Below are 144,179 nucleotides of genomic sequence, written 5' to 3'. Positions count from 1 at the left end.
TCATTTAATTGTTCTTCAACACCTTAGTTTCAACAAGACCCATCTTTCTCTGCATAAGGTTTTTAAAGGAATAGTTCACCCAAAAATTAAAAAGTCCAGCGAGTAGACAGCTATATCTACTTGGGCCAGGAGCTGACCACCGACCACAAGATTGGCCGAGAACTGGCACGACGACGCCGAGCAGCCTGGGTCAGCTTTGGCTCAATTGCCGAGACGGCCACCAACAGAGCCATTGACCCAGACATCAGGGCCGCCCTATTCAACAGCACCGTCCTACCGGCCATGCTCTACGGGTCCGAGACATGGACAACGACGGCGGCTGACTGGCTAAAGCTGGCCGTGACTGAACGCGCAATCGAGCGGCGCATGATCGGGGTCAAACAGATCGACCACGTCCGCAACGAGCAGCTGCGGGCCATGACCAGGGTGGCCGACGCGGTGGACCTGGCCAACAAGGCCAAGAAGCGCTGGACGGGCACCTGATGCGGCGGACGGACGAAAGATGGACGCGCGAAGTCACCGCCTGGTTGCCGATCGACATCAAGCGGCCACGTGGATTCCCTGCAACACGATGGCGCGACTCGCTACGACAAGATCTGGGACACAATTGGATGGGGCTCGCCCAGGACCGACAGACCTGGGCAGATCGTTGTGGTCTGCGCTGACCACCTTGGCCGGCGAAGACAGACCGATTCTGGATTCTGGATGTCGCATAACATCTATGATTTTGTTTCTTCTGTGGATCTTTCTTGTCATCTTGAAAATGTATTTATTGTCAGAGCCAATAGCCTTGTGGGCAGCGCTCCGACATATAGCACAGTTGCGCTGCAGCTCGTGGACCTTTCCCTCTTTCTCTCCAACTGCGCTTCCTGTCACCTAACATCATAATAAAGGCAAAAATAAATATAAAAATGTATTGAAACCATTGAAATAAAGTTTCCACACCTGCCTTATATAGCAATCACATTGTGATTTAGTCCTTTAACAGTACTGTACATTTTCCGGGTACATTCTGAACCGTTCCTCACTTTGCGATTATCATCTATCAGATATTTTCTTTTGAATTCTGTTCTTGATATTTTTCATCCTGCGTTACGATGCTCAACGGATTCCAGAGCCGAAATGTTGCACCCATAACTTTAAACTTGTTGGACATGCATCAGTGTAAAACCTTGGCAATAGTATCATGCTCTGAATATTCACCGCATATGTAGTTTGCAGATAGTTTACTTTGCTCAGCAGCATAAACGCCAATGCCCCCTAGTCCCCCTCCGAACCACTTAAGATTGCTGAACGCCCACATCACATTTAAATCCAAGAACACACTCATTCAGCTTGAGCGTTTCCTTCCGTTTTTCAAGCCCACTGCACAGGAGGGAGTCCATGCAGAAGGGATTTATTAAATTCGGCTATTGTACCTGCTGTAAGTGATAGATTTGGAGAGAACTAGCAAAACGGCACAAAAATAATAATCTCCCAAGCATGAGACATGACAAGTGAACAGCCATGAAAAAAAAGAAACGGGGACAGGAGAAAATTGGATTTTCAAGAATGCCTTGTTTCACAAAAAAGGGAAAAAAAATGACCAGTCAGAAGGTGTTAGTGAAGCAGACTGACTTTCATTAGTTGAGTCATTTAGCACTATTGAACCATGAAGATGGCTCAGTGATATTATGTTAACCTCCTGTTTCTCATGCAGACCGCAGATTAAATGTAATTAAAGGGCTTTTGTACATTCCGCACGGCTTCCGGATAATTGATGAGTGGCAGGAAATATTCAGTGCTTTTTGTTGCGTGTGACATTTAGGTCCCAGCGTCTGAGCATGTCTTTGCCTTACAGTATTTCAGAAAGTCGATACTGTAGACTGTCTCTTTGTGATGCAGACGTCATTCACTTTGCATTGGGATTGTGGGAAAAAAATAGCCATTGGTATGTGACATCAGTATTACCGTGTACTTTTACTGCTTTTAGATCAATAAGGCTAGTGCTGTAAATGGAAAGGAAAGGAAAGAAAAAAGAGGCCTGGTGACAGATGTCATCCCAAGTGTATTTGATAGATGAATGATCATGTTTGTGGCTCCATCCGTTTGGTTGGCCCACTGATCTGTTCATCAGGGGTTCACCGCCTAGTGCATTCGCAGCACGCCACGAGGAGCCATGAAAGCTCTTTTAAAAATGCAGCACGTATATAAACATGCAGTCTGGAAATAAAGCGATATGCAATTACGTAAACCACTCTTTAATGTCTGTTTGAAAAGTGAGAATGAAACCCAATCTTGATGCTGGAATATGTGTATATGTGGGGTTATAGTCCCTGCTGTTTTTTGGATGGTTTCACCCCTGTCGTTTCTTGTGCTCGAATTCTATTCAGGTCCAAGCATTTGTAAGCCACTGTGAAGTTTCGGAGAAATCTTCTGCACTCCAGCGGCGCATTCAATGTTTCTTTGTACGTTTCTGAAAGACAGAGAGACAGGGGCAGCCCTAGAAGTTCAGGACCATCATATCCCCCCTGGTAACTCACTCACCTCTGAATGCATCATCATTCCCACCCTGCTGAAAGCACTGGATCTGAGCAGAATGCTCCCTGCTGGGTGGGTGAGTGAGTAGGCAATAGAGTGGACATGATTGACTCTCCTCGACTCTCTCGTCCCCCTGCTGCAGTCCGAAAGACAAGGAGAGACCTCTGTCTGCATTCCCTGCTCCTGTGCTAATTAAGGACTATTATCCGACACAGCAGGTAGTACCTGCAAGATAATTGTCTACAGCGACAACTAAATGTCCCGATCTGGAGGCTAAAGCGCTGGTGGTGGTAAAGGTCATCTGGTATTATATAGTCCGTTCATCTAATTAAAGCAAGCAGCCGCCGCAAGGCATGTGTTCATAATCAGGGTTTTTGGTGGTTAATTTTTGAGGTTTTGCATTACTGATGACACTTTTTTTTCTAACACGTTTTTGAACTTAAATCTGGTTTACCAAAGCTTAAAGGCAAAGTCATCTAAATGAAAGTTCTGTCGTCATTTAATCACCCTTACGTTATTTCAAATCTGTATCACTTCCAAGAATAAATTTAGAATAAAATTACTTTTTTTCCATGCAATCCCAATAAATGAGGACTGGAGCTTTTAAACTCATAAAATGGTCACAAAAGCACCATAAAAATACCATGAGAGTAGTAAAATGTACTCCGCTTACAAGCACTATGTTTGATGTCTTCTGAAGCCATGCAATTTTAGGTTTTGGTTCACTGAACATGTTGCACTATTATAGTGGGCTATTGTTGCAACCAGATTGAGTCTGTGAGTCTCGATTCCCGAATCAATCAGAGTGGTTGAATCAATTGATTCATTAAGAAAGTCAGACTCAACAGAATGATTTGTCACTAATCATGAACATGCCAAGGAGAACCAGTAAATGCTGAATTAAAATGTCTGTGTTCCCCTACAAAGATGGGGTGTGTCTTCAGAAGACTTGCATTATAGAGCACAATTGTATTGATCTCTTGTGATACAATTAATTATGGTGCTTTTTGTAGTTTTGGAGCTTGATGCCTCAGTCTTCATTCACTTCAATTACTTTTGAAAAAGAGTGACCAGGATGTTCTTCAAATGTTCATCATGAGGTAGAATAAATCGTTTTGGGTGAACTATCAAAGACTATTATTTAGAAAACCCAAAACAGCATTGTCCATATGGAGGGGGGGAAACTGCTTTATTTCCCTGTAGTCAGTTTCTTCTGCAGTGGAACAGAATTGAATTAAGAGGTTTGTTTTGTCTTGTGTTTATTTTTAAAAGTATTTCACATTTATTTCACATCTGATATTTCTTAAGTAGAACAATGTGTAAATCATTCAGTTAATTCTATATCTTTACCTATCATTCTATTTATTGCTTTTCTTTACAACACACCAAGAGTTGTAATAAGTGACACAATGAGCTGTAGCTTGACTTGGCTTGGCTTGGCCTGAGCTATTCATCTGTTTAATTTCTGTTTCAGATAATGAAAGACAACTTCTTCACCAAGTGTGTGTTTATAGAACAATAATTGTCATTGTCTCCTTGTTTGATGAAGAAACAACCTATTATGTGCCACATAAAACACCACCCGCTCTTTGCCAACTACTATCTGCTGTATTCAGCTGAGACTGGAGAACTGCCACTTTTTATTTTCATTGTTTTAGTTGAACAGATATAAATGTACAGCATATCTGTATAAATACTCATCCACATGTCAGTCACACATTAAATGCATTTCATTTAAAATTTGACGTCTATTTATTAATTTACTTTGGTAAGTAACCGTGTAAGAGGCTTACATGTAGCATGTGTAACATGGAGACTATATAGCGAGGCAAATTTGTCTTTTTATAAACCTGTGAAAGCTCATTTGATGTAATTAAAGTGCAGGTTGTGCGTTTGGCCATACTGTCGACCACTCACTTGTTCATGCTAATATGCTCCAGGTGCCTATTCTCCTGCCTCTACGATATCATGAGTTGAGACAGACTTATTGATCTGGCAAGATTGATCTGGACATAGATGATACAGCAACATTACGTGATTTATTCAAGTGCTAATATCTTGAGGCAGGTCAGTCCCACCAGACACTGTTCCATTGGCATGTCATTCTTTAATCATTGAGGATATCAGAGGATCGTTAAAAAGTGCAAAATCTTCTTCTCTAGTTATCAAAAGGTAGCCGCTGTACATTTCACTTATACTAATTTGTGCATGTGATGTCAACGCGCGTTTGAAATTCACTGATCTATTCACAATGTGTTAAATTATGCGCATGCAATTTACAGGTAGTATCTACATATATTTAACCCGATACAAAGTCTTACATCAGGATCTTAGTTTGTGGATTTGTTCTTGCCTCAAATCTCTTCATCCAAATTTCAGATCTTATAGATATACTTAAAAAAAAAACTCTTTATAGCATCTGGCATTTTGGACAGTACCATCTGATCAACCCTGTTCTTTCACCAGGACATTCAGCAGCTGCTCTCCGTGCAGTGATTGAGAGATTGCTCAAACTGAGCTGTTTCCACTCAAAAAAATGGTTTTGTGGCACTGTTCTTTTTACCCAATTATTTTTTGTTAAAGTAACACAGATATATTTATTTTACCTCCAAAACACTTTTGTATTGCGTTTAATTACCTTAACCTGTATAATTTCCCACTATACTTAATTATCAATCGTTAAACTAATGTAAAGGGTTTAATTTCGCGATTCAAAAAAAAAAAAACCCTGATGTGGTGATTTCCAACATATTGGATGAAGACGCGTGCGAAGAAGGTGGAAAGGTGCATGCGAGCTAGAAGTATCAGCCATAGAAAATATAAAGTTAATCTAAAGGCAAAGTCTTTCATTTTTGTTAGTATTTCGGAAAGTCAGTTCTGGGACGCTTTTAAAATATTGCACAGAAAAAAAAATATTTTGGTTGCTTGTTCAAATTGCTTCATTCTAATGAGCTTAAGCAACACAATTTCTATACATTTTGTCCAAACTTAATTTAATTTTGTGTACAATCTCCTTAAATAGAAGTTTACTTAATCCATTTGTGTTGGATTACATGAATGATTTGTGTTGCATTAACTGAAACTGGGCGGTGCTTGTTAGTTCCCAGCATGCTTCGCTGAATTAAGATAGAATAAATGTTGAAATTAAGTGTCATTTTTTGACAAAATGAGAAAAGAGAAAGACTTGATAGTGTAATTGTGTTTAATGTACAATTAAATTGGAATTATTGGAACCATTTCAATTACAGTGGGTTTCCATTGTGGAGAAGAGTGGAGCATTTGGTTTGGCTGTGGACTGATTCAAATAAGTTTAACTCCAGTGGCTGATAGAGCACTTCTTAGCTTTTAAAATTGTTAACAAGTGCTATTATTAGGTAATAACTAGCTATAGTCTAGAAGTTCAACTGATAAATCATGTAAATCCAACTCTATCCAACAGACTAGAGCATGTTCATTAAACTTAACCAGTTTAAGTAACAGGGAGGCAATTCCATTGATTTGGTTGGACATTACTATTTCACATAGATACTTTCTCATTCAGTTGTGTTGTCACAACACAAGGAGCTTACATAGATAAAAAAAAAAAAAAAACAGTTAATATCAAATAATTTACTTGTGTGGAACCACTGTCCATAATTGAATTAAGTTATTTTAAAGAGTAATGTGAACTGCATATGGAGGTGGTGTTTTAAGACATCATAGCACTGTTGCAGAGCGAAAACTGTTCCAAAAGGTAGAAAACTTAATTATGCTGCCACTTAAAATACCTAATTTAAGACAAATGTTATTTATTTTGTACTTTGTGTCTTCCAAATTTATATAAATCTAATAAAATTTTATTTACAGTACATTCCTTTCCATAGACACAATGTTTTTTTCTTTTTCAAGCTTTTGTTCTTTCACATATTAATAATAAAAAAATAAAAAACAGACGAAACAGCTAGATGAATACAGACAGACAGACAGACAGACAGACACTAAGTTATTTTTTATACATTACTTTTGAGTTACTTTTTATCATCTGGGCTGGGCTTTCTAATAAAAGTTAAAAGTTAATAAAAGTTTTTTGGCAAATGTGAAGGCCCTTTCACACTAAAAGTGAAACGAATAAGCCTCAGGCTGAAGAAAATGCAAATTCACGCCTTTACAGAGTGTAATATTCTGACTTTGCTTTTCACTGTTTTTATTTTGAGATGAGTCAATGCCTGCTCACATTCAGTCTAGAATCGTCATGTTTACACAGCGCACACAATGCCTCAGCACATCTCCCGTGGACATGGGGACAGGAGAGGTGTCAGTCAATAAATGGGACTTATTTGAAAAAGTAACTCAGATATTTTGTTCCATTACATCGATTTATAATTCTGACTGATCTAACTCTTGTTGCTTGTGTCTCCCGAAATCCTTATTAGCAGTTCCATCTTCGGGATTTCTTTTTATCAGAAAACACCATGAGCATTACTTGTGAATATGGAAAATCAAAATATGCTTTACTGACTTTTTGCTAAAAAGCTACTCTCCAGACTTTTCTCTTTACTGCGTGCAAAACAATAAGCAGTTGGCTAAGCACCAACCAATGATAGTGATTTTGAACAGAAATCAAGCGTAGCGTCAGTTCTGGCAGGTCACGTTTGTCAAGCTCTCATCAGCTGACTCTCAGCTGATCCACATCTACCTATAGGAATGCGACGCCTATCACAGCATCCATATATAAGCTCCTTCGGTATTATCAACAGCTTTCACGTTTCTCAGGAGCTAATTAAATGGTGAAATTCGGCAGGCAAAACTGCATCATCTCACTAGGAATCATGCAATCGGGAATTTAGCGAGTGGAATTCGTTCCCTATTCAAATCTGATTTCACCTCAGATTCATTCAAGTTCGTAAACTTGAGCACGCGAATTCGCTGCATTGATCACAGCTGCCTGTTTTGGAAGTGACCTGAGTTAGCATTGCTTCTCGCATCGCTGCATTATTGACATAGGACTCGCTGAAGTTTATCTGTTGTTTTCTGAAGTTTACGTGACTGACTCGAGAAGTTCTGATGAGATCTGCACTCCACGCATGAAGAAGGATATCAAGATAGGATTAAGCATCCACGTCACAGTTGGAAGTAAATTCACTCTCCATTCATCTCTGAATTTCTTCATGAAGCTAAGCTAAGTTCCTTTTCAATGCTCATCGCTAAAAGCTATCAGGGTATTGGCAACATGCTTGTTGCTAATGCTATCCATGCTGCTTAGGCTATCTCATTATTTTCATTTGTGCTAGGCTTATGCGATCATATGGCAATGTGCGTTACTCATCTGTTGTCATTGGCAACTGCTTGCCGCTGCACATGCTGTGCTTAAACTTATCACTTAAAAGGACTGGAACTTGGACAGGTGGATATACAGCAAGCAGCTGATTCATTTTGATAACTTAATTTTCACTTTCTTCATTCTAGACTACATGCCATTCATGGGAATATGCTCATTTACTGCTTGAGCAATCGGGAACAACATGGTTGTTGCTATGGCTTATGTGGATATTGGCAACATACTCGTTTAGGTCATCTGGGTAAGGGCAACATGCTTGTTGCTTAAGGTTTTCCGGTAATGTTGGCAACATGCTGTTGCTCAAGCTATTCAGGCATTGGCAACATGCTTGTTGCCTTAGCTCATCCAGATTGTCGCTGTCAGTTTGTGTTTGGGGGATATTGGCATATGGTTTTGTTTTGGGGTTTTTATTGCTGCTCTCCCTGTTCTTATCCATGCTAGGCTGTATGGATGTGCAGGGAGTTATTGCCCAGAACAGAACCATAGCGCCAATCCAAACTGTATGCTAACTGCCAATCGTATTTGACGATAGTGGTCCTGACATACATATATATGCTGAGAGCCAGTGTGCATGCTCAGTCACCATGTAATGCAGTAGTTTCTGCCGGATCGTTTAAAAACAATGCCAGAATGCAAACCTTCTAAATCTGACATTTTCCGGAACAGGATTCGGCTCAAATTAAGCACTGGTTACCCCCCAACACTCTTAATAAGTAACTAAGAATGTTTGAGTGTGTGCAGTTTACGTTGCAGAACGAAATGCTCACGTGTCATCAAGCTATGTTTACTGCAGACCTTATTTTACTCATAAATTGAAAACCCCATTATAAAACCCAATAAGAAAATCAGTGCTTCTATTAGATTGCTTCTGCAAGATTAGTCTTCTGGGATTTGGTGTCATCCCTGCACCACTCTATTAGGTTCCACGACAGTTAGGAATGATGCTTATGTTGGTGGTATACATGTTGTATGTAACAAGGCAGCTCTTCAGGTGTTGGAACAGTGCTTATGTCTCAGTGACAGTGACACCAGTATTTTAGCAAGGTTTCTTGTGAAAATGAATCTAACACTCTGAGATTTGAGGGCGGTGGCTGTTTGTGCTGATGATGGTCAGTGGTTCCTCTCAGGCTGCGGTCTGCAAACCCATCTGTCCAGAAATTGACAGCCAGTGAGCACAGGAGCAACACAGCAGCTGTCCGATAATGAGCCCCCCCCAACCCCCTCCACATCAAGACATCAAACACTAACAGATAGATAATTGAACCGGGGAATAGATGTGAAATTAGCCTTTTAAGGTACTTCTCTTAGTCACTGTCTCTCTTGATGTGCACATTAAATGAAATCCTCACATCTCTGTGAGCTTTATATGGGTATATGCATAAATACTTGTGTTTAGTCGTTTTGTCAATATATTATTGACTGAATAAAATGTGTCTGCTTTAAAAATCTCTTGGTGGTGCATGACCTGTTTGTTTGTGTGTTGTCTTTGTGCTATCCTGCCTGGTTGGAGAAGGATTGATATTATTGCCGCAGGAGGTGAAGTGAAGGGACACAAACAAAGGGCCCTGGCTTTGCTCCCAGAGGGATGCAGGGCAAAACCACTTCAGTTCACACTGGGGCACAATGACTTCCAGTGAACCCAGGATGGAAAGGACTTTTTATTAAGACGATCTCCAAAAGAGTAGTTCATTTATTATTTACAGGCAGCTGTGTGTTGTAAAAATGTGCATGAATGAGTTTTCTTTGGGTTTCTTTATTATAAAAAAAAAAGAAAAAGAAAAAAGGGAAAAGAAAATCAGCCTGTGACATTTAGGTTTTGTTCCAGTTGAGAGTGCCTTTCTTTCCCATTTGAGGTCTTGGAAGGACAAAGTGAAATGAAATGAAACAAAGGGGGAAAACTATAATTCTTACTATCCGAAGACCGGAGAAGAAAGGTTACTCTCAAATTTGCTTTGCTCTTGCTGTATCCTTGTGGAAAATAGAACTCAGATTTGATCACAGAGAGTATTGTCAAAACAGAAGTCTGTTATTAATTGTTATGGGCAGAAAACGTACTCGGTTACTAACGTAACCTCGGTTCTCTCTAGGAGAGGGAACGAGTACTGCGTCGAAAGAACGCTACGGGAAAGATATTTCTTTGTCGAGATTGAAGCCTAAAATTAATCCTTAATTTTGTAATATTGTAAAACGCTTTTCTGAAGCATACAACCTAGGCGGAGCAATACAGCTCACCCATTGGCTGCTCTGCCAGAAAAGCACAGCCTATGCGAGGCCAGAGACGCTGACCAATGAGGACGCTTCGCGCCCTTCTGCGTCACCTCCCGCCCAAACAGGCGTGGCCTAGGCCTATAAATACGAGCATAGCTGTCTAACACGCCGATTTTCGTCAATGAAGCGACGCAGCGTGGACACGCACGGCCATGAGACGCAGTACTCGTTCCCTCTCCTAGAGAGAACCGAGGTTACGTTAGTAACCGAGTACGTTCTCTTACGTAGAGTTCTCTCGTACTGCGTCGAAAGAACGCTACGGGAACCCTATGCAAACCGCCGTGCGTGTTCTTGGATCGACACAGACACCTAAGGGCGCGCGCGCCCTGGTATACAAGCGCCTACCCCAAGAAGTATAGGGAGAGCGGCTAAAATAGCATCATCCCTTATAGTAGTGCCTCTTAAGGCATAATAGCATATATATGTAATATAGATATATATGAGGGGTAATAGCATGCTCATGGGACACATTGTCAGTGAGTGATGCTTAAACATTGAAGTGACCTGGGCCGCAGCGCGGGGCAGGAACACTTATACATATTAACATTGAAGTGACCTGGGCCGCAGCGCGGGGCAGGAACACTTATACATTTTAAACATTGAAGTGACCTGGGCCGCAGCGCGGGGCAGGAACACTTACACATAGTCTTCTAGACCGAGAGCAGTTTAGCCTGCAACGCAGGAACCTCTAGGTTATAGAACCTAATAAATGTAGACGGGGAGGCCCAGCCTGCCGCCATACAGATATCTTGTAACGAGATTCCGCTATACCAAGCCCATGAAGAGGCCATGCCTCTCGTGGAATGTGCTCTGATGCCCAAAGGGCATTCCAAGCCTCTAGATGCGTAGGCTAGCGCAATGGCGTCCACTACCCATCGAGACAGACTCTGTTTCGTTGCGGCTCGTCCCTTGGAGCGCCCGCTGAACGAAACAAAGAGCTGCTCCGTCTGTCGAAAAACAGCGGAGCGGGACACGTAAGCTCTTAATGCCCTGACCGGGCAAAGGGAGCTATTTCCGTCCTCTGAGGCCGGCAGGGCCGACAGGGAGATGACCTGAGCCCTGAACGGTGTGTTGAGGGACTTAGGCACGTACCCATGCTTCGGTTTCAATACGACTATAGAGTCGTTTGGCCCGAACTCCATACAAGAAGCTCTCACTGAGAGCGCTTGCAAGTCTCCCACACGCTTCACTGAAGCGAGAGCCAAAAGAAACACGGTCTTGAGAGACAGGTGTTTCATGTCAACTGAGTGAATAGGCTCGAAAGGGGCCCCTTTCATAGCGTTCAACACTGTAGAAAGGTCCCAAACGGGGACTGAAGGAGGCCTTGGAGGGTTTAACCTCCTGGCGCCTCTCAGGAAGCGGACCACCAGGTCGTTCCTGCCTAGTGAACGGCCAAGCGTTGGATTAACGAACGCTGATATGGCAGCCACATAGACTTTGAGCGTGGATGGGGTTCTTCCCTTATCCAATAGCTCTTGCAAGAAGGAGAGAATCTCCGGTTCTCCACACTGAAGTGGTGACAGACCTTGATCTGAACACCATCCAGAGAACACCGACCATTTGGAAGCGTAGAGCCGTCTAGTAGACGGAGCCCTAGCTTGTTCGATCGTGTCTAACACTCCTCTAGGGAGGTTAGCGGGTACCCGTTTATGGCCCATACGTGTAGGGACCAAAGCTCGGGGTGAGGATGCAGAATCGAGCCCTTGGCCTGTGAGAGGAGATCTCTCCTCACTGGAATCGGCCACGGGGCAGTACTTTTCAGTCGCATCAAAGCTGGGAACCAGGTCTGATTCGTCCAGAATGGAGCAACTAGCAGTACTGAGCATCCGCTCTCCTTGATACGCTCCAGCACTTGAGGCAGGAGTGAGACAGGAGGAAAAGCATAGAGCGGGCGGCGGGGCCAGACTCTGGCCAGCGCGTTCGCGCTCTTCGAAAAGAATTCTGGGCAGTGAGCGTTTTCCTGGTTTGCAAACAGGTCTATTTCCGCTCTGCCGAACGTTTTCCACAGCAGACGCACTGTCTGTGTGTGTAGGGACCACTCTCCCGTAGGAACGTTGTTCCGTGAGAGTCTGTCCGGGCCTACGTTCAAGTGGCCTGGCACGTGCATTGCTCTTAACGAGCGCAGGTTGTGCTGGGCCCACACCAGTATGCGTTCCGCTAACCTGAATAGGTTCCGGGATCTCACGCCACCCTGGCGGTTTATGTAGGCTACTACCGACATGTTGTCCGAGCGGACCAGGACGTGGTGTCCTTTTATCCGGGGACAGAAGCGCCTCAGCGCAAAGTCCACTGCCATCATTTCCAGGCAGTTTATGTGCGGTAGTTTGGCTCGCTCTGCCCACTGGCCAAAGAGCGGTCTGCCGTCGAGCAGTGCTCCCCAGCCTGAGGTGGACGCGTCCGTGGACACCACCTTCAGGCTCGAGGAAGTCCCCAGGCTTACACCTGACCGGTACCAGTCTGACGCTCTCCATGGTGTCAGGGCTGAAATGCATTCCTGAGTGACCTTGAGGCGATAACGACCGTGTAACCATGCTCGGCGCGGTACGCGCGCTCTCAACCAGAACTGTAGTGGGCGCATGCGCAGCAGGCCCAACTGCAGCACTGTTGAAGCTGAGGCCATGAGGCCCAGCATTTTCTGAAATCTCCTGAGTGGCACTATGTGGCCGCTGAGGAAGGATTTCGCCATTTGCAGGGTATTTCGCCTGCGCTGTGATGACAGCTGTGCTGTCATAGACAGTGAGTTCAGATCCAGTCCTAAAAAGGAGATCCTTTGACTGGGAAACATTGAACTTTTCTCCCAATTGACTCTCAGACCTAAGCACTCGAGGTGATCGAGTATTAGTGTCTTGTGGTGAGCGAGTTCTGACGGCGATTGAGCCAGAATTAGCCAATCGTCCAAATAGTTCAGAATTCGAACGCCCCGGAGTCTCAGGGGTGCCAGCGCCGCGTCCATGCACACTGTAAATGTACGAGGTGCTAGAGACAGGCCGAATGGCAGGACTGTGTACTGATATGCCCGGCCCTCGAAGGCGAATCTCAAAAATCGCCTGTGACGTGACGCAATTTGTATGTGAAAATACGCGTCTTTCAGATCTATTGCCATAAACCAGTCTCCTCGGCGAATTTGCGCGAGGATACTTCTGGTCGTGAGCATTCTGAACTTCCGCTTTGTTAGCGTTTTGTTCAGACGCCTTAGATCTAAAATGGGTCTGAGACCCCCGTCTTTCTTCGGTACCAGGAAATATCTGCTGTACAGGCCCCCTTCGCTCTGAGCTTGAGATAAAGGCTCTATGGCCCCTTTGCTCAATAGCTTCGCTATTTCGGCTCGAAGTAGATGTGCTACTTCTGTTTTTACCGTGGTTTCGACTTTTCCCGTGAAACGGGGAGGGCGTCGATAAAACTGTAGCGAATAGCCTCTTTTTATAGTCTCTAGCACCCATTCTGAGACCCCGGGTAGTCCTTCCCATGCATCTGCACGTGTGACTAGGGGTTGAATGTAATCTGGGCTCTGGTCGCGAAATGGCGGCGACACGAGAGCAACCGTGTGCTGTAACATGGACGCCGTGGCGTCTGAGGCGGGGGACATGTTTAACACAGTATGCGTCCCGCGCGCGCTCGACTCTCTGAGTTGAGAGAGAGCACGCGGGGCGAGCCCTACGGGGCTCGTTATGTTTGTGAATAAACGTGGGCGCTTGGTAGCGGGCACATTTATAACACCGGGGACACTGTGTTTGTGTACTGACTGACCGTTCGTTAGTTTCGTTTTTACAGAAACCGCGGAACGTGCAGTGTGTAGTGGTTGTGGGCACTGGACAGTGGGCACGCTCACTACACGTAAAGCACAATCGGTGTGAGCCGATTTTATGTGTGCAAACCCTGTGTTGAACGGGGCTGTGCTTGTGTGAATGAATGGGCACTGGGTGGGCATTGCAGTTACACACATTACACCATCGGCCTTGGCCGGAACACCAGAAATTAAACTCTTTTTTAGATTTATCTGGGTCGCCGTGAAAACGGCGTTTGTGTGCAGGCAAACGGGCTTTACGGCCGGTTTGTTGGCTGCTGAGTACACTGGTACAAACGCGGAACTTAGGGCTGTACAAGCGGGAATCTTTGGTGGAAGTCCGGCCGCAGCGGGACCCGAACACCGTCTTTTTCCTAGCAGGGCTAGGATGGCGCCGAGGCCTCGGGCTTGATTGAAATCTTGGGCCGAGGACCACGCGGTGGCGGGCGGCGTCCGGCGGAGCGAGACCGTGGTCTCTCTCGGGCCTGTTGCTGCTGGGCCGGTGCGGCGGGCGCGGGGCGCTGCTGAGTTCGGGCAGGCGGCTGTTTAGGGCGGCCTGTTGCGGAACTGGAGCGCTTTGGCAGGAAATGTCTCATGGCCTGCGAAGTTTTCTGTACCTCGGCGAATCGGTCCGCGAAGTCCTTCACGGAGGATCCGAAGAGGCCAGCCGGTGAAATGGGGGGCCTCGAGGAACGCAGAGCGCTCGGACTCCGCCATTTCAGAGAGAGTCAGCCATAAATGTCTCTCGGAAACAGTAGCTGTGGCCATAATCCTGCCGATGGCGTGTGCGGCGGACTTTGTAGCGTGAAGAGCTAGGTCTGTGGCGCTACGTAAGTCCGGAACACTGATCGCGCCCGGGCCTTCCTCGTCTAGCTTGCAGAGGAGGTTGGCCTGGTGGATTTGAAGCACCGCCATGGTGTGCAGCGCCGATGCAGCTTGTCCGGCGGCGGAATACACGCGACCGTTCAGAGCTGACGATGTGCGGCAAGCTTTGGATGGTAGGACTCCCTTAGCCCGCCGTCCAGCAGAGGGTGGGCAAAGGTGAGTCGCTACAGCCTCCTCGACCGGAGGGAGAGCGTGGTAGCCTCTGTCTCGAGCACCGTCCACTACGGAGAATGCTGGCGAGGCAGAAGTACGTACTCTGGCTGAAAATGGCGCCTTCCACGATTTCGCTACCTCTTCATGAAGCTCAGGAAGAAACGGTGCGTGTCTGGAGGGGTGCGCAGCGCGGTCTCCAGAGAGGAAGCGGCCATCCAGCCGGTTGAGTGCAGGTTGCTCGGGCGTCGACCAATCGAGGCCGAGGCTCGACACGGCCTGTGTGAGCAGACGCATCAGTTCTGCGTCAATGCTGATCTTCCCTCCTCTGCGCTCCCGAACAGCGGGGGAGGGGAGGTCCACGGAGCTCGCCCAACCCTCGCTCTCCGAAGCGAGAAGCGAACAGCAATCATCATCTCCCTCTGATACAGCTTGCTGGTCGTCTTCCATAACGGACAAAGCGGCGTGCTGCGGCTGTTGTCCGTCGGTGAGCGACTCAAGCGAAACGTTGAGAGGAGCTAGCGGCGGCGGCGGCGAGCTCCTCGTGGAGGGAGGTTCCGGGACCCGCTGAGCACGGCGCTTTTTACGGCGCGGCGCTACAGGGGGCGGTTGAGCAGCTTCGGCGAAAGATGCAAGGCGAGTCCGCAGAGTCGCGATTGGCATCATGTCGCAGTGATGGCAGCCGCCATCACCGAGAGCGATAGCTGCATGTTCCTCGCCCAAGCAGGAAACACATAGTTCGTGGTGGTCCCCGTCGATGAGCGCGGCTCGGCAGGAGCCGCAGGAAAAGCGAGACATCTTTAAAAAGACACTCGTTGCTCTTTTGTGAGGAAAAAGTGTGTGACGCGGTAGGCGAACACACACACAAAACACACACAAAACTGAAAGGATATATCCACGCCGGAGAAGCGCAGCAGGGAACGGCGGCTGAAGGCGGCGATGACCAGCGGCTTCAGGTAAGGGCTCGTCCTGCTGAGGTGCTTGTATCCAAACGGCTGTGGCGGCTCGAATCAATCCAGCGATGCGTGCAGCTTCGTTGAATTTAAGAAAATCGGCGTGTTAGACAGCTATGCTCGTATTTATAGGCCTAGGCCACGCCTGTTTGGGCGGGAGGTGACGCAGAAGGGCGCGAAGCGTCCTCATTGGTCAGCGTCTCTGGCCTCGCATAGGCTGTGCTTTTCTGGCAGAGCAGCCAATGGGTGAGCTGTATTGCTCCGCCTAGGTTGTATGCTTCAGAAAAGCGTTTTACAATATTACAAAATTAAGGATTAATTTTAGGCTTCAATCTCGACAAAGAAATATCTTTCCCGTAGCGTTCTTTCGACGCAGTACGAGAGAACTCTACGTAAGAGAACTTTTGGTTTTGTTCAGTCAGTCAGTAATATAACAAAACTTGATAGAGGTTGACATTTAACAATTGGGGAAAGATACTGTTTTAGTTGACCCGGAAGTTTTAAAAGTTCTTATTAGAGTAGCAATTATGTATTACTATACGGTTTATATAAAAAAAGAAAGAAAAAATGACTGACAGTATACATTATCATGCTTATATCATGCTTAAGTAAATAAATTTGCCGGAAGTGGTCTGGGTTTTCCCAGGCTATGTTTTACCTATTCCTTAAAAAACAATCAGCCTAGTGAAAACACTGAAACAATATTACAGTAATATTAATATTGAAGCTGTATTTTTTTTACAGTACTACAAACATTTGCAGTTGCATTTGTATGAACGATAGAGTGAGACTAGTGAAAGAGACTAATGTATATATATATATGTGTGTGTGTGTGTGTACTTTTATTAAGCAAGGAGGTATTAAGTTGATCAGAAGGGACAGTAAAGACATTTGCAATGTTACAACATTTCTATTTTAAATAAATGATGTTCTTTTGACATTTTTATTCATCAAAGAATCTTAAAAAAAGTATCATGGTTTCCACAAAAAAAATTAAGCAGCACAACCGTTTTAAAACATCGTTAACGGGATAATTCACCCAAAAAATTACAATTCTGTCATCACTCACTCTCTTATTATAGTTCCAAACCCGTAACACTTTTGTTCATCTTCACAAATGAAGATATCTTTAATTAAATCTGAGAGATTACAGCTACGCTATTACTATTATTACCATTTAATGCATCAAAAAGTTCATTAAGATATCGTAAAACTAATCCATAGAATTGAGTGGTTTAGTCCAACATTTTCTGAAGAGACACAATCGCTTTATAGACTGAATTTAGGCTTTTATTCACATGTAAACATTCTGTTCTGAAGATAAAACGAAAGTCTTACGGGGTTGGAACGGCATGAGGGTGAGTAACTAATGACAGAATTTTCATTTTTGGGTGAACTATCCCTTTAATAATTAGAATGTTTTCTTGAGCATCAAATCAGAATGATTTCTGAAGGATCATGTGACCCTGAAGACTGGAATAATGATGCTGAAAGTTCAGCTTTACCATCACAGGAATAAATTACATTGTAAAATATATTCCAATAGAAAAAGTATTATTTGACAATTTTACTGTAATTTAGATCAAATGATTGCTAAGCATAAGAGACTTCTTTAAAAAATGTCACCACTGGATGCTGTAATTGATCAGAATCTGCTATTCCAGAGATCTCTGCAAGAAAATAAATGAATATGTTTTACAGTAGTGGTATTTGTGCTATTACTTGTCATCATGGACATACTTTGAGTTGGAGAAGCGGAATTAAATCTTGCAACAACGTCAAATGTGTATTCAAGAATTCTGAATAGTCTTTGATAAGACAACCACTAGACAACCACTAGACACACATGTAAAGGCTTTTTCCTTTAGGACTGCCATTACCTCTGACTGGACTCCTCTTTACATGACTGCCAGTGAGATAATGATACAATGCTTGGCTATATTTCAAGAGCCACTCCAAGCTTTTCCCATTTGATGACCTTTCACCTCCCCGCCATCACAAATCAAACGAGTCGGAAAGCGTGAAAGAGCCAAATGAAGTTGTTCTGCTGGACATGAAACACTAATCACATTTTGATATATTGAGTGGTTTTAGTACACTTCAATAAAACATTATTCTTAGGGTTAGAAGGGTCCCAGGGGAGAAAAAAAAATGAACCTTGACCCTTCCTCTGAAGTTCGCAGAGCGAGTCCTTTTGTCAGTCTACTAAAACTCTCTCTGCTCTTCAGGGCAATGCATTTACACATGGTGCAAAGTGAGTTTCTACATACTTGATGTGAAAACGGGCTCAGCCTGTCAATGAAAGCTCTTATTATGCATTGAAACCTCAGAAGATCATGCAAGGTTACAGCACCAGAGCAGTGCTCTCAAATCTCCCACAACCGCTTTAGTACATCAAAAATAGTGGGAAGAAGCAACGGCATTTGAACATGAAATAAAAATGCAGTTTTGAAGTTTTCACCAGAAGGTCTATCTGCTTGCACATAAAATGATCATTAGATTTAGTTACTGATACACAATGACTGCAGTGATCTTTTGTCCCCTTTTCACTCATCCGGTGTTCTGTGTGTTTACCACTTCAAAGGCACTTCTGCGGGCAGCTCCACATCGCCCCCTAAGACATTCGCGGTTGGATCCAACCAAGCACCAGCTCTGATCCAAGAACCATCACCATTTTTGTGGAAAAGGTGTATTAGATGAGACATATACAGCTCTTCTCCCCCTTTTGCTCTGCTTTTCTGTGCTGACACCTCATGGAACCGCCAATCAAACATATCCCAAAATAAATGTAATGTTTTCAACTTAATGACTGGAGTGTACCAGAGCTGGTTATTTATTTGTTTATTTATGTTTATTTTTGGTGGAGGCAGGAAATAAACCTGTTTGGCTAAGGCTGTTTTCTATCTTGCACTGTAAATGCCCTTTCTAGACATTTCTCGAATATTATTTTTGAGTGACTGAGTGATATGATTTGTCAGTCTGAAGTAGAATTTCATCTGTCATTGGTTTGTCCATTGCTTGATTTATGCATTTGTTCATTCATTAATTAATTTAGCATTTCACCAGGGCTGCAGACAAAAGGTCAGCCTCTCAAAGAATATGGTAAATATTGTATTAATACCATAAGAGATTCCTCTTCAGTGTTATTTTAGTATTTAGTTATTATAAATACTTTGTATTGTAAATTTTAATTTTTAGTTTTAGTAGTTTTAATGTGCTTTTGTCATTTTTATTAGCTTTATTTAATTTAATTTCAGTTTTAGTTTTAGTCATTTTAGTAGGCCTACTTAAACTTAAATTTTATCTCAGTTAGTTGCCAAGGCAGCATTTTTAATTAATTTCTAATTTTTGTTAACTAATCTAAGTTTTTCATCAAAAATGTATTTGATTTAATTTTAGATTGATTTCAATAACAAGACGTTTTTTTGAAACAGTTTTGTTTAACAATGTTGCTCTGTATTTAGCATGGTTCACATGCTATTCATGATGTAATTCTGCTGTTTTTCTGTAAATTGGGGAAAAGTCTTACGTTCTCTCCTCTATAACATCATTTGAAGACAAATCTATAGCAGAAATGTGCTATCCAAGATAATGTCCGTGGAAGCAGTGACAGAAGTGGTATTCAAGAGGTATTCCTGACACTTCCGGAATGAATATCCCTCACAGTAGATTTTTCTCTCACTCACACCGTTCCAAACTTACTGCTCCTGATAATATCTCACCTTGGGATCCTGGTGCAGAATAGAAATGCTCAAGCAACTTTTACCATAATAATAGTCACAGATATCTATAAAATAAGTTGCATGCACGACTGAATTTGGCTCACTGTATACTAGTAAAATACATTGGTACTGTTATTGGTCAGTGGTTTATTGCAGCAGATGTCAGTTTTAGTTTAAACCTTATGGTAGAATCCTGCCGATACAATACTTTACAGTATATTTAGCAAAATCGTAAAATTGATAGCTGCAAAAATATATATATGAAGTGAACCGTTCTCACTGGCACATCAGGCTCATGTCCATGTTTTGCACCAAAGGCAGCATTACTCGGTTTAAGAAGATTTCCTATGCCATATGACAGATGTGTCCTCTGAGCATGTTGCTGTCTCATATCACTGGAACAAGGTTAGGATTCATTCCTCCCCCTGTCCTCCCTCCCCCCACAGTGCATCCATCAGAACAACAATGATGAAGCCCCATTTTGCTTCCAACATGTAACTGAAAACAGTCTCCTCTGGGAAAGACTTTTTAAAAACAAATTCTTGCTCACACATCATGAGGTTTAAAAGGAAAACCTTATGAGGTATATGCAGCAGAGAGTATGACTGACTGAGCATTCTATGTGTGACGGACTGGAGCATTAGGTGGCTGATAGATGCATAAATAACGTTTGAATGGCTTTGGAGAACACTGCCACTCAGGGGGAAAGAGAAGTCCAGAGGCTCCAGCAAGCTCTAGAGGCTCACCATCAAGTGACTGTTGTATAAAGTGTTGCATAGATAAGTACACATAAAAAAACTAAAAAAAACCTAAACGTTATTTGTGTCAAACGCTAGACGCAGGGGTGAATCTAGTGCCAGTTTGATATTTAGGGCTTAACCCAGACCTCTGCGTATGTTTATCGGGGGCATCCTTTGAAGTGGAATATTAGAATATCATACACACTTTTAAAGAAACACTGAAATATTACCAGTGAGGAGTCATTTTGTGAGAAGTAAATCTGTCAGTATTACTGGAGCTAAAAATAAAAGGTCCCACTAACACTTCTAAGAAAACATGACCTGGCATGGAAACTGAAAAACACAAGACTGGAGAGAAACTTTACATAAAAACAGCTTTCTTCTGCTTTGGAGTAATCCTGCATTGCTTAGACACTGGTGTTAAGAGGAAAATACACATTTCCTCATGCACATGATCAGTATGCATTATGTATTTGGGCTGTAGGGCACAATAGTTAACGCTTTGTTGTCGCATATATTTGTCTTTGTTGTCCCAATAAAGTCCCATATAATTACCCGATGACCCTGTGTAATTTCTTTAGAAAATTTGAAAAACACATTTGCATTTGTCAGAGTAACGGCGGTCCGGGGTGGGTCCGAAAACCAGTCAGTATCTGGTGTGACCACCATTTGCCTCACGCAGTGCAACACATCTCCTTTGCAAAGAGTTGATCAGGTTGTTGATTGTCAAGTCACCTTTATTTATATAGTGCTTTTTACAATACAGATTGTATCAAAGCAGCTTCACAGTGATAACATGAAAATAATACAACAAAGTTTGTTTCTAGAAGAAAATTGCATCATCGTCCACCTTAAGTAAGGCAGATCAATAATTTTGTTGAATAATAAATGTCCCCAACTAAGCAAGCCAAAATCTAAGGCAAACAGTGGCAAGGAACCAAAACTCCATCAGGTGACAGAATGGAGAAAAAAACCTTGGGATTGATTGTGGCCTGTGTTGGTCCACTCCTCTTCAATGGCTGTGCGAAGTTGCTGAATATTGGCAGGACCTGGAACATGCTGTCATATACGCCGATCCAGAGCATCCCAAACATGCTCAATGGGTGAAATGTCCGGTGTGTATGCTGGCCATGCAAGAACTGGGATGTTTTCAGCTTCCAGGAATTGTGTAAAGATCCTTGCAACATGGGGTCGTGCATTATCATGCTGGAACATGAGGTGATGGCCGTGGATGAATGGCACAACAATGGGCCTCGGGATCTTGTCAGGTATCTCTGTGCATTCAAAATGCCATCAATAAAATGCACCTGTGTTTGTTGTCCAAAACGAATGCCTGCCCATACCTTAACCCCACTGCCACCATGGGCCACTCAATCCACAATGTTGACATTAGCAAAACGCTCACCCACACGATGCAGTACACGCTGTCTGCCATCTGCCCTGTACAGTGAGTGCCCTGTACAACACCTCTCCAAAGTGCCAGAAGCCATTTGCCCACTCAAGTCGGTTACGACGACGAACTGCAGTCAGGTCGAGACCCCAATGAGGACGACAAAGCATGCAGATGAGCTTCCCTGAGACGGTTTCTAACAGTTTGTGCAGAAATTCTTTGATTATTGTGGCGGGCAGGACGAGGTCGAGGGCCGTGGTGCCGTTATTACTGATGAGCGACACCTCCGTATCTCTCACAAGGGAGCGGAAGCATAAAAGGAGGAGCGACGACAGTAGATATCGAGAAAGGCCAGGCCTGGACTTTTTTATTTGATGTTTTGTTTTATTATGTGTGACGGCAGTCGACCGTGAGGGACTGCCTTCTTTACTTTCGTTTTTGTATTTGTTTATTTATTTTATTAAATTATTTAAATCTTTGCCGGTTCCCGCCTTCTTCTTCCTATAACATCTGAACTGCATTACACTGGTGCCGAAGCCCGGGAAAAAGGAGGAACGCGCTGTCAACGAGCCCTCACTGCTGTGGGCAATCCGCGGTGCCATAGAGCATGGCTGTACAGAGTCCGTCGCCATGGACGCTCGAGGCGGTGCGCTGGAGTGAGTTGCCGGGGGGATGGTCTAGCTCACTGCTGGCCGCCTGGGTGCTGGAGGAGCGGCTGCCGTCCGTGAGGGAGCGCAGGAGTCGCCATTGTTTGCCTGAGGCCGGAGCTTGCTGTCGTCCGCCTTGATGGGATGGAGCAGGGAACGGGGGACTCCTGCCGACTGCCCGAACCCGGAGGAGCCGTCGCCGTCCACCAGGCTGCGGAGGAGTGTCGAGCCGTCCACCAAGGGCTATCCAGCACCACCGCTAGGCACCGCTGAGAAGATCACCCAGCTGGTGGAGAACCAGATGGCATGCATTATGGAAACCGGACAAGGAATTTTTTTTCCTCTCTCGTCTCTGTTGCTCCTCATGCTTCCGTCTCCTTTTCTCTTGCCACGTCTGTCCATAGCCTCTGGTAGCCGCAGCCGCCGTGTCCGGTCCCCCTGGAGGAATTAATTTATTTTAATTAATTTATTTTATTAAATTATTTAAATGTTCGCCATTTCCCACCTCCTTCTTGCCATAACATCTGAACTGCGTTACAGTTATGCAAACCGATTGTTGCAGCAGCTGTCCGGGTGAATGGTCTCAGACGATCTTGGAGGTGAAGCTGCTGGATGTGGAGGTCCTGGGCTGGTGTGGTTACACGTGGTCTGTGGTTGTGAGGCTTGTTGGATGTACTGCTAAATTCTCTGATACGCCTTTGGGGACAGCTTATGATAGAGAAATTAACATTCAATTAACAGGCAACAGCTCTAGTGGACATTCCTGCAGTCAGCATGCCAATTGCACGCTCCCTCAAAACTTGCGACATCTGTGGCATTGTGCTGTGTGATAAAACTTAGAGTGGACTTTTATTGTGAGTAGTCTAAGGCACACCTGTGCAATAATCATGCAATCTTGATATGCCACACCTGTGAGGTGGATGGATTATCTCGGCAAAGGAGAAGTGCTCACTAACACAGATTTAGACAGATTTGTGAACAATATTTGAGAGAAATAGGCCTTTTGTATACATAGAAAAAGTCTTATATCTTTGAGTTCAGCCCATGAAGTGTTGCGTTTATAATTTTGTTCAGTGTGTATATACAGTATATATATATATATATATATATATATATATATATATATATATATATATATATATATTAACCATGGCAACTCTCTGAATAGTTTTAGCATGTTATTGAATATAGCAATGTTAATTGACTAGTTCTAGCAGAAATACTCGGAAGGCGAGATGATATCACAATGGCATTTATTAATTAATAGACCAGAAAATGTAAACATAAATATTGAATGATAAAGTTCTTTGGCACAGGCCCCATCCGTAGCCCGTATTCAGATGGTAGGTGGACTCTGCATTTCCTGCCCGAAGATGGAGCAGAGGCGTAGCCGAGCCCCCGGGGAGGTAAGGACAGGGACCATCCTGGTGGTGGTGAGGAGGATGGAGGTGAATGTTTGCGTCATCATCTGCGAACTCAAACATGTGTAAGTAACAATCTTTTATATTCTAGGTATTATGTCGTGATTGGATTAACAGAAGTAATGAGTGATGTAACATTGAGTCTTCCTGCCAGAACTTTACGCTAAAGCTTTCATATCTTCTATGCTGCTGCTGTTGATTATTGCTACTGCTAATAGATACACTGACTCGCTTTTGTGAGCATGTAAGATCTGCCGTTGCTGCATAATTAGAACATACATAAATACCAAAGCAGATCTAAGCAGGTGGAGCTGGGGGTGGTGGGGGATTTCAGAGAAACTAGCTCAGAGCAAACAATGGGCCTCATTCATGAACCACGAGCAGTACTAACTGTAAATCGTTTGTAAAGCGGTTCTGATGCAAATTTTCAGAATCGTGAAAATCGTATTTTCAAAATGTTGGTACGAAATAAATGTGCATGTGCTCCCTCCCACACATAAATGGTGCGTAAAACATTTGAACGTTCTGTATTCTTTTAGGCAAACTGATGACACATTATGTACTGTAATAATATGTCACAAGTTAATTTGCCCTGTCTTTTTTTCTTCTTCTTCTTGTAGCTGTTCAACTTTAGGTTAAACACAGTGCTTGTCACTTTTTACCCAGTCCTCCAATCACAGAGCAAAGACTGAACAACAATGAAAAGGTGGTTACTGCATTTTTATATTTAGTAATATTCATCAGAATTAGATACTAGCATTAAGACATTACTATCGTAGATATTCCAAATCATAGCAACCAAAGCACCCCCAACTGGCCTTTTTCAGAAGAGTGCCTGCCATTTTTTTAGCTGGCTAAAAACGCTTTGGTGGACACACATTTATTGCTTTTTTGTTGTTGTTAAACCTAAAAAGGGAGTGCAGAAGATTCTACAGCGTTCACGGACAAGTAATTTGCGTAGTTGTAATTCATAGGCGGAATTATGCTAATTGTGAATGAGTGTGCACACGCATTCGTTTACAAATGATTGGAATTCATTAACATACACACGATTAACTAAATCTGATGTTTACGAAGCATTTGTGAATCTGGTGGAGAGTTTCCGGGAAGGTCCGTTTTATGAGCAAATTACTCTAATTTAGACTTTATACACAATGAACCAAACTATTTAAATGTTGAGCAAGCAATCTCATTGGCTGCATATCTATCCATCCATCCATCCATCAATCCATCCATCCATCCATCCATCCATCCATCCATTCATCCATCCATCCATCCATCCATCGTACAGTAAATGCGTACTATACATTTATTTTATTTTACATTTATTTAATGTTATACTGTACAGTACATACATTTATTTTATGACATTTTATGTAACATACATACATTTATGTATCCTGTTGTACATGCTTTAATACTAATCAGTACTAAGTAAAAGAGATCAAAAAGTTTGTTTTGGTTCTTGAATTTTTAATGCCTTTCGATAAGCCTTAAAACACTGCTTTTCTCCAAACGTTTCATCCCACAGAGATGTGACCTGTTAAGCTAATTGCATTTATAGAAGAAAACTATGCATTAGGGAGATGCATTTTACATAATTTTGTTTGGCAATAGAAAAACACTATTAACAGCACAAGAGTGCTCGCCTATGAAAGAAGCTAAAAAGTGTGAAAGTAGGGTCAAGATCAATACGTTATTTCTGCATCTTCTGTGTCATCCGATCCTAGATCGGGAGACAGGCACTAATTTAAATTCGTGCCGGAGCCCGGTGATGCTACCATTAATTCCTGATAAGAAAGGACCGTTGTACTGCTTTCCTTAATCTTTGACTGATGCTTCTGCACAATCAATATCCTTTCTTTCTCCTTTTCCCTTTTTCTTTGTTTTTTTTTCTCTTGAAGATTGATTGTTCAGAGTTGTGAGCTGTTTATGCTCACTCCTCACGCCTCATTATTATCGCAATTAGGATGTCTTCTGGGACTAAGGTGGGGGTGGATGGGTGGGGGGCCGACATTAAAATCCACTGACCCTCCTGACGTTCTCATCTTGTCCGGGATGTTCAGCGAAGCAGCCTTTGATGGCAACTTATTGTGGTCAAGGGGTAAGAAAGCATCTCAAACAAGTGGATTAAGTGAGAGAGCGAGAGAACGAGAGGGGGCTGCGAGTGTTACGCGTATGTGTGTGTGTGTGTGTGAGAGAGAGAGAGAGAGAGAGAGAGAGAGAGAGAGCGGGAGACGGAGAGAGAAAGCAAGAGGACTGAGAGCGTGGGGGGTGTTTGAGTTGCCGCTGCTTGTGCCGGTGAAGAGGAAATAATCACAGTGTTGCTTCCTCATGAATTATTAAGAAGCCCCCCCAGCCTCTTTTAGCTTGAGCCAAAATGCTGCATTTTCATCTGTGTCTATAAAGCAAAGAAGAGGTTTGGTATATGTTTTTTTTGTTGTTGTTGCTTGTTTTCCTAGGTGTATCACAGCTGTTAAGCAGGACTCGTAAGCGTGCTGAACAAGTGCTCAGATGAGCAGTCCGAGCGCAGCACCACGAGCATCAGCACTGAAGAGCTGGAACTGAGAGACAGAGGCAATTCCCTCCACTGCACGCGACTGCAACGGCCGCCCTCGCTCTCGCTCTGCATGCCTTTTTTTCCCTTCCTTTCTTTCTGGAGTTGAGATCTTGTTCGTCAGAGCAACGGGAGTTTGTGGAAACTAGGGCTCCAAGCTGTTATCCAAGCATCCCAAACGCAGACCTGGCTGCCCACATGCCGATCGAATTTGTTTGCAAAATCAAATTTGCAGAGGAGGATGAGAAGCAAAAAGGCAACCAGGATGGGGACAAAGAGAGCCTGATCGAGGAGAGCTGCAGCCCCCCAGTCAAGGACCTGGCCGGCTTTGCCAGTGCTAGCTCTCTCCATGGAATTAACCACATCTTTGTGTCGGGCCGGCTGGGCGTCAGACAGACCCTCTGGGCTCTCGCGTTTCTGGTGTCCCTGGCTCTCTTTCTGTACCAGGCGGCAAAGTGTGCCATCTCCTACCTGGAGCATCCTCACGTCACTGCGCTGAACGAGGAGGCCACCCCGGAGATGGTGTTCCCCGCCGTGACCATCTGCAACATCAACCGTTTCCGCTTTTCCGCTCTTACCGACGCCGACATCTACCACCTGGCCAACCTGACTGGCTTGCCCCCAAAAAACAAGGACGGCCACAAGCCCACCGATTTGGAGTATCCGGCACCGGACATGCAGGACATCTTTAATCGGACGGGTCACCAGCTGGAAGAGATGCTGAAGAGCTGCAACTTCAGTGGGCAGAACTGCTCGGCCGGAAACTTTACAGTGGTAAGCTTGAGGAAAGTTTCTGATAGCGGTTTTAAAAGTTTCACTTTTGCTTTAGGAAGTTAACCTTAGAGGAAAAGGAAATGGCAAAAAACACTATTGCCCATTTATTATTAGAATCAAGAACATTATTGAGGTGTAATGAGCAATAAATGTCCATATTCCTGTATCATAGTGCAGGAATAGTGAGTTTATTTGCACTTTAGGACTGAATGTTCTGTTCTCAGTTGAAACTTTGGAGTCTGCAGGTGTTGCAAACAAAGTCAATTTATCTTTACAAGAGAAACAGTTTCTGTCAGCGGTGAGGTGGATAGATATGCTTTTTTCTTTGGTTTCCCCTGTAGTGACTATTCATTTGGACATGGTATTTGTAAATAGGGCACAGACTGGGCTTGCTACCCTCATTGTGTTCACAGGAGGGATCCTGTTTCCCTGTATTCGTGATTTCTTATAATGTACCGACAACAGCGGGAGATTCAGCTGTTCTCCTCTAGGGAGGAGAGCAGGGTGCATTTGTATATTTACTTTTCTGATGTTTGATACCTCCACCAGTGTCAGCCGCTGAAAGTGCACATGGCAACAGTATTGCTTTGTAAAAACTCTCGCTCACTTTTCATCCCTCCTATGCCAAGAGTGAAGTTTCCTCAATGTTGTATTTCAATCCTGTCACTGTTGGAATTAAATATTTAGAGTCTGAAATCATACATGATTTTTGCATTAGCTAAATTGGTTAAAACGAATAAAACAAATTCCATAAGCCCCTCAAGTGCACTCCAGAAGGTCTTATATGTGTCCATCATGCCATATTTATTAAAGTTATGTGTACTGATGGATGAATGAATATTAGTTTGGTAATGGCAAAGAACATTTGTCAAGCCATAATAGGATGTGTTGGACATGCATAGCCTTACCTTCCAGAGACAGATACATTCTCTGTCTTATCCTGATGATAACATGGAGTGTCCCTTTGATGTGTCATAGAGCTTTAGTCTTCTGTTCTACTCAAGGTTTCTCTCTCAGGTAGATACATATGTTTGATCCTAAGTACCATTTATGATAGAAGAAATTAAAAGTGACAGTTGAGACTCTCTCGGCTTCTCTCTTCCACTGCTACTTTCTTTCACCTCTTCTGTATGGTTTCTCTCCCCATTGGCCACGGCAGGGAAAGTACTGTTCTGCAGAAAGATAAAAGCAATGCTGAGAAGAGAAAGCGGTAAAACATGTGACAGGCAAATGTGAAGTGTTGTCCTCACTGTTGTTTGTGCTTACTGCATCAGACATTAAAAGACACATTTTTTCTCACCGTCATGTCGTTCCAAAGCTGTATGACTTTTTTTTCTTTCTGTGGAGCCCATTGGAGAAATTCTTGAAAATGTATTTTTGTCCAGTATCACTGAATTGGGACTGAAGCTTTTAAGCTTCAAAATTAATGCAAAAGCACCATACAAGTCTCATAAAAGTAGTCCGTATGACTTTAGCATTATATATGCGAGTCTTCTGGAGCCACATAATAGCTTTGTGAGATGAACAGTTGAGGAACAGACCAGAATTTAAGTCATCATCGAATTAAAATCATCTGGCCTTGGCCTCTTTGATATGTTCTCAGGAGATAATGAGAGAAGTAACAATGTCTGATTCATGAACAAATGATTCTTTTGAGTGATATCTTTTTATTAAATTGGTTGGTCTGATGATTCATTCACAAACCAGGTCAGATTTAAGTTCTGACTCATGACTCTCCTGTTCCATGAGCAGTGATTAATGGAGGGAAGTCTTTTCACTGAATATCAACTTAAATTCCTTACAGAAAGTTATTTTATAATTTCAAAAAATTTCGCAGACAAAAAGTCCATTAAAGGGAAAATAATGTTAAATATGAAGCACAGCTTTAGAAGTTCGAATAGCTTTCCGTTGGTCAGTCTGGTGATTCCACTTGACCAACCTGAACACAATCCGAAGTCTGCATGGTTAAATTCGCAGTCACGTGGATTCCTATTGAAATGACTGGATTTTGTCGGCAAAAATTCTCTGAACCTACTAAATGAAAGTCTCAATTACCATTCATTGTAACTGCAAGACAAAAAATAAAAACATCAGTTCATTCTTCATCATTTTTCCATTTGTCTTTCACTGCAGAAAGAAAGTCCTACAGGTTTGGAACAACATGAGGCTTAGTAAATGACGACAGAATGTTTTTTGAATTATTAAGAAGTATTTGTTTCTGAAGATGGGATGAGCTATCCCATGTCAGGCACGGACCTCTCACGAGCCACAGAAGTACTTCTTTATAAATTAATCTGCTTGGAAAGTTTCCTGCTCCACCATTCTCTCCCATCAGCCCTGTGATCTGTGTCTGAGAGGCTGTCAGTTAGATTAGTTACAGGCATCTTGCTGTCTCCACGCATGACGAGACACTTCCTCCATCCCACGGGCTGCGCAACCCAGGCAGAAAAACAAGGAGCAATTTTGAGAAGCCTCTCTTTAGCCTTTCCTCTGTGACAAGATTGCAGATGTAAGAGTAAACGGGATCACTGCGACCATCCCGGAAGCTTCGTATTAACAGCAGACGACTGATATTTTTAGCATGAAGTGTGAGAGATGACCTTAGCTGAGCTCGCTGGCCTCTGGGTGCGTGCGGATCACTAGCCTGAGGAAAAGAGCACACGGCGTGCTCGTGTCTAGCCGATTCCAGATGCTGTGTTTATTTAATGACTGCATCAGCAGGGAAAGTGCTATATTTTCGATCAATCACATCCCTGGCATTTAGCCCCACTACTTGGTTTCAGCAATTGCACTCATAATATGAGCTGTTCATTTGTCATTCCCACGCCCTGTGTCCTAGAGCTCTTCATGTTCAGAAACATTGCGACAATAATCATTATACCAAAAGAACAGAGGTACTTTTGAGAAAGTCTGCATCGTGGATCATCAGATGGTTTCATAATCAAACCAAAGGGCCGAAATTTTCAAAATTGAATGTGCATATTCATTTCATATTCATTTGTTGCCAAGCACAAATGTTTAATTTATGGTCTATTTGATTTATGCTGATGTTAATAAAAATAGCATTTCCATTTTGCCTCATTGAGGTAAATGAATTATGTAACTGCATTCAATTTAATGTAGCATTTTGTCTCTCTTGTGGATACAAGAATTTCCTCTTCCTAGAAAGCTTATTGCAGTTGACATGCATAATACATTTAAAATTTTACGAACAGCACATCAGTCTGGAATGTTCATGAAGTTTGTATTTATGTAAAATGAATAGGTCTTTGAATTACTGACATTGTCAGAAGGGTCTTAATCATTTCAAGGTAGGGCTGGACGATTTATGTTATTTTAACCATGATCATGATTTCTGCTTCTTTTGATTAATTCAGCATAATCATCTGCGATATTGGCTCTCTGGTTATCCATCCTGAAGAAGTTTTTTTTTTTTTGTCTTCTTCTATTGACATTTCTGTTAACTTGCATTGATAACAAGCCTCCACGAGCTTTCATGCTTGGGGTTTACCAGATTTCAAAGAGATTTTCTCTTATATTGATACATTTTCTACCTACTTAATCGTTATCTTTAGTGTTTTATACACACTTGTGCACTGCTAATAAGCAGACAAAAACGCTGATGATCTGAAAACACAGACAAACATTAGTAACCTCAACTGAGATATCCAGCTCAAATGAGAGTGTCATAGAGTCAGTGTGTTCCTTCACAAGGCCACTTGTGCTATTTGCTGTTACTAAATCTGTGAGCAACAATTCTTAGTGACACTGCAATAAATCCATACATGAATATTGTTTGCGATTGTGGTTGCTGAATAAATGTACTTGCACAACCTCTGAGCTACAATACAAAGTTTTTTTGTGGTTGTTGTTGTTGTTGTTTTAATAGAAAAACATTAACATAATATGAAATTATTGGAAATAATAGTCAATGTTTTAACTTTTCAGAAAAGCTTTCTTAAAGGGTTAGTTCACCCAAAAATTAAAATTCTGTCAGTAATTACTCACCCTCGTGTTGTTCCAACCCCGTAAGACTTTCGTTCATTTTCAGAGCACAAATTAAGATATTTTTAATAAAATCTGAGAGCTGGATCACTACTCCATCTATTGGATTGAAACTGGCCGGCCCAGAAAAGTTAGTAAAGACATCATTCAAATAGTCCAAGTGACTACAGTGGTTCAACCTTAAGTTTATCAAGCTACGAGAATATGTTTTGTGCGCAAAAAACAAATAAAAATAACGACTTTTTTCAACTATTAATTTCCTTCTCTGTGGTCCTCTGAGTGAGTTCACGTAGTGTAACAGCGCAGCGCTTCTGTGTTGTAGCCTATGAAGCCTATGGAGGAGTGATCCAGCTCTCAGATTTAATCAAAAATATCTTAACTGGTGTTCCGAAGATGAATGAAAGTCTTATGGGGTTAGAACAACACGAGGGTGAGTAATTACTGACATAATTTTCATTTTTGGTTAAACTAACCCTTTAAGGTTTTACTGTTTTTTTAGTGTAGAGATTGTATTAATGTATATTATAAATAATACAAATAAATAAAACTAAATCAGGAAACTATATGTAAAATGAACCCTGTGTATGAGTTGACATTCTCTTGATTTGTGCTTATGTGAAAATGCAAAAACTGATTAAATGTAAAAAGACAATTTTCAAATGAATTGCAATTATAATTTGAGCAAAATTATGCAGCCCTAATTCAAGGAGTCTAAATCAGGTTTTGACTACACTGTGGGAGCCAAATGTCCAAACACGGACAGTAAAACCCTGAAATCAGCTAAATGAGCTTAATACACATAATAAATAATGCCTTAATAAAATTGTAAAAATGCAAAAAGGTTTATGTGATAGTTATAGGGTTAGGGGATAGACAATACCATTAATTCCGTGTAAAAACAATAGAGGTCATTGGTAAGTTCTCACCATGATAAAAAAATGTGTGTGCGTGTGTGTGTGTGTGTATGTGATTTGCAGCATTATTTGCTTTCTGTTTCCCTCGACATGGGGTATAATTAAAACACTCAGCTATTATTGACTCATGATAATTGCTCACAATAGATATCATAATAAGATGTTTAGACATAATTGAATATAAATAGCTTCGCTTCAATTTTCCTTTCCACCTAACTGTCAGCTCCTGGTGGTGAAGGGGATTGTGAATGCTTTAGCTTAGTCCACCACGTACGTAGAGGTCTTTGGTTCTATAGCCTGCTCCACCGTGTGTGTTTGCTCTCCCGCTTGCTCTGTTTGCAGATGCATTTTCTGATTTTGTTTTAAGCGAGAACAGATCCCTTGTGCATATATTCCAATGGTTAACCGAGTGACACTGACCTAGATTGATCTAAAGCCCAGGGTATTATTATAGGGCCTCTGTTAGCATTTGTCAGGTCCGTTTGGAACAGGAGTGTTGAGAAGCACATGCTTTAATAGATTTACTCGAACTGAATATGTGTGCCAATGGCTCCTGGGGTATGGTGACATATCTTTAATAAAACAAGTCACTTCAGAGTTTTCAAATGTCAGGTGTCTTATCTTGTGCATTTTGCAGGATTGCACAACTAATATTTCTTTCATGTGGTTAGAACTGTGTCCTAGTTGTTAGCACATGCTCCAGACCAAGGGGTCAATATTTATCTGGTTAGTATGGCCAAAAGGCATATTTCTCCATTGACAGTTATCAACTGTTTTCTATTCTAATATGTTTCAAAATGTTCTTTATTCCTGTGAGGGCAAAGCTGAATTTTCAGCATCATTACTCCAGTCTTCAGTGTTACATGATCCTTCAGAAATCATTCTAATATGCAGCTCAATAAATATTACTTATTATTATCAATGTTGAAAACCGTGCTGCTTTAATTATTTTGGAAACTGTGATACATTTTTTTTATTACAATTGATAAATAGAAAGTTCTAAAGAACAGTATTTGAAATAGAAATCTCTTGTAACATTATTAATGTCTTTACTATCACATTTGAACAACGTTTTCTTCCTGAATAAAAGTATTAATTTCTTTAAAAAATATAGGTTGCACTTTATTTTACAGTACATGCACTTATAATATCTACTTACAGTGTAACTAAGAAAGTACTGCATTATATAAGGTAACTTCAGGGTTAGTACCTAGATATTACAAAGATATTGTAATTACAACAATAAGTCCATAGTATGCAGAACATGACTGTATGAAATGCTATCAAAAACTTACTGACCCCAAACTTATTAATGTTATTTGGAAAAAGAACACACACAAAAAAACCCAGTATATATTTTTGTGGGCTCTTTTGAAAATGTATTTTGTTTAGCTGACTTTCTTATCCCAATTCAGGATAGTTGCTAATGAAGAGTTTAAGACTATTTGCATGGGTCCTGGCACTTCTGCAACCGTAGGCCTACTGAACAAGTGTCATTGAGATGGTATGTTAACTGATAGCTTTTCAAGAATTATAAACCTCCTTGCTCCTGACACATTGCTTGTGTGAGAAACGTAGGTTTGAATCGAACTAACATGGTGTCCTGATCACAAAATTTTCTTTTCATCTGTCTACTTCACTAAAATGTCAAAAAAATACATTGTTCAGTTGTACACAAGCGATACACAAGTATGGTAGCTGCAGAAGCAGCCAAAAGTTCTGGAGATGGAGCGGTGTCGTGTGTGCTTGAGGTACGAGACATGTGAAGGCTTTTGGCAGTAACAGGTGTTTCACATTGTGTTAGCGAGGAACTGGCACTCTTCGCTCCTGAGGTAGGATGTCTTTCTCTCCGAGAGCTCTGTGCTGTGTGAGTGACATCAGGTCCCCCTGCGGGCTCAACGTCTGGCTCTTCTCCGCGTTCCCCCCACTCCTCCTTCCGTCTTCCTGACAGAAACACAGGACTGAGGGAGCGTGAAAGTGACCGCAATCCCGCGGCTCTGTCCAAACAGCCCGTCAATTAGCCACCCAGTTCCGCTGTCGCAGGTCTCCACAGATTATTGAACCGCTGAACTGCCGATACATAAAAATCCCCCACTCAAAGCTTCAGCCTTCAGCTGCCCGTATAACAGTTTATCTCTCCTTCAGCACGCCAGAGACGCAATTGCATGTGAGAGGCATAGCTGTAAACATGCTTATCCTCAAGGCATTCCTGCTTTTAGGGGACGTTCGGACTATTGTGAGTGTTTATGTTTGTGTGAAGGAGACAAGGGCAGACGGAGCAAACACACATAGACACACAACCAATCACAGCGGGGCTATTCGAATCCCCGGCAAATAGATCAGCGCTCTTTAGGCTAAACACATCAGCAGCAGCATTCCATAAGACAACCCACACCTGAGACTGATCGCTGTATTATGAATGCAGAGGCGGCGTTTCACTCAGAGGAATTTTTTTCCCTGTGTTACCATTCCTCTCATCATCCTCCGATTTAGCCAGCCGACTACATCCGAAAAGTCTACAGCTCAAGGGATAGCTTTAAACTTGGCGAAAAAAGCAGGGCCCTAATGTTTGGAGGCTGTAAACTCCCTCCAGAGTCCACAGAGACATTAGTTCCCACTTACATTTGTCTCTTTCTGACAAGCTGTCCGGCGAGCTGTTGGAACGAGTGTATGTGAGCGAGCGCGCATACGTGCTTCATCATATACTGATAGACTTGGAGGAGAAGATTGATAGTAACCCCTAACTTCGGCTGTTTGCTTCACCCTCCCTCCTAAATCAATATATTCCTCTGTCAGATTGCTTCCCAGGCCCTAGCCCGGCATGACTAATTATCTTGTTCTTCTGGTTTTGGCGGGAAGTCTGCTGTGTTTGATAATGAGGAGAAACTTATCCGTATGGATACATTTGCACTTCAGCATATAGCTAAATGCATGTGTGCCAATAAAATAAGTTAATGCAGTGCACTTTTCTAATGCAGCAAGATGGATATACTCTCTGGCATGCTGTTTACACATGCCGCAAGAAATTCTGTTTGAGCTTATTTTTCATTCAGAAGTTCCTCTTCCCCATGGCTTAGAGGCAATAAGAAAGTGATAAGCCCTGAAGAGAAGCACAGCAGTCGTCTGTCTTTAGTATCTGACTGGATTTTAATCGGGCGCACAATGATATTCTGCGTCCAGTTTCCAAGCTACACGTCAAACACGTCACCACAAATCATAGCTGTTGCTAGGCCCCATCTTTCATCTCAGCCTCTCTTAAAGGCTAGATATCAGCATCCTTTAAATAATTAAATGATTTAACATTAGTGTATTTTTAAAAATATATATTTTTTATTCAGCTAGGGTGCATTAAATTGATCCAAAGTGACAGTAAAGACATTTAATGATCACAAAATATTCATATTTTAATTTCTGCCATGAAACTCTAGATGGCGCTGGCTAATATGTCCTTAACTTAATCTGCTTGCAATCACATCATTCTCTATAGGGTGTAGCTGATTGGTTCCTGCGGTATCAGTAGCCAATGAGCTAGCTGCTCAACCTTAAAAAAAACGTGGTTAGCATTTGCTGTAGCAATACAACACACTTTCAGAAACCCTCCACCTTCCCCAGCTCCACCTGTATAGATCTGCTACGGGTTATTAATGTATGCTATATTTTAAAGCAGCAGCAATTCTTACTTGCGCACTATGTCTGTTTTTTCCACAAAAATATTAGGCTGCACAAACTTTTCAACATATAAGATAAAAAATTATAATAATATTTTTTTTTTCTGAGCACCAAATCAGCATATTAGAACATTTCTGAAGGATCCTGTGATAGTAAAGACTGGATTAATTGTGATGAAAATTCAGCTGTCATCCCAGGAATAAATTACATTTGAAAAAATATTAAAATAGAAAACTATTATTTTAAATTGCATTGTATTTTTGATCAAATAAATCTAGCTTTGAAGAGACTTTAAACAAATTAAAAAAACAGATTCCACATTTTTGAACGATATTGTATGTAAAAATATATATTTTTTAAATGAACCACGATTAATTAATTCTGTAAAAGTTTTGTTTTATGAAACAGTACCTAATGCCTTAACTCATGTTTTAAAATGTTATGCTATTGTAAAGTGTTTGCAAAACTTGAAAATGCCTTGCACATCATATATTTTTCTTCCAAAACCACTGCCATTATTGATTTAAATCAACTGACCAAACTGAGAAGCTTTAATTTGCTCATTTTGTTTTCAGTCCAGCAAGATTTACATTTCCTCAGGATGGAGCTTGAATCTCCACAAGACTAAAATCCTAGAATTAAACCAGCTACAAATACATGTTAAAAATTAATCAGGCCTCGCGAACGGGCTGGTCCGGGTAATGGATGTGCGTTTCTCCTCTGTCTTCGCTGCCACGGTTTAATTACTGTGTGAAAAAGCAGCATATGCTTAAATATCAAATGAATCGCACAAGTGAAAATCTTTGTTCTGTTTAGTGCATGAAAATGTCAGTGCGGAGAGGGTAAGGCAACATTAAAGTGGAAAATAAAAGAACATAAATGTCACTCAGTGTATTCTGGTCTGCGGTCTAGCAGAGCATGAAGGGCTGGCATGTCTGCTTGGTTGGACGACTACCCTGTGCTCTGAATTATGTCGAATGTCACACACTTGGCACTGCCTTTTGCTGATCTTTGGGGTTTGTTTGTACACTTGCACACATTACGGAGCAGAGTGTACTGTTTCGTCAAATTTGTGTTGATACCTCGAACTCCGTGTGCAAACAGGTCGCATACAAATAGCAAATTTAGCAGCAGCATCTCCAATTCTCATCGGATTGCAATGACAACATTCATTCAGAATTTGTATTTATTTGTTTGTTTATAATGTTTTGTTTCTTTTTGGTTGATTGGTTGTTGAATAGTTCCTGAAAAAACCTTGACCTCTCACAATTCTTAGCTTTGTGTGAGTCAACTGTCAGGTTTCTGAAATTAAAACTGATAGATAACTGCGGTGGCTTTCTTCAATAATGTGAGAAAATAACATCGTCAAACTGCTATAAAACTGTGAACACACTATATCAACTGTTCATCAAAAATCGCCACATAGCCTGTACACAAACTGTGAGCATCTCGTGGTCGCACAATGAATCTAAATCTTAGTAAAAGCAAAGAGCGAATATGTTCGTCTCTTGTTTTGAGCAACACACCCTTTTTCTTTAATCCTTCCCTCAGGAGACGGACGCAGAATCCTCTCTTCAGCGCAGATAGCAGAGCTGAAGGCTCTTGAACACAAGCTTCCAGAGGGGAGTGTCATTTTCTTTTTTTTTCTTTTTTCTATGAGCAGCAGTGAATTGGATATACTGTTTGGATTAACAAAAATGCTTCCAGCTCTTCATTTCATTCTTTATGGACTTTTATTGGTCCATTCGTAGAACTGTTTTTATTTGACATTTGATGGGGCTTATGGAAGTTTTTCAGGGCCCTTAGCTTGTAAATTCAAGCACGTTTAGTGTGGGTATTGTAAGTTTAGCTGCACCCAGCTCACTGAAAATAATCTCAGTAACTCTTTAGTAATTTTATTCAGCATGTTTATTTGTTAGAACTAATAAGCTGCATTGCGTGTGGTAAATGATACTGAAAATGGTCCTGTGTGACTGTAATTATCCGGCAACAAACGAGTCTTAACGAGGAGCTTAGAATGGGCCACTTTGGACAACTAACTATCTACAAAGGCCCTAGGCACATGTAAACGCACACAAAATTAATATTTCCTCAACAGTAGAGCTGCACGATTGTCGATGAATTGAGAATCACTTTTTTTGTTTTTGTTCTTTTAAATAGAGATCACGATTCTTCCACGATTCTGAACAGACAACTTAACAAACAACAACAACATGTAATTTACTACAGGTTCTGACAAAATGATAATTTATTCAGTCTATTTAAAAATGTTTAAATCATTTGAATGAATAGTTTTTTTAAATCAGTTTGAATTAATGATTCAATGACTCACCCAGAAATACTATTTTGACCGCTACCAAAGACATCAGTGTTTGTATCTGAACTATAAACTTTTATCCCAGTACTTCTGTGATAGTTTGAATATTTGTGACACAGAAATAATGATAATAATGATCACGTGGGTGTTTGAATCGAGATCGCTTTTAACTCTTTCCCTGTATTTGAAAAAAAGTTGCCAGCCACCGCCAGCAACATTTTCACAAAAGTTTCATGACCCGCAGAATATTTTGTTGTTTGAATATCTGAATATGCAATATATCAAAATAAAAGAAAACAACATTTTATTCTAGCTTCATGCATTCCTTTTGTCATCAACACGTGAATTTGAGAAAGTTATGTAAAAAAGCAACATTTTGATAAAATAACAGTGAGAATACAACAAACTTTATGGCAGACAATGCCGTAACAATGACATTCACAGTGAGGTATGCAGCACATTAGCCAGTCATTCATCTCAGGTTTCATCGATGTTGACAAACCACTCGACCTTCAGATGCATGGAAATGTCATCTAATTCATCAAGCTCTGCTTGATTCGCCACCCCTCATTTTCCCATCCAAGTACATTTCAGTTATGAAGTGTCTTGAAGAACACATTACACTGTAATGAAGCCACTAGAAAGGACAAAATTACTTTGCATCATGCCGCAGAGTGAAATGTGATGCAGCATCTATTTCAGCTGTGTTCTTTAAAGAATGCATTGTATGAAAAATGCATGACTCTGCATTGGAAATGACCTTGTAGAGTATTATTATTTTGTAATTTAGCGGTGGGTATGTATGCTAACTCTTAAACGGTCTTTTTTATGATTGCAGATGAAGTTCATGTTTGCAATGAGGCAAGTTATGATTTCAGTTAGTAAATTGACTGGTCGTATAAAGCACCTTCAGGAGAAATTGTTTGCTGGGCGAGTTTGCTGCAGCCGGCAGGATTTCAGTGTTGATAATCAGGGCGCTGACATACTGAGTGAAATTTTTCTGACACCTTTGGACCACTAATGGCTGAGGCTGTTTACTACAGTAAGCTGTAGTCGCACACATGCTGTAGGCTAAAGCTGTTTGTGGTCACAGAACCAGCCAAAACACAGCCCTGATGTAAATATGTAAATCATAATTGTGGCTACCCGGTCCCATTTTCTTATTTTAGCATTCACCCGATTTAAACAGAGTTTGAAGGACAGAAAGAAAATTTAGCTTTTTTTTGTTACTAAACTACTTTTATTATAATCCATTTTTACTCCCAGACAGAAAGTATGTAGCTCAGTCTTCTTGTAAAAAAGGTTTCCTGCATTTTCCCTCAGCTCAGAGAGTACTGTCAGTTCGGCGCCTGTGTGTGAAGTCTGTTGCTTTTGATGTGAAATTTGCTCTGTGTGATTCAAGGCCATGTCGGACATTTGCAGTATAAGAACTGCTGGGAGCAGCTGGGACCCACTAAACGGCCACCCAGTGTTCTTGACACGTTCATAACCAACAGAAGGAACACATTTCAGTGTTCGATATTCAGCTGGACTTTTTTTAGACACCAATATCTATATACATGGGGTACAACAGTCTGAGACCAATAGTGGAAATGTTTAAATCTCACAATTTTATTGCTAAATAATACCATTTTTTTACCTGGATGTAATACACGTTAATATTAAAAAGTTCAGGGTCAGAAATTGTTTTCTTATGCTCACTATTTGTTAAATTTTTTATTTTTTTACTAATTACAATTTTTATTACATAATGACAATTTTAAATTGCACGAACTGCTCTGAGACTTGGGTTAAAGATCCAAATTTTATTGGGACAATCCAGAATCTTAATCCATATAATAAGCAAAGGGCCAAACAATCCAAATAAGCAACAGGGCAGAAAACACAGGCAAAAGGGTAATCCAGAACAACAGGCAGATAATCAAAAACCAAGACACATGAAACAAGAATAACCAACCCGATCTCACGGCAACTAACAAATCTTACGAGGTGGATAATTCGTACGAATTCATACAACCTCACTCATACAAATTTGTACGATTTTTGTTAAATCATACATATTTTGCGAGTTGCCCAATTCGTATAATTTCGTACAAATGACCTACCCATCACCCCGCCCCTAAACCTACCCCTTACCCCGCCCCTAAACCTACCCCTTACCCTGCCCCTAAACCTACCCATCACCCCGCCCCTAAACCTACCCCTTACCCCGCCCCTAAACCTACCCCTTACCCTGCCCCTAAACCTACCCATCACCCCGCCCCTAAACCTACCCCTTACCCTGCCCCTAAACCTACCCATCACTGTGGTTTAGACAAATCGTACGAGTGAGGTAACACAAACAAGACTTCACCAAGAATGACAGAACACACAGGGCTTATATAGGCAGAGTTAACAAGGTAATGAGAGCTAAATGTAATCGAGCATATTGAGTCCAGACAGCGAGTTATGGGAAATGTAGTTCATGGTGAGAAAATGCAGATGGAAGGAGGGCTTATTATTATGCTAAATCTTCTTTAAAAATTTGGAATTTTTAAAATGTTGAGATCTTTTGGACCCCTCTATTTGCTTTTAGAGAAAGACGTATGGTCATTCTTTAATAGAAAGTTGGTAAAAATACAGAACCCTATTGGAAAAGCATTATCATACTAAACTCAACTGGATATTATCCATTTATTTTCTTGCAGCCCTGGTTGTGACCTCTTTCAATCATAGTGTTGTCCTTTCACCTGACAGTGCTCCCAAAGATTAATTCTGTTTGTCCTAATGTATGGTAATGAGAAAGTTGTGTGGATTTGATTGTCAATAACTTGAAATACGGCCCTGCTCCCTAAATGCTTGTGCCGTTCAATAACCTATTAAAGTTGAATCACAGATAAGTTGGCGTGCATCAGGAAAGCAATCTGAAATTTGTGCTGACATTGATCCAGCAGGAAAGGACCTGATGGCTCCGATTAACACTTGTGTCCCGGGAGAGAGAGATGCTGGGCTGTTAATATCGTGTCGTGTCCCTGGCTTTTCCCGGCAGAATGAGCTCCGTTTATGAGCTCCATATAAAATGTAAAAGCAAACAATCCTGTGACTCGCCGCAGAATTGTATAAAGAATTTGTTCATGCTTTCTGTAGCAGGAAACAGAACAAATTGATTGATTTCTGTTTGGTAAGTACTTCATGCTGAGTACACCCGTTCACTTTTAAAATGGGGGAATTATTCCAAACAAAAGTAATCTAGTCTTCATTCATTAATTTCAAATTAGCTTCATAACATGACTCCTGAGAGTTTCAAGATTTCCGCTTGGTGCCTCTTTTGGAGATAACTCTGCATTAAAGCAACTTTAATTTTAGTGGATTTTGCACACATGGCCACATCAAGTGGTCAGAACAGAAGTCACAATAATCCATGTTGCATATTTCCCAAAACGCATTTCCAAAACTGAAAATGTCAATGATCTGCAAAAGTAAAAAATAATGCCTCTTCCTTCTTTTGTATTTAAAATTAATTTGGTTTACGCAGCCAATGATAAGGGCATAATTTAGAGTAAATACGTCTATTAATGAGGGATAGAACTCTTGACATCGTCCTTAACATTCTCGTCAGGATTAAAGAACAGCTAATGGAGCACCCCAGAAAGGATCCGTTAAGACCAGGAATAAATGTCACAGCTGTTCAGTCACAAATCACAGTGCAATTTTTCCCCTCTTTTCATCCTTCTTGACCTTCATGCCCTGTTCTTGAGAAAATGAAGAACGTTAACATTTCGTTTATATGCTTAAGTCCCACGAAAGAAGCCCAGAATCCCATTTGCCTAATAGAGTGAAAGTACTGTATGTTGTCTGAAGGTGATATTACAACACAAACATCAAATATTCCACAGTGTGAGCCGAACAGTCAGAAGTAGGTTCTTGCCATCCAGCCTCGACAGCTAACAAAGAGCAATGCTGAGGGAAAGACCTTTGAAACTACTGTTTGATTATAAAAAAAAAATATATATGCAAGTTTACAAAGCTCAAAGTCCACTCCAAAGGGAGATATTCCCTTTAATTAACAGAAAACACTTTAAGAATTACAACACACAGTTTTTTGGGACTACAATACGCTACAATACTCATTTAAATAATCCCTACCCACAAAATATGCACAGAAGGGGGCAAGGCCTGGTTGAGCTGCACTAGAGAAAACAAAGACCTGCTTTAGTAGCATGTTGTTGCTCTTTGTTACCCCTTTGTTTGGCCTTCCTAAGGTGGAAAAAACTTAGAAAACAGTGGTTAAAATGTAATACTATTATTTTTAACACTGTTCCTGAACCACAGTGTGCTACAAATTTTATGGAGGACAGCTTCAAGAACCTAAGAGAGTACAACACCGGCTGTGATGGCCAGGATTTATGCCACACAATTCTTATACATTCATCTTTGCATTGATCAATAAATAAATAACAGGACATTACTATTGTTACAAGATGAAGACGAAGGTAGACAATCCAATACAAGTGATTTTAATATTACAACAAACACAGGAACAGAAAGAAGGTTTAACTGTACGTGTGAGAAACATGGGGTAAACACACACAACACGCAAACGTAAACCGACCACCAAGGACTGAAACTAGGAACTAAATACACAGAGATAATGAAATGATAACGAACAGGTGTGATGATTAGATGATTATCCATGACAACTGATGACTGGCAGGAAAATCCAACAAAGGAACACATGTGACTGATGAAAACAAACTGAATGTCCATGAAAAGAAACTAACTGAACACAACTGTGACAACTGCTGTATATTGGTTTGTTTTAATATCTTTATTTGTCATTGTAGCCTACTGAGTCAGTTCACAGGCTTAGTTTATTGGCTTAAGGTTAAAAAATGTAAAACAGTTAGAAATCCTTTTTGGCTAAAATGCGATTTTAAAAACAGCTAAACTGGTTAAAGTTCATTTGTTTATTAAGATGACTTGAAATGTTTAGTACCTGTGTTGTGGGAATTGATCAGACTAGTGACAAAGAAGTTCAAACAGGAACTGTATTTATGGGAATTTTAAAGGAAGTGAGAATGTACCAACTTTGACGTATTACAGGGGACATAGGAAAATGTGATGACTGATCAATGTGACTTTTGTTTAATAGAATTCACTTTTTTTCTTGCTTTAAAATTAAATAAAGACTGTCACAACTGAAGACCACTTCAGCACCCTGAGCACTCTGTTAGTGGTTATGGTCTTTTTTTGTGTGCTAATGCTTATTGCAGATCCATCACACCGGCTATGCACAAAAGTTTCTCCTGAAAGACAGAACAGTTCCTACTTTGTCAAGACCCGGCACAAATTGTTTATGGATTACAACCTGTAAGCTTGTTTTATTATTTGTTGTAATGTTTTGTTATAACTTTTGTTGTTGATGTACGATGTAAACAACGGGCAAGGCTGTTAGCTCTGCTAGCTTTTAACATTTACAGAACATGCGCTAAGCGGTTCGCCAATCACAACACGCTGTTCAGCTAACCAATCAGAACACATTTTGTATTTGAGAAGGAGGGGCTTCAGTGAAACAGGAACTAAACAGAGTGTTTGAGACAGACTGGCAAGAGAGGTGCTGCAATAATGTAAAATGTGTGAAAAAGAATGCTTTTTTCAAAGAATCAAGCATTAAATCCTATTCTACACCCTAAAAACAAAAACAAGACTATGTAACAGGGCATAATAGGACTCCCTTCAAGACTGTTTTTTTTTTTTTAGAGAGAGAGATTTGATATAGAGTGAGAATATTTATTTAAGTTTCCATACCAAAGTTATCTCACAGCAATTCGTAAGTATGATTTCATATGAATTCATACAACCTTACTTGTTCGTTTTCATACGATTTGTTTAGATCCCAGTGAGGGGTTTTTATGGTGACTTTTTTGAAAATACGTATGAATTCATGTGATTAAAATGGTACAAATTTGTACAAATTAGCCACATCGTAAATTATTATTTTGATTGATTGAAACATGATTTTCTCAATGTTTCGATTTTTTTTTAATAAAGAGCAGCTACTTAGCAATTTTTCCCAACAGTGACATAGAAGAATCCTTGATTCTCTGTGGGATTTCTAATTGTTCTCTGAACAAACTCCAACAATCAGTGCAGATCACATAATCCTCTCCATGTTTAATCTGTAATTAAAATGAACCTGAGGCTAATGCTAGGTATTTATTTACCCCAAGGCCACTGCAAATTTCTCAGGCAGAAAATGCTGGATATTTCAGGCAGCCTTTACATGAACCACAGTGTTCACAAAGTCCCTCTTTGACAACTTTTGAACGAATAATGAAACCACATAGAAATGAGTCAGTGAAACTGAGTGGAAAGCTTTAGATTATACATAAAAAGGCAGCAACACAGCAGGTGTAATGAAGCTCACGACGAGGTCACCTTTCTCTCTTTCTCTCTCTCTTTCTGTTTCTCTCTTTCTCTTTCTCTTCTCTTTTTTTTATGAATGCAGCTCTTGGAGTGTGGCTTGATCTCTGTAGACAGAACATGTACTTGGATGTTGCATAAATAAAAGCATTTCCAACCCAAACAGTGGAATAACTTGCCTGGGATTAGCATTTCATTAAAATAGAAGTGTGAGGGTTTGCAGACAAAAGGTGTGAACCGCGGAGCAAGAGTGGGACCACGTCGGTCTGCCTGCTCGGAATATGTAAGAGCTCATGAACTCTGATTTGAAAAGCTCACAATGAATTAAACATGCAGCGTATTTACCTTACACTGAATAGAAACAACATTCAGGGATGTTCACAAGGTTGTTGAATTAGAAATTTAACTTTACATTACAAGTTTGTTCTGAAGGTTTAATTAATTGGTGTATTAGACAGTTTGTGGTTCTTGTCATTTGTCTCTTTTTATGAGAATGTTCTGTATATTTCAGTGGTGTTTTTGAGTGTTTTTGTGTACATTAGCATGTGGTGGACTTCTGAAAAGTAGATGGAAATGTGGAAGGTTTTGTTTTTTTATTCCAATGGAAATTCATGTTCCAGTTTCATTCGAGGTTTATGGGTTAAAGCCATGAGGAATTCAATTTTTATTACTAATGTTACAGTTTTTTTTTGTATGCTTTTATTGACATACTTTTTTATTAAGTCACTTCAAAGTTTGAAAGTTTATACATTTATAACTTTTTTTACTACATACTACAACACTACAGTAATACGAATATTTCTTCTGTCTTTAATTTATTACTTGCTGTTGTTCACGTTCGTTTTTATTATCATTAACACTTTATTTTGACATTCTTCTAACTTAAGTAACTTTGCAGCTACATGTCAACTAACTGTCATTAGATTATTAATAGACTGTCTGCTTAATATTTGAAAACACTTTGTTTTGTTGGTCCCCCAACAGACATTCTAATGACTTTAAAGCCTGGCTCACACCACAGGAGTTTCAGGCCGATTTATGCCCGATTTACCCCTCCCGAGAATCTGATAAAAAAATCTTGACGAGGACCTCAATCGGTTCCGATGTTCGGCGCAGATTATCTGGTAATGTGAGGCGTTCACAGATCGAATCTTGCACCTCCCGATCTGGTCGCAGACACATCGGGGCCGCCCCGAAAATATAAAATATGTTTGATATTTAGGATTAAAAATCGGCATGATAAAACGACTGATTACGTCAGTACTTCCACAATAGCCAATGCGAGACCGGTTTACAAGGAGACGGAAGTGACGGAACTTTTGAAAATGTCAACCACGAAAGCAGCTGTACGGGTCCGGTGGACAACGGAGATGGAAGAACGTGACCAGACCTGTTGCATAGGTTGCTAAATTTCCTGCTTCTATGTTGGAATACAATAACACCTATTTGATTTAAATTGTACTAAAACACAGTTCTACACTGTTTCAGAGTACGTTAGCGCTATAAACTAGTGCTAACATGTTGCCAAACAACTGTAAACAATCTAGCTCTTGCTAGCGCACTACTGAAAACATTTTAAAAAAGTTAAAAATCGTACCTCTAACGTTAGTTCTCGCTGAAGAACAGACAATCCATGCTGACACCGTCTCCCCAACCATTTTCTCGTCCACGCTCGTTTGATTTTCTTTTGTTTTTTATTGCTACAAAGAATAAGCATTAATGCAGCAAGTTGCCGCGACACAGTATCCATTTTGTTTACATGCGCTTCCGTGAGATCGTGTCACGTGAGGTGGTAAATCTGGCAAGATAATCTTAAGAATATCTTAGTGTGTGATGCGCCACTATTATCAAATCTTGTAGTGTGACAAGATTTGAGCATCTTTACGATTTGAGGGAAGAACATCTGCAAAGATTCTCCTTAAGTGTGTGCTGCAACCAGTTTTCAAAATCGGTTAGGATTTTAAAACTCCTGTAGTGTGAGCCAGGCTTAAGTAACTTGGCAGCTACAAGTCAACTTATTCTCCTAACCTGAACCCTAACACCTAACCCTAACCTAACAGTCTACTAATACTTTAATGACAGTTAGTTGACATGTACAGTAGTTGAAAAGTTACTTAGTTAGTATAATGTCTGAAGTGGACTATCGAAATAAAGTGTAACCCTATTATTGCGAACTGTGGGTTTAAATATAGGTAAGTGAATGCTCATCCACTACGGGGCTCCGGTAAGAAGCGTGACAGGAGACAGGGAACTGTTAAACTCTTTATCGTTTGAATGTTCACACACATTGGTATCATCCAGTTTTACTATACAAGGTATTGAATGTGGTTTTTATTCAATCACGCACATTAACACCTGAGGTAATGGCGGAGCGAACGGCTGGTGAAAGTGATCAACGCTATCTCACGACCAATTCGTACGAATTTGTACGAGTGATTAAAAGGTGGCTAATTCGTACGAATTTGTACGACCTCACTCGTACGAATTTGTACGATTTGTCTAAACCCACGTGACGGTTGGGTTTAGGGGCGGGGTCAGGAGTAGGTCATTCGTATGAATTCATACGATTTTGGCAAATCGTAAAATATGTACGATTTAGCAAAAAACGTACAAATTCGTACGAGTGAGGTCGTATGAATTGGTACGAATTAGCCACCTCGTAAAATTCGTACGAATTGCCGTGAGATCGGGTTGAAGTGATAGTAAACTCAATAGTGGAATAGCGGAAACTAACGTTGCCAAGCAGCGGACACAGCAAAACGTTTCATAATAAAAGTCCTTCTTGTATACTCTTATATAGGGAATTTAGAACACCTATTATTATTTATTAGTACCTTTTTTGTGGACAATTAGTCATAAAATGATTGGTAAAATAATGAAGGTCAAATGCCTGGAGGAGACTTAATTCGCCAAACTAAGTGGTTGCTAAAAACCGGCTCACTCACAGATTGTCATTTCAAGGCCATTTCCATTTAGAGTGAAAGTGGTGATGAACAAGCGAGTGAGTTGTTTACTTTGCTTCTAAACTATCCATGTTTACCAGTTTGACCCATTGAGGCCAGTTTCTGGATCATTTCTGAAAATGAAAGGTGTCTTGATCATTAAAATCACATTGAAAGGATATCCAGCCAATCACAGTGACTTATATAATGTGATTCCTCCCCCGCACATTTACTGTACGCCACACCTACAGATCTTTATAAAAGCAAAATGAGCTCAAGTCAGGAAAAAAGTTGTTGGACCGTGTCACCTTAGAAAAAATGTGTGATTTACGCATGATTTCATCTCGTATTTCATATTTTTATTTGTTTATTTTATTTCTGCACTGTTGATTATTCATCCAAATATTTTTTACAGGAGGCACAGAAAACACACCCCTGGCAGGTACAAGATAGAAAAAGAGAAAGATAGGAGAGACTTAATGTGAGAAAGACTTTAGATTAAATACACAGATCAAGGAAAATCTTTTTCTACAGGATGCTTAACAGAGCAAGTTAGAAGCAGACTGTTAGAAGGATAATTTGGCGAAAGGAAGGAGTCTCCCGCTGTCTGGTACTCGGCGTTTTCTGTGGCATGAACATGCAATTACCCTTGATTTCATTTCTCGCAGATAAGTGTCCCTGCTCACCGGAGCAGCAAACGAAAGGAGTCAAGGGGCTTGTTGACAGCGGGGCATGTACAATCGCAAGAATCAAATAACCTGCCCATCATTAGGGCACAGAGCCTTATATATCAGTCGACCCTCAGAGGACGGGATTCTGTAGACGTGACGCTTCTTTCATGCTCTCAACATCTGGTCGAATTAGTGCTGTTTTGCTAGACGAAGTGAATGTTAGTCCACCCCCAGTCTCTAGTAGTCCTCGTGTCATGGCCCCTAGGTTATGCTATTGAGAGCACTCACCATGGGGCATGTAGGGAGAGTAATAGTGGATATGAGATTGGCACAGTGGTAACTCTCTACTTTGACTCCAATAACTTGTGCTGAAAAATGATACTTTAGGCATAGATGATGCTGCAAACAAGCTTTGAAGTAGTCTGATTTGACCAAGCAAGACATGTCTCTCACCTTTCTCATTAGCAGAAAACCCATAATTGAGGTGAGATGTCTCACTCAGTTATGCGGTTATCTGTGAGTTTCACAGGCCAAAAATGCCCTCTAAGAGATTGTGTATGTGCTTTTTCCATTTGGTTGATAACATGTACAGCATGTTTTTTTGTTTTTTTTTTAGCTGGTTATGCCTGGTCAGCCTCCACAAACCAAGTGTTGAAAGCAGAAGATGTTGTGTATGCAGGTTTTAGCTATTCAAGCTAAACCTATGAAGGTGCTGTTATAATGAAAATGCTTAGCTATTAAAAAGTGGTAACACTTTATAATAACGCTCAGTCATTTATAAGTATTTACAAAACATTACTATACTTTCCATAAATGATTAATTATGCTAACATTTCATGAAGGATTTGTTAATTCAGTTATAAGTCACTTATAAGTAATTAGTTAATCAACTAATCATTTACAAAACATGACTATAAATTCATAAATTATTAATAACTAACATTTTATGAAGATTTTGTTAATGCAGTTATAAATAATTTATAAATTATTAGTTGACTAAATTAGGAGCTGTCTCGTGCCAAAATCAAAACTAAATGATGATGATTAGTGACAGAGTGTTAATTTCTTTTTTTTTTACATTTTAAAGTTCAGGCTTGTGTAAAGTGATGGAATATCTCGAAATGAGTTGAATACGCCAAGGAATCTCACACAGAACGTACAAATACACTCATGAGATCACGTTACACACATAACTTGTAACGAAGATCTGTAAATGTGTTTACGTGTGATGATGAATAGTTTAGACTTTAGACTAGCGGATGCAGAAAGTGTTTGTAAATGATTTATTCATGCATTTACACAGCATCTATAACAGGTGTTGAACACTTTGTAGTGTGTAGGCTACTGCAGTGTAATGCTGGCTGGTGAGGGTATAGACAGCGATCTTCTCTGGCACACATGGACTCTTTAACCGCTGTGCACCTGATGTGAGATTCAGTGGAAGGTAAAACCGGTTCACATTATCACTAGATCCCACACAGAACCCAAGTCTGTGCTGATGAGTGAAAGGATTTAACATAACCCACTGGAATCCCCTGACTGTAAGTCATTTATAAATGTTTATCTGCATGAAAATAAATAAATTACTATCTTTAAAAAATACTGCTTTAGCAGACCTGCATATTTGTGCTTTTGAACCAGCACACAACTTAACAATATACATCAATAAATTGTATATTGATGATTTACTAATGGTTTGTTCATGATTAACCATTGTTTGTTGAGATAATGATAAACATTTTTTTTAACAAATATACTTCAAATTTAAAGGTGCTATATGGAGTTTTTCTACTAAAATGAATCCATTTTTTATTACCTGTGTGTGAAGGTGTTGTAATCTCACAATACAATGATCCACTTGGCGGGTTTTGCTATTTCCTCTGAAAGCAAGTATTCCTATTTCTATGTGAAGTCTCCGGGTCGGATTTGCCGAGAAAACCAGTGACGTGACTGAGACCTGCATGCGCGCTCCCGAGCGTCTCGCCTCTCGCCTCGTCTACTGACTTTGCACTCAACAGCGACGACACTGCAACTTTATGACATGGAGTCTGCTAATACTAGGAAACGACTAGCACAACACAGACTCCAACACAAACTCCAAATAATAATAAAAAACAAAAGAAAGCACGCGCACGAGCACTCGCTTGTAAACGTATTGGTTGCAATCTGAAACATCACCGCTAGATGCCGCTGAAAACTCCATACAGCACCTTTAAGTTATTAGTTGATACATTATTTATCAAACCATCTCATGATTGACACAATTTTTAAGATAACTTACAATACATTTATAAATCGTTACCAAACCACTTATTAATGACTGTTAATAAACGTATAGTCAAGTAAATGATTAGTTCATAATTAACTGATTCATAAATGACAACTGAATTAACAAAACATTAATAAAATGTTAACATATCACTTATATATATGTGAATTTATACATTCATATATATACATTCATATCATTTATGAATGTATAGTCATGTTTTGTAAATTATTAGTTCATTAACTAATAACTTATAAGTGACTTATAGATGAATGTTATTATAAAATGTTTCCCAATGGGGGAGATTGGTAGCATCATATCATCATCAAAAAGATTGGTTGTTCCAGGGGATTTAATGATTATCTTTCTTTTGTCTTTTGTACTTTATAAGTATGCAGAACTTATACTGTAGGTGAATGTATAATGCTAATTAATCTAGTCACTTAGAAATTTATGAATGTTTTTTTTTCTTAAAAAAAAAAACAAGCTTTCACTTCTATCAGCTAATGGATTGCAAAGCAAGGTGAATATAAAACACTCTGACTGGAAAACAAGAACAGGACAAAATCTGACCTTTAGAAGAAGGTGAATATCATCGTTGTCTGGCAGAAATATTATATCTTCATCTTTCGTATTTTTTACATTTTTCATGAATCATTGGTCACCTTTTACATCTATGAGTGGGTTTTGCAAATATTTAACTAATGAAAAGTAAATAACTTGTCGCTAAACCTCCTAACTCCACTGGATCCTCAAACAGATAAGTGTCTCAGTCGAACATTTGTTGTCGAGTCATAGTCAGTGCTGTCTTCAATAGCATGTTACGCACATCATTTTTCATAAAACAAGATTGTGGCCAAATGACAAGGAAACAAAACAAAACTGAGCATCCACATAGCAATAAACATTATAAACTTTATAACCTGTGAGTTGATGAAAACATAATCCGATGCACATACTGCCTTGAATGCGGCCGTTCTAATGAGAGACAAAATTACTTTAATTGACCGGTTAACATCTCCCGGTTTGTCCCTCTGCTAAGTTATCCCAGGCTGGTTTCCACAAATCTTTCTCAATAATTGTCCTTATAATTATCCTTGCTCACAAGACAAGATAAAAGAGTGTGCACTGTAACATACTGATGTTGGGATTGGAAGGAAGCACATTCCAGAGAGTCCCAAACTTTAGAAGCTTTTTAATCAGTTTGCCCAGCGTCTGGCTTGCCTCTATCTGTTATCAGCTCATCATCTATCTGTTGGAAGTATATATTTGGGATTCTCCTTATATACTTAATCTTCCTGATTACAACAGGTGTCAGAGCCATCGGGCCCGGTGAGAGGCGGTGTATTGGCTGGAAGGGGTTGGAGAGGGTGGGCTGAGGTTTCTGGGCTGACAGGGGAACGGTATTATCCTGCCCTCTGAGAAATTAGGCTCTGTGTTCCTTTCCTCACTCCTGGAGCTTTGATCAAGCCCTTTCCTGATTAGAGACTGACCCTGACATGACAGGCCCGAGAACTTGTAAAAGAAGCAGGGGGAGGAAAAAAAAGAGAAAACTTTCTCTGATGTACCCAGGGAAGGCGGGAGAGAATAGAATCCGAGTTATTCTGAAGCTGTCGCTCCACCCCTGCTCGGTGTCTGGTGGGTAATAAAGATTTCATGTATTCATTTTACTCAGGCAAAAATTGCAATCTATAATGACCTGACATTTCTTTTTTAAAAGTAGCCAGAAGCCTCATGATTTGAATGTTAAGCAGTGTCCCGACTGACTCAGAGCTCGGCTGGAACCTGCTTTGAATTTGATCAACTCACCTGTTAGTGGACATCGAGGCACTTGCGAGAGGCTACATGAATGTGGTGGCTTTCTGTGAATCCACACTGAGGGGACTATGCTTGTTGAATCATTATAGAGCTGTGCAAGACAACCTGCCTATTTGTAGCAACTCGACAGAAAATTTGAATAGTGAAAACATTCCCAGGTAGAAAAGGAGAGAAGCAAGTTTAGAAAAAAAAACAGATACATAAAAATTGGATGTGGAGTGGGCGCTCTGAGAGCGGAGAGCGGGATCTGTTGATCAAGACAGGCCTGTAATATATCTACCTGATTGGTGTGTTCCCATCGGAGTTTGAGTTAAATTCTTCATGTCACCCCAGACACTCTGTCTGGGGAAAAGAGATGTGCCCAAACTTCAGAGGCTGGCTCGGTCCTAGCCCTGTGTATTAAAGAGAAATCTAATACAATTTATCAGCTTTAGCGTGGCGAGTCATGGAGATTATGGAGTGTGCGGAGGCCTGATCATTTCACATTCTCTGTAGGTTCTCAAACCATGCCTGGAGTTGCTTAAAATGCTTTAAAGCCTGTCAGAGGCGCTTTAATGTCAAGTTTTGCGTAATCACAGGGTACCTCAGCTGCTTTTACCCTTATTTGTCGATCCAGATTTTATAATCTTCAGTGCTATATGTGATCTTGAAGGTGCAGGATAATGTTTCCTATAAGACACATTTCCATGGTTGTACTGTGGCTTTTTTCAAAGAAAATGGCAATATTCACTGGGGAGCTGTAATCGGTGTGGTGAAAAGAGAAACGTTGCCATTATACCATTGTCTGAGCATTTCAGTTCCTTACAAATTATTAGTAGAGGTTGATGTGTTTCACACAATGCTTTATATTTCTGTATTTTCAGGCCTTTGGCTTGATTGGCTTTTTGGTCATTTATGCATTAACATTCCGGGCCCTATCGGTTCAGCGAAAAGAGGAGGCGTGTTCCGGCGCAAACGTTCCCTGGTGGTATTTTGCAGTTTGAGAAAACAATTCCGCCACAGACCAGGAAAAACCTAGTCTAAAGTCAGTGGCGCGTTATTCAGATGCTATTTTAAGGGCGCATGCTTGGCCATAATGTAGCGTGTGCACAGCGTGCAAACACTTTGTTTCTCTCATCTACACAGACGCAGCAGTTCATATTTTTGCAAACCATACATAATTACAAGGAAAAATATTACCACCACGACATTGTGGTGTCCATGAAGATGTGAAAAATAGGCATAAATCTAGCTTACACATTCAATTTACCCAAATCAACCCAGATTATTCAGGCTAATTGTAGTAATGACGGATCAAACCTGTTTTATCAATAGTGACAAGACACATAAGGTATATAAGGACATCTGACAAAGTGGGTTGTCCGTCAAGAACCAAGAAACTAAATTCTGAAGACTGCAAAATCACCTTCACCTTTATTTTCATGTAAGTTGTGTGTGCCTGGCAAATCCGCCATTATAATAGCAATCCGCCATGGAACAAGCGCTCCTGCTGTTAAAGGGAATGTGGCATAACGCTCTGATTGGTTTATTGCACGTTACGCCCAAACCACACCTATGAGTAATGTAGCTACTTCAGACAAACCCATTTTAGATTTCCAGCTGGTATAATAGCAACAGCGCCCGAGATCCGCCCACAAAGTTACTTGCGTTTCGCATTTGATACTTGCTAAAATAGGACCCTCCATGTCCAATAACAAGAGGAACCTATAATAGAGGACGAGTCTGAGAGATGTGTTGCACACCCGGCAAGCAGATGAAAATCTCTCCCTGGGAGGTTCTTATACACAAGCTCGAAGTGTTCCATTATGGAGAAGCTTGTTTGTTGAACCACAAAGTCCATAAATGAAGAAAGCCAAACACAAGTAATGTTGAGTGCCGTAGCGTGGTAACTCGTTGCTGAAGTTCATGCCACATGCTATTGATGTGCTGTACAAAAGGCCTTTCAGCAAATTAACAACCACTTCATATCTTCATTTCCTGACCCAAGCATTTTGTTATTGAATAGCCTGAAATTGATTTTTCACCAAACTTGTTTAAAAGATGAATGGAATTATATGAGCCAGTGCTGCATGTACGTGCATCAGATGGGGAAACCCATCTGTTACCCCCACTAGCCAAGGCACAAGTCCCCACAGACAGAGCTCTGGCCAGAACACAAAGATCTCTCCATAAAGGACGAGGCTGCTCTCTGGCTAATTCCATCTATTTCAGACCTTGTGGAACCCATCTGTTGCAGAACGCACCCACATAGGTATCACATCAATTATAAAATCTTGTTTCGGCATATGTTAACGTGTGCGGCATAAGCAGAAAACAATCAAGTACAGAAGTGCAGATTGCTCCTTCTGCATGCAATGAATTTCTATTAAACCTGCCATTCTCTGGTAATAATTTAAACCGGGATTGCACTGACACCATTACAAGTGCTGTGACTTTTTTTTTGGTACGTGCACTGGTACCTGTATTTTTATAATAGTGTAGAATGACTGATGATTTGAGGCTAGCATGTTTAGAAACATAACACACTCTTGCAAGTCCACAAATGGGAACTGTTTGTGTCTGGTGGAAAAAACCTCAGTACTTAAAGGGGCAATTGAGTAACCTTAAGATTATTATTCAGTGAATAAACACACTATAAACATACACTGCTGTTCAAAAGTTTGGTGTTGGTAAGATTTTTTTATGTTTTTGAAAGAAGTCTTATGCACTGGAGCATTTATTTTATCAAAAATACAGTAAACCCGGTAATATTGTAAAATATTATTACAATTTAAAATAACTGTTTTCTATTTTGATATATATTTAAAAATGTAATTTATTCCTGTGATGGCAAAGCTGAATTTACAGTATTAAGTGACACATGATCCTCCAGAAATAATTCTAATATGCTGATTTCCTGCTTAAGAAACATTTCTTATTATTACCAATGTTGAAAACAGTTGTGCTGCTTAATATTTTTGTGTAAACTGTGATAAAACTTTTATTTTAAATATAAATATATAAAAAAAAGATTATAAACATTAAACATTTTTTAAACGTTATAAAAATCTTTACTAGCGATGCTTTTATCAACCTATTTTTATAAAAATGTTGGGATATTGCTTATTTTTCACTTGAGTTGGATAATTGTTTTGCACATACATTACATAAACTATGATGGAAACTCATTTACCGAATAAATTCATCGATGCGCATAAAAAAAGTAATGTGACGGCATAACTGGATCAATGTGTAGGGGTGTGTTTCCCAAAAGCACCATTAGCCAACTATGTTCGCAAGTTCCGTCGCTATCAGCATAGTTCAACGAGTCTGTGTTTCCCGAAACCATCGTTCCAACCAACATTCGCAAAAAGCATCGCAAACTTGTGTGGCTCTCAACCTGTGGTTAGAAGCATAGTTTCTAGTTTACATGACATGTGGACTGAATAAATCCTTATCTTTATCAAAATAAGCAAGCTGACATTCAGTACAACTCGTGATTTCTATTTAGAACACATACAAATGTAATTTACGTTTTTTAGTTTGTCAAGAGATTTAGAGCACCGTTTTTGAAGACTGCGCATATGCGAACGTGCACTACTATGTAAGAACGAGCCTATGATTGAATCTGGAAATAAAGCAAAATAATTGAGAAAAATGAGAAATAGTCCTCAGATGCCATGTCTGTAATTTATATCAAAATATCTAGCGTTAATTCGTTCTCAAAAAGTTTGATTAAAAGAATTCACTATTCCACCATGTGGGAACGACCACTTTGCGACAATATTGTTTCGGGAAACAGTCTTGACTATAGCTAGTTGATTTCTCCAATGATGCATCGTACTATGGTAGTGAAGCAGCGAGTTATGCCGAGTTCAGACTACACGATTTTAGGACCGATTTTCGCTCGCCGACAGGTTTTGAGAAATCGCCGACAAATACCCGAAATCACAGGCAAATCGGTGCTCATTCACGCGAGTGACAATCACGCAGTATGCAGGAGCAAATCGCGATATGAGAGAATTGCCAACGAGCCGCTGACGCCCGTGAGATATTTGGCATGCTAAATATCTGGACCTGTCGGCGATTCAAAATCCTGCTGTGTGAAAGTGTTCTGACTGAAAACTACATCGCCGATGACCGAGAGCCAATGAGAGAGCGAGATACACAGCAGCGGTGAGTTCGGGGAGCAGTTATAGACCACATATTAGTATTTTAATATATATATTTACTTCAATTATATCAAACAGAAACAAAGCACAAACATTTGCTTGACCAGCAGCAACAGCAGAACATTGCAAAATTATTTATTTACCCCAACTCTCTTTGCAGAACACACAGTCCTTTCTCACCCGCGTCTCCCCAACCTTTTCCTCCTGCATAATGTGTTTTTCTTTTTCTCCTTTTCGCTGCAGATCAGCGCACAGACAATTTGGATCGCAAACTTCTTGCAGGCTATCATTTTTAATAACAATTGCAGTCTCACGCACATGTGATCTTGCGTTATTTCCTTATCACTTCTCGCATGTGTTTGTTTGTGAAACACAGTTTGCGGACCAGACAGAAGTTGTTGGCGATTCTTTCTTTTGTAAAGTCATGCAGTGTGAAACCTCCTGTCGCCGATCCAACGTGCAGTGTGAACACAGCAGCAACTGACCACAGATAGTCGTGCAGTGTGAAAAGAACAGTGACTACTTTGAAAATCGTGCAGTATGAACTCAGCATTACGTAGTTGTATGGGAAACGCACCCCTGACCGATCTTGTTGTACAGTATGTGAAATGTTGTTTTGGTCATTCTGAAATGCCTTAGCCAAAGGCTGTCGTCAAAGTGGTTCTGTATAATTACCTCTATAACTGTATAACATGACCATATTATTGCATTTATTGCGTTCTGTCTGCATGCTCTGAGGGGCAAGTAATTTTTTTTTTATATACTAAAAAGCACCCAATTCAGAACCCCTTGAGGGAATCGTGAGAATGCAATGCGTCCTTGTGTGTTTTTAAAGGAGAACTCCGGTCAATTTTAACATTGAGCTCAATTTTTAGTAAATTTGGAGTGCTGTCAATACAGAGAACAACGACAAAAATCGGTGTTGCCTACACTGTGTTATCCTCTTTTTAAAATGTACACCCTATTGACTTGAATGGGGCAAGTTTTAAACCTGCTTTTATCCTCTTAACATATTTGATGTGTCATTACAAGTGCCCAGCCATGTTGAGTGATTCCTTAAGAGTGAACACGAGTGAATCTGACTGCAGTAGATGTGAAAGATATGAATAAAAATTATGTTATATCAGCCAGCGCACATACCTGTATTTAGTTCCTGTTTTCGGTGGAAGTCCAAAGTAGTCGATTGCCGAGTTCACGCGCATAGGTTTACTATGATCACGCGCGTGAACTCGACAATCGACTACTTTGGACTTCCACCGAAAACAGGAACTAAATACAGGTATTTGCGCTGGCTGATATAACATCATTTTTATTCATATCTTTCACATCTACTGCAGTCAGATTCACTCGTGTTCACTCTTAAGGAATCACTCAACATGGCTGGGCACTTGTAATGACACATCAAATATGTTAAGAGGATAAAAGCAGGTTTAAAACTTGCCCCATTCAAGTCAATAGGGTGCAAATTTTAAAAATAGGATAACACAGTGTAGGCAACACCGATTTTTGTCGTTGTTCTCTGTATTGACAGCACTCCAAATTTACTAAAAATTGAGCTCAATGTTAAAATTGACCGGAGTTCTCCTTTAATTGCATTCTGACACATTTTGGAATGCAACAACATATACAAAATCTAGATTTGTGAACTTGTGTTAGGTGTGTTTTACGCCTTAATTTCCAGTAGTGTTGAGAAGTTTGTGAATTCCACCCACATTGAAACATCTGAACGAACTAATTCCTTAAATTTAATCAAATTTCCCAGCGTGACTGCCAACATCAGGGCCTGAGTCCATGATCCGTTTTAGACGGAGATAATGTGACCCAGTTCAATTATACACTAAACATGTTTTGTAGCAATTGCACACAATAGCCTGGTATGTTTTATAAAAGTCTAGTGCAATACATCAAATGTATTGTGCTTTAAAGACTATGTTTGGGGAAAACATAAAGAACGAGAAGAACTTCTCACACAAAGTAGAAAGTAGGAAAATTACCTTAAGATGATTGTGTCAAAGGTTTTTAAAAGTGTGTAATTAAAAGAAATGTTGTACTGCTTTAAGATACGGCTGTGCAGTTTATTACAACAATAGTTTATCTGTGTCCTCCTTCATCCAGAAACATTGAATATATCATCCTGATGTGAATGTTTGTTTATTGTTATTTCGGTAATGCTTTAGATTACTTACAGCCCGGAAATTACTGCGTAATTAAAGCGATTTTACAGTGTAACTTTCGGAATTTATAGTGTACCTATAAAGTACTTACATAAGAATAAGGGAACAAAATGTAAAGTTACAAATATGTAAGTACTTTATAGGTACACTATTATTACCGAAAGTTACGCTGTAAATTTGTCTTAATACACAGTACTTTCCAGGTTATAATCTAAAGCGTTACCGTTGTTTCTCACAGAATATTTGCTTTCACTCACATTACTAAAGTTAAATGTGTTGCAAATGCTGTTGCATGTTGTTTTTTAAGACTAATATTGTTATAGAGGAAAGGAAGATAGGGGAAGGGAGCTAAATTTCAGCTCCTAGCAGGAGCTTGGTTTGTATTTCCACATTTATATTGACTGGGCAGGGTCCACATTAAGGCAAAAACAAAGACACTTCTTCTCTTCTAAATTATTTCTCTCATCATCAAACTCCCCTGGTTCCCTTCAAGCAGTTCTGTAAACCATCAATGTTCAGCCCAAACACAGTTTATCCCTGGTGGAAAGTCAATCAAAATCTCTCTGCAGTGCACCTAGCTCCAGCATCTCTAACTGATCATTTCTCCTCTCACATCCCCAACTGTGCCACACTGAGGCTTATCAAAGCCACTGAAAATGGAAGACTGTCCGGTCCATACGACAGCAGCAGGACAGCAAAAAACAACCTGAACTGATGACATCGTAGGAAGTCTGGAGATGGAAAGCGTGTAAAGTGGTGGCGCTCTCTCTCCGAATGCATCTCATCGTTTTTGTTTTTTTTTGGCAAATAAATTAGCAATTCAAAGTGCAGCCCGGGGGTGGCGAGTGTTTATGTGTGTGCCCAGAGTGATGAAGGCTCACATTTGTATCTTGTCACCAGGCTGTCAGTCACTGCACATGGGCAACAGGCGACTTTAACTTCAGCTTCTGATGTATTTACTCAGACGCCACTCTCCACTATGCTATGTCAAACAGTGAAGAGAGACAGGAGCCTGTTCATCTGCACCATTCGCCATATACAAATACAGCCTTAGCCTTTGACTAGAGGTTATAGTGTTTCTAGATGTCAATCCATTCCCTTTCCTGTACGCTCCAGTCCATATTTTGTTTGATCCAGAATCCCCCACCTATAAATCCCAATTGAAACCATGCCTTTGACTGTAGTCTACCATAAACAGCATGCATTAAATGCAACTAAAAGGAAGTGGAAAGATTGGTATAAGATATTTATGATATATTTTAATGCTTATTTCCTGAACTACTTTATCATTATAATTTTGAGTAAATTGTTTTAATTAGCATGTCTAAAGCACCCAGATCTGAATTTATATTATCATACGTTTCCTCTCTAATCAATTACATGTTTGAAGTTGATGTTTGAAACTCCTTTCTTAATAATGCAGTGATTGACAACCTCAGCTCCTGAAAGAACATGTATTTTGCTGTAAAATATACTCTTCTATACATACATACATACATACATATGTCATTAGCACGTCTCTATATTTTTAATAGATATTGCATCATTGATGTTGATTGTGTAAGAGGTGTAGAATCTGGATGCACATGAAGATGTCAGTGTCAAAGAGGATAGAGGAGTTTGTTCTGATGCTTATATTTTATGACAGTGTTCTCCAGCTGAAAGCAACAGTATTGGCATTTCATAGCAGTAAAGAGACCTCACAGCAGTGCTGTTTTTATTTGTATCTTTTTTTTATAGTCCATGGAATAAAAAGCAGAAATGAAGACCTTCAAAGGGAAAACAAAAGGCAGTTTACACAGTAAAACAGCTTTGTTGCTACTGCCATGTATAAATTCTCAGAGGTCTCCAAAGCTAATATAGCCCCTCAACAGTAGAAAGATGGCAACAAAAGGGATCTCTGAAACACTGAATGTGCTGCTTTCCAGTAAGATGTTGTTATTGGTAACTGTAAAGTGGTTGGCAGTGAATAATGTGCTTTGTGACTGTTGGTTTTCACAAAAACCAAGAGTTTCATATTTACAAGCAGTCTTCTTGCAACATGACATAAGTATTCGTATGTAGTGTGGTTCTAGCACGCATTTATTTTGCATATGTTCAAGCAGACAAAAAACCTTGAAAATATGGATAGATAGCATCTACAATGCAGGCAATTTTACTCATATAGAACTGTGCAAATATTTATGAATATTTTCAGATTCATAAATTATTAAAATAATGTAATTAGTACAAGAAAAATATTTTACAGTTTAGTAAATTATGTTAATTAAAGTGCCCCTATTATGCTGTTTCAGATTTTACCTTTCATGTAGTGTGTCATATCCACCTTATTTTTCAACGCAGAAGTACGCTGTTTTCTGTGAATGTGTGAAACTTCTTATGAATTCGCTACTAGGGAAATAACGAGAATAATGACAAAGTGCAATAATGGTAAAACTATTTGTCCTACAAACAAATGTGTTTATTATGACAGTACATTAAATAATATGGTAAGAAATGCCAGTTTACAATATCAAGCAGCGTAACAAGTTGTTTTGTACAGCAAAAAAATAAAATAAAATTTACTGGAAGCGGATGACACTGGAAACCAGACAGAATTTACAAATGGCCACGTCTGCTCTTACATGAAAAATTAGGTGGATAGCTGTCTGTGTATGTAAAGGGTCTGTAAAGTTTCAAAGATCAAAGTGCACAATAAATGTGATTGTCTCCCAGAAGAAATAACTGATTCTTAACTGCCTGAAATGAGTCATCAGCAATTCCAGTCTCACTTCCTGTTACAAATCTACATATTTGCATAATGCCAGCCAATGGTCGTCATTGGCTGCCTGCGAACAACATCTACTTTGGCACACCCTCAAACACTGCAGTTGTAGCTCAGGCCTGGAAGAGTTTGGTTTGTGTTGTAGACAAGTCGAGAAGACAAGTTTTATGTGCCCTGAAAGCAAATCCACTTTGCATACACTTCCAAAGGATGAGGATATGGTAAAACTGACACCATTGTTATTGTATGTATATATCAGGTGCTGAGAAGGACTCTTGAGCTGAAATTCAAATATGGTAATGAACGTTTTGTTTCCGACACAAGCTGTAAGCGGTAGACCAATCACAACTGACTGGGCCATCTGACCAATCAGAGCAGAGTAAACCAATCACAAAAGACTGGAGAGAGGATCTGACTAATCAGGGGTGTTCGTAAGTTCCGTCGTTATCAGCATAGTTCAACAAGTCGGTGTTTCCCGACACCATAGTTCCAATGAACATTCGCAAACAGCATCGCAAACTTGTGTGGCTCTACCTGTAGTTAGAAGCATAGTTTCTAGTTTGCATGACATGTGGACTTAATAAATCATTATCTTGAGCAAAATAAGCAAGCTGACATTTAGAATACATACAAATGTAATTTACGTTAGTTTGTCAAGAGATTTAAAGCACCGTTTTTTAAGACTGCGCATGTGCAAAAGTGCTCTACTATGTAAGAACGAGCCTATGATTGAATCTGGAAATAAAGCAAAATAACTGAGAAAAATGAGAAATAGTCTTCAGATGCCATGTCTGTAATTTATATCAAAACATCTAGCGTTAATTCGATCTCAAATAGATTCATTGTTATTACTTCACCACGTCCGGTTTCAGGAAACAGTCTTGACAAACTAGTTGATTTCTTCAACGATGCATCGTACTATGGTAGTGAAGCAATGAGTTAACGTTGTTGTACGGGAAACGCACCCAGAGCTGAGTAGACCAATCTCAGACTTGGTAGAAGATCTGACCAATCAGAGGAGACTAGACCAATCACAACAGACTGGACCATCTGACCTATCAGAACAGAGTAAGCTCTCAGAAAAGAGGGATTTTGAGAGACAAGATCCTTGATCAAACCGTTTCAGACACTGTGAGAAAATAGGTGATGCTGCAATTAATATTATGGGAAAATTAAAGTGTTAACATTGTTTACTGCCATCACATTTATTTAGTGCAGTTATTTAACTCATTTTAACAGTTTCAGTTCATTGAAGTCTTGAAATAAACACACCGATACAGTAAGAAACAAGTGAATTGTTTTCATACGTTTTGAGTTTAATCAATTTCAGCCGTACAAAGAGTGCAATCACTTCACTTTTATTAGTCCCACTGAAATTTCATTTATAAATACATATGGCTCTGTCTGAGTAAAGCGGGTCGCAATGGCGGTGCCCTGGCAAACGTTCAGGCAATTTCAGTTCTGACTAATCCTCCGAGGATTTGTAAACATTTGTACATCTCTTAAAATGTTAGATGCTGTAAATATGTTGATATTGTGCATTTCAGTGTCTATCCAAATGTACAAAAATGGTGTGGTGTGCACATGTATGTTTAAATATCTACAGGTATGCATGAGATCACCCTGCTCATAGCTTTAGGAAGTTTGAAAAGCTCAGAATTTCTACTATAATCATAATTTTGTGGTATTTGTATCGGGTGCTATACATGCCTGAAAGTATAACTGTGGAACATAAGATAAAGGAGCCTTCAAAAGCCCTTAAAAAAATAAAAATAAATCTCAAAGCTATTCTTCAAACATCAGCAGTCTGCATAAAAGTTGCTTCCCACCTAAAACAGATGAAATATGTGAAATCTCTCTCTCAAACAGGTGAGAGAAAAAAGAGAGGGGGTAAAAAGCCTTAGAGCAATTTGACTGTGCAAATAATCTTTATGCTACGTTTGTTCTGTTCTTGTTTTGATATATTTGTTCATAATTACGTACAAGACCTGTCAGTGGGTGTTTTCTAATGATATGTAGTGTGAAATAGACTGATAGATTGCCAATGTGAGAATCATACCTTTTATAGGTGTTGGTGGGTGGTCTGGTTTTATAATCATAATACACGTGGAACTGCTAATTATTAGCTGTTGGATGTCCTTTTTTTAAAAATTCATATTGCAGTGAAATATGATTTGACCATATTGTAGTCGAAGTTTGTATTTGTTTTTACTGGTGCTAATATTTTGAGTACTTGAATCTTGAATACATTTGATTAAAGACCCAGATCCTCAAGGAGTGTCTGACCTTTTGAGTTTAATAGTATTGACACAATGGTGAGCAAAGGTTTGTGGATCTACTCTCGTCACTTTTTGTGTTTTAGCAGACAAATCCATCCAGCCAACAAATGTCTGACTTTGATAAAGGACTTTTTTTATTATTATTGTTGTTCCTATAGCAATATTTTGTTGATACATATTGATTGGTCCATTTGTTCTTTTGGACTTACTTGCTTCTACGCAGGCTATTGGTTTATGTGAATAAATGACAAAATAACTGCACAATAATTGCTGGGGTTTTTTTCTTCTAAAAGTTAACGCAATTTGCATCTAATAGTAATTTAAAATGCTTAACATTAATGTAATAAAGTTTACAGGAATTATGTATTTGAAGTAACGTCACTATTGGGATCCGTCAATATTCTCTCAAGGGTAGACTTGACCTTCAGCCTCCGTGTCCTGACCTTTATGGATCATGGTCAACATAATCGCCGGTTCTACTAATGAACTTCTTCACAAAGCATTGCACACATGTTGGTGGTTCATTTCCAAACCTCAGTGATCAATGAGTTTGATCAATATCAGAGATGATTGTTTATGTGGCATGTGTTGTATAAAGTAGATGCATATTGTATTCTCTCCTTTATTTATATTTAACCTTTATATGCATTTATATGCAACACTTTTTTTTGCTGGAGTTTTTTTTCTCAGTTTCTGACCCTAATTATGCAAATATGTTGTTAATCCTCCAGAATCCCCTGGATTGTGGTGCTGGATGGGGGTCATGGAGAGGCTAATCTTTGGATAAGTGTTGAGGTAGTCATTGCTCGTTGATCTGTTTTTGCTGTAATTATTGCTCGTCTTCTGTGTTTGTCAGACGATCTCTTTGTGTTTGCATAGGTCAACAGCATTAATGTTGTTCACCTCTAAAGACATAAAAGAATTTGGCTGCAAACACAATATGTTTGCAGCCAAAATTCTGCAATTCACAAAAGCTTGAATTGCAGGAAAAAAAAAAAATTCTTCAGAAAAAAAAATCAATGAGTTCTATATTGATATTTTATTTATTTATATCTTGTCTTAACTCTGAGAGGGTGCTTTCACATTTTGAGCTTTTGAATTAACCATAATCAAGACTCTGAATCCGTTTCTCATAGACAATATACAGTTGGGGAAATTACTTCCACCGCAATGCAGGAGCTGTTTTCCTGTAAGGCTTGTATATTTCAATTTAGTTATAATACACTGTATTATGTTTGGTGTAGCCTTTAGTTTTGGGCTGGGTCTCGTGGTTCACGGAGGGCCACCAAGATTTGCTCTTCCTAACGTTCACTGATTAAAATATGTGCATATTTTAAATGATACTTGCCCCAAAAGGTGTGAAGTTTAAAATATCCATATAACCTTTTTGCCCTTGGGATGTCCTGTCTTATGAACACACTGCGTGTCTTAAAACAGGAATCATGTAATTGGCAGCGATTGTAAGACACTCATGGTGCTGTGTGCTGCCGGTTACAGGCCCCGTGACCCGGCTGGCTTATCGGCTGTAATGCACAGCAGGCGGGAGCGTGTGACTATGCATAAGCAAGGTGGCGACATCATCTGTAGTACAGAACATGGGCCTCCTGGGCGCACTTGATATTGTCATGAACATAATGAGGTAATTTAAGAAAAGCCGGCCTGTGAGACAGATAAAGAGCACGTCACAAACACGCATGACCTTTACTAGGGTATGGTAGAACAGATCACGGCAACTTCCAACCTGGAGAAGCTGCATGTGCCTCAGCAAACTGATAGCCATTTTACCACAGCTGCTTTATGAGTGGATGTCCTCTCCTCCCTGGTTTATATTGGGTGATGATTCTGTTCAAGGTGGATCTTCCTTGGGTGGCTGCTGAGTTTTAATGGTGCATGCTTTTATTTACAATCATAACTATTACAATGTTTTGAAATATTTTTAGATGTTGACTTGCCATAAATTCTCTTCTATATAAATAAAAATAATAGGTATTTATATTTGACATATTTTAATGTTTTTTTTTTTTTTTAATTAAAGAAAATCATGTGTTGAATTTGCCTCTGAATATTGAGCTTTAATGATATACACTACCATTTAAATGTCTGGGGTTGGATAAAATAACTGTTTTATATTTGAATATATTTTAGATGTAATTTAGACTCAATATTATGGCAAAGCTGAATCAGCAGCCATTACTCCATTACTCCAGTCTACATTTCTTATAATTATCAATGTTGAAAACAGTTGTGCTGCTAAAAAACATTGATAACTTTTGTAACATTATACATGTCTTCACTGTCTCTTTTGACCAATTGAATTTGTCTTTGCAGAATAAAAGTGATCATTTAAAAAGAAAAACTCTTACAGATTTTTTAACTGTATTGTATGTCATTATAACTGAGCATTTAGAGGTAAATGCATTCATAAACATATTAAAAATCATAATTGTATAATTTAAGTAATATTTTTTTATTTAAAGTCTTCCTGTGGTGAAAATTTACTTTTTAATGTTGTTTAAATGTCTATGTGGTGTTTTTAATATGATTTCAGAGTCAGACAAACCATGTGCACATTCATAAGTCAACACAATTGCTGAGTATTTTATCTTCAAAACTGCAGTGATCTAAAGACAGTCTCAAAAATGCAGTTTGAAATCGCTGGTGTTTCTGACATCACTAACTACCTTGTAACCAATCACGTCAACGTGTCGGCGGGCTTTAGCATATCATTAACATTGCTCTGAAGCAGTGAAGTCTCAAAAGAAGACAGGTTATCCCGGTATATTTTTCTGTTGATATGAAATCGGGTAGATTTAGCAATAGCGGGACGGGTAAAGCCATATCACCCTGTAGCCCAAGACTGAAGCTAAGCAGGGCTGAGCCTGGTCAGTACCTGGATGGGAGACCTCCTGGGAAAACCAGGTCGCTGCTGCAGGAGGTGTTAGTGAGACTCACCCTGTGGTCTGTGTGGGTCCTAATACCCCAGTTCTACCAGAAAGACTCGGGAGGCAAAATGACGTAACAAAGCATACATTTATTAACAGCCCAACAAGTATAGTGTTATAAAGTTATAAAGGTATGGGAAGGGACCATCCTGGTGGTAGTGGGGAGGATGGATGTGAATGTAAGCGTCAGCATCTGCGGACTCAGACATGTGTAAGTACCGATCTTATATACGTAGTATTAGAACACGATTATATTATATATTATAAGTATTAGAACACGATTGGATAGATGAGAAGGTAATAAGTGACATAACAATTGAGTCTTCCTGGCAGAACTTTTATCACTATACTGTCAAAATGCAAGACGTTAAACCGGGGTCCTGACTCTCTGTGGGCATTAAAAATCCCAGGATGTCCTTCGAAAGAGTAGGGGTGTAATCCCTGCATCCTGACCAAATTTGCCAATTGGCCTCTTTCCATCATGGCCTCCTAACAAATCCCCGATTGGCTTCATCACTGTCACCTCTTCACCAGTAAGCTGATGTGTGTTGGGCATTCTGGCGCAATATGGCTGCCATCACATCATCCAGGTGGATGCTGCACAATGGTGGTGGTGGTGGTTGAGGAGATACAACCCCCCCCCCCCCCCCCCCTTCTATGTAAAGCGCTTTGAGTGCCATGAAAAAGCGCTATAAATGTAATTAATTATTATTATTATGTATATTACAATGCTACTATGAACTATATGCCTTTCTCCAATGACGTTCTGAGTTGTTTAAAGCGTTTAATAATAATGATTTTTTATAACAAATATTAATATTAAGCAATATCCATCAACCCTATCTATTCTCATTCAGAAAACACTCAGTGATCACTGCCATGCTGTTTATTGAAAAGGGGTTTCCTCATAGCAGTTTTAAATGATGCCAGTTTATTTTCTTTGGTCAAGCCTGAGGCTAAAGTTAGTTTGACCTTTTTAGTTCTAATAATATTGAGAGATTTACTTCATAAAGTGTAACCTAATTCTAATATTTAATCAAAGGATGTCCCCATAGATTTAGAAGCCCCGGCATTGACTGATCCCAGAACCGGATGTGTGAGTTGTTGAACAGTGCTGCTCCCGCGGGGTGAGGAGAGGTCTACAGTAGCTGTAACTTTACGCCCTAATGCAGGATGTGTGTATAGTGCCGGTACTCTGTGTGACACTGAGCACAGTGGAAGTGTAAATGACTTTCGTGTTGAGCCCCAAGGGTGCTCAAGTATGCCTGGGATCCATGTAACAGCATGAACCTAAAACACCACAGTCGCCCTCTTGATCTTAGTGTGTGCACGTGAGCCATGACATCCTCTACAACACACACAGCAAGTGCCTCAAATTAGCCATCTGCTCCCTCTGATGACTAACTGGCCGAAAAGGAATCTAGAGTGCTTAAAGGTGTACTGCCATAAATAGCGAGTTATCCACTTTTGACACGTTTTTAAGTGTAGAAAAAAAGATGGGGATCTGATGTGAGCTGGACGAGATAACAACATGATTCAGCTATGAACAATTTATTTGAGTAATGCAAAAACTAAAACTAAACTAAGATTAAGATAAAGCTTTCTAGTCAAGAAAAAAACTCACACTTTTTAAAGCTAATGAGGTGGTTCGGTCCATGAAAGCATCTAATTTCTGCATGTTGTTCGTTCATGCAAGTATGCAATTATTAAATTAAAGCTTACAAGGTTGATTAAACATTTCAGACTAAAATAAATTCATAAACCTGAACCCTGTCAAGAAAATCAAACGAAAGTGAAATTAATTGACCCAAAGTGTGTAAGCTATTATTATAGGCCATTTCACTCCTTCAAGAAACATGCCATTAGCTGAAACTGCATTTTTTTTAAGACCAACATAATCCATAGGATTCATTTTCATGATTTATATGTTCTTTAAAATAAAAATATTTGCATCTAATTATATGTAAATAGTGTCAGCAGTCTTCTGTGTCATTATTTTATCAAGCTTGTTTACTTTTGACATTATTTTTTTTCTGAATTATATTTATGATTTAAGGAAGAACAGGATTATTACAGTTAACTAAAAAAACTTTTGCAACTTGAAAAAAAAAAAAAAACTTAAAATATAACTAATATAATATATAAAAAATGCAAACTTATTTTAATTCTGCTACTTTACTTGCCAAGGGACAATTTTACATTTTATTTAGTTTAACTTGATGTATTAATATAACTAATATAAATAACAATACCTAAATTAATCACAACTAAAACATTAAAAAAATATAAAAACTAATTTAAAATGGTAAAAACACAACAAAATTACTAACAATTTAACTCAAATTAAAACGAAAACAGAATATATACTGTATATATATATAAATCTAAATATTAATAAAAAAAATTATAATAGCATCCTAATGATCATAAAACACTATTGAAAATGTCCGTCATTATTACACAGGGAAAAAACACATTTTGTTTAACACACGTTGACCAATACAGTAGCCTACTGATATTGTGACAAGTGCTGACAGTACTGACCTTGTGCCAAGTTCCTCATGTTAGCACGGGTCTGCCCTATGTAGTATGTTCCACACATCTCCCGAAAAACAGCAGTACACTTTGTAAAGAGACTTGTAAGATGCTCCTCTGCCAGGCAGAGACGCTTCACCGCATGAGTCACATGAGCCTCTGTATTATAATGTTCAGAAGTTACGAGCCAGTCAGATTTATGTTTTATATGCCAAGATGTAAACTGCTGTAGATCATCCCACCTGGCTTGAGGCTGCGGATTAGAAATGTCATTTTCAAAAGTCTAACTGTGTTTGTGGATATATGGCCTGTGATTGGACCAGTGTGTGGTTACAGGGAGAGTGCAGGAGATCTGCGCCAGGGCCGAGTGGACACAGTGAATATAAAGCATGGCTGTTTTGGCTGCTATTGACATGGTAATAAACCACCGCCCCACCTCTGTCAGTGGACAGGCATCTTTAAAAAGGGCTAGTATGACTCCGCATCCACCGGCCCTTGATGGTCTCTGAGCCTTTTTACTCAAGATGATTTTGAAACATTGCATCACATCATATGAATATTTGCCCCTCTTTGGTGAGGCGTAACAAATGTCATGATGATGAAGGTGGAGACGATAATACTGCATAATCTCTGCCCTCCCATTCGCTTGGTATTGAACGAGAATGATACCTGATTAATGACCCGCTCCGGAGTAAAGACTCTCACCTGGTTGAGGATTCTTCCCGCTAAAGAGAAAGGCGTACGCTATCACGCCTAGTGATGCAGCTCTGGCAGTAGCGACTGTTCATTTCTGTTATCACCTAACATGGCAGAGGATTTAAAATGATTAAATGATGTTATGAATTCGAAATGAAAAGATTTTGTAACATGATTTTGTGAGACATGAGACTCGTTTGACAGTTGAAATCTTGTTAATGTAGAGACTTGGAAGCATTAAGACCCTGACTGCTTTGTAAAACCAATAAATACATTATGGCGCCCACTTTCTCCTCAATCTGTTCGGCACTGTGCTGATTCTGAACACCTGTTTCTTATGGATCTAATTTTGTTGTGACTGTGTGCAGGTGGGACAATCTTATCTTAATGGAGCCGAGGGTATTGCACACACATGCATGCACACACACACCAGGGTTTGTACAGATACTGTACTGTAATATGAAATTCCAGGACTTCTTAAGGACTTTTCAAGCACTACTTTTTTGGCTTTCAAAGACTACAATCAGAGATCTCACTTCTCAAACAATATCTATACCCATTGAAAGGATACTATGACAAAGATATCGCTTTCCTCTTTCAAAAACTGATTTTCCCCCACATTAATATACAGTATGATTGACCTGAAGAATGAAAGTTGTATCATATAATTTGATATTTATATGAGCAATATCATGCTCATAGCCATCCAAAATTATATATCTACATCAGATGGGCTGCAGCTTTAATTTTGCGTGAAAATATTGTTTTATCGATCAAATTAAACACTACATTCACATATATTGTCTTTCAATAATTCAAGTACTTTTCAAATACCTTTTCATAAATATGCCTGATTTCAAGGTTTTTCCAGGACTCATATTTAAATACTTCAAGCATTATAAGCACCTTGTACGAACCCTGACACACGCACACACATAATGTTTTTTATACTGTACAAACTCTATATGCAAGCTGTATACTGGTATGTATACCCTAAAACTTAAACCCTAAACCTTCCCATCACAGAAAATGTTTACATTAAAAAAAAAAAAATCACGTAGTATGATTTATAAGCTGTTTTCCTCATTGGGGCCAACAAATGTCCCTACAAGGACAAGGATTTCCAACCCGATCTCACGGCAATTCGTACGAATTTTACGAGGTGGCTAATTCGTACCAATTCATACGACCTCACTCGTACAAATTTGTAAGTTTTTGGCTAAATTGTACATATTTTACGATTTGCCAAAATCGTATGAATTCATACGAATGACCTACCCCTGACCCCGCCCCTAAACCTACCCATCAGGGGTTTAGACAAATTAGCCACCTTTTAATCACTCGTACAAATTGGTCGTGAGATAGCGTTGGGATTTCAGATATTGCCATCTTTGTGGGGACATTTTGTCCTCATAATGCTGGGTTTACCTTTTCTAACTGCATGAAGTTGATTTTGAGATGCCTCACTTTTGATTTCAGCCCACAAGAGAGACTTCCAAAGGTCAACTAAAAGTAGAAGATAAAATTGTCCATTTGATTTATCTCAGAGAACTGTTGTTGCCAAATTTAAAATAAAACATCAGCGAAGACTCATAACTCACAACATCCAAAGATCATCTTAAGGACTTCTGTGAAACTCTAATAGCCAGGTGCCATATGGCATTGTGAGTCTAGCTAATTGGACAGCACAATTCTGGTGTGGCTCACTAGATCATTACTAACTCGTAAACTTGGGAGGAAAGTTTCTGTGTCACAAAGCAGAAGAAATAATAATGTAATACATTGACCTTTTCTACGGCCCCTTTTAAAGGCAAGGCTCTGCTGACAAGCGCTAATTAACATTTGCTTCCACTTGCTGCTGTGTTCGGCAAAGGGAACTGTGAACAGTGAGAGAGCCATTGAAATGCCTCGAGAGTACAACCGCAAACGGCATCGCGAGTTCCCAACCCCCTTTTTAACATTAACCAGCTGCTTCATTAGAACATATAAAGAGTCTCTTTTTCCTAATGTTAACCTAAGATAATTCTTTCTTGTTTGGTAGTATTTTCATTTCAAATGAAGCTCAAATGTAAGACCTCCCTGAAAAGTTCAACAGCGTAATGATCTTTAGTGACATTTTGGCCTTTTCCCACAACTCCAATATTACTCTGATGGTGCAATTTCTGAAGTCATTTACTGTAGTGAAGAATGCGCCTAATTTAAGTTAGATACATCTGTTCATCATGTCAAAATGATATTTATCATCTGTTTGCCATCTCAAAATGCTTTTCTTGTCAACATTGCAAAGTAATCTGCATTATAGTGTTTCCTTTCACATCATAAATCAACCCTAAACTGAAATATTGACATTATTGAGCATTAGTTTCTTAAACCTCCTTAAACTGTTAAGCTTGAGAAATAAAGGACATAAAGGTAATGTGAAATTAATCCATATGACTCAATTCGTATATTTCAGAAGTGACATGATCGCTTTCTGTGATGAATGGGAGAAATGTAAGCCTTTATTCAATCTCAATTTAAATTTAAATTCAAACTCAAACATTGATCAAAACTCGCAATCACAGACCTAATCGAAGATTGTGATATAAAAAGCGCAAACATCAACTATCAAACCTCATTGGTTCCTGCACCTGACGTCATTGGAAGAAAGAGTGTGTAAATGGTGACTTTTCAAAATTTTCATGAACTATGATAGTTCACCCAGTAATTAACATTGTCTTGATTTAGCCTCGTTCCTAAGACTTTTATTCCTCTTAAAACACAAATAAAGATCCATTTAAACCAACAGTTTTGCGCTTCAAAAAGTACAAAAAGACATTGCAAAGAAATATGAAACGAGCAGTTCAATCCAAATCATCTGAAGAGACACTATCACTTAATGAACATATTTAATTTAAAGCGTAACTAAACCCCTGGTCAGAGCCTAACTCCACCACCTGGCAATATTTGAAAAATGCTGGAAAAATTGGCAGAGCACAGCGGAGACATGGGGGACGAACCGAGGGCAAAAAATTAAATAAATGGTGTTATTGTTTACAATTACAGTCTTATATCCAGAGATTTGAAAATGTTTATAAATAATATTAGTAACACAAATATTCTCACAAAGCAAAGAATCTCCCCCCTCTGCAGCGCGAGCTTGTGCTAGGGGCGTGGTTATAGAGCCATCATACGTCACAGTCACACGGAAACACAACTTCCAATAGAAAAATTCAACTGCAGTAGCCACCGTTCAACCTGAAGAGGGCAGCACTCAGACGTTTTTACACCATATATACACTTTATACCCAAATGTCAAAACATTTACTCGAATCAATGAACAGCACTAATAAAGCCCCAGTCTTACAGATCATTAACTAAAAAAAAGTTGTTTCAGGGTTTATACCCTTTAAGGTTTTATTCACATACATTTTGATCAACATTTGTAGCTTACATCAAATATTGTAAACATAATCTAAACTGTGCTTGCTTGATGGTCAAGAACAAATTATGTTTGTACTCTATAAATTTGGTTTAAACCACTTGATTTATATGAATTACTTTTATGATGTCTTTTTGCAAATTTTTTTACATGGATTTTTAGAGGAAGGACAAAACATATGAAAGAATATTAAAAATACACCAATGAGCCAAAACATTATGACCATCTGCCTAATATGCTGTTGGTCCTACGCGTGGCAAACAGCGCCATTCCGCCAATACATGGACTCTACAAGACCCCCGAAGGTGTCCTTTGGTATTTCTTGGGGTTTCTCAGCAGAACATTGCCAGACGGGATATTGCCCTCGTGCATCGATGAGCCTTGGGCGCCCAACACCCTATCGCCGGTTTGTGGTTTGTCCCTCCTCAGAGCACTGTTGGTAAATTCTCACCAATGCTGACCGGGAGCAACACACAAGCCTTGCCAATTAAGGAATACTCTAATCCAGTCACCTTGCCATAACAATTTGGCCCTTGTCAAAGTCTGATTTTAATTATTGCTATTTCTCTGGCATTTAACCATATCTTTACCCATATCTTAATATATTGTTAGGAGATTATCAACAATATTCACTTCACCTGTGACTGGTCAATTTTTGGGCTCATCGGCGAACACTGTAAAAAAAACTGTACTAAGTGACAACTTGGATAGTTGACTAGCACGAACACTTACTTTAATTAAGTTAACAACAATACCAGCGTATATGCAGTGTATATTCATTTATGTTTTGAATATGAACAGATGTCGTATACGTTTGGAACAATGTAAGGGTGATTAAATGCTGACAATTTTTTTTGTATTTTGTTTTATGAACTATCCCTTTAAGGCCCTATAACCAAAAAGGCATTTATCCGCAAATGTACTTTATCTCCATTATGTCACAAAGTAATAATATAGAGTATACAATGTTTTAAAATTCTCCTCAGGCATTTCCTATCTTTTGTGTGCAAGCATGTGTTAAATCTATATTTTATCTGGAAATTGTCAAGGGAACACATAATCAGAAGCGCCTGTGCTGGTGTACAATCTCTGATCCTTCTGTCTGTGTTTATGATTGTAAAATCAATAATAATTCATAAGTTGCAGCAGGCGCTCTCATTCCTCCACATCATCAACTCATTGTCTTTACCTTTCACTAAATTATTCCCCAAACATATCCTAACATGAACCAGCTGACTCTGAGAGAAGGCTCGCTTTCCACCCAGGCTCACAAAGTGCTGGGTTAGCTAACGATGTGTTAGGATTGGTCGCTTTCTGCTGACAAGAGCAAGGTGAATGCTGCTGCTTTTTTAGGGCGAGACCGTGACGAAGTTTGCCTTGATCTCCACATCTTCGGGGCCTCATCAGTGTCACCTGAGTGGTCATAGCAGGTGCATTGGTAAGCTAAAACTGTCCACGAGGAATTTCATATTGACATGACAGGTGCTTTGTTGTTAGGTGCATAATTTGTCAGTCAGAACATTTTAAGACTGCGGGTGCATTACTCATTTATTTAGTGTTTGCATTACATGACTGTAATTTTCAATGCTTAACACAAGAAGATCAGATACACACTGAGAGAGATTAACACTGATCGTATGAATAAAGATTAAGCCCTGTGGTTACTGATGTGAGTTTATTGGCTTATTTGGCGGGGGAATATTGTATTGTCATGGTCATACATCTTTGTTGAGTCCCTCATATTACCCCCATTAAATGTAATCATAATCATATTATGTTTTTATTTATTTTTATGTGTTGGATCAACAGCCAAATTTTGTTTGAATATAAGTAGACATAATGAATTCTTGTTAAAGTATCGTCAATTTTGCTCTTGACTGTATTCATCAAGAATGTGATTGACTTGTAGGGTGAGGAGCCAGTCAATGACTATTTTGTACAAGAGGCCCACCAGAGAGGTGGACACGCCGGCACGGGAGCTATGAAAGAGGCAGGCATGAGAGAGAGTGAGGCAGAGGGCAGGGAGATGTTGTGTCAAATGAAGTCCGAGCCGTAACTGTCCACCGTGTGATAAACAGAGGTCTTACCATGGCAGGGGCCACCAAATTACTGTAACTTAACCCTGTCTGGAAAGGTCAACTACAGCATCAAGCCACTGTAAGAACACCCTGTCAAGTCTCTATGCAGTACAGTACAGTGGTAAACCATAAATGGATTACAGAGTACATTAGTTCAAGTAATTTATACCAAATTCTTACACTAAGGCTTTTTATACATAAATAAAGCCACATAAAGGCTTTTTATTTTGAAATGGCACCATCCCATATCCCACGAGCACTGAGATACGGACTTTATACTCCAGTAGTACTCTTTGCCTCCTGTGTTCTATATTATTTTGTTGTGTTTCAGTGATTAAAACAAATGTTCTCATTACATGATTGGAAACAGCAACTGAACAAAAATATACATTTTCAACCATAAAGCAAACTCAGAAGCAGGGTTTGAATGGTTGTCCAGGAATGTGTCTTGTGGAAGTGTTTTTGACTACACTAAGAAATGGAGGTTTCAGAGTTGAGACAAACTTCTTCATTAATTGGGTGTAGGAAAATGAATGAACTCGTAAATAAATGTATATATTGAGGATCTAAAGAATTGTGATATTATGTAAAAAAATGTATTGTTGTGATATTATGTAAAAAAGAATTGTGATAGACTACTTTTCAAAAGTTTGAAAGAAGACTCTTGCACACCATTTATTTGATAAAAAATGGAAAAATAGTAATATGTGGAATAGTATTACAATTTAACTATTTTCTTTTTAATATATTTAAAATGTAATTTATGTCAAAGCTGGATTTTCAGCATCATTACTTCAGTCTTCAGTGTCACATGATTCTTCAGAAATCATTCCAATATATATTTTTTCAAGATTCTTTGATGAATAGAAAGTAAAAAAAAACAGCATTTATTTGAAACAGAAATCTTTCGTAACGTTACACTTAATTTACACTTTTGCTCAATTGAATGCATCTTGCTGAATAAAAGTATTCGTTAAAAAACAAAACACACCAAACACTCCCTTACTGACACCAAACTTTTGAACGGTAGTGTATTGTAATATGATTGTATCAGCACAGGACTGATTCAGTTGGTAGTTTATTTAGTTTTTGTTTGTTTTATACATTACCACTTGTTAAAATACTGTAAGAAGCAATGTACACCAATTGGAAATGATTGGCAATTAGCATTACTCAAAAAAGCAATGACAATGAGCAACTTCTGTACAGAAGGACCAGACAATGAGATGAACCATATTAACATTTGTGAGTTACCATGGAGACGGCATCAAGACCATGTTTCCTGTGTTCATCGTCCATGGCGACATTTGACCATGACACATTAATCAGAAGCTCTGATGACTCTCTTGGAGATTAGCAGCCAGTCGGCCAATTACGGTAAAGCTTTCAATCTGACAATTACACTAATGGTGTGGGCAGCTTTGTCTGCCTGGTAGCGGCAGCGGCACAAATTCTCCCCACTAAGGGTCTGATGGATTCAGGGTGTGATCTGAGGGCTATTTTCACACTCTCTAATCATCAAGGGACTGATTGTTTTGGCTTAGCCCAGTCGCAGAGCCCCCTCCCCCCATTAGCTCAGAGACTTACATTGAGGCACTCATGCCCTGACTGACCTTCTCCTACTTCCTGTGATGTTATACGATGTGACATCCAAGTATGTCCCCTGGACAGAGCCTCCACTCTGAGTGCTGTTGGGTGCGCTTCTATGTCGAGCATTCGTCAAGAGATTGACCCTGCACTCCACATGTCTTATGAAGTCCACTCCATCCCGACAAGCTTCGGGAGGTTGAAGGGCAACGTTTCATTGACAGGAAAAGATATTAGAACACCAAGAAGGTTGAACCTCCTTCACACTCAACCGTCTGATTTTCTCGAGGTGGTCTGTGGGATATTTTTGATATCAGACGGCGTGTAACGGTTGAATTAAACACATCTTACACCCTCTCGCTAGGGCTGTGTACAGTTGCGGCATATCTGAGTGCAATGGAGTGTGTTAGGAGTGAATGTTAAAATTTCCCTGCCCCGGCTCTGGCCAAGAGACATGAGTCACCCTATTGGAAATCAATGAAACCACTGGCATTTAAAATGAGGCTTGATGAAATGTGTGAAGTGGCCAAGAAAAAGGAAATGAATTGATCCAGGAAAGTAAGCATATTGACAGCTGAAAGTCACAAGATGTGCTTCTTGTATGGCTGTCTTCAGCCTGAGCTTCTGGCTGCCTCAGAAGGCCTGCTGGTGCTGAGCAGGTCTCCCTGATACTAATGGCAAATGAGTCAGAAAAATGCTTCTTTGCCTTGAATACACAAACAGTCTTGCTATCAGGGGTGTGAAGATGCATTGATTATATAATGTAATCATCGATTATGATGATGACTGTAATAATACCACACAGGTATGGACTACGAAAGGAAACATATGAACTTTAAATTAAGGAAAATCATGCTGTCGAGTTCAGATTTAATCGTCATTATAATTCCATGCATCCATTTGAGCGGAGTAAGTTAACTCTTCCTTTTTGTATTTTATTACATTTTCTGGAATATTTGGAGAATATGTGCTTACCTGTTACATATAACAGCTTCACTGCATTATTTGTTGATTTTATGAGTCTAGTTGATTTAAACAGACATTATTCCTCTATACATGGCAGACTTCTTTTAAATTTGTATTATTGGTTGAGTAAATGTTCCTCTATCACATGATCTGAAAATCTATTGTGCATATCCTCTATTTATCTGTTTTTGTTTTGTTTGATATTATCCCTTTTTTATTATTTGGATCAAAAATACTTTTATTCAGCAGTGATACATTAAATTGATTCAAGAGGCAGTAAAGTCATTTATAATACAAAAGATTTCTATTTCAAATAATGTGTATTTAAACTCTCTGATCATTTAGCAAGTTTCCTCAGAAGTTTTCTAAGTTTCCTCAGAAATATTAAGGAACAATATTTTCTATGTTGATAATAATACGATTTTTTTTCTTATCAGCTGTTTTTTTTAAAAACTTTATATTAATCAAAGAATCAAAAAAAAAAAAAAGGATCATGGAAATTTCTGAAGGATCATGTGACTGAAGACTGAAGTAATAGGTTAGAGCTTAATTTTTGCAACCGCATGAATAAATTACATTTTAAAATATATTCAAATAGAAAAAAATTATTTAAAATTGTAATAATATTTCACTTTATTACTGTTTCACAGTATTTTTAACCAAATAAATCCAGCCCTGATGAACTTATGAGACTTATTTTGCAAAAATTAAAAAATCTTACCAACCCTAAACTTTTGAACGGTAGTGTATAATTTTGTCAACATTCGACTATCATGCGAATTGTCTCTCTGCTTGCATTTTTCTCAACAATATTTTTGGATAATTATTGATCAGATAAATTATTGACCCTCTTCAGATTTCACAATCCGTTGGAATCAGTCGAAACATTGTCGCAAACAGCTTAACTCACTTTAGTTCTAGATGTACATGGGCAACTATTTCCAGTGCTGAATGAAACATACTCAATCACTGATATACTAGACAGAAGTCTCTAAAACTGTAGCATTGCACGATGGGTAGTGATCATTGAGAGACAGTAATCCACAGAGCTCTCAGCAGGGGGTGCTGCACTGCTGAACTTACACTATGTGGGTGTGTGATCGGTTTGAGTCTCTTCATCTGAAGCCCTTTGAGATGCAGGAAGTGTTCTCTGTCACAGGAGGAGACAGGAACAAGAGCTCGGCTGGCAGTATACGTTCACCGCCACCATAAATCTAAACTCGCCGTTTGGCACTAATGATTCTCATTTTAGCGTCTGTTTTTGTTAAGAACATCTATTGTGTGTCACGTTCTCCAAAACTTCAACAACTCCTGTCAAAAACTATTTCAAATGTAGGCTTAAGTGTTGTTACCAAATGTTAAGCTAATGGCTCTTTTCACTAGTGCCTTTCATTTCAAACGAGATTTCGGATTGGTATTAATTTACTGTAGAAAAGTGTTGGAGAGTTGCAGAGAGTTGGTCTTGGAGGTTCATAGCCGTCTCCCTGATTGGCAAGATGACAGCTGTGCGGTCTATTTTCAGCTGCTCATTTTAAATAGATGATCTCTCCAAGTGTTAGAGACTTAATGGCCATTAAAAGCTTATGATCACTTAATATGTCAGCCATTAGCCTTTGTGGGTGTGTTAACCGCTATAAATTGCCTATAGGACTCGAAAGAATACAGATGAATTTTACTTTCTGCCATGAAGTTTAAAACACAGCTGGGGAAGCTCTGTGAAATCATAAATGACGTGTGTCAATATATATGTCATTATGGTGCAAAATAATACTGTCCCTTTTGAATAAACATAAAATAAAGGGAGAGAAATGCTATGTTTTTTTTTTACTTGAGGCCAGAGGTCCATATGGTTTAGGCAATGGTTTTATTCTTCCTGTTGTAGTGAAATTTGATTCAGGGAACATTTCCCATTTGGACTTAACACTGTGCCTTTTCAGATTAACTTGGAACAATCTTTTCAACCCATTTAAAATGAGCTGCCGAGCATAGCCAGTAATTCATTATCAAAATTCATTAGCATCCGACCAAATCCAAACGTGATTTGCCCGCTGTTTGCATTTTCACAAAGCAGGTGGCTTGCTTGAATTGGAACACCTCAATATTTTCCTCTCCATTCCTTCATTTCATTAGTTGGGAATCCGAATTTTGAATTTGTGCTCAAGACATCTTGAATGGAAATGCTTGATAAAATTCACATAAAAGTTTCTGCACTAGGCTGAGGTGGATTTTCTGGGTTTTCGCATTAACTCATTTTGCATACCTGTGAACATAATGAGCACAGTTGATGGAAACGTATGTTTTGCATTCTCTGTAGTCGATTTTCAGAAATGCGTTTCACGTTTGGATGGAAACCCCAGCAGTTAAGAGAATCTATCTTAAAGATGTGCTAATTATCGGACACACATATTGTGTTACAACTATTCAGTTTGCTCTTAGTTTTGTTTTCATGGACTTTTAGTTTGTTTTCATCAGTCACATGTGTTCCTTTGTTTGAATTTCCCGTCAATCATTTGTCTGTATGGTTACTGACAAGTTCGTTGTTTTCAGCTGTTTATTGTTCATTTACCTTGTTTGTGTTACTACTTAAAGGAGAACTCCAGCGCAAAATGAACCTTTGGTCTAATTACACAGTGTTACCTAGTCAACCGTTATCTGAGATTTGTTTTCATGATTATCGAATGTAAATAGTTTTATCTCTAAAAACAGTTTAGCCTATAACGCTAGTATAACGCTAGTATATGGGGCATAGAGTATTGACAAATAAAAATCGCTTGTTAATACCACTAACAAGGCTCAAAATAGCCCCACACTAACACGGCAGCATAATGAGGGTCCCTACCTTCAAACCGAAGCATTGAGAACTTTGACAGTGTCCAGACAGTTTAATAAGAAGATATTTTATACATACAGTCAACTTCGCGTATACAAGCAGAAGCCATCTTTGAAAAACAGACTCGATCAGTCAATCAACGAAACGCCGATCTAAATGCGCTGGACCATATGAGATTCTACACAGTTCAGCGCATTTGGATCGGCGTTTCGTTGATCGACTGATCGAGTCTGTTTTTCAAAGATGGCTTCTGCTTGTATACGTGAAGTTGACTGTATGTATAAAATATCTTCTTATTAAACTGTCTGGACACTGTCAAAGTTCTCAATGCTTCGGTTTGAAGGTAGGGACCCTCATTATGCTACCGTGTTAGTGTGGGGCTATTTTGAGCCTTGTTAGTGGTATTAACAAGCGATTTGTATTTGTCATTAATCTATGCCCAATATACTAGCGTTATACTAGCGTTATAGGCTGAACTGTTTTTAGAGATAAAACTATTTACATTCGATAATCATGAAAACAAATCTCAGATAACGGTTGACTAGGTAACAATGTGTAATTAGACCAAAGGTTCATTTTGCGCTGGAGTTCTCCTTTAAGTTACAGTTACTACTGTATTTGGTATCCGGTCTAGTTTACATTAGCATCCATGAAAGTTGCTTTAATTCTGACCCTGTTGTGGATTAATTTGTGGACTTTTATAAAACTCTTTGTTTTTTTGAAACTTCACCTTCCTCTTCATTGTCTGTCTGTTGCTAACACATATGGGGTGATTTTCATAATTTACTACCTACTTTTGGTTTGTAATCGTGCTGTGCCGAACCAAGCTAAAGTGGAAATATAACTGGAACTGTTCATTACCATTCTTAGAACTGTTCAGGCTGACGATGGAAAGTTTTTTTTAATCATTCGTTCATTGTCCTTGGTAATGACCGGATGGTGTAGGCCTTTTAAAAGAGAGCTGATGTGACATTTCTTCCTTGGGCAATCCACAGCATTAACCTGATGTGTGAGCCAAGCACACACACTTTTTCTGTTTCCTTCTCATTTCTTCACTTTCTTCTTCCAAACCCTCTCTCTCTTTGTCATCTCTACCCTCATATTTCATGCTCATCCACTAATAAGAGTTGTAAGGTTAATGTCGGTGCGGAATGCTTGCCTTATATGAAAACAAATGAACAGGTACACAGCGTATTGAGGCTCATTTTTCCACCCACTGAGTTGTTCTTTTCCAGCACAAACTTTGTTCTTATCTCACAGGGGAGATGGATATATCCTCCCGCACCTCTTCCAGAATAAAAGCCAAAGAAAAAATGTTCAAACACCTTTTGTTGGCATTACCATTAACACTTTGAGCAGGAAGGTTCATTAGAGGCCGTGAAGCACCTTTTAAATGGATGTACTAGAAGTGACATTCTAGACGCTTTGAATTGACAAGCTGTACATTTCTGTCTCGGAAAGGCACTCAGCCTATTATTCAGAGAGAGCTGCTTATTTCTCAGCTCTGATTTCAGTCTGTTGGAGACCATGTTTGAGCTGACGGTGAGCCGGCCTCCAGAGATACTCCCTCATCATTCCTACTGAAAAACAAACAGCCTGAGGGAAAAACACCATGCTTTTAGCCCGCAGGGCAGCCGATAGCATCAGCGTTGTGGTTGTTCGTGCCGGGGTCTGGGGCCTGGCTGAGGTGGAGGGACTATCATGAGGGATGGCAGTCAACCCTCCCCTGCACCTCCGCTCAGTGATCTCGACCAGTCAGCCTCGGTGAACAGAAAGTGTGTGTCGGCACCAGAAAAAGGGAGATAAGGGCTTCCCATACCCTTACAGATTAAACAGGGGGATTAACCTCTCCTTCCTCCACCAGTCCTTATCTTTCCCCTCCCCCCAACCTCTCCGTCTCAACCAATATTTGCCACCATATATTTAAAAATATGTCGTGATGGGCATAATGATGCGTTTTAACGCAGGATAACTTAGATTTTTTAACAGAAAATAAATAAATAAATCCCCTTCGATTAGTGTACACATATTACACTTTACAGGAAAGTTTCATTTATTAACTACATTAGTTAACATCAACTAACAATTGATGATGTGTTTACTGCTGCAAGGGTCGGACAACCTGTCACTCACATGAGATCGTAGCAATAACAAATAATAACAACAACAATCCAATTAAGGCCCGTCCTACATTTTTTTCTTGTTCAAGAGGCCGTTTCATTAAGATATGCACATCATGATGTCATAATAGGCAAGTAAAGACCATGAAAGTTTCCGTTTCATGTCGACTTTAACGCACTAACATTAACAAAGGATAAGTAGTACAGTGTAAATATAATCAAATATAATGGTAATTAAAAGCACAAGTGGTACATCTATATATACTAAGAACTAAAAAAAGCCCTGTTCTTGTTTTTAACTTCTACAAAAGTACTCTTCTGACTTCAAGCAGAAGCACTGGACATTGGATGTGTCTAAAATGACACATTTACTGAATTACAATAGTGATATCAATTTTTTTTTTTTTTTCATATTCACAAAATGCAATAACTTTGAGGATTCCAACGCACATTTGAGTTATTCGTGTTCAAAGTAATGAATGTGCCGGCAGCTCCAGTAAATTGAGAATGTTATAACACTGTCCTCAGCAGTGCCACCCTGAAGCCACTCGACTGAAATGATTTGTAGATATTTATTTATTTTACAGCCTCAAGGCTCTCTGCCATACCCTTAACCAAAGAGTCTGACTGCCCTTTTTTAAAAAAATATTCACTCTCATGTCTGCTATGCAAAATGTTATGTGAAGTGAATTCACTGAAATGAAGTTATTGTTATTTACATAGTTCAGTTTATGATGTAGCCTGAGGTGGTCTGTGCTGCTATCATGAAGAGATACAGTGGCATACTGTGTTTGGTGTGACTCCACAGCAATGAAATGAGCTAAAACTTAAGGTGCCCTATGCTTTTTCAAATATTTTTCCTTCCATGAAGTGTGTAATATAACTGTTTGTGAATATTATATATGATGTCCTTGGATGCACGTAAACCTTTTGTAACCTTTAAAATAGCATAATAGTCTATGCTATTATGGGGTGATCCGTTCACCCCAAAAAGTTTTTGTTAGACTGAAGAAAGAAACTGATAGACGTTTGGATATAATAAAGGCCTTCTGAAGTGAAGCCATGCGTTTGTGTAAGGAAAATACCCATATTTAAAACTTTATAAACTATAATCATAGGTTCCGCCAGATAGCCGTACACATCGATTTACGGTAGAAGAGTAACCCCTGACCCGACGCACAGCGTAATGAGGAAAGAGCTAAACAAAACACCAGTCGCAAATTAGCAATTTTGAAGAGTAATGTCAGAGGATTTCTATATAATAGAAGAGGAGCTTTGGTTTGTTGCACAGCTCTATTTGTTTAAACGTGAGAGGCATCTAAGCTTACGATACACCTACATCCTACGTCATACATGCGCCATGGGTTACTCTTGTGGCGCAAGTCGAATTGCGTAGTATGCGTACGGTCGTCTGGCAGAAGCTAGTTATTTTGACACGTTTCGGGAGTTGCCATAATTAAATATGAGCAGAATATGAGCATAGCTCACTTACATTCACTGAAATATTGAAACGTTAGGACTGATTCAAAACACGGTTTGAACGCCCCACCCCTCAACCGAACTGCAAGTTTTGATTGGTTTTGCACCAGAGTCAGACCTGTCTGTTATTGACTGAAGCGCTTCAGATCTGTCTGTTGTTGGCGGATGCGCTTCAGACCTGTCAGTTATTGGCTGAAGCGCAGGGCTCCACCCATGCTTGCGAGCTTCTCCGCCTGTCTACACAGTAATTTATCGACTGTGCGACAGAGAGTCGCGTGGTTATGATGCAATCGTTAGCCTATTTTTACAAAATCAGCTTCTAAGGGGCTATAATGTAAGATACAAGGTAATGGAGCCTTTTATACACTGTCGTGTTTCTTTAGAAATAAATAATGGACAAATGGAGTCTTTAAACGCCTCAGATGTAGTTATTTGATGTCAAAGTGACGCCAAAATGAATAGGATTCAATGGAATGCTAACAGCAGGTGATGGCTTTTTAGCCAATGGCGGCCCCCGGGGAAGCTTCGGTTTCCGGCTGATGGATTACCCCCTTGGCTCCATCACAGTAGTTTGAAAAGTGTCTGTCAAATGTCAGTTTACCCTGTTGCTCCATCGGCACCTTTGTCAAAGTACTTTGTACTTTTTATGAAAAATAAATGTAGCGAAGTTGAATACTTTATTTTTATTCTACTCAAGTCGGTAATACTAAACTACTAAAAGTACCACAATTTAATTATACTCAAGAAGGTAGAAAAAAATCCAAAAAATCTACTCAAATACTGTAATGAAATTTTTTGTAATTAGTTACTTTCCACCTCTGCAAAATACTGTCTGTTATCATTCTCCTGTCGTTTTTTATTTTTATTTTATTATTCTTTATAACATTTTAAAATTTAAAATGTATCTTTTTACATACAATATATCTAAAATATATCTATTCCCAGTTCAATACAATGAGTCAATAGAATTTCTTCATTAAAAAAAAGGGGGTAACAGTAATGGAATATTTTAATTAGGAACAAGCACGGCCTAAATTCATAAGAAAATAATTTACAAAATGTTGTGACTAAACAACAACAGTGTAAATAAAACAGGCAAATGATTTAACAATGATTAAATTCAAGACCCAGTGAAGAGGGCAAATGCAGCTTAATAAAATAATCAAGTATATCTTTCATTACTTAAAAAAAATAATAATGCTTCAATCAATTAAACAATGATGAAAGCATATTTAAAAGTAAGTATATTAATTTTGTGTGTGCTACCTGAAACTTAAACTTTACTTATTTGTGTTTATTTGATTATGGTATTGGTATATTTGAATAGAAATGAGAAGCATTAGCCACTTCCTAAAAATATGTAAACTCAAAACTCAAAAACTACAGTAATCAAGTACATAATGTTTATATTTTCAGCATTATTTACTTTACGTCATTTAGTATTTACTATTTATATATGCATTTGACAATGTTATGGCCATCATTTATAGATAAGTCGTTTTCCCCCTTTTTACTCTGCATTACTTTTGCTTTCATCAGTCAAGACTTTGTGACTCACATAGCTTCACAATTCTTATAGTTTAATGAGGGAATCACTTGGACATTTTCAGAGCAGCTTTGTGGGCTACATTAGCAGTTTAACAGACAGTTTAATTCTGCAAAATGATGCTGTAATGTTAATATGTAATTAGTTTCAAAACGGCAATCAAAGAAACTGAAAACCAGATCACAGCTGCGTTTAGGATTCCTTTTTAACATGTTTCGGGGAAAACGACTCGAGCTATTTGCTGGAATAAACTCTCAAGTGATATTTTTTTCCCCAACATCATTTATAAAAAACGCCTGCCTCTTCGAATCAGGACAATTTGTGATGTGCTAAATACACCACACTCCACCATCCAAACGTCAGCTATTAGCATAGGCACGTTCTCTTGGAGCCACCTGCGATAAGAGGGCTGGTGACCAAGCCAACTATGACATTCCATTGATCCAGAAAATTGCTGCGGAGCCAGCCTTGAAATTAGTTTAAATTGCTGAATCAAAAAAATGTTATCCCTGATTTTGGCAAGGCCAGCGTAAACCCCTCTTCCTTAATCCCTGGCTGATGTGAAAAGTTGTCAGGGATCGTGTTTTCTGCCACCCAGCTGATGGGGGAATTTGGATTGCCTGTGACGGAGAGACACACAAGCAGGCGAGCAAGATTTGACGTAGAAATTGCACTTAGGGCTCGCCGGGGTCGTGACTTGCTTGCAAATGTGCAGGCTCGGAGTAGTTTTGGATGCGATCTGCAGAGGCTTTGTGCTTTTCGATTCAATTACATGCCATCTCTCTCCTCAGATCTGACGTTAGTTCTATGTTGAGTCGCACGCAGTGTTCGGCTGGAAAAATAATTCAACGTCACTTATGCTCTTTTATTTGTCTGCCCATTTTTTGGGTCTCCTAAAATAGAAGGGAAATGGAGGTGCTGGTGTGCTGGGTTTCCTGGGCTGAAAACAGGGCTAATGTGGCATAAGTGCTCCTAAGAGGATTACTGATGCAAACTGAGTGGGTTGTAATGCCCAACTCAAGCCACATCCATCTAGGAAAAACCTACCTTTTCATCATCCTCTGTCCATTACGGAGAACACTCAGAGAAATGAAATTTTTAGACACATTTTGCCTTTTTTTCTCCCCAACAATATCCCAACCCACTCACCTCATGTTTTCCTTGAGAAATGTTCCACATTACAGTTTAAAGGAAACTGTAAAATCCCAGCTGGGGAGAAGCTGAATTATAGATGAACAATAACCCTCTTGTACCTTGAACATTACAAGCACAGTACTTAGAGTACAACAGACCATGTTCAGGATTACTATGAATTGCATGTATATGAATCTACAATATATGGAATATACCCTCATATAAACTTATCCATCACCTTAACCAAGGCGTGACATGCGTGTGATAGTTTGCTTCATATATTAACTGTTTTATATTAACAGTAAAGATACAGATATTAGTTCTACTGGGGCAGGAATTAAAGACAGATGCTTTGCTCATTCCCATCCTCCACCAGATTGTCATGTATTCAGATACACAGGAGTAGTTCCCCACCCAGTGAATCATTTTACATATTCGCAACTAGAAAAATGTCAGCATTAAGTATAACAGATGGCTTTCATCTGCCAGTTTGATTTACTGTAAGATTGGTGCAATTGTTACCTCAAGAAACAATTTCCTTTTGCTCTAATCCATCAAATTAATATGATCTTTGTAAGCTATTTCAGTCTGATTGTTTCAGTCAAATTAAAATATATTTCTGACTTGAATTAAACCATATTTTTTTTGTTAACACACAAATTTTACCTGACATTTTTGTTAATACAGTTACAGTATAGCATTCCCCCCTCATGCTGTTTTCGTAAATGTCAGTGGACTCTCAATACAAAACTGGTCTTGTCTTGTTTCGCTCCAGATCCTCTGGCTGGTCTTGTAGAGGCTATGGCTCTAAATCTATCACTTAATCCCTCTTTACAGCTGATGGGAGTGAGACGTCCACTCTATTGCCACTCAGCACACGGCAGTGAGGAACAAACTGGAGGGATAAAAGAATGCCCCACTGGATATTTAAGGATTAGAATGTCCTATAAGAACCTATTGATTAGTGTCATCGCTAACAGCATGCAGTGAATTACACATAGATTAAGACATTATCTGCCAACGAACATACAAGCTAATACTTCAGGGTTTATTAATTGTTAAAGCGTTGTAATTTACCCAAGGCTAGGGATGTATAAAACCAACATAATATCAAAATCGAGTAGCGTTAGTATACTCGCAAGTTCAATTGACTTCTATTGGTACAACGTATCTTGCACTCATAGTTGGCTTTGGGAAACGCATATGTGGGTTTTGTGGACGACTTGTTGGCTCAATGATTAGGCAAGCTCACATATTCAGGTTCACCTAACCCATGTCAGAAGCATTTCTAAGGGTGTATATGATATGTTTTTGTGTTCAAAAACAGCTGAAAGAAGCACAACCGAATGCAGGGCACAATATATTTGCACAAAACATTCAAAGAACTTTCTGAGTTGTGATGCTGTTGCCAAAGACATCGGTCTGCATGTGAATGGCTTGTGGAGCAGTAGAGGGAATGAATTAACTATGCAACTTTCTAAAAGCTAAAACACAACATACTGATTAAAGAAAAGTGGGATATATACCATTTTCAAAAACTTGACAGACCAGATTAAGTGGGAGAAAATGTTGTTTTGTACTTTTGGGTAAAATACATATTTGAATTGACTAAATATAGCCATCCACTTTTCATTCACTGCTTATTTTTGTATTTTCCCACTACCGTAGAGGAACATCCCATTGCTCAAGTAAATGTTGAGTAAAAGTTCTTCCTAAGAATTTTTTTTTTCTTTTGCGATGTTTTGCAATATAAGATCATCCGCTTTTTTTCTTGCAAGTTATTGCCTTAATCCTCTGATCTCCTCAAAAAGATCCATACTGAGTGGGTGAATTGCATGAAATCTTCTTCTGTATATGCTGTTTGTCAATAGAATAGAAAGCCTTAGTCAGAACACTAGCTGCATGAAAAGCAAAGATTTGGAACGGCTAAGCTTTCCTCTGTGAATTGCATGAATTTCAGCTTGTATACATATCATTCACTCATCTCAGACCTCAATCCCCACATGGATTCTTCAATCAGCTCTATCTATGGAACATGTCTGCATTTGACAAGTCGTGTGAGATCGATTTAGTATGATATTTGCTTCCACCATTAATAAAAAATGCACCAGGCTGGGGCCCTTCATAATTGACCGTTCTGTTCTACAGCAGCAACGTAAGGCCCAGAGGAGTCAAACGCTCTTCATGAAATACATGCATCAAACAAAGAGCTCTAGCCGCTGTGAGTAAAACAATATTTCTCCTGAAGGGCCGATATTGCATTCAGCTTGGTGTTCTATCTAACCAGATGTTTTTCGAGTGAAGATGGATTTCAAATATGAGCAAAACTCTAAATAACCCTCTTCCCTTGAGCATTGGTTCATTTTCTCTATAGAGCACATTCAAGATTCAGTCATTGTACAGGTTGAACTAGATTAGTTACGGAATATTTAGCTTTCTTTACGCTACATTTACATTGAGAAGATCACAGCACTTCAGCTGTTCCTTGAATTGAACCAGTCTGATTTGTTATGAAAGCCAGACTGAATGTCAAATGCCACGGTTTGTGTGATTTAAAAAAAAAAAATCTTTCTTTATTAAAAAAGAATCAGATTGTTTAGGAGAAAACGGCATATTTTTACCAAATAAATACTGTTACGTCCTTACGTTGTTATTGTTTTTTCTTTCCCCGAGTCTTTCTCATTTTACTTTCACTTTTTTAGTTACGTCCTATTGGCCCACGGCGCTCACCTGGTCGCAATGTCCCTGTGACGTCACTGATTTTAGCATTAACTGATTTTAGCATAATGCAAATTCAAGCATTAAAAGCAAGAATGCTGTCATGTTTGATATTCGGACCGATGTGATGTGAAATTGCTTTTACACACGAAAAATTATAAAAATTTATATTGAGTAACTTACTAACATGAGTAACTTTTAGATAAATTATTGACAATTACTTTGTCTTTGTTGCTTCGCCAAAAAAATAAGAAATTTCAAACAAAGTAAAATAAGAATCAACAACAGTGTGTTTATGAGCAACACACGGTATGTGTTCCTAAATAAATCAGTGTTTTACGGCCTTCCTATGAGTCTGCTCTTTCGTGACGTAATGCCTCTTTAACTGTTGGGAAGAAGTCTGCAGCAGAGCTCTCTTTTGCAGGCTCGGCAAAAAGGCACATATCGACCCCAAAGGGGGCGCTCCCGAGCACCCTTCTGAAACCTAAAATGACAAAAGTGACACCTTACAGTTTCTCTCGACTTACTGTAATGGACATGCGTACGCGACAGTAAGTCCACAAGACGGAAAGTGCCTATGGAGTGTGCCATTTAGGACCCTGAATGAGTCAGTATTGTTGAACAGATCAGTTAAGTGAATAATTCAAATTACACGAGTAAAGTAAAAATCTTTTTTTAATGAATCAGTGTTTTTGAATGAATCCCTTTAAATGGATGGTTCGGAGTAATTTCAACCTAGGGTCGAGGTGGTGCAATTTGGGTCGAGGTGGTGCAAAGGACCCTATAGGTTGAAATTACTCCGATCCATCCTTTTAAGTGAATGGATCAAATGATTCATTCAGTCAGCTGGCTTATCGATGTAACTTGCAGAAAGAGTCACTGAAAAAATCTACAGAAGAATTTCTCTTCTGCATATATCTAGTAATTGTACATGAATGTATTTAGATGGGAGCACAGGACATGCCATGGCATGACCTAGATAACTACTGACTCTGGAAAATTCCTTCCGTTACTGGAAATGGCCTAACTGGGAAAGCACAGAGGCACTAATCATGAGCGCTCAGCACCAAATCAATAGTGACAGGGGTCTACAACGCCACAAAAGACCCCATACTGTGCAAGAAAGCCCTAGAGACCATCAAACACCTTACAATGGGAAGATAGATGCAGGTGGCAACAACAAATACAGTGAACAGCACAAACAACTCCCTAGCATACGTCAGTGCCGAAATGTCCAAAATGACAAGCCCAAGATCCGGTGGGACTTCAACATCCAGTCAAGTACTAGCAAATAGTACTAGCAAACTAAACAGACAAAGTGATCATAGACAGTAGCAGGACATGCAGTAGATGAAAGATGTGCTGGTCCCAATGACAGTATCATTGAATAGATGATGCATGAGAAACGTCTCGGTTACGGATGTAACCCTCGTTCCCTGAGTAGGGAACGGAGACGTTACGTCGAAATGACGACGAATGGGGTTCGCTTAGAAGCCTATCATCTTCGAACAGTAATAAAACGAGCCAATGGCAAGCAAATGCCATGGGTCTGCTGAATTTGCATAGCATAACTCCGCCCCACCCTGTGGGTATAAAGGAAGTGAGCTGGCAACATGCAGATATGTTTCTTCGCTGAAGGAGCCAAGGCTGAACTCGGCTGATCCAGCGGTACAGCGGAAGTGGCAGGAAGACGTAACGTCTCCGTTCCCTACTCAGGGAACGAGGGTTACATCCGTAACCGAGACGTTCCCTTTCGTTGTCACTTCGAGTTACGTCGAAATGACGACGAATGGGGTTACCAGTCCAATCACGCCACCTCGGCTGTCTTCCAGTGCCCTGCGTAAGTCTGAGCTCCCTGTCGTGACTAGCACGGACGAAGGACTCCTACTTAACACAGGAATACCAAGGTACACTGGGAGCATATCTCAGTGGAATATGCAATCAGTGCCCGCCCGAAGGGGGGACTTAAGAATAACATATGACCCGGAGGGGGGTGCATACGGAAAACACTGGGGTGTCCAGCCCGTAGGGTGGAGTATTTCAACCCCAGGGGTGGCAGACTGGCTTGCCAAGGGAAGACACATGCTCGAGAGAGGCTTACAGTGGAATACACACGTGGGGGTCGCCCAGAGGGGGAACCATGCACATGGTGGCACCTAGCCAACGCGAAAGCTGCCGGAGGCATAACTCTGGCGTTGACGTCAACAGCGCTGGAGGAACTCAGGGCTTATCAGGCTCACCTGAGGAAATATCGCACGTATCCAGTCCGTGGAGTGGAATGGCGAGCAAGCGAAGACACCTGAGCGGGTCCTAGCACCGGCTGGTTGAAGCGAGTACACGGGAGGACACTGGCTCCACTCGGAGATTATAGCTATAATCTGGCGAATGTGTAGGGTGTCGCCCAGCCTGCAGCTCTGCAGATGTCTGTTAGCGAGGCGCCATGCGCTAGAGCCCAAGAGGAGGCCACACTCCGGGTGGAGTGGGCCGTCACACCAAGGGGGCACGGTCGACCTTGCTGCTGTTGTAAGCCAAAGCAATGGCGTCCACTATCCAGTGAGACAACCTTTGCTTGGAGAGAGCCTTTCCCTTCAGCTTCCCACCATAACAGACAAAGAGCTGGTCTGAGGTCCTGAAACACTGCGTTCTGTCTAAGTAAGCACGGAGTGCGCGTACTGGACAGAGCAATGCCAAGGCTGGGTCTGCCTCCTCCAGGGGCAGCGCTTGCAGGTTCACCACCTGGTCCCGGAAGGGAGTGGTGGGAACCTTGGGCACATATTCAGGCCGGGGTCTCAGGATCACGTGAGAAAAGGCCGGCCCGAATTCCGGGCACGCTTCGTCTACAGAAAATGCGTGCAGGTCCCCTACCCTCTTTATGGAGGCCAAAGCAACCAGGAGCCCTGTCTTAACTGACAGGAACTTAAGCTCCACTGATTGCAGAGGCTCAAAGGGAGCACTCTGCAGGGCATTTAGTACCACTGAGAGGTCCCAAGAGGGAACGAGAGGAGGGCGAGGAGGCTGTGTTCTCCTCGCTCCTCTCAGGAACCTGATGACCAGGTCGTGCTTTCCCACGGACTTACCATCAACTGCATCGTGATGTGCGGCGATAGCGGCAACATATACTTTCAGGTTGGAGGGAGACAGCCTTCGCTCCAACCCATCCTGCAGGAAGGAAAGCACGACACTGATCGGGCATGATCTGGGGTCTTCTGAGTGAGAAGAGCACCAAGAGACGAAGAGGTTCCACTTCAACGCGTAGGCATGTCTAGTGGACGACGCTCTAGCGGAAGTGATGGTAGCCACCACCGCTGGTGGTAGGGTACTCAAACCTGCCTCGTCCCGTCCAGGAGCCACACGTGGAGGTTCCAAAGATCGGGACGAGGGTGCCAAAGGGTGCCCCGTCCCTGAGAAAGGAGGTCCTTCCTCAGAGGAATAGGCCAGGGAGGTGCTGTCGCGAGGAGTACAAGTTCTGAGAACCAGGTTCGGGTGGGCCAGTGCGGCGCAACCAATATGACCTGCTCCTCGTCCTCCCTGATCTTGCACAGGTCTGTGCAAGAAGGCTCACTGGGGGAACGCATACTTGCGGAGGCCCCGGGGCCAGCTGTGCGCCAGAGCGTCCGTGCCGAGCGTGCCCTCGGTCAGGGAGTAAAACTGGGCGCAGTGGGACGAGTCGTGGGAGGCAAACAGGTCTACCTGTGCGTCCCCGAACTGATCCCAATCAGCTGGACCGCCTGGGGATGGAGTCTCCATTCTCTCGGAAGAGGCTGAAGCCGTGAGAGCTCGTCGGCTGCACAGTTCAGGTCTCCCGGAATATAAATGGCTTGAAGCGACCTCAGATGCTTCTGACTCCATATGAGGAGGTGGCGGGCGAGTTGCGACATACGGCGGGAGCGTAGACCACCTTGTCGGTTGATGTACGCTACTGTCGCGGTATTGTCTGATGGGACTAGTACGTGCTGGTTCTTGAGCAGCGCCCGGAAGCGGTGCAGAGCGAGACGTACTGCCAGCAACTCGAGGCAATTGACATGCCATAGGCGGTGGGGACCTGTCCAGGAGCCCGCGGCAGCATGTCCATTGCACATGGCGGCCCAGCCCGTGGAGGAGACATCCGTTGAGACAACAACATGCCTGGAAACTCGTTCTAAGGGCACTCCGGCCCGAGAAAGCTGAGATTCGTCCACGGGGATAAGGTCTGATGGCAGGTCGGAGTAACTGGTACTCGGAACGTGCCCTGACGCCATGCCCACCTCGGGACTCGATCGCAAAGCCAGTGCTGAAGCGGTCTCATATGAAGCAATCCGAGCGGCGTTGCCGCGGCTGCAGATGCCATATGCCCCAGGAGCCTCTGAAAAAGTTTCAGTGGAACCACACTCTTGCCCTCAGATTGTCTCAGGCAAGTCAGCAGTGACTGCGCGCGCGCGCTCGTAAGCTGCGCGCACATGGCGACCGAGTCGAATTTCCTACCGAGAAAAGAGATCCTCTGCACGGGGCAAAGTTTGCTCTTCTCCCAGTTGACCCGAAGGCCCAGACGGGCTAGGTGCCGGAGCACTAGGTCCCTGTGTTCGCAACCCTGGTCCGAGAGTGAGCTAGGATTAGCCAGTCATCGGGATAATTCAGGATGCGAACCCCGTGCTGCCGTAGCGGCACAAGGGCTGCCTCGACGACCTTCGTGAAGACGCGAGGAGACAGGGCCAACCCGAATGGGAGAACTGCGTACTGGTATGCCTGCCCCTCGAAAGCAAACCGCAAGAACGGTCTGAGTCGAGAAAAAATGGAGACATGAAGTAGGCGTCCTTCAGGTCGATCGCTGCAAACCAATCCTGTGGCTGCACACATTCGAAAATGCGCTTGGCCATGAGCCTCTTGAACGGAAGCCTGTGAAGGGAACGGTTCAAGACGCGCAGATCCAGGATTGGCCGTAACCCACCGGATATCCTGGGGACAATGAAGTAGGGCTGTAGAAGCCGGACCTCATTGCGGCTGGAGGGACAGTCTCGATCGCACCCTTCGCCAGCAGGGTGGCGACCTCCGCTCTCATGACAGGGGCATAGCCACCGACCATAGTGAAGCGGACTCCCCTGAAGCGGGGAGGAGACCGTGCGAACTGAATCGCAAGCCGAGCCTGATGGTTCGCGCAAGCCAGCGGGACAGGGGGGAAGCTCTAACCAGGCTCCCACGGACTGTGCCAGCGGGGTCATGCGAACGACAGACGTCCCCCCGGGGGTGCAGCGAAGCGGAATGACCGGCCCAGACGTGGGTGGCATAGCGGCCCGGTGTGGGGGCACGGTCATTAGCCGCGTCCTGCCAGAGGAGGCCAGGGAAGGACCAGCGTTCCACAGGGGCGTGCTCTGGCAGGGGTCTGGCGACAGAGGGGGACGAGAGTGGCGAGGCCCGTGAGCGTGCGCACTGTCATCCGAGAACTCTGTGACAGAGGAGGGCGAGAGTGGCGGGACCCGAGGGTGGCGCGCACTGTCGTCCGAGAACTCTGTGTGCTCAGAGATGGGAGAGACAGTTCTTTGGAAAAAGAGGTTTTTCCCCCGGCCCTCCACCGGGGGAAGGAGTGGCCCTGCAACCACCTCCTAGAAAGAACTGCAACCCATTTCTGAGCTGCCCGTAACGGGAGCACCGCATTGCTGCGGGGCTGGTACGGGCTGGGGCGCCTTCCTGCGACTACCTCCACGGCACGGCCTGGGTGAAGGGTGCTGCTAGGGCCGGCAGGGAGTGTTGCAGGAGGGCGCCCTCGGCGGCGAGCGGAATGAGGCAGCTGAGCCGGCGGCTGAGCAGCTGGCCGCGGGATCAGAGCCTCAGTCTGCTCTGGGCAGCCGAGAACTCTGGGCAGAGTCCTCGACTGCGCCGCCGAGGAGGCCAGTCTGGGATATGGGGAGTTGAGGAAGCGGGTTCGCTCAACCTCGCCCATATCAACCAGACTAAGCCAGTTTTTGTCTCTGGACCACATATGTGGACATCACCTGACCCAGGGAGCGTGTGGTCACCTTCGTCGCCCGTAGAGCGAGGTCGGTGGCGGCACGCAGCTCTTGCAAGAGCCCTGGACCAGCCCTACCCTCGTGCATTAGCAATGAGCACCCCTGGCCTGGTAGACCGGAAGGATGGGCATAGCATGCAGTGAGGTGGCAGCCAGCCCCGCAGCTCTATAGATCTCTGCCACCGGAGTAGACAAAAACCTACATGCTTTGGGGTGGGTGGGTGCTTAGGGCCGCCACGCCAGTGGAGGCGCTGTGGGGACACAGTTGTGTTGCCACAGAACACTCCATAGGGGGAACCCCAGTGTACCCACTGGCCGCGACCTCATCGAGGGCAGAGAAGGCGGAAGAGGCCGCTGAGTAATCTCATGACCTCTTCATGCACGTCCAGGAAGAAAGGAATTGGGGGCGGGCCGACGTGTGCCGGTGCGTCCCCAAAAACCGATCATCAGCTTTAAGCACCTGGGACATGGCGGAGGGTTCCACACAAGCCCAAATGCTCGCGACTGCCCGGGGAAGCATGGCAGAGTTCTGGTTCAGACTCGGGCAATGCTGGCACACCCGGAGGAGGCAGCACAGCCGAGTCTTCTCCAGCGTACTCACGCCCACCTTGTGATGCGGCGATAGACAAGATTTCATCTGCCGGGGCATCGAATGAAATGCTGGACCAGCCCGCAACCTCTGGCCGGGACTGGTCAGCGATCTCATCCGGATACCACACGGGTTGCAATGTGAAGAGGAGTGTGTGGACCGAGGATAGATCGTCGGGTTGGTTCCACACAGCAGCCTCTGATCACCCTGGCCACCAGCCGAAGTATTCCCTCTTGTGAAGAGAATAGATCGGGGTGTGGATGAGGGGACTCTCTCTCGAGGAGGTCATCGAGTCTCGATCGTTACATTGCGATGGTCATGTCCCCGCAATGAGAACATGACGCATCCACGAACGCTGTCTGTGCGTTTGCCCAAACACATCAGACAGCGTCCGTGCCCATCAGCTGATTTAATCTGTGTATCGCACCCAGAAACGCACGGGCGAACCGTCTTTAAAAAGACGCGCCGCGTGCAGCTCTTTTAGAGAGATAAAACTCAAACAGCAGTGTTGAAGCGCCCAGGGAGAGACACACGACTGGCAGACCACTGCGCAGATCGGCAGGCAATATGAAGCTCGCTGGAATTCGCCGTCACACCAACACTTCTGAAGAGTAGCTCGTCTCGAAGAGTGAAGAGAGATGATCTCAGAATGGCTTGTGGAGTGAAGAATGCTCTTGGCTCCGAAAGCGAAAACATATCTGCATGTTGCCAGCTCACTTCCTTTATACCCACAGGGTGGGGCGGAGTTATGCTATGCAAATTCAGCAGACCCATGGCATTTGCTTGCCATTGGCTCGTTTTATTACTGTTCGAAGATGATAGGCTTCTAAGCGAACCCCATTCGTCGTCATTTCGACGTAACTCGAAGTGACAACGAAAGGGAACTGGAGATACCAGTTACTGAATGAAGCGTTAGAAAGAGTATGTCAGGGTGCCTTCGAAACCACAGCTTGAGGAACGTCTTCTACAAATCCCATGGAAAAACAGAGAGATCCACAATCCAAAGAACAGCGCAGTGCCAAGTCTTGAAGCTCTTAAGCCTCTGGTAGAGGAGATTGAGGGAACAATACCACCCACAATACAAATTATACTCGTATATTTATATATATTTTTCTTTTTTCTCTCTAACAGTTTGTTCTGCATGCTGCCATTGCGTACAGAAGCACCCAGGCTTGTACCAGTGGAGTCTATTCCCTCAGCACCAAATCTCAGTCAGGCTCTGACTGCAAAGCTCTTCAAAGGATCCATTGTGCTTGAGGTGCAAAGCCTTGCTGCATAGTTTATGCATTCGCAAGGAACCCGTTTCGCCAAACCCGTGTCGCATTTTTCCCACATAAAGGTTATATTTACTCTGACCACGCAGGGGTGGGTCCTGTGTACTGCGGAGGTGATTCCACACGTGCATTAGCATATTTGCACACTGTGCATGTTCTAGAAGGCAGAACAGATTGATTTTGTACTCTGTGCCCCAACACAAAAGGGTCTTATTAGATCAGAGTTGGGACACGGTTTGTATTGTACCAAAGAGTTTTTTTTTTATGATCAGGTGTCATGAAAAGTGCAATCCTGCAGTAAAATACTGAGATGGCTCTCAGGTGATGTTGGGGTGGAAAAAGACCTTACCTTTTGCTTACACACTATGGGCTTGTCCCTCCCATTGTTAAATACTTGCTATGCCCAAGGTCTCATGGGAAATTAAGCTGTATTGTTGCGAACAGTTTCCCACTGACTGGAGGACTCTCTGGAGAGGAGACTTTTTAATTTTTTTTTCAATCATTATATATATTTTTTTAATAAAGGAGGCCGTGAATTACTGTATGACAGACTGAGTTTTAATTAAACTGGGATTTTGAAAGGGTGAGTTTGTTGATCTCTTTATGAAGTATCGTACACTCAGAGCTAATGTGTGGGGTTATAGGTCACCGAGAAATGAGCAGCACACTAGAACAGATACGGTGTACATTCTGTGTGGGCTGGGAAGCAAATCTCTCTTACTAACAGCAGATCACAATCTGTTGCATCCAGTGTAAATTGCCAAAATACAAACTCCTTAAAACAATCCGCTTTATCAGTGGGTGATGCATGTGGTTTGGATAATGCTATATAGGCCTAGTATATGTTCTGGAGTGATAATGAGATTCATGACTGAAATTATGTTCAGCTTTCCCTATGTCAGTGGACAAAGGAGCCACAAGGGTTCAGGCTGTCCAATATCTTTGATCCAATTTACTACTCACATTCTTTGAAATCCTATAGAGAACTTCAAGACATACAAAAGAGGAAAGAAACTGGCACACACCTGTTAATTTTCTGTCTGGAGATTTCCCTTGAAGGGTCAAACTTCATTTAAATTTTGAGCAAGACTGATGCAACTCTTTCTGTGGTTTGTACAATGAAAGGTGTAAGGTTTAGTTTATTGTGCAGTTCATGATAATATGCTTTAAAAACAAATATATATTTTTTTCATCTATTGCCACCATGAGCATTAAATTGAGCTTTTTTTGCATTTTTAGACAGTCCTGTTAATTTATTAATGTTTTTTGTTTTGTTTTAGTCATAGGTTTTGTCTTTTGATTTTTTTTCCACTATTTTCTCATTTCAAATTCCTTAATTTTACACTTTACTTTGAAATGGCATAATTTTAGTCAAGCAAACCTAAATTTTGTTTGATGATATTAACAATGCAAAAAAGAAAAGCCATAAAGAAAACCTTAAAACATATGCATTACACATTCTGTTGTTTGGTGAATTTGTATTTTGCATTGTATCCAATTTAGCATTTTATCCGTTTAATTTAAGACCAGAACATAATATATATATTGGAGGTGATAACATATTTATAATAATTAAGATAAACTTTAAAGTGTCAGTAAGGAGGTTTAAGATGTATAGTTAAAACAGAGAAGTGTAGGAATGATAGATGAAGAAACAGCAGTCTCGCTGGTGTTTTTTGGGCCCTGCTGTGTTTAAAAATGACCCATCAAGTAAACCAGAGGGTGGCTGCTGGTGGTGGGCTAGAGGAGGTGGACATGGCTTCTTGAGAAATCTTTTAGCTCTTGCACAGGCATCCCTATAGTTCAGCACAAACTCCTGGACATCAGTAAGATGTCTGACTTAAACCCCCTGGAGTTGCCACCTCTGCACAATGCATTACCACCAGACAAAGAGCAACTCAGGGAAGCTAACCTCATTGATCTATATATTCACTGTCCCCCACAACCAACCACCAGACACACAGACACACAGACACACAGACACACAGACACACACACACACACACACCCTCTAAAAATGTGCACTGTGTGTGTGTAAACCTCAAGGTGTAGCCTAGACCTTGAGGATTCATTGGGGTAGATTGATTGCTGTGCATTCATGCTGTGTGTTGTTTTTGCAGCACTAACATCACCAAACGGAATTGGAAATATAATGCCTATTTTCAAACAGGTTTCACAAAGACTCCTTCAATCAGGTTTAGGTGCATTTTAACTTTTTCTATTTTTTTATATATATATATATACATATATATATATATATTTTTGGTTACATTTTTGTTATATACTGTATATTTGTGCTGTGACATTAGTGACATTTTCATATTTGATTGCAAGTATGTTATGCAAATTTATAACCTTTACAATGCATACATTTTTAATTGATCATTTTTAATTTGAAAGATTTAGAGTCATGAAAATATATTTTAGTTTAGTTTCACTGTTTCTAATTGCGTTATTTTATTTGTAATTTTATTTTAACTGTTAGGGATGCTTTTTAATATTACAAATGTAATTTTACAAATAATTACAATTACAAATGTAATTGCAAATATAATACAATTACAATTGTAACAATTGTCTTGTTATTGTTAACTAAAACTATTAAAAACATTTGTCTTTATTGATGTAAACTAAAATTTAACTAAAAATAAATTCAAGTTACAGTTTTTTTCAATCGCTAACAAGCGCTTACCCATACTTTAGATAATTTTTCTAAACTCTTAACACAGACTCACACCTACAAAACACAATTGGCCAAATGGATAATTTTCTTCTCAAAAACACATTTTGTTAAATATATACTAACTCTTCATTTCAAAATAGAACACATCTTTCTCAGCACACACTAACTTTACCAAAACACTGGAAATCTGACTCAAAATTAAATTATTCTGTCAAAGAATAACACTTGTTTTCACTTCACAAGATACATGCAGTCAATCAAAGTACACCAGGTTTCAGAATACTGGCTATTCTTGACATTACAAAAACTGCATAGACTTTTATGTTTCTTGTTTGGGAACTGTATGTCCACATGTAGTAATGTTCACATTCAAAAGCATTCCAGTAAAAAGCAAATCCTTTACTGTTTACTACAGGAGGTACAGTAGAAACACGGTATGATAGAACAGAAAAAGTGTTACAGTATTGCTTACAGTGAACAAAATATCCATGAAACACACATGAGCATTCTGAAAAAAAAAAAAAAACTTTTTTTAGTACTTTTGTTTTAGTACTAAAAAAGCACAAAATTACTGTATCTAGTCTCTGCGATCTTCAGGGTTATGCCACATGTTTTCATCAACATCACATCTGATATTATCCAAGACGATGCAATCAAGAACTGTGATGTCGGATGTCCCTGCACCAGCATCCACGGCTTCAAGGAGGGACATCTGGTCATGTGGCTGATGGTCATAAACCGTCCACCTCCATGCAGAAAATAACTCCTCTCTGGGGATGAGGAAAGGTGAATAGGGTGGAAGGAAGAGACTTACCAGTCTTGGGTGGACTTCAAACCATGTTGTTATTGCTTGAGAATGATGGAAAGCCACATTGTCCCAGGTAATTACAAAGGTTCTCATGTTTTCATGAGAACCAGGCGCTGCTCTAGAACCAGGCGCTGGTGGAGATCATTGAGAAAGGCAAGGATGCGCTCGACATTATAGGGTCCACTGGCTCACTGCACCTCTCACTGGGCCTGCTCTTCTCCCTTCTCCTCCTTTTACTGAATAAGTGTCAATGTAATAGAAAAAAATATCCCCTGCCACTCTAAGCCAGACTGGAATCAGCTGTGGTTGGCACAATTTACCCAACATAAATCAGCTCTGTGTCAATTATTCAATTGTTTGTTTATTATCAGCTGAGATATATTGTCTTTGAACTGATATCATTGCAGAAGCAGAGGTTTTTATACTGTATCTAAGGTTTGGAATATTGTTTTTGCTATTGTGGGATGTTGTGTGTTAACATTCGTAAATACTACAAAAACAATCCATAGTTTTGTTGGGAGGTATAGCTTGTCTGTTAAGAAAATGTAAGCATTGTGGAAATGTGTTCACTGACTGCATATTGTATGAAAACGACATGAAATGTGTGAATGGTATGGCCACAAAATACCGATGCTGTGCTAATTGTGTTTAGAGTTTTGAAAATGTAACAACTGGCTGGACAAACGGTAGTTAGCGACTGAAAAAAACTGTAAATATAAATATAAAAAAAAACTGATGAAAATGACTAAAATGAAAGCTTTAGTGTAAGTTCTGCCAAGAAGACTCAATTGTTAGGTCACTTATACTTTCTCATTTAACCAATCGTGTTCTAATACTCGTGGTATAAAAGATCGGTACTTACACATGTCTGAGTTCGAGATGCTGACGCCAACATTTACCTCCATCCTCCCCACCACCATCACCACCAGGATGGTCATTTTGCCTCCCGAGTCTTTCCGGTAGAACTTAAACTAAAGGTAAAATGAAAAATGAAAATATTAAAACAAGAGCAAGGTAAATAATAGCAAAGGTTAAAACAAGGTGAACTTAAGGACACTAAAGCTGATTCATTAAACCCTGAATTGAATGCCATACTAGACCTCTAGACGATGATTAATTCTGTTCCTTCATCTCAGACACCAAACAGTCACATAAAATTCTGTCAGCTCCCCTTTTACAGGACAGTATGTCCACATCAAGAGACAGAGATAGACAGTGAGAGAGAGAAGAGCTCGCATCTGTCTGACAGCTTGGTAATTTATTTCGTCTCGCATTCTAAATCAAAATTTTATGGATATCCAGACCTCTGTCCTTTGTTTATTCGCCAGTCGAAATAGATTCAGGTTATTGCTGCAAAAATAAATTCGCCAGAGATTAATTGATAGTTAAACATTTTTAAAATGACAAAATCCCTCTGACCCTCACTATTTACATTTAATGGACCTGTGTATCAAGATTACCATCTCAAAGCATTAACTCGCAGCATTTTCTTATCTCACCGCCAACACGCTTTGCTGTTTACATATATAATGTGTGCTACTGGGAATTGTTAATGCATTCAGTGATGAAATGCAATGTTTTGTATTCTGCTGTGATTAGGTTCAGCTGTGCAAAATCTGTCAGCTGCTGTGGTGGGTACCAAGGGATAGATTTCCATTTCTCTGGTCCCATGTTTCACGACCTTGAGATTTGATTGAAAAAATAATCAAAACAAGATCAAACTCTCTGGAATTCAACATGACTCCGACTCTCACCCTGCTCGGAGTTCACAGCTCCATTATGAATTTGAGTGGCGCATCAGATTAATTGAACAAAATCTTAATTTCATTCAGTCCAAATGAAGGGGAAGATATTGAAGCATGTTGCTCAGCCCGCTCGGCTCAAGACCGTCTGGGGCTCGTGAGGTGAATCAATCAATTAACTTCCCTCTCATGTCAGTGTTTGAAGGTAAAAAATAATTCCAAGAATGGGGTTTAAGTTATCAGCGAGGGCATCCGTGTCACTTATACCCCTCTAGATTGCACAGCGCACAGGTGGAATCAAGGCTAACCAGCATGTGTCATTGCGACTGCATTTGCGAAATCATAAAGAACCTTTAGAAAATGAAAAATTCAAATGATGTTTGCGCCGAATGCAAATGCCAAGCAACAGGCAATTTTTTCAGATGCACATTATTTGACACCCTCTTGGCTAGGAATAGTTCAGCGCTATTGACGCATGTTAATAACACATGAATTAGACTGGAAGAGAAACAGTTTTTACAGTGCTAAATGGGAGGAGATTGGTATTCACCTTAATTTTTGTTGACACCAAAACACAGTCTTCTTTTCTGTTTGCATTCCTTTTAAATATCTACCAAACAAGAGACGTTTTCCATCCTTTGTTGTATTTCCTATTGAAACACAAAGGGTACATATCAATTAATTGTGACTTTACAACTCACAATAATGTCTTTGCATCTAGCAAAAGTCTTTATTTATTAATTTATTTAGTTTATTATCTTAAACATTATCTCATAATTAACTTCTTTTTTTTTTTTTTTTTACTCTGAGGCTGAAACAAACTTCCTTAACAATCACAAGAGCCTTTGATTGGACAAAAAATGTGTAGTGCAAGATAAGCCATCAATATTTCTGTTCTGTTGTCGCAGGAAAGAAAGGTTGTACATTTTAAATGTGCTTATCTGCTCAAAGCTATTCTCACCAAGGCTGCATTTTTTTTTTGATCCAAGCAGTAATATTGTGAAATATTATTACAATTTAAAATAACTCTTTTCTATTTGAATATATTTTAAAATGTAATTTATTGCTGATGGTAAAGCTGAATTGTCAGTCTCCAGTGTCACATGATCCTTTAGAAATCATTCTAATATTCTGATCTGCTTTTATTATTATCAATGCTGAAAAATGTTGTGCTGCTTAATATTTTTGTGGAAGCTTTGATAATTTCCCCCCAGAATTCTTTAATTAATAGAAAGAACAGCCTTTTCCATCCAATTTTTCCATCCAATTTAATGCATTGTTGCTTAATACAATTTCTTTAAAAACAAAACAAAAAAATATATCTTACTGACTCCAAATAAAAAAAAATTGAGTGGAGAAAATGCACCACTCCAGCTGGATATTATTTCATTAACAAGAAAAATACAAGACAGAACATAACAAACATATTTCAAATATCTATTCCTCCTCCATTTGTCTGCTATGCTCAGGACTCCAGGAATCATTTGAAAGCTTGTAAGAGGCTCTGATGTTGAATCTTGTACTTTTGCCATACAATGCATCCGAAAAACATCTGTCACTCATTCAGCAGGGAATGAGGAAAAAAACTATCTAAGACATGTTTGCCAGATAAACTTGCAAATCAAGCAGCTGCAAGTCAGCAGTGTGAAACTTTTTTAGACGTGTATTTGAGAAAGCTAAGCTTATTAGTTGCTCTTTATGGAAGGAGAGTATTGACCGTCCATTCGGCCCTGATGCTGGGGAGCCGGAGTGGCCTTGCTGGAGTACCTTGCCATCTTGTGATCCCAATTTGGCAAGCATGGAGTCCACATGCCGAACATCTGCGAGGATGGCCCTGCTCCACACCACTAATAGCACACCAGCAGTTCTGATACATTTCTTCATTTAGAAGAGAGAGAGAAATGCAGGCAAAGTCCCATAATGGAGTTGTGAAAGCTCTGGAAGGACAGGCTAATCATTTTTCAAACATGTGTCAGTCACATCATGTCAAACTTTCGCGTTTTCCATTTTATTTGATTACATTGTAGTGTGCTCAACCACTTTTGACTTGGACTTTTCAGATCCCAAATACTTGATTTTATTTATTTTTTTGTTTTGTTTATACAAAACATGTTATTTTGTGGCTATTGCACCACCTTGTGAATAAATCAAGTGTTGCATGTCTTATTTACATGAGAGAAGGCGCATTCATTGCACTGTCGCACATACTTGGCACTTTTAAAACATCTTAAACCTGTTTGTCTAGGGTTGGCATGCTGTCTGAATCCCGAGGCTGTAAAAACACGAACATCCAGGGTACTTAATTCACATATTTTTTCCTACCATTTCAATATGAACAAGGTGTCATGCTGATAGCACCTAAGGAAGTTATTTGGCTTTCCTTTTCAGCTAAATCTCAGCGATCACAGTTGAGGAGCGAGTGAGAGAGCTGTTCTGTAGTGTCAGACTGGATTGGTATTTGTTTGAGCCTTGGTTTAGAAATTGAAAGCAGGTAAAATGCAGGCTTATGTTAATAAGAAAGGTACCTTAATTAAAACTGAAGGAAACAAAGTACATCTCAAAAACATAGGCGACAGCTCGACTGATGCTGCTGGCAGGGGTGTTTGCTTATTTGCAGACACGGTCAGCAATCAGTGAGTGGTAAAGTATGTGGAGAAAAGGAGACAAGTGAATCCAAACATGGCCCATATGGCAGACGGTTAATAAAAAAATAATAATTCTGAAGGTCTGCAGAGCCACACAAGCCACACAGCTGCAAATTTCCCCACTCAGCTGAGCTCCGGTTCAGGCTATCAAGTTAAATAGTTTATCTGACCACCCCCAGGCAGAGAGTGTATCATCAGTTCTCAAAAATATGTAGTGCTGCACTGTGTGTACAGTAAACAGATGACATCTGTGATATAGCAGTATAATATTCAATACTCATAGTCTGTAATATTTGGAAAAAGCTGAAAAAAGAAAAGAAAAAGGTCTACATGAAATGGAAACCCCTTTAGAGAATTAAAGTTAGAGCTATACTAACTTTAAATTTGTATTGGACTCAAAGCTGCATTATAGTACACAACATACAACACATGACAAAAACATTATGAGAGGAAAAACATGAACAAAAATATTCATAACAATTACTACATCTCATGATTTAAAATATTAATAGATGCAGGTATAAATAATTTTTTTGTAATGGTTGCTTTTACATAGTGGAACTCAAACTCCTTCCTAGTGGAACTCCTTCACTTTTATTCAGTATACAACTAATATATAGGCATATGACCATTTAAAAGTCTGGGGTCATAAGATGTGAAATGTTTTTGCAGGACGCCACTTCTGCTCACCAAGGCTGCATATATTTGACTTGAAATACAGTAAAAACAGTAATATTGTGGAATATTTCTATTTTATTATATTTCAAAATGTAATTTATTCCTGCGATGGTAAAGCTTAATTTTCAGCATCATTACTCCAGTTTTCAGTGTCACGTGATCCTTCAGAAATAATTCTAATATGCTGATTTGGTGCTTAAGTAACATTTTATTATCATTATCAGTGTTGAAACCGCTTGTGCTGCTTAATATTTTTGTGGAAACCTTAATAATATTTTATGAATAATATGAATTAAAAGTTGCAAAGAACAGCATTTATGTGAAACAGAAATGTTTTACATTAAAAAGGGTTTTACTGTCACTTTTAATCAGTTTGCATCCTTGCTGAATAAAATGATTCTTAAAAAAAGTCTTATTGACCCCAAACTTTTGAACAGTAGTGTATATTTCTCTCTAGAGTTCAGAGAAAGAGGTACTTGTGGTCGGGGTCAGGAAAGCTGCGGCCATTCGCAGTTCTGTTGCAAACTGGCATGTTCCAACATGTAGACAGAGGAAGGAAGGAAGCTTACCTCGGGGTCCCTTGAGATTATCAGTAGGCTATGTGCCTTTTAATGGTGCGGCAGCACAGAGGGATGCTTCAGCGTTTCCTATGCTTCGCTTTTCAGTCTCTCTGGAGGTCTGAGTGATAGTGTTGAGGAGGACAGCGGCGGTTTGAGAATAAGCCATGGTGACATCCCACCTTGAAGAAGAGTGCAGGAGTCAAACATCTAAATCTACCATAGGCATTCCTGCTAGCTATGAACCAAAAACGTTTGCTTGGCATTTGTATTTACCCAAAGATTACATAAAAGCATGTAAATGCATTGTAAGTGCATGATTTTTATTTTCACAAACTGTGCAAAGAGTGAGAACAGCATGCCACAGATACTTTTTAATAGCTTGTTTTAACCCGAAATATTCCTTTAAGGAGGCACAATGTTTCGGCCAGTATTCTCAGTTTATAGCATTGTAATGGAAAGCTTTGATGCTATCTTGAAGGGATTTCTCCATTATATTATTATCACACTCCCATGCTCCCTTAGACCTTGAATTGTTTGACTGATAGATTACCTCTTTACTGTGATTACTTGATGTATTTTTCAGCTTATGAACAATCACAATAGAGAGGCTCTTCTCACTGGAGAGGGACATACTTTTGTGATGATATGTCCTATGTGAGCGTCAGATTGTGTCGGATCTGTGAGCATTTCCACCTCAGATTGATGCAGAAAGATAAAGAACTGTGATAATCCTCTCAGAACAAGTGTAAAACGGTGTCGATGAGTCCTCGAGACATGGCCCATTTTTCTGCATGGTGTGCATGAGGGATAAGCTGCTTAGGAAAAGATACTGCCAGTCAGTTGTTTAATGAAGTTAAGAATTGATACAATAAATATAACGTGTTTGATAGCCTGCCAAAGAGATACCGTAGATGCAGAGTTGAGCGGCTGCCCACGAGAGCTGAACTAATGGAGCGTAATGCTGTACGGCACTTTCTGGCTCAACTGTTTAGTCTGATGTTTAAAAGTCTCCACCGTTTACTCTGAAGATTTTGATATGTTAGGTAAAAGAAAGACTAGCGCTCTTAGCGAGCTGCCATAGAGGCAGTATTTTAAGACATAACATTTAATAATAAGACTATTTCACACAATAGTTATGTATGCTATGCATTTCTTTAATGTATTGACATGTTAATGTCAAAATCAAGTGCAATTTGAGTTTTCTGCACTATTGTTGTAACTGCCTAAAACATCTAGTTTTCAGCAAATTTGTAAGGTAGCCTTGCATGAATCCATTGTAGCAAGACCACACAGTTTTGGTTTTGGTAAATATAAGAGAAGAGACATGACCTCTGTTTTCGGTTTCTGTTTATTTGTGGACAAAACATGTACAGTATACCTGTTCTGGGTAAAACTACTTAATAAATGAACAACTGCTGCACATGGGTGTGTTTGATCTCTGATCAAAGTTGGCATGAAATAGAGGTTTTGATCATCTTTTCTTCCCTATTGTGTGGTATATCCAAGTGTAACAGCTTCTCAAACAAGAGCAAATGTAAGGACTTGATTTTGTCCATCAGGACTTTATGGGATAATTGCGGGCATCACACCAGTAAACACAAGAGATGTTGCTGAGAGGGAGGCGGAGTTATTTAGATTTTAGATTACAAGGGCAAATTGGTCTCTTTTTTTTTACTTTTTTTTTTTATGTGCACAGAAAAATAATTGATAATAAATACTGCAATATTCCATATATTTATCTAAAAAATAATTGTCCATTTTGATATCATTGCATTGTAAAAAAAAAAAAAAAAGTGGCTGCCTTGATTCCCCTTGAATTTTTAAAGTCCCTGTAAAGTCAAAATTAAGTAGGCTATGTGTTCTGAGTTTGTCACACCACAGAAAAAAAAATTATTAGCCACCCAGCCAAATTTTTATGATAAAAAAGCCGGCAAGTACATACAATAAACTATCAAAATCTTGAAAAAATGACTACTGCTCTCAAACGCTGGGGGCGTGTCCGCTGGCTGCGCTGAAACCACGCCCACTCGGGGGGAAAGCTGCAGTCGACACACTCAACAGTGGAGTTAGCCTACTGTGGACTAACGTTACCTACAATAATTATATCATAAGCACACAAGGCAACTTACACTCATTGCTGGTGTGCACGCACTGCCGATGATGGCACCAGTTGTCGGCGCGACGGGAGGATGAAGGCCGAGGCGGGAGATAGTCGGTTTGGCACCATTCACCAGTAACAGCGGATTATCAGTGAATCCCAGTTGTCTCCGACGAAAGTTTATAAAACTATCCCGTGTAAAATGATCACTACAGAGGCGGGTTTTGTCGGCGATCTTCAGCTCTCCATCAAGGTGGCTCTTCGCATCCAGGTATAGGCTACGCATTTCCGTGACAAAAGCATAGCTAGCTAGCAAACTGTAGGCTGTGGTAACTAACAGTAGGCTACTATGTACGGTATCTACTACGTAGATGCAGAGTTGAGCGGCTGCCCACGAGAGCTGAACTAATGGAGCGTATTTGCCGCTCAGATTTGAATGTGCTCTATTGTTAGGGGAGGGACCAGCGTCAGGGGCTCCAGTGCGTCATCGAGCCACCGTTTTAGCCCCGCCCAAAAAAAGTGTGGGACTACTACCAGATGTTTAATTCAATCGCAGGTTTCCTCTACGTCATATTTAGGGGTTCACCCGGGTATACAAGAACACACACATTCTTCAAAATGTTTGTTTTTATTCTATTGACAAACTAAAAGTTGTAAAAACAAATTAAATATAGTATATAATGAAAGATATAGATTGTTCTGCATGTTAGCTTATTATTTTGCCCAAGAACATGATCTATTTAAGTCCATGACATACTAACAAGAAACTATGCTTAACCACTTGTGAAGAGTTGGTTTCGCGAAACACCAAATTGTTGAACCATGTTGCTAATGATGAAACTTGTGAACAAAGTTAAATAAAAATGCTTTTGGAAAAGCACCCCATATTGTTTACAAGGGCACCTTTAACTTCTACTAATTTAACATTGAGATTCAGTCAGCAATAGAACCTTTCAGATATATCTCTTGTATTAATGGTTAAATCACCATCCTGTCAATCAAAGCACCACATTTTATAGGACCAGGGAATGACTGATACATTTTACACTCTAAAGCTCTCAGATCCTTACAAATTTCTTATGAGGCAGTTAGCTCAAATCCTTCAAACACCAGAGCTGAATTTATACTCAGAGTCTGTCCACAAACTCACATCCTGCATGTTAAGAAACTGAAGTTCTCATGTAGCTTCCCTGGATAATTGAAGAACAGCCGAGAGTGGAATCTGTCAGATGCCTGCCATAAATGAGAGGCTTTGGGTTTTACTTCATCTTTGTGCAGAAATTCAGTGCAGGAAGAGAAAGACAGTAAAGGCACATCAAACTGAGTGGAAGGGGAAAGAAACAAAGCAATTTAAAGGGGAAATAGTAGCTGAGGACAGTTAATGGCCAGACATTAAGCCCAATTAAGTTGGATGTTAGTGAAAAGGGAAGATTTATGCAAATGCTTTGCAGTCAGGCGTTTCTACAACAGAGGTTGCAACTGAAAGCTTGTGGGTTAGTGGTTCACTGTGAAATGGTTTCAAAGGTAAGCTTGTATGTTTGTCACAACAAAATTATACTCCCCACCTCTGGAAAGGCTGCAATTTCAGCAAATTCTTTATTTTTTGTTTATTCAAAAATGGACTTTCTGTACTTTTACAAGCATTTATTTGGTAATGATATATTTACATTTCGGAAGAACAAATGCTCTCAATCAACTGATCATATAAATAATTTTTAGATCAGTTTCAATCCGTATACAATATATATATAAATTAGGGCTGTCAAAAGATTAATCGCGATTAATCGCATCCAAAATAAAAGTTTGTGTTTACATAATATATGTGTGTGTACTGTGTATAATTATTATGTATAAAATAAATACACACACATTCATGTATATATTTAAGAAATATTTGCATTTATATACTGTATATAGGCTACATTTATATAATTTATATTATATATAAATATTTTATATATAAATATAACACATTTTTCTTAAATATATACAGTACATGATTGTGTGTGTTTTTATATATAGCCTATATAAATAATTATACACAGTACACACACACATATATTATGTAAACACAAACTTTTATTTTGTATGCGATTAATCACGATTAATCTTTTGACAGCCCTAATATATATATATATATACATACATACTACTATGCACACACACACACACACAAAAAAAGTTTTTGAAAGTAGTCTCTTAATCTCACCAAGACTGCATTTATTTAAGCAAAAATAAAATATATATATTTTTAAATCAACCCCCCTTTCAGAGCAGTTTCATTGTCAGCGGACATTAGTGAGTTGAATTTCAATAAACTTTAGTATAATGAGAATGGCATTCTCTATGCAAGGTGCAACAAATTGCACTTTATTAAAAATGTATATAAATATGTAAAGGGAAAATTGCCAGAAATAAAATAAAGTTATTTTTATTGACAGCTATAAGTGCTTTATAAAAGTATCGCTCTGAAGCAATCTTGCGGTCAGAAAAAGTATAACACACTGCTGAAATTATTTTCCAAATGTGTGATTTTCTAACTAAACTAAAGTGTAATGAATATAGTTTACCAAAGAAAGCTTAAGTAAACATATGAAAATGCATCGATAATTCTCTGGGAATTGTTTCTAAAGCACTTGACAAGACTCACAGGACAGCTGGCATGACTGAACAGGAACGTGTTTATTTCTTATACATTAAACCACACACAAGAACGTTTTGATTAGGCTATTCATTACACACAAGCTGACAAGTACATTTCACCAAGGGGCATTTCTAATGAAACAAAGTTGACCAATATACATTAAATAGTGATATGCTACTTAAATAATCTTTGAGAGCAAGGTCAAATATCAACAGAAATACTCTTAAATACTCATTTTGGCCAGAAAAATAAAAATAGAATACAATATTTTTTGCACTATGGGATAGACATACACTTCTTTTGACAAAAATATTTAGATTTACATTTAAAAAAATTGCCGAATAATAATCTGAATGCCCATAACTCATCAGACAGTGGCAGTTGTGCACCTGGAGGATTTAGTAACACACTAGGCTGGATGGCTGTTTCTGGGAACAGACAAATGTTGGACTGTTTACCTTTGCTGACTTTGGGCAAGATGTTACTATTGAAAATGGTCCATCAATCAGAGGCGCTCTGGGCACTGGGCTCTAAAGCAGAGAAATGAGGCAGAGGAGACTGTGCCAGCAGCCATTTCCACTGCTGCATGATGGGAAAGCTTCCATCGCCCTCCCAAAAAAATCGTTTGTGAACACAAAGTGGACCGTCCCCTGGAAGTTGAAGTTTCAGAGCAAAACTGTGAAACGAGAGGTCTTTTCTTTCTATGCAGTCCCGCTGGTTTTCTATCGGACCGGATTAGAGCAGCAATGGAAACTTAAACATGTCAATAAACAGGACTGAATCGATTGTTACTGTCTCCACTGCCCCTTCTCACATTAATACCTCATGTCACTCAAAAAGGCAGTTTGCACACCATCATGCTGAAAATCTGGCTTTGATGCTGACTAATATGACTACTTTAAATGCCATTCAACATTTTGACCTTTTTAAATGTTCTTTCATTGGAATATACAATATATTATAAAATAGAGTGCTTTACTTAATCATGTTGCATCAATGTATTTGACACGCTTGTGTGCCACTTTATATGGACTAAACAGTACGGCTATGGTGGTGTTTGTGTGTTTTCTGTTTGCAGTCTGATTATACAAAATGATGTTTATATCCGTTTTCTTGTACCCCGTTTGACCAGCGTCTGCTTGTGAAAACACTGGCTGTCTCCAGCCTTAATTACAGCTGTGTGGTGTGAGGCGTCCGCAGCTGCAGCTGGCAATTACTGCACGCCCATATTGCTCGGAGAGCCCTGCTTTGATTCAGCACGGAGCCAGCTGAGATCAGACTCCACACGCAGGCTGCTAAATGAACAGCCATACAAGTGTGGCCCCTAACGGTCCCTTCTCATCAGAACAAGCCTCGCTGATGGAGAAATTTGGTTGATTTATAAAAATAACTTTTATTGTCAGTCACTGATGAAAGGATCGTCTTAAACCAGCATGAATTTCTTTGTAGGCTGGTTTATGCTGGGTACTGGTCAATGGTGGGCGGAGTTCTAGTTTAAGTTTTAGTAACTTTGTGCTTTTGTCATTTTTATTAGTTTTTTTTATATTTGTATTGTTTTAATTTATTTTTATTTCAATTTCAGTCATTTTGCTTCTTCGACTTAAACTATCCACTTTAAATATACAAGAGTGGCTCAGACATTCTGTTAAATGCCTCGTAAGAGAAAGCCAAACAGTTTGGAATGATATGAGGATGAATAAATGAGGACAGACTTTTCATTTTAATTTCATCCCATGCTGGGACCAGCATCCAAAATACAACATATGCTGGAGACCAGAGCTGTACTGGACTTTTGCCAAGAGTCTTTCTAACATTTCTTTCTTTCTTTCTTTGTGCTTTCAGTTAATCCAACAAATCAAGCTTTGTTTCTATTTATGGTAGTGTTTCGATTTGGCATGTTAGCTAAAGATTGGAACTGAAAACGTTAAGAAGTAAAGGTCAGAAAGAATTGGGCTGCCAGGACTGATGTGAAGAGAAATTATTTCATGAAAAAAGTGTTTTTTCCTGTATTTTGAGACACCTACTAAGAGTTCTTCTTCATCCACCTGTGCTTTTTGTTGATCCATTCTCTCCTGACATTTATTTGTCAGTGGTTTTGCCTTTTACTCTTAAAGTATTTCATTACTGTGCGTCAGGATGCATTGTACCTGAATAATAGTATTTTTTGTCACTTTTGCTTGAAGAGAGACAGGAACTATAAATAACAAATCACATTATTTTTAGTGGTTGTGGTTTATGGAAGGATATTAAGTCCAATTTCAAAAGTTATTGTTTTTGATCTAGTCTACCCTTATATAAATATTACCCACGTGGAGCAATTATTTTGATGTGATGATTTCATTTTGGAGGCAGTTATGTTTCTGGGTATGTGGACTATTAATTTTCCTCTTGTTTGAGGAACAAACGCATTGCATGCTAATGTAGTATGGATTGTAGAACTGCCTCGCCTCACGTCAACATTAATATGACAGGAACGAGACAGAGAAAACATTGTTTGTTATGCCACCAAATACAAATGCCTACTGACAGAGTGATACAGTACATTGTAAAACTTTTAATTAATGTCTGATTTGGCTTTTCATATGAGCTGGAAAAGCCTCACAACTCTTGATGTTTAAAGTGTTTTCCCCAATTAATCATAAGGATCTTAAAAAGGCAACTCTTTGAAGGATCAAAAGGTTCATTTTAAAGTATTAAATCTTATAAAAACAATGGTTACGGCTTCCACAGATTGTTGCTTGTTTGTTGTTATGGCCTCTCCGATGCCAGAGTATGACATTTGTAATTAATCATTTGTGTTTTTTTCATAGGTCTACACAAGATATGGGAAATGCTATACTTTCAATGGCAACAAATCAACCTCCAGGAAGACAAAGCAAGGAGGGATGGGAAACGGGCTGGAGATTATGTTGGATATCCAGCAGGATGAATATCTGCCTATCTGGAAAGAGACAAGTGAGTTATAATGCCACACAGAGATGTTTTTTGGTCCGAAAGTTGCAAAGTCATCCCATATTTTCTGCTTCTCAGAAGTGCGTCTGCCCTGCTGTTAAGATAAACATGTTTAAATTCAAGGTTTATTTGTGATGTTGTTTTTCCCATTTGTATTGATAGGGGGATATGTGAGGCTTATCTTTGTGTTCCCATTCATATTGCCTGTTCTGCTCTCTTACCTCAGTGTTTTTCTTTTTTTCTTCTTCTTTTTTGTTTTGCAGATGAAACATCTTTAGAGGCTGGAATCCGTGTTCAGATCCACAGTCAGGATGAGCCGCCCTACATCCATCAGCTGGGCTTTGGAGTCTCTCCGGGATTCCAGACCTTTGTATCCTGTCAAGAGCAAAGGGTATAACCCTTCTCTTGAATCATCGTCAAACTTTTCAGGCCAAGTACCACCTATGATGAAATCCGACCTTCCAAGTACATTTTTTTAACGAATTGTTATGCAGCACTTGCCATTCAAAATTTGGGGAAAAAACACGTTGTTCCTTGTTATATCGAAGTGAATAAATAAATAAAGGAAGCCAGTAAGCAAGCAATTAGTGGAAGGGGATTCTTTGCAAGTGTTAAACACACACACACAGAGTTGAGAAAGTGACTAACGTTGAAGGGCAAAATGCTTGCAAAGTTAAACCACAAATAATGCATGTATAATCAGCTCCGGCTTTACTTATTTGTGACATGGATGACTTATGGAGAAGATATTCCAATTTCGAGACCTACTGTAACTAGGGTCCGAGTCCATCTTATCGAGTCAAAGTTGAGTTCAGGTCCTTAAACAATTGAGTTTGAGTGGGAGACATTTATTAATGTCTTGTCATCTTAATTTTATGTTGTTACTTATTGTCCTTGTCCATGTCAAATTCAAGTACAAGACCACTCGAGTGCGTCTAAATCCGAGTTTATTTATTGCAGTCCAAGTCCAAGTACCCCAACTCTAACTGTCCCTTCTGTATCTGTGTGCCTTGACCTCGGGTATTTTAAGCAGGAGGACAATAATAATAAACTATAGTCCTGACAAATGAGTAATTTTCTTGAAATGGAAGTAGTGACTGATTTTTTTACCCTCCATATTATAATGTACATCCGAGTGAAAGAGATTATCGGAAATAAAATGTCATGCGGGGACTTGTTTCTATCCATCGGTTGTTGATTGAATTAAGGGAGATCTGAATGCAAGCTTGCAGTCGATTGTGAGAAAGGTGCGGGACTGAAGAACACTAAATGATTAGAGAAATCCGGTATACGTCACCAGAGAGAAGTCTGTCGTTTCACTGGAAGATAAAGTTATGACATCTTGATGAAAAATTACAAGGTAAAAAAAAAGTGCATCCAATTTTGTACTACAAACACAAATTTTTGTAGTCCAGTATATCCAGTCTTAAATCTCAGATCTATCTAAAATTCCTCTGTCAGACTGGTTACTTGATCAATGTCATTCTTAAAAATGAGTTCTAAATGCAATATTTCTGTTTCAAAGGCAGGCCACTCATCAAGCTTGCCTTCTAAAAATCAAGCCACATAAAAAATAAAATCTTACTCTTTAGTTCAGCTTGAGAACGCTGCTTATTTGCATACTTAATTTGCATTTACTCATTCTCTCTGTTTCTGTCTCTCTCCTATTCTTGCAACCTCTCTCTGTCTATCTCCCACTCACTTTATCTTCCTTGTTCTTCTCATTTGCTCTCTCTCTCTCTGTGTGTAGTTGACCTACCTGCCCCAGCCTTGGGGGAACTGCCGCTCCACCAGTGAGCAGATGATCCCGGGTTACGATACCTACAGTATCAGCGCCTGCCGCCTGCGCTGCGAGACTCTTGAGGTTCTGCGTGAGTGCAACTGCAGGATGGTGCACATGCCGGGTAACGCTACACCGCCGCATTCATTTCCCACTCAACCTAATCAGCGTGCTAATGTATTCTGCTAATTGCTAAAATACTAAATGAATAAACTCTTCTCATCTAATTTGCTCCAGGCAGTGGAGCCGAAAGCTTAATGCAAGTCTCTAAATTAACTTACTGTCTAGTCACACAATACGAAATCTCGGGTAGTTCATTCGGGCGATTGGAGGGAAGATCTAGACGATCGCAATCTGACACCAATGACGAACCCAGACCGTTCCACTCGAAGCATTTGGCAAACTTCAAAAAAAAGCAAATACATTTATTTTCTCTTTTGAAAACCGACGACGTATATGGACTGGAGGACTTTCTCTGTCCCCAGAAACCTCTTTTCTAATTAACTCCACCACACCTGAGTTGTTATCAGTGTGGCTTCTCGGAGAGCGTGCGACTGTTGGAGGCCGGGCTCTAATGGAAGCTCTGCTTCTCTGCTTTTCTCCTTTAATGTTTCCAAATCAATCTCCCATAATGCAAATTGAAAAGAGAGACCAAAAGCATTAACTCAAAGGCCATTTTCTCTTAGGTCCCAATCCCATGCATATTTCCTCAGACCAGTTGCGCTTTTGAGATTCAGGGGGCGAGTTGGACCTCCTGCGGTATTGTCTGTCGATGGGGATTGGGTTTTAAAGACTTTATAAATGTGCCTTTAGGGAGGGTTTGGATCAGTTCATTTTGGGTGCAATTAGGCCTGGAATGATGGTCATGAGGGAGGCGTGGTGAAAGCAAACCCATCTCCCTCAGTCACACGCTGCCTTCCATCATTTTAGGATGAATAACAAAGCAGAGCCGCGCTGTCTCTTTCTCTGCCGCTCGCACTTTTTCTTCCTTGGCTGGCGGTGAAATAACAGCAATCATTTTGCTTGTGATTGATCAGAGTCATTATGTATTTTGTTTCTCAGGAGATGCCGATATCTGTACTCCCAGCAATATCAAATGTGTGGACAAAGCACTTGGTAAGCAAGCATTTTTCATTTTTGCTAACGCCCTGGAGTGTAATATCTCTGGAGGTTGTGGGCACAAATAATTAAATCCCAGATAAACAGATGATTGCGTGCGTGGTCTGGGGTGGGAGAAACAGGATTACTCAGTCAGTCCAAGAGGGAGAGTGTTCTCCAGCGCTTTGACATCCTTTAGAGAGTATCTCTGTAGTGCATTACCCTCTGATACCCTCACGGTGTTATCGCTCGCTGTAGGTGTCCTGTTCCACTGATTTTATGACACTCGTAAATGGAGCGGCTCATGAAAAGTTGATGATGAGAGATGTATCGGTACAATTATGATAGCCCTTATCTAATAAGCCAGAAATTTAATTATCTCCGCAGTCAAAAGGAAACTCGACCCCATTTAATGGGTAGTTGAACTAAATCCAGATATATCTTGAAAGAATGGACTGTAGTTGCATTCACTGAAATCTTTATTTTAATAGTTTACTTTAATAATTATTTAATTTCTCACCCTAATACAGGAACATGCCTATATGCCACACACATAACAACACAACACAGCCTATTAACACATAAAAAGCTTGCTTAAAATACCCACTTTCTCATATACAGCATTATTTAAAATCTCTTTTAAAATTTCAACGATTTATATTAAATAACTTTAGAATATTTATTACAATAATTATTCTAAAAAGTATGTTCATAATAATAATAAGGGGTAATAATAATATCAAATTCAGGTATTCATTGTTGACTAATATGAATTATTGTTACAGTTTTCCAGTTGTATTAGTATTATTCAGTGTATCCATTTCATTTAGAAAGAAATTAATACTTTTATTTAGCAAGGATGCATTAAATTGATCAAAAGTGAAAGTAAAGACAATTATAATGTAACAAAAGTTACATTCAAATAAAAAGTTATTTCAAATAAATGACTTTCTATTCATCAAAGAATACTGAAAAAAGTATCACGGTTTTCACAAAAACATTAAACAGCACAGCGTTTTTTACTGACGATATTCATGTTTCTTGAGCAGAAAATCAACATAATTATCTCTGAAGGATCATGTGACTGAAGACTGGAGTAATGATGCTGAAAATTCAGCCATCACATGAATAAATTACATTCTAAAACATATAAAATCACAAAACACTTATTTTAACTTGTGATGATTCATCACAAAATATCACAGATCCCAAATTTTGAACAGTAGTTCATATACTGTGGATGAAATATTATGATTACACACAGCTTAATTTAGATACATAATTTTTATACAATATATATTCAAAATATTGCTCATTATATAGTTTCAGCTTCTAACTACTAGCTTGTGGTTAGACTCTTTTTGAAAATGGTAGCTTGACTGTAGTTGAACTACTTTAAATTGTGAGAGGCTTGCAAAATTGTGAAGTAGCTTCCTTACTGCAACATCTGCATATAATAATATAAATCAAATAGGCGGTGTCATGGCAAGTCTACTAAATTTTGTTCTAAATGGAAGGCCCTAATGCTAAATACATGGTGCATTCAGTGTACACAAAATTTATGAGCATGACATTCATGATACTTCCTCTCAGGGAGGTCGAGTGTGTGTGCTCTCTTCTGGATGCCCTTCAGAAACCAAATTAAATCTGAACAACACGTTAAGTGTGTTTCAAGCATCTTATGGATGATTATTTAGCGCTGGTGTTATCTCTCTACATTAGTTTGATGAATGAAGAATGGGTGTGCAGGTGTGGGCTAGAGCACCTGCTCTCTCTCTCTCTCTCTCTCTCTCTCTCTCTCTCTCTCTCTCTCTCTCTCTCTCTCTCTCTCTCACACACACACACACACACACACACACACACACACACACACACACACACACACACACACACACACACACACACACACACACACACACACACACACACACACACGACATCTGTCTCCTGCTCTAAACTGATATGTGTGTCCTCTTTTGCAGCACTGCTTCAGAAAAGTTCAGGTGACACATGCTCCTGTGAAACTCCCTGTAATCTGACCCGTTATGGTAAAGAGCTGTCCATGGTTAAAATCCCCAGCAAGGGCTCGGCTCGCTACCTATCTAGAAAATATGACAAGTCAGAAGAATACATCAGGTTTGGCAACATTTCCACTTTCAATATAGTTTCAAACAGATAAAGGCCTAATACTGTACTGATTCTGAATTTATAATGATTGTATATGATTTACACATAACTATTTTATTGTCCTTTTGTTTCAGAGACAACTTTCTTGTTTTGGACATTTTCTTCGAAGCTCTAAATTATGAAACAATAGAACAGAAAAAAGCGTATGACGTTGCAGGATTATTAGGTGGGTCTCTTATGCTTAATTTTACCACATTATTTTGTAAACATTGTAATTTTCAGTGCATCTGAACTAGAGCATTTCTGAGCTTAACATCAATATAAAATGAAAATTACTATTTACTTTTTTAATGCATGGTCCTGGTCTTGGTTCACATTGTTCAAATGAAGATTTTTTTTTGTCTTTGCTTAATTTTGTATAATTAAATACAATTATAATAACTTACTGTAATGCAGTATGTTGTTATGGGAAGGAGGAGGCGGGAACTTATTTAATAATAAAATAAAACAAATACGAAAGAAAAGTAAAGACGGCAGCCCCTCACGGACGATGGCCGCCACACATTATAAAACAAAACATCAAATAAAACAGTCCAGGCCTGGTCCTCTCTCATCCTTCACGACCGTGAAGATATGAGACCGGTGCGTCACGCAGGTGTCGCTCATTATCAATTTCGTCCTGCTCACCACACTTACACATTCTCAGAAATTGCTTTTATTTTTAATTTTATTTTTTATTTAGAGTGAGTAAATAAAATAGTTATGTTTAGCTTTCATTTTATTTCAGTTTTAAGGCCCTGGTATACTCACGGCGAAGTTCTTTTTATACTGTTATCAAACATCTGACGCCGGCTACACTGTAAATGTGCCGCGCGCTTTCCTCTGCCAATAACAAAATAAACACACAACAAAATTGAGAAAACAGCAAGCATTTTTAAGAAAGGGTAAATTTCCAGAAAATTTACTTTGACAAGCTGTTTCGAACTCTCAAAACAAACTCCAACGAAGTTAGTTTTGGCCTGAGTTTGTTCTAAATGACATCACATCAGTTTGTTCTTATTTCGCTTAATATCGGAATATCGGGGCCTTTAAAATTAGTTTAGTAGTTTTAGCACTTAACATTACCTTAATTTATTTCAGTTAATTGCCAAGCTTACATTTCTATTTTTCATTTTAGTTGTAAAAGTGTAAGTTTATTTTATTTCAGCTTTATTTCAATGAACAATTAAAAAAAAAATGTGTTTCAGTTAACAATAACAACACAGTTTGAGTCAGAAATAAAGCATATTAATAAAGTTAAATGGTCTTAAAATGGCAATTCACGTGATTTTTTTTAAAATTATGTTCTTTTTTGTTTTCAGGGGACATTGGCGGGCAGATGGGTCTTTTTATAGGAGCCAGCGTTCTTACCATTTTGGAGATTCTGGATTATGTATATGAGGTAAGCATACATTGTCTTGGCCCTCTGCTATATTCGTACGAATTTGTACGAGTGATTAAAAGGTGGCTAATTCGTACGATTTGTCTAAACCCAAGTGATGGGGAGTTTTAGGGGCGGGGTCAGGGGTAGGTAATTAGTACGAATTCAAACGAATTTGGCAACTCGTAAAATATGTACGATTTAGCAAAAATCTTACAAATTCCTATGAGTGAGGTCATATGAATTGGTACGAATTAGCCACCTCGTAAAATTCGTACGATTTGCTGTGAGATCGGGTTGGCTATTCCACAATTTTTAACCAATAGCTCTTCTCCTGCACTGTTTTTTCCCCATTGTGAGCAGTATTTCCCATAAGAGCAGATAAGACTGGACCTCTGAGCTGAGCAGCAGGAATGCTGATGCTGCAAAACTGTTTATAGCCCTCATTTGTCCTACTTTCCCTGCTGCCCTCTTCACCCTCACTCCCCCTCGCTTTCCTAGGTGATCAAACACAGGTTGGAGCGTTTGCTCAGGCCACAGAGAGATGACAAAAAGCAAACCCAGCAGCAGCAACAGGCCAGCACAGTCGCCACAGTAAACCTAGAGGAAATGAAAGCTAAGGTAAGCCACATGCTAATCTCTGGAGCGCTAGTTTTAGGATGCAGCACAGATCAAATCTGTGAATAGGAACAAAGCCCCGGAGGGAAATACGACATCAGCGGCAGGATATTGAGCCATGAATGGGATGCCAGGCTGTCTGCTTAGACCAGGATTGAATCAAATCTCCCTTGTTCTTTTTTGCAATCCGATCTTCTGTTCATGGAAGAGGAACACAGATGTTGGCAGAGCACATTATATTCATGAGAAATGGAGTATGCTCTAAACTAATTCAATTCAGCATGGCCAGTGCGTAGACCTAAGTTTATTCGATTAGTATAAAACCGACAGTTCCAACTCTAAAATCGGAATAACTTTCAAGCTGGTGTGAAATAGCTGATATATAGGTTATGCTTACCTGTGTCCTTCAATTATATATTAATGTGTCAAGTATCAGGGTTGTCAACTTTGGTTGCCTGCTGGAGTGAGATTTTGATGTCATGGGCTGAATCAATGACACGCCACTTTTTGAATCATTCTTAATTTTTTCTTTATACTGAAATGTGCAAAAATACTTAAGCTTAATATTGCACTACAGTAGAAGCACTTTTCCATAGAGGCAATTGTCACTACAATGTCCATCTGGTAGATAAACCTATTCATTGAGATATAAAATAAAAAAAACATATTTATTTTAGTTTATGTTCTCTGAACACAGTAACATGTTACTGTAATTTTTTTCCCCTGTAAACTCTAATCAAGATCCCAAAATAGTTATTTTTATCAAATATATTTCTTGCATAAATGTCGATGCCTGAAAATATTCCTATTCATTGTGCTCATTTTTCTAATGAGATCAATCTGTTACTCAGGCGTCTTTGTTTAAAGGTTACTCTCTTGCTGTTATGACAAACTATTCAGCGACATGTAAATATGCGCATAAGAGTAATGCAAATTATACGCTTTTATCATACAATGATGTGTTTTCTGTACTGCCAGTGATGTTAATGACAGAGATTCTTCCTGCCGCAGCGCACATATTTAACTAATAGACAATGAAATTATCATCCGTCAGTGGCCGGCCTGTGAACTTTATCTGCATTTGTACCCCGGCAGGTGTTAATTTAATGCCCTTGTTTTGGGACACAAACACATCTCATCTGCTGACATATCTTCTAGCTCTGTAGCGATCACCTTGCAAAGTACGGGAAGACATTTTATTGGTACCACATTAGACCAGTTCAGTCTCTGTGTTAGACTGAACAAGTTCAGTGCTGATCGAAAAATCCCATGAGCAGATTTAGCTATTTATTTTGCATTGTCTTCTTATTTGGTATGAGATTTAGTTGGACATGAGAGCATGCGAGTGTGTGACAGAGCCTGAAAGCGTGAGACTTGGCAACCCTGCAAGTATTAACTTCCTTTATTCAAGATGCAATAATATTTTTTTTTGAATGCCACATGAAATGTTCTTGCTATCTGTAAGATGTCACTGAAATAAAGCTCACACCTTCCTGTGGCCACCCTAGGCTCTGTCAACAGCACAATTTTTTTTTTAAATAAAAATAAAAACAGTGTGGGGAGCGACCCATGCTTTTGCAGCCAATCAGAAATAGTCTCTTTTTGCACATTCAGGATGATTATCCCCTTGACAACCTTACTAAAAAGATATAAACTGTATTTTATATATTTAATTGTAATGTATACAATCACATTTATACTGTAAGTGATAAAATAAGTTATAGAGGTTTTCTGTTTATGAAAATTATTTATGAACACTATTTTATATAAAATATATACTTTATGAAACATATTGAACTCTAAAACTGCTTGAAAATCAAATCGTAATCTAAACAAGTTGTGTTCCAAATTTGAAGGTGATATCTCAAAAATGAGCTTTCAGTAAGATTTTGTTTGGCCGCAGTACCAAATTTTCTCCATTAAATGCCAGCAAAACAGAGGCTGTATTTGTGATTTGCTGTAGAGTTTTTCTCTTTGAAATATTACAAGCTCACAAATGCATAATTTTTTTATTATACACATTCAAACCACACTCTGACATCCATACCAACCAATTATAGTCGCATAATTTATCCAATTGGCTTTATAATATGCATAAGCAGAAAACAGGAATAAAGTGAGTATTTGCTTTATATGACGAACCTGAAAAAAATGTCACTGTCTGGTAAATAATTTCAATTTATTATTACATTTATGGAGTTGGTATTAATACAGGCAAAATGATCTGAAAAATGTTCATAAGGTTACACAAGGGTAAATGCTTTTATTTGTTAAGAATACATTAGATATATCAAAAGTAAAGACATGTATAATGCTACACAAGATTTCTATTTCAAATAAATGCTGCCTCTTTGACCTTTAGAATCCTGAAAAAAACGTATCATGGTTTCCACAAAAAAAAAAAAGTGTTTTCCAGAATATTCTGTTTTCATTGGTGACAAGATTCTGGAACGAAAGTTGAATAGATGGGGGCAGACTAATTCAGTCTAGGAAGCAGCTGAAATTACTTACAGAACTTTTAATTCAAATAATTCAATTTTGTGCGTGTGTCATCTAACTAATTAAAAACTTTGCTGTCTTTAATCACTGTACTTTTGCCACCATTTTATAGATGCAATAAGCCAAGATCATATATAACAGTGAGTTAGTTTATGTTTAAAGGGGTTTAACTATAAAGCACTGTAAAGTCTCAACCTCGAGTGGCCTTTTCTTTAGATTAAACAATGAGTCACGGTGTTAGTCATTCAAGGCGTTTTATTCACAATGGAATAGTGTGTAAGATGTAGGAGTTAAAGTATCCTCGCAGAATCCCATCTGACATTCTCTGTTCCTGTCAGGATTCTGACGAGATGAGCCGGAGCCACTCGGAGGGAGCTTATGCTAACACCATCCTCCCGAATCACCATCACCACCACCGTACCCACCACCGAGTGTTCGAAGACTTTGCCTGCTAGGAAGCCGGCCGGCAGGTCTAGTGCTGTTGACGTCTGCAGAAAGAGTGCTCTCAGTGCTGAAGGTGGGCTCAGTGAAAGACCCTCAGAACTCAGCGCTAATCTCTCTCGCTGTCACCAGTTAAAGCTACAGCCAAAGTCGAACTCTAAACCCTCGCTCCGGACCGAACACAGGCACGGATCGGACATCACGGTCCAGCAGGAGACTCTCTGAAATCCTGTCCTTTCCCCCCCATCCTCTCGCAGGAAATGACATCAGTGGAAACTCTACGGTTTTTACACCGAATACCTTGGTATTGGGCCTCTACTATATCAAGACTGCATGACATCTAGAGCCACTTTATACTACATATCCTGTTTGAAGCATTACATTCTTACTTTATATTTTGTCAGATGTTAGTTTTATTTGGTGAATTCTTATCATGTGAAATATTATCATTCAGATTAATCTACAAATGTAAATTATGTATTTGAATCATGGCTATCAACCCTTAGGATCCAGAGGGTAAGAGAAATATCTTAACTCTGGTTTTTCACTGAAATCATGGGGGACGGTGTAGAATAGTTTGTGTTTCAGAAAAGTAATTTGTATCCATCTCTATTGGATATGTCTGGTAAATGTTTCCTTTATCTCAAATGGTTTAACTTAAAGTATATTGAATAATCCACAAATTTTGTAATGTTATTTATAGAGATGTAACGTGTGAGTGGTAATGGGTGTCATTAGCAGTAATAACATAATCTTCTTGTGAGGTTACTTCCCATTGGAGAGCCAAATGATGCGTACAGTAAGTCCACCAGCCTACCAGAGCCAGAGGAAGCCTTTGCGGTAACCATATGGAAAAGGTTTGTTTCATCCATCCATCAGCTGATGGATCCACTCCCCCAGACCTCCCAAAAGTGTTTAATAAAACAGACCGTATGTTCCTAGTTTCACTTTTGAATGAGACGGAGTGCAACAGTCCCATAGAGAATGATGAACCGGGTTTGCTCAGCATACTCGCAAACTATGAGTAATCGGATGCACCGCAGCGAATGGCTAGATGTTTAAAAGTCGGTCGATGAGTTTTTCTCAGGGTTCTTAGCTGTGAAATGTCTAGCGGTCTCTTTGACAAAAGGCCAGATGTGCAAAGCATTTCAATCAGAAACCACCGGCTTTTCTGTGTGTGAAATTCAGCTAGCACTGACAATTCATAGACTAAAAACGTTTCCATTTTCGCTAGTCCTAATATCATAAATGCCCATATTGAATTTGTGGTTACAGATCTGGCTAATATTACTGTAAGTCAACTGTGTAGCACCCCGAATATTTTTTTCTTTCTTGTAATCTGACATTTCAGGTAGTTATTCTCTGATTATTATTGGGTTCATTTCTAATTTAATATGATGTGTGTAAGACTTCATGGCTTAAAGGTTGTGCTATTAAAATAAGCAAATGATATATGTATTTTTTTTCTCCCACATTCAGAAATAAGGCACCACAGAATTGTCTTATATATGACAGAGCTGTATATCCTCTATTAGTTGCTCTGCTGGGTAGATCCCATCAGCGAGAGAGATTTTGCATTGTTATTTTCATGTTTTGCAGAATGCATTTCATATTTGGATGTCATATCCAAAACATGCAGCACATAGTCCATCCGTATAAAAGCAAAGTAATCATGGGTAATATGGGCTTTTAAAAGCAGAGTGGCATTTTTAAAGGTTCCCATTATGAGTAGTGATGGCACACTGAGTCGGTTATGCATAATAATACAATTTACTGTCATAAATAACTGCTGTCAGCAGTGAGACCAGAAGAGTTGACATACCAGTGCATGTCCAAGATTTGCCCGGTAACAAATCACTCAGATTTGATTTAGCATTATCTGTCAACCTCATGCGCTTGTCCGGTTGTAAATTTCTGCATTTGTGGCCTATCTTACCTGTGCAGAAGGAATTGCCCCAAATGTTGACATGCAATTGCCTGTGCGCAATTCACAGGTCTTTTTAAAAAGGGACTATCTTTTATAATCCTTGCTATTAGGGTGGAAACCGTTTTCTATGGAGCAATAGAAGGGGTTTTCGTGCAATCCAGCAGGCAGATCTGCAACCGAAGGAAGATGCTTGCACACCAATTAGACATTTCTCCAAACTGAGGTCAATGTTGTTACACGGTTGCTGAGCAATTAACACAGCTATCTTTTCCTAAATGTATTGTACTGATTCATGATTTCATACAAATTACATCATTTTCTTGAAACACTACAGGTGAAAGAGATGATAGGCGTGAAATTGGACACGATGTAGGAAGAGGAAAGGAAAAGCAATATTGGAGGCACAGCAGGAACAACCGGAGCAACTTGTGGTTTGGGACAATGTCCAATTCCACCATGTAGCGCCGGTGCGTGCATGGATTTAAAATCACCCACATTTTGTTATAGTGTTTCCTCCAGAAAATTTCCCTTTTCTAAATTCAGTTGTGGAGTAGTTTGTCTGGGGATGAAAAGTGTTGTATTTAACATATTTCTTTTCTTGGATCCATAAATTGAAAAAGCATTATATGAGATAGATCCTTGAATGCATTGCAATAACTATTCAGGGTCACACTTTATATTAGGTGTTTAACTAATATGTACTTAGATACAGTGAACTTGTGTTTATAGTGTTGCAAAACGCTTTGCTGTTATTGAGGTGGCATACGGGTAATAGGGACATGTTTTATTGGTATGGGTTAAGGCGTAAGGGAAGCGTCAGTGTAATATATTACAGAAAAAATAAGTTTTTAAATATAAGTACAATGTAAAAACATGTATGTACACAATAAGTGCATTGTATCAATGATTCATTTAAATGTTATTACATAAAAGTTAAAGACACAATATAAAGTGGGACCAATTTAGTAAATTCAACTTCCTGTGGAGTGTATAATTCAGTTCAAATTCACACACATGAATTGAAAGGTAGTAATCTGATCTGATTGAATTTAGCATAAACCTGCTGTGTTAGTTCTACATGATTAGTTAAATATATAGAGCTTAGTTTGGAGAAATCTGTCAGAAAACTGTAATATTCCTTTATCTCAGGGGTATCCAATTCTGCTCCTAGCTGGAGGGCCACTGTCCTGTCGAGGTTAGCTCCAATCCCAATTGAACACATCTGAACCCGTTAATCAAGTCTTGCTAACTAAAAAACTTCCAGGCGTGTGTGTGTTGGAGCTAAACTCTGCAGGATAGTGGCCCTCCAGTACCGAGTTTGGACACCCCTGCTTTATCTGATATTAATCTTCACATGTCAGTTCCATCCTAGACTGATTGGGGCAGCGTTGAGCTCTGTGTGTATTTTTAAAACTGTGCTACGCTGCTTTAATTTTGACATGCTGTTCCTTTTCCACCCGCTTTTGCCAGCCAGATAACTATTTAGCTCCGAGAGGGGGCCATAAAACGAGGCACTGAAGCAGCATATAGCGCAAACAGACTGTTGAGATTTCCACACGATTAAAGGCATCAAGACTAATCAGGCTAATTACCCATTACACTCCAGAACCTAATGGACTGTACCAGACTACAGAGAACACATAATACAGTTTGTACAAAGGTCTGCTGTTATGACCATGGTTTCTGTTAGAACACATTTTATAAATGTAACGATGGTACGTACTGCAGTCCGATAATAAAATCTTGATAAATTAATTGCTTTGCTCTTGTTCACTGAGATATAGCGAAGCACGTCTCATCATGTGCTTTTTGATGGCTTACGATTCCACCGAGGATGCTGGACATATTGACTGAATTTTCTGGGTTCATTACAAGTTAAACCCTATTGACAGTATGATAGCAAGCAGCAGAAAACAAGAAAACATGTTGTTGAAATCACGTTTGTGATGCATAACCAGAAGCCTAAATGATAGACAACTTTAGGCCTACATCTAAAAAAAACACATTCCTGATTTTTACAACCTGATCTCATGAGAACTATTTTGGGGAACTAAGGTGGCGATGTTTTGCATGTTTTTCTTAGAGAAAACCACATTTCTGTCCAGAATGTTTTTCCATTGTAAGAATATTCATTGTTTTTTTACAAACTGATCAATTTTAAGTGGTAATCAACAGTACAATAAATATGATGTACCCAGAAGAAAATGTATAAAGAAATCTAAAAGAGCAGCATAATATTAGATATTTATGACATACTAATAGAAAGTTCCTACAATGGTTGCAATCTCATCTATAGAGATCAACTAAAGTTCAAAATTAAGCATTTTTAAGCACTTGTTAAAGGGATAGTTCACTTTAAAATTAAAATTCTGTCATCATTTGCTCATTTCATTACAAACCTCTGAGTTATGTGGTATATATATATATATTTGGAATGAAATGAGCAAATGATAACAGAATGTATATATGAACATTGGTAAGTGGTAACCAAACAGTTTCGGTGATCATTGACTTCCTTTGTATGAAAAAAAAACCATAACTCAGTAATTTCTCAAAATATATTTTATGTTCCACAGAAGAAGAAGAAAAAACTTCTAACTAAGGTTTGGAATGACTCGAGGGTGAGTACATTATTTTCTTTTTTTAGGTGAACTATCCTGTTAAACATGGCAGATTTATATACATATATAGTTAGTAAATGGAAATGTTTTACTGAATCTCTATCAGTCTGCCACCTGCAGGGGGATAAAAACATTTTGTGTGTGTTAAATGTCAAATATTTTACTGCTGATGTGGTTTCAGTCTAATTTTGTGCAGTTGTATACATATATACAACTGCAAAAAATATATAACGTAGCAATGTTCGGAATGACAAAAAATGCATGATTGTTGGATGGAAATGTAGGCTATAAGTGAACTGCTGGAAAAGTTCAAATGGAGTGAAACTCCGCTTATGTAAAATGAGTCCTATATAATTAGATACTGCTGACTTCAGCTGTCTTTTGCTTATGGGTTCACTGCGTGCCCAAAGGCAGTGTGTGTGGTTAAGGCCTCTAAAGAGGACATTTAAATAGAGGTGAAAATATACAGGATCTCCTTAAGACTGATGTTTAATATGGGACCCATTGGGTCTTGATTTGTAACCTTTCATTTTTGCTGCAGTAATGGTCACAGAAAATTATATGCATTAACCGTCTTATCGGTTGCTCTGGTAAGAGAGTCTGACCTGAAAATAAATACCAAATGCAATAGAAATTACCTGATGAAAGTAAGGGAGAAAAAAAGACAAGCGCTGATGTTTATCTGAGCCCTGAAATAAAGTCTTTATTTAAAAATTTGTACAATAATATTAAAACAAAATACAATAGATTTACAGAGAATATTTATAGTGAAAAAAAAAATCAACAAAGGTGAGGTTAAGAAACGGTCTTGTGAAAGTATACATTTCTGAGAGGAGCTGTAATCCCACGCTCCTTTGCTGACCCCTAAAGGCCAGTAGCGGCCACGCTCATTCTGTGATGAGTCCATTCATGTTGTGCATGTGTCGTTTAAAAACGTACAAAACATCACTTTGTAAAACCTTTCACAGCTCTTGTATGCACAAACATTTGACATCCAGCATCATGATATTGTGTAACATAAGTCAGTGTACTGCATTAAGTTTATGATTGCTTAAATAAAAAATAAAAAAAACTTCAACACAGCACTAAGTAAATACAGCAAACACATGTACCATGTACACGTGTACACATGTACCCACAAAAAACAACCAAAAAAAAAAAAAACGTATATAACCCAATATGTTCCTACGGAAACACATTGTGTTGTAGAATGGTCTGTAATAGAGGCTCTCTGCAGTGCATCTTCAAAAATGCATCATCTGATGTATATTTCATCTGGAGTCTCTAAGCAGACCATCTGAATAGTATTGCACTAGTATTGCACTCCTCTCTGGTAGACAGCACAGGAACTAACTATAACTGTGTAATGCACCCTATAATCTTTCTTGAACAAAATGAAATGCTTTTGACAGGCATATTGTGCAACATTACTGTTCTCCAAGGCAGATTTGCAATGAAACGGTTAGTGCAAAACTTTAAAAGTTTACTTATTTAATCAGAAAAATCTCTTTGAGGTGGTATCAATGCATTTAAATGAGGGTATTTGTAATAATATCTGTGCTCTTCTGTTCAGTATTCAAGCATAAATTATACATGGAACAATGCGGGTTGAAAAGCTTCGGTCAAAATTGTGTATTATCTTGACATTTGTTTCTTTGGCACTAATGGTCAGTAAGACAATGAGTTTACCTTAAAATCGGACTAAGATTAAACAGGTTAGCGCTATAGGGTTAATAAATTCAGTACCGAGTGTGAACTGACATTTAAAAACGTTTCAACAACAATAAACCCACTGCTAGAACACAGAATCTGGATACGGTTCCTTCATACTACAAAAACCCTGTAATGTTAAATAAACAATTAAAACTCTTTTAAACAAATCTGCTTGAGCAAAAGTGACAAGTCAAAAGTATAGTGAAAGGACAGCATATTTTTGAAGGCACAGCGATTTAGATGTGTTAACGGTAGTGATCATTTCAACAGCTAACAGTTGCTTGGTTTAAGAGCCAACATAAAGATATAGCAAATAATAAATCCCCTGTTGTCACAAAAATCTGCTATTTTTAAGTTGGTTTAAATAGTTTTTAGTCCTTTTTTTTGGTACCGACAGCATTTTTGATGTGTTCAGCATTGTGACTCCACAGACCACCTACTAGTCAAGCAACTGCCCAATGGACGGAAACTGTTTATCGCCCCTTAGTCATTTCTCAATCTTCAAGGTTAGATTTTAAGTACTGTTGCCTTGTTCCTGTTCAAACAGCAGCAAGGCGAGCTGAGAGCGTGATCCAAGGCTGTCGAGGGTGCTCTGCACACACCTCTGGTAAATATCTTCACTAAGACGAGGATTACATGGCTGGTAGCTGTATTTCTGATGCAGGCCCGGCTCCACTGCTCGGAAAACATGGAGGCCAGAGTATTTGACGAACATTTCATATATATCCAGGTTCTCCAGGATGTCCTCGTTCTCCTGGACATCCGAAGACATGCGCGTCCGGGTCGTCATGTAGTCCGAGTTGTAAAAACATGCTTCGGTGAATGAACTGCGATCGAAGTGGCCAGCCTCTTTGACCAAATCCAATGTGTTGGGGAGAGGCTGGTTATGATAAGCAACGTCAGGATTGTAGTATTGGAAATGGATGGGAAAGAACACCTGCCAGTTGTTGATGGAGTTCATCCGGCAGCGATTGAGGAACTCGGAGTTGATGCTGGTTTTCACGGTGGCGATGAAGAACAACGTGTCAACCGGGTGCTTCTTGGAGATGATGTCCATAAATTTTATTTGAGAGGGACTTTCGCTTTTAACGCTGATCCAGGGGATTTTGACCGTAGGATAGCGGTGCTCGCAAGCATTGATTTGCGCTTTGACACTGGCGAAGATGTCATTCTGGTTGACTTGTTGGGCCTCAATTGGATCGTAAATAAAGAGAAAGGTCAAGATGGCATTCTCACTGGTTTCGAAGGCGTTTGCGGCGTACACTTCCAAAAACTGTTGAACATGCTCTCGGTCTTGAAGAGTGACGGGTAAGATGATGTGGACTCTAGTTGCTTCTGTAACATAAGGCATGGGGATGATCTCAATACGACTGAGAGGCCTAACCAGGTGGACCCTCTTGGTGATAGAGCGACTGTGTCCTTTCTGGTTAACCACCTCCAGCTGTAGGTCCAGGGTGTACTCCATCCCTCTGGTGGGGTCAAAGCGCCTGTATCCATTAATAAGCTGCTGCTTCTTCAGGTGCAGAACCGGCTTGTACTTCTTGTTCAGCTCACCCATAGCCGTCTCAATGACGTCGGCTACGTCCAGCTTATCGATTCCACGGAGCTCGCACTTCGGAGAGCCATCAGTGCAGGAGTACACCTGATCTTCGGTGAAGTAATCCCACCGCAGAACCTCGAAACGTGTTTTGGGCTCAAAGGGTGGATTGATTCCTACTGGCCACAAAGCACTACGGTTGCCCTCAAAAGCCACCACACTCACATTTTTTATTTCCGCCTGTTAAACAAAGAGGTGTGGGATACCATTAAGCATTTTAAGATATTTGATGAGCAGGTTATTACCTCCATTTGAAAATTTGTAATGCTGCACTTTACCAGAGCACTTTGAAAATGAAGAAAGGATTTTTATAGCAATTGTATAACACCCTTAAAAAAAGCACATAATGATTCATAGTGCGCAAAAGGTCAAATGAAACCACTGTTTCTTCTCAGTTTGGTACTAGTCAGCACAGGTTTAGCATAAGTGTACCTGCAGTTTTTCGATCTCCTCGTATGTCTTCTGCAGCTCGATCTCAGTGAAGTGTTTGTGTAGTCTGTACATCTGCTCAGGATCAGACACTGGGTGGACGGTCAGTGCATTATTAAACTGCACATTATCTTCTTTACTAGGGTCAGAATTTTTTCCCATTTCATAATAATAATACTTCTGCCCCTGAAACAAACAAACATAAAAATAAAGTATGGTTAGTGAGACGTTTTTATTTCAAATGTCAATTAGTGTGCAGTTGTTATGTTCAATTGTGCATGCTCATTGCTCCTATTTTTACATTTAAAACATCTAACGCTCACTTAATGTAATCTTTAAAAACGCTGATTTAATAACACTGTTAATCTGTTAAAATGTAATCTTTAGGAAATCTTAAAATTAATTAAGACTGATTTAGTTATATATATATATATATATATATTGATAAAACAGTACACTCAAAAAATTAAGCATTTTTAAGATTACAAATTTCAATTGTATACTACAATTCCATCAAACTGAACTGAATCTCCTCCTTACATGGTCATATTACGAATTACGAATTTTAAATGAGTAAAATTAACTAGAGCTTAATAACATATTTTGTATAAATCTTAATGGAACAAGGGAATGGACCATTTCAGTTTATGTGATTCATATTCATAAATATAATAGGCTATATATATATATATATATATATATATATATGTTTGTGTGTTTTTTTTTTTTTTTTTTACATTTTTGTTTCTGCCATTTATCAGCCAGAACATAAAAATATTTTTTGGCTTAGGCCCTATCTGTATTAGCCAGAATTTAATATTGGTTTATTCTTTTGGAAATCATTGTTCAGAGGGGGTACTTCTTCGGAACACTTGCTCCAGGTCTCAACAAATGATGTTTAAGCAAAGTAAATGCTTCCAATTTTGACCCTGCAAGAGCTCTGCTCTATAAACAGATGTAGGAGGCATTACAATGATGTGCTGAAAGACAGGAGGTGCTTTGACGGTAAATGATTTATACCTCTGGATTTATAACTGGATGAAATGCCAAAATGGAGACAGTACATCACGTTTAGTGTGTCTGATTCACTGACTCTTTCTCCCCAGTAGCTCCACACAGACTTTCAGACATCTAATGCTCCTCTGATGGATTAATAGAGGTATCTGTACCTGTTTCAAGAACAGATTAACCGGAGGACCTCAGACCCCTCCAAACAAAAGTGTGACATATGGTTCAGTCTCTAAAGGTGAGATTCAATTTAAGAGCTGTGATTCTGTCTGGGCCAAAAGTGCAATGGTAAAAAAGTAGACAAGCATGGAACAAATTATTATCTGCTTATTTGCGATTAACAATAAAAAAAGTTGCCAGTGTTGATATGACTCTGAAATGTGTATGGCCATTTACAATGCCCGAGTCCAATACAAATTTTAGCAGCTGTATATACAAGCTAAATGAAAGACTGGAGAAAGACCACTGTAGCATTAAAGAGAAGACGAAATAAGAGGTTTACAGAACTACTCGAACCACAAAAAAGAACAAGTGTGAGGTCTATGCAAGGCCTGCATTAAAGGCATTTAGTCCATTGCTGGGTAACTGACAAAAACTTGTTTTATGTGGCTCTAGAATGTATAGCTCATACAGAGAAGGAATTTAATACACTACTAGACAATTTCCAGAACAAAATTTGATATTTTAGTGGGGGATTCAAGTTTTTTTTTAAAAAGAAAGAAAATAAGGCCAGAGATAGCATTAAATAAAATGTTATTAAAAGGCTGCATTTTTAAATTTATATAAAATACACACATAATTTTTATGATACATTAAAATAATTGTATATGCCTGTTAAGTGATTTATTATTACTATTGTTGAGAAGTGGTTAAGGGGTGGGATTTGATTTCGATTGCATTTTAATATTTTGCATAGACCATATGATTTAGTAAAACATGGTAGGGAAACCATATTATCCACCCACAATGGATAGTTGAAAAGTTATTTCTGTATGAAATTTAGAAATCATAGTATTGCCAGAGGAGATGTAATAAAAATGTATTAAAAAAACAGTTGTAGCAGATTATTCCCACAAAGCACATGCATATATTTATTATGCTTCACATTTCCTGTAGTCCTTTAGAACTTAAGTAAAAGAAGCAAAAACAAAGTGTAAGGCGGTCCTGCACAATATCTAGGTGCGCACTGGCCTGGGGGTGCAGACACTAAGAACCTGAGCCGATTAGACCGCATAAAGAGAAAAGTGAATCTAATCTGATCAAGCTATTAAAAGAACAAGAGAAAACGCTAAGCCACACTTTGCACCATTCTAAACTAAATCACAGCCACATGAACAACTTGAACCAAAACAATGTATAAATATGTACAAGTGAATGTTACCATTTATTAAACAGGCCTTATGGATCAATAGTCAGAAGTATTTGTATTGCATTTAATGATTATTTAAAATGTCTGGTCAGTCAAGTGGAAAGAGCAAAGCTAAATAGAGTGTTTAGTTAAGGATGCCTAAACATTTCTACTAGGAACTTGATGATTTTTGTTGTTGTTGTTGCTATGTAATTGATGAGTGCAATTAATTAATTGTGTAATTAATGTGTGTGTGTGTGTGTGTTATTAAAGAGCACCAAAATTATATGCATTGTTTTCATTTTTATAATAAAATGGACAACATTTTTAAGTTAAGACTGCTTCATATTAAAAGTAACAAAGCTTTTTACGATTATTGGATGGCAGGCACGCAATAAATTCTTAAAAGATTTTAGATAAAAAAAAAACATATTACAGGTTAAAATTAAGAAATTAATATTGTCAATCCAGAGATAGCATCTGTTGTAGCTTATCCACGTTGTGTGCATGAAACAGACGCTGAACACAATCAAAACGAAGACAAAAACAAATCAGAGAAAAGCGAATTAAACATCTCTGTTTCGGTCAGTGATTTCGGCCCTCAAACCCATTTCGGCCTGAAACAGAAAATAGCTGTTGTTTCGGCAGCCGAAATTTTGGTGCATCCCTATTTTAGACTCTTTCTTGCCCTCTATTTGTGGGCGCTGCTGAATTCCCAGACAGGCTCTGGGCAAACAGGGATCTGTAGATGCAGAAAGAGTCACTGACTTGCATCACTCTAACCCAGAGAGAAAGGCAGGAGAACTGAAATCGAATGTGGTGTTGAGAGTCAACCTTCTCCCTACAGGAGTCAGAAGAGACGGACTGCAAAATCTAAAAGGCATTTCAGGTGAGAAAAGTAATGATGCCATATTACCATAGCAAAAAAAAAACATTCTGAACGAGTACCGTTTTGTACTGTTTCTAAGCTTGAAGACGGTGGGAAGAGCAACTAGAACACGTCTTGAATTTAATTCCAGCAGTTACTGGCAGTGAGCGTAAAGACCTGGATAGAGGTGAAACTTCAGATGTTGCGATGACTGACAGACTAAAGCAGCAGACTGGAGACCTTCCCTTTAATTGCTGAGAACAGCAGCGTATTTCAAAGGAGACATCTGAATCTTGTCTTCGGTTATTGCATACGTATGCTGAGTTGAAAGGCAGTGAGATTTAGTTTCATCAAGAATAAGGCTCCGCTGGGTCCCTTGCAGTAATACTGAGACACACTACTAGTATAAAGCTGTCTGTCATCAAACACCGCAGGTTTACCACAGGGAGTCCGACTCTCTTCAATCAAGGCCACAGAGATGGAAATTACAGACACTGATAGCTCATTCAAATAATCTGGAGTCGAAAATATGCCAAGTGTTTGTTTTTTTTCTACACAAAAGCATTTCCAATAACACCAAAGTCTAGTATATCCACAGACATTTATCTAACAAACATAATTATGATTATGTGTGGAACAAAAACAATGATAATACTCATAGAATTAGATCCCTCTGTGGCTTCTTAACTTGTAAAATTCCCTAAACACCACCATTACACTTAATTGTATGATTAGCATGGTGCTCCAAGAAATATGTCATTAAGTGTGTTTAAAATGCACTTAAAGGCTTTGAACTTGAACTTAAAAGGTTTGATTTGAGCTGCACTAAACAAAATGTACTTTTAAAATGTCACGTAGATGCTTTAGTCTTTAGTGAAATTGTATCAGGCAGTTTTTTGTACAAGTCTGGCTAATAGAGCTGGATAATGCGATTGTAGCTCGGCCTCATCCAGCTTGTAAACACGTTAATCAGACTACACTTGGCCTCGGGTTGTGCGCTTGCTCTGAGAAACAGTGGTGACGTGCAGCATACATCAAATCCTTTAAATATATCTGATTATGTTGTTTATTTGTGGACAGAAAGAGGAGGATTGTAGCAAAGAGGAATTGAAGGGGGACAGGATCAGAAATAATGCAAGATGGACCTGAACTTGCATCACCCAAGTTAACCGTCAGTTGCCGACTATTAACACAGCCATGGTCACTTACATGTCGTTTTACAGTGTCATGGCTAAAGAAATAGTTAATTATAGTTAATAATAACCCAAAAATGTTAATTATCCCATAATTTACTCATCCTCAAGCCATCATAGGTGTAGGCTATATGACTTTCTTCTTTCAGCCGAACACAATCAGCATTATATCAAATAATATCCTGGCTCTTCCCGGCTTTGTAATGGCATTGAATAGCACCCCAGTTTTTGAAGCTCCAAAAAGCACATCCATCATAAAAGTAATCCATACGGAGGTTAATAAAGGCCTTCTGAAGCAATGCACTTTTGTAAGAAAAATATCCATATTTAAAACTTTATAAACTATATTCACTGGCTTCCGGCAACGGCAGTACGTACGTTCACGAGAGAGTTGAGTTTCAGCGGAAGGGTGACCTCTGACCCGACGTATGACTAAGCTCCTCTTCTCTTATATCGAAGTCCTTCGACATTTTTCTTTAAAATTTCCCGTTTTGGACTTCTAATTCCTGACCTGTGTTTTGTTTTATTAGGCTAGCCTATATCTGCACTTCCGCATTCGTCAATTCTCACCTAAACGTACACGTCATATGTAGGGTCGAAGGTCACCCTTCTCCAGAACTCGACTCTCTCGTGAATGTGCGTACGGCCGTACATATGGATGTTTTTCTTACAAAAACGTATTGCTTTGCTTCAGAAGGCATTTTTTAACAAACTGGAGTCATATGGAATACTTGTATGATGAATGGATGCACTTTTTGGAGTTTCAAAAACTTTTCCATCACAAAGCTAGGAAAAGCCAGGATACTATTTAATAACTTTGATTGTGTTCGACTGAAAGAAGAAAGTCATATAAACCTAGGATGGCTTGAGAGTGAGTAAATTGAGTAAAAAAGCAATTTTAATTTTTGGGTGAACTATTCCTTAAAACCACAGGTCTGAAACTACTCCACCGCTCAAAAATTTGAGGTCAGTGGAATTTTAGTTTTTGAAAGAAATTAAAGGACAAGGACAAGGAAGGACACATTAATTAGATGAAAAAAAGAGAGTTATAATATTTGTAACAAAAGATTTCTGTTATTTCAAATAAATGCAGTTCTTTTCATTTTTCTATTCATCAAAGAATCCTGAAATTACAATTTCCACAAAACTATTAAGCAGCACAACCGATTTCAACACTGATAATAATAAATGTTTCTTGAGCAGAAAATCAGCATATTAGGATGATTTCCGAAGGATCATGTGACAATGGACACTGGAGAAATTATGCTGAAAATTAAACTTTGACATCACAGGAATAAATTACATTAAATAAAAAAAATCTAATGCTGTTTGTCTTTGTGGTGTTTTAAATAATATGCTTTAATACAAACCATGAGCAAATTCATCAGTCAGCGCCATTGCTGAGTATTTACTCCCTAAAAAAAACATTTGTGATGTGTTCTTTAATGGTTCATCTAGAAACAAATACATTGTAACGCCAAACCCTCTCATAGAAGAATTGTTCCCTGTTCCCTACATAGACATCAGCGTTCATATCCAAACTCGACATCATTAGTTCACTACCGTAGACCTCAGTGTTTATATCCAAACTATAACCTTTTATCCCAATAATTCTGTGATAGATCCCTGCGTAGACATCAGTGTTTATATCCAAACTATAAACTTTTATCCCAATAATTATGTGATAGATCCCTACGTAGACATCAGTGTTTATATCCAAACTATAAACTTTTATCCCAGTACTTAAGTTCTGTGATGATTTTAATGATTTTTAAAGACTGTTTGTGAAGCCGTTTCATCCCTCCCTACACATGACAACTGTTCTCTCTGGATCAGAGCGAGCGCCAACGCAGATTTGAATGTCTGCTGTGATCGCACAAGTCTAAGGTTAAATAGACAAAGGTTTAATAGCCAAACCGTTGTCATTTAGGAAAGAGATCGCATGGGTTTTGAATCGAGATCACAATCTCTTAATGATTAATCGTGCAGCTCTAAGACATACTGAAACTATTTCCATATCTGTAAACTTCCACTGAAAGCAGGACTTATCTCACCTCGAATTCTTCCACGCAGTTCGTATCAGCATAGTCAATGATGCATCGCCCAAGCCACTCGTCATGTCTGGCGCTGAGGATGTCGTTCCTGCAGTTCTCCAGGAAGGGCTGGAGTCTTAACAGAAGACTGCGGGACAGAAGGTATCCGAACCCCCCATAGCAATACCTCCCCTGCATCTCACCTCCGATGAACTCTTCTGGGCTGCCCATGTAAAGCACCCGGTCCATACTCAAGTGTTCCACCAGAACCTTGATACGATCCGCCTGCGTGTACGTGTCGTCCTGGGCGAGGTAGAACCAGTCGTACTCAGTGATGTAATGCTCTAGAATGTACTTGATGGTCTGGAACATGTTCCAGATGAGGCGTTCATCACCGTGGGTGACCACGATCATCCCGTGGGGTATCTTGTGGCTTCGTGTGCCAGTGAAGAACACAACATTGTCCAGATGATGGCTTATGGTGCGGTTGACGGCCACACCCAGAGTGTTGATGGTGTTTTTGGATGTGAGTATTCCCACGAAAAGGCGCTCTCGAATTCCCAGCTCTGTGCTGATGTATTTCGCCCTGTGGAAACAGACAGATCATCACAATGTAGAACTCGTGTTTTTTTAATCAGGATAAACCACACCAATCATGGAAGACTGTTTCTAGTTAAATAAAATAAAATAAACTGGTCATTTCAGAGATAAGAGAAATTTGGCCACATTGTGAGATTTAAACTTTCAGTTGCATGTTATAAAGATACAAGATATTGCAAACTATATATCGTCACAATTATAAGAAAAAGTTGCAATGAAAACATTGTTGCTATTGTTAATTAAAACTAAAATTGAAAGTAAAACTATTAAATATATGGATTGGGAGTGGAAAGTTCTGCGTGTGATCTACTGACGACAGATCATATCCATAAAGACCAACACAATTGAATCTACCAATAGCAGAGCAAATTAGGCTAGCGTCTGGTTTAAGACATGCTTTTATGGGCATTAAATAATGGCACAAATACCAGTGAATTGACTAGCGCAAACCTTAGTAAATCACCTTGCATAAATCATTTTAATACTCTCCTCCCATAAAATTTATCTGAAAGGGAAACTTACAAATGCATACAATAACGTCAGTAGGCTAGTAGTTGACAGAAGTTTTTTAACGACAAAAGTGTGTGCACTGGCCCCAGATTTGAAGCCTATAGTGAATATTCGGTCTCACGTTAAATTCAAATGAACTGGGAGACATTTTCCAGGTACTCATGAAGTGTTTTAAGCCATTAACATTGAGTGGAGCAACATTGACTTTTCTTCCTTTAGAAAACTGTCTCCAATTTGGGGAAGGCTATTCTAGTTACATTATCTACAGTATTTGTGTAATTCTTGATAATTTCCAGACCAGTAATTAGTGATTAAAATGGTTAAGACCATTAAAAGACCACTAAATATTTTGCCTTTGTTTGGCTTGGTCCATTTTATTTGCCCAAGAGTTTGTATGACTGGGTTTGAACCTGAAAACAAATGTTTCAGATAAATTTAGGAGTCAACTATCAGGATGCAGCTTTGTAAACCAGTGCTTGGAGAAAGAGGTTAGTATGAGGTCAACGTGAACTGATAACCAGAGACAAGTGACCCTTTCATGTTATGGGATTAGTTAACAACAGTACTGTCTGTTACCTTCCTAATTTACCTCAGAGTATTGTAAGCGTTGACTGAAATGGAGAAATGAGCACCATGGGAGCCACCCTTAAGGATTATAGATTTCCCAATGGGACATATCAACTGTTAGGCTACAGTATAAGCCTGCTGCCACAGGGAATTTCTCATTCCCATGAAAAAATATTGAAATATCTCTTAGTGTTTGAAATGCCACGGAGTCATTGGCAATCTTGTTGTAAAATTCTTTAAATAGCAAAAGCAAATATTTGACTAATCTGTAATTATTAAACTGTAATTGTCAAAGCCTAAGCCACCAGCATTGAAGTGTAGAGTTTAAGTCACACTACTAAAAGCTGAAGCCAAACTCAAAACTGTATTGGTTATAAAGAGTATTTTGTGTTGTGTCTTCATTATGGGAAAAAAAAGATCTTTAACAACTTAAATCACGTATCTTGCCAAAATGTGATTAGCTGTTATGCTAGTAGCTACTAACATGCATAGGCTAATGTAAAGATTTAGGGCTATGTTGCAAAATACAATTTTAATCTAAACGTTCTTTAATTTTGAGGAAATCATAAACAGGACTGATTTACGAAAAGAAAAAAACAAGATTAACTTCATGAAAACAGCCTTCAATTCCAGCATAAGTAAACAACAACACAGAGAACCGAGAAGCTTATAGCCTACATAACTTATTGTTATTCACAGAGGTTCTTCATAACAATAATTACACACGTTTACCTCAACCCAAGTAACTTAGGCAACTCTATCCCCAAAGTGGACTATTTTAGATGTGATTGTCTTTTGGGGACATTTAGAGAAGTTGTGTCTCTATATTAGTAGGCTATACTAGTCTACATAACGGTTTTTTAAATTAAACAAGGTAAGTTAGGCCTACATCGGGAATGCCTGTTCAAAAATACATAACGTTACATCGACTGGCCTAGATATTCATGTTGTTTTAACCTGGGATGTTGTTTTTGGCGTGAAACACAACATAAAAGATAGATGAAGCAGGCTGAATGAATGGTCTGTCTACCTGAAAAGTTTCTTGGACTGAGTCTGTTTCACTGGTTTATATGGGATTATTCTCGGCTGGAAATCCTCCTCCTCTTCCTCCTCCTCCTCCTCCTCACCATCACTCCCAGGGGAAATAGAGTTTGGTCTCCGGGCTCCTTTCAGACTTCCATCCTGGGATAAAACGATTCCTTCATCTCCTATGGCATTAATATCACATCTTTCCTCGACCCAGCTCACACTCAGCAAACTCAGAGTAAATCCCAGAGAGATCCCGATAATAACCGGGCCGATCGGCCTTAACAGACTGATCAACATAGAAAACCTCATTGTACTCCGACTTCTAGTGCAGTACCAGTACACACCTCCTTTAAGCGCGAGCTTCTGAACAGAGTAGGGCACATTAAGAAAGCGGTTCAACTACTAACGGAAACGTATTGGCCGTATTTCTTTCCTATAACTGTATCACCTTCCTCCAAATTATTGAGACATTCGTACGTGTCAGCCTTGTCGCTCCTCCCTGAGGAAATCGAGCACCCCGCCCACAAGATCAAACGTCATTACAAAGAGCCTGGGCATCCTCCTAATGGGCGGGGCTCATGTTTATGTAGGCGGGGCGTTTCCGCTCGAAGCCCAATAACATTTTAAAGCTACTGTCTCTTTGAAATGACGGTTGATCCTGGAGGCTAAGCGGTCCCTTTAAAACGCCAATTACAAAATGGTAGGCCTAACCTGAACAGAATCCACTTTACAAACATCATAACATTTTATATTTTCTGTCATGAGCTGCTCGGACTTGATAATGCCTACTTGTTCTAGCCTACTCTAAAGCTTATCAAATTAATTATATTTTTCCACTAGAGGGCGTTGTGGGCTCATATTTGGGTCAGTGACGTTTTAGCATTTCAAAACAGTAAAAAAAATAAAAATGAAAGGACAAATTAAATATAGCATTTTTTGTGTAAATCTATGTGTATATTTTTTGTTTTTATTAGTGCCCTTTATAAAAAATAACAATATATGACATTTTAATGTGTTTTTTTGTATACAGTCCTTGAAAATGTCATAAGGTAAAACGAAGTGATTTTTAGAAATAAATTAAATTTGATATTCATGACAGTTAAATACAACCATGAATGTAATAGTTGATCTGTAAGTATTCTATAACAAGTTGCAAAATGTAAACACCTACACTACAAATACTAAATATTTTGTTTTTTAACAACTTCAGCATGTCATCTATGGACATTTGTTCTATTTTTTAAAAAGAAATTAGTCAAAAATGCCTTGATGTTATATATATATGTATATCATACTAGCTCTCCTCCATTATTTTCATGAACCATGTAAACAAACAAAGTATCTATTTTTATTTCTTTTAAAATGCAATGTTTTACCATATGACATATTTTGTTTTACCGTATGACATAGTACAATTTCAATGTTTCATAGCATTTTTAATGTAATAAATTGATGTAGGCCAATTCAAAATGATTTCAAAGAAACACAAGGCATCTCAAGTGAACCTTTTATTAACAGTAGAATATATTTCCCAACACATGAATATTTCTTTTAGTCAACTCAACTCTCTTTCAGTACAAGGAACACATAGGACGTGCTATATGTAATACATGACAATATCATTCAGATTTACAACAGTGAGATAACTTGTGAAAAAATCAGTTTTTAACATTTTAGTTTAAAAAGAACAGTAAGGGTTCATGGGAGTTTGCCCAACCAATCCACATGTGCTTTGTGGATTTGGAGAAGGCATTCGACTGTGTCCCTCGAGGCGGCCTGTGGAGGAGCTCCTGGAGTATGGGGTCCGGGGTCCTTTGCTAAGGGCTGTCCGGTCCCTGTACGACTGGAGCAGGAGCTTGGTTCGCATTGCCGGCAGTAAGTCAGACTTCATCCCGGTGCATGTTCGACTCCGGCAGGGTTGCCCTTTGTCGCCGGTTCTGTTCATAATTTTTATGGGCAGAATTTCGAGGCGCAGCCAGGGGCCGGAGGGTGTCAGGTTTGGGAACAACACGATTTCGTCTCTGCTCTTTGCAGATGATGTTGTCGTGTTGGCCCCCTCAGACCAGGACCTTCCGCATGCACTGGGAGGGTTTGCAGCCGAGTGTGAAGCGGCTGGGATGAGAATCAGCACCTCCAAATCCGAGGCCATGGTCCTCAGTCGGAAAAAGGTGGCTTGCCTACTTTAGGTTGGTGGAGAGTTCCTGCCTCAAGTGGAGGAGTTCAAGTATCTTGGGGTCTTGTTCACGAGTGAGGGAAGGATGGAACGGGAGATTGACAGACGGATCGGTGCAGCTTCCGCAGTAATGCGGTCGATGTACTGGTCTGTCGTGGTGATTTACCGGTCAATCTACGTTCCTACTCTCACCTATGGTCATGAGCTTTGGGTCATGACCGAAAGGACAAGATCCCGGATACAGGCGACCGAAAGGAGCTTTCTCCACAGGGTGGCTGAGCGATCCCTTAGAGATCGGGTGAGGAGCTCGGTCACTCGGGAGGAGCTCAGAGTAGAGCCGCTGCTCCTCCACATCGAGAGGGGTCAGCTAAG

General features: G+C 39.6%; 2 protein-coding genes across 2 annotated transcripts; one reads left to right on the top strand and one right to left on the bottom strand.

Annotated features, from left to right (window-relative positions):
• Positions 1-25,325: 25,325 nt before the first annotated feature.
• Positions 25,326-127,747, top strand: asic4a (acid-sensing (proton-gated) ion channel family member 4a). The gene is made up of 10 exons (XM_079619008.1): positions 25,326-27,128; positions 114,067-114,211; positions 114,472-114,599; positions 115,959-116,112; positions 117,051-117,104; positions 119,069-119,222; positions 119,348-119,439; positions 120,575-120,654; positions 121,135-121,254; positions 124,089-127,747. Exons 1-10 carry the CDS (start codon positions 26,553-26,555, stop codon positions 124,203-124,205), a joined length of 1,620 nt encoding a protein of 539 aa, XP_079475134.1. The 5' UTR covers positions 25,326-26,552; the 3' UTR covers positions 124,206-127,747.
• A 1,665-nt stretch (positions 127,748-129,412) lies between these two features.
• On the bottom strand, positions 129,413-142,159 carry chpfa (chondroitin polymerizing factor a). The gene is made up of 4 exons (XM_079619934.1): positions 141,636-142,159; positions 138,950-139,514; positions 132,482-132,664; positions 129,413-132,229 (listed from the first exon to the last, which is right to left on the bottom strand). Exons 1-4 carry the CDS (start codon positions 141,941-141,943, stop codon positions 130,967-130,969), a joined length of 2,319 nt encoding a protein of 772 aa, XP_079476060.1. The 5' UTR covers positions 141,944-142,159; the 3' UTR covers positions 129,413-130,966.
• Positions 142,160-144,179: the final 2,020 nt, after the last annotated feature.

Source organism: Phoxinus phoxinus, assembly GCF_949152265.1.
Source record: "Phoxinus phoxinus genome assembly, chromosome: 7".
NCBI lineage: Eukaryota > Metazoa > Chordata > Actinopteri > Cypriniformes > Leuciscidae > Phoxinus > Phoxinus phoxinus.
The sequence above is the reverse complement of the archived record's forward strand: the minus strand, read 5'-3'. Positions and strand labels throughout refer to the sequence as shown.

What these genes read in the sequence shown, in the direction of transcription:
- chpfa (XM_079619934.1), bottom strand. Translation starts at nt 141,943, where the DNA reads ATGAGGTTTTCTATGTTGATCAGTCTGTTAAGGCCGATCGGCCCGGTT. An exon ending in CAGTCCAAGAAACTTTTCAG is followed by an intron (nt 139,515 to 141,635) that starts GTAGACAGACCA and finishes CTGTTTCCACAG; the next exon opens with GGCGAAATACATCAGCACAG. An exon ending in AGGAGATCGAAAAACTGCAG is followed by an intron (nt 132,230 to 132,481) that starts GTACACTTATGC and finishes TTTGTTTAACAG; the next exon opens with GCGGAAATAAAAAATGTGAG.
- asic4a (XM_079619008.1), top strand. Translation starts at nt 26,553, where the DNA reads ATGCCGATCGAATTTGTTTGCAAAATCAAATTTGCAGAGGAGGATGAG. An exon ending in CAGGATGGTGCACATGCCGG is followed by an intron (nt 116,113 to 117,050) that starts GTAACGCTACAC and finishes TTTGTTTCTCAG; the next exon opens with GAGATGCCGATATCTGTACT. An exon ending in TAGAGGAAATGAAAGCTAAG is followed by an intron (nt 121,255 to 124,088) that starts GTAAGCCACATG and finishes TGTTCCTGTCAG; the next exon opens with GATTCTGACGAGATGAGCCG.